The sequence below is a fragment of the Coregonus clupeaformis genome, chromosome 15 (genome assembly GCF_020615455.1).
Source record: "Coregonus clupeaformis isolate EN_2021a chromosome 15, ASM2061545v1, whole genome shotgun sequence".
In the NCBI taxonomy this organism is placed as follows: Eukaryota; Metazoa; Chordata; class Actinopteri; order Salmoniformes; family Salmonidae; genus Coregonus; species Coregonus clupeaformis.
The window spans coordinates 18,877,215-19,002,599 of NC_059206.1; the positions used below are offsets into that span (position 1 = coordinate 18,877,215).

General features: G+C 44.5%; 4 protein-coding genes and 1 pseudogene across 12 annotated transcripts; 1 reads left to right on the top strand and 4 right to left on the bottom strand.

The window, feature by feature from the left end:
- Window positions 1-15,128: 15,128 nt before the first annotated feature.
- On the bottom strand, window positions 15,129-20,194 carry LOC121580155 (insulin gene enhancer protein ISL-3). Of its 4 annotated transcripts, none has more exons than XM_041895235.1 (6): window positions 20,018-20,194; window positions 19,346-19,535; window positions 18,533-18,795; window positions 17,060-17,340; window positions 16,210-16,377; window positions 15,129-15,880 (listed from the first exon to the last, which is right to left on the bottom strand). In XM_041895235.1, the coding sequence occupies exons 1-6, from the start codon at window positions 20,073-20,075 to the stop codon at window positions 15,764-15,766; spliced, it is 1,077 nt and encodes a 358-aa protein (XP_041751169.1). In that variant the 5' UTR covers window positions 20,076-20,194; the 3' UTR covers window positions 15,129-15,763. The 4 variants fall into 4 exon arrangements, with proteins under 4 accessions (XP_041751169.1, XP_041751155.1, XP_041751162.1 ...); XM_041895221.1 differs by having other exon boundaries at window positions 17,048-17,340; XM_041895228.1 differs by having other exon boundaries at window positions 17,060-17,343.
- Window positions 20,195-21,182: 988 nt separating this feature from the next.
- Window positions 21,183-35,182, top strand: LOC121580189 (annotated as a pseudogene).
- Window positions 35,183-36,119: 937 nt separating this feature from the next.
- LOC121580199 (transmembrane protein 266) lies at window positions 36,120-95,536 on the bottom strand. The gene is made up of 11 exons (XM_041895260.2): window positions 94,766-95,536; window positions 93,261-93,403; window positions 79,213-79,434; window positions 54,400-54,554; window positions 53,372-53,445; window positions 52,453-52,509; window positions 52,014-52,152; window positions 47,509-47,624; window positions 43,051-43,237; window positions 38,220-38,285; window positions 36,120-38,108 (listed from the first exon to the last, which is right to left on the bottom strand). Exons 2-11 carry the CDS (start codon window positions 93,272-93,274, stop codon window positions 37,330-37,332), a joined length of 1,809 nt encoding a protein of 602 aa, XP_041751194.2. The 5' UTR covers window positions 93,275-93,403; window positions 94,766-95,536; the 3' UTR covers window positions 36,120-37,329.
- Window positions 95,537-98,148: 2,612 nt separating this feature from the next.
- On the bottom strand, window positions 98,149-103,850 carry fbxo22 (F-box protein 22). The gene is made up of 7 exons (XM_041895268.2): window positions 103,637-103,850; window positions 102,936-103,068; window positions 102,110-102,197; window positions 101,774-101,872; window positions 100,879-101,031; window positions 100,367-100,532; window positions 98,149-99,999 (listed from the first exon to the last, which is right to left on the bottom strand). Exons 1-7 carry the CDS (start codon window positions 103,765-103,767, stop codon window positions 99,606-99,608), a joined length of 1,164 nt encoding a protein of 387 aa, XP_041751202.2. The 5' UTR covers window positions 103,768-103,850; the 3' UTR covers window positions 98,149-99,605.
- A 695-nt stretch (window positions 103,851-104,545) lies between these two features.
- On the bottom strand, window positions 104,546-120,803 carry LOC121566543 (tropomyosin alpha-1 chain). Of its 6 annotated transcripts, XM_045225032.1 has the most exons (10): window positions 120,454-120,800; window positions 119,743-119,868; window positions 116,368-116,501; window positions 115,532-115,649; window positions 115,235-115,305; window positions 114,979-115,054; window positions 114,706-114,768; window positions 114,408-114,477; window positions 112,486-112,564; window positions 111,749-112,004 (listed from the first exon to the last, which is right to left on the bottom strand). In XM_045225032.1, exons 1-10 carry the CDS (start codon window positions 120,565-120,567, stop codon window positions 112,001-112,003), a joined length of 855 nt encoding a protein of 284 aa, XP_045080967.1. In that variant the 5' UTR covers window positions 120,568-120,800; the 3' UTR covers window positions 111,749-112,000. The 6 variants fall into 6 exon arrangements, with proteins under 6 accessions (XP_045080971.1, XP_045080972.1, XP_045080970.1 ...); XM_045225036.1 differs by lacking the exons at window positions 111,749-112,004; window positions 112,486-112,564 and adding an exon at window positions 104,546-105,379 and having other exon boundaries at window positions 120,454-120,803; XM_045225033.1 differs by lacking the exons at window positions 111,749-112,004; window positions 112,486-112,564 and adding an exon at window positions 107,324-107,831 and having other exon boundaries at window positions 120,454-120,802.
- Between the last annotated feature and the right edge of the window lie 4,582 nt (window positions 120,804-125,385).

Genomic DNA, 125,385 nt, shown 5'->3' on the forward strand with positions numbered 1-125,385 from the left:
AGCGTGTCCAGGAGCAGGCGGCCTGGACATGGGAGGAAGCGCCGGGAAAGGAGCTGGAGAGGTTGGCGATGGCCCAGGTGGGCAAATCGTGGTCCTGGGAGGACATGCTCGGGGGCAAAGGGCCATGGGCTAAGATTAAGGCTCTGGCGAGAGAGGAGCAACGGCGTCAACAGTGTCGTCGTCGGACGGACGAGAGGCAACCCCAGAAATTTTTTAGGGGGGGGCACACGCATGGGCGACTGGGCAGCAGGAGGCTGCCACAGGGCGAAATGGGAGACGAGGAGAGAAGGCCACCGGGTTACGGGAGCCATTGGTGAGAGGAGGGAAGGAAGTTGTAGAGGCACGGCGAGAGGTACTGAGGTGTATTGCCAGTCCGGTCCGGCCCGTTCCTGATCCCCGTTTAAGGCCAGTGGTGTGTGTTCCCAGTACGGTCCGGCCTGTTCCTGTTCCTCGCACCAAGCCTACGGTTCGCGTCGCCAGCCCGGCCCGGCCTGTTCCTGCTCCTCGCACCAAGCCTACGGTGCGCGTCGCCAGCCCGGCCCGGCCTGTTCCTGCTCCTCGCACCAAGCCTACGGTGCGAGTCGTCAGCCCGGTAAGGCCCGTTCCTGCCACTCGCACCAAGCCTACGGTGCGTGTCGCCAGCCCGGCCCGGCCTGTTCCTGCCCCTCGCACCAAGCCTACAGTGCGCGTCGCCGGCCCGGCCTATTCCTGCTCCTCGCACCAAGCCTACGGTGCGCATCGCCAGCCCAGGCCCGGCCTATTCCTGCTCCTCGCACCAAGCCTACGGTGCGTGTCGCCAGCCCGGCCCGGCCTGTTCCTGCCCCTCGCACCAAGCCTACGGTGCGCGTCGCCAGCCCGGCCCGGCCTATTCCTGCTCCTCGCACCAAGCCTACGGTGCGAGTCGTCAGCCCGGTAAGGCCCGTTCTGCCACTCGCACCAAGCCTATGGTGCGCGTCGCCAGCCCGGCCCGGCCTGTTCCTGCCCCTCGCACCAAGCCTACGGTGCGCGTCGCCGGCCCGGCCTATTCCTGCTCCTCGCACCAAGCCTACGGTGCGCATCGCCAGCCCGGCCCGGCCTGTTCCTGCCCCTCGCACCAAGCCTACGGTGCGCGTCGCCAGCCCGGCCCGGCCTATTCCTGCTCCTCGCACCAAGCCTACGGTGCGCGTCGCCAGCCCGGCCCGGCCTGTTCCTGCCCCTCGCACCAAGCCTACGGTGCGCGTCGCCAGCCCGGCCCGGCCTGTTCCTGCCCTTCGCACCAAGCCTACGGTGTGCGTCGCCAGCCCGGCCCGGCCTGTTCCTGCCCCTCGCACCAAGCCTACGGTGCGCGTCGCCAGCCCGGCCCGGCCTGTTCCTGCCCTTCGCACCAAGCCTACGGTGTGCGTCGCCAGCCCGGCCCGGCCTGTTCCTGCCACTCGCACCAAGCCTACGGTGTGCGTCGCCAGCCCGGCCCGGCCTGTTCCTGCCACTCGCACCAAGCCTACGGTGTGCGTCGCCAGCCCGGTCCGGCCCGTTCCTGCTCCACGCACCAAGCCAGGGGTGCGAGTCGTCAGCCCGGTCCGGCCCGTTCCTGCTCCACGCACCAAGCCAGGGGTGCGCATCGTCAGCCCGGTCCGGCCCGTTCCTGCTCCACGCACCAAGCCAGGGGTGCGAGTCGTCAGCCCGGTCCGGCCCGTTCCTGCTCCACGCACCAAGCCAGGGGTGCGTATCGTCAGCCCGGTCCGGCCCGTTCCTGCTCCACGCACCAAGCCAGGGGTGCGCATCGTCAGCCCGGTCCGGTCCGTTCCTGCTCCACGCACCAAGCCAGGGGTGCGCATTGTCAGCCCGGTCCGGCCCGTTCCTGCTCCACGCACCAAGCCAGGGGTGCGCATCGTCAGCCCGGTCCGGCCCGTTCCTGCTCCACGCACCAAGCCAGGGGTGCGCGTCGTCAGTCCGGCACAACCCGTGCCTGGGTCACCGGTGCCTGGTCAGGTACCGGTCAGCTGCTCCACACCGGAGCTTAAGCAATCCGCTCCTACGATGTCCAGTCCAGCTCCAGCCAGCGGGGCCAGACCGGACCAGGGGCGCTACGGGGGGATTATTGGTGGGTGGTGGGCGAGCCCGGAGCCGGAACCGCCTCCGAGGAGGAATGCCCACCCAGCCCTCCCCTGTTTGGTCTATGTTGAGGCGCGGTCGCAGTCCGCGCCTTTAGGGGGGGGTACTGTCACACCCTGGCTCTGGGACTCTATATGTTGAGCCAGGGTGTGTATATTCTATGTGTTGTGTTTCTATGTCGGGATTCTAGTTTTGTATTTCTGTGTTGGCCAGAGTGGTTCCCAATCAGAGGCAACGAGTGTCAGCTGTTGCTGGTTGTCTCTGATTGGGAGCCATATTTATACAGGCTGTTTTCCCACAATAGTTGTGGGATCTTGTTCCAGTTGGTTTGTTCCTTTTGGTCTGTACCGTAGGACTGCACGTATCGTTGGTTGTTTTGTTCGAGGGTTTACTCTCTTTAAATAAATATGTTTGCCTGCAACGCTGCGCCTTGGTCCACTCTCTCTAACGATCGTGACAGAAGATCCCACCATACCAGGACCAAGCAGCGTGTCCAGGAGCAGGCGGCCTGGACATGGGAGGAAGCGCCGGGAAAGGAGCTGGAGAGGTTGGCGATGGCCCAGGTGGGCAAATCGTGGTCCTGGGAGGACATGCTCGGGGGCAAAGGGCCATGGGCTAAGATTAAGGCTCTGCGAGAGAGGAGCAACGGCGTCAACAGTGTCGTCGTCGGACGGACGAGAGGCAACCCCAGAAATTTTTTAGGGGGGGGCACACGCATGGGCGACTGGGCAGCAGGAGGCTGCCACAGGGCGAAATGGGAGACGAGGAGAGAAGGCCACCGGGTTACGGGAGCCATTGGTGAGAGGAGGGAAGGAAGTTGTAGAGGCACGGCGAGAGGTACTGAGGTGTATTGCCAGTCCGGTCCGGCCCGTTCCTGATCCCCGTTTAAGGCCAGTGGTGTGTGTTCCCAGTACGGTCCGGCCTGTTCCTGTTCCTCGCACCAAGCCTACGGTTCGCGTCGCCAGCCCGGCCCGGCCTGTTCCTGCTCCTCGCACCAAGCCTACGGTGCGCTGCCGCCAGCCCGGCCCGGCCTGTTCCTGCTCCTCGCACCAAGCCTACGGTGCGAGTCGTCAGCTCGGTAAGGCCCGTTCCTGCCACTCGCACCAAGCCTACGGTGCGTGTCGCCAGCCCGGCCCGGCCTGTTCCTGCCCCTCGCACCAAGCCTACAGTGCGCGTCGCCGGCCCGGCCTATTCCTGCTCCTCGCACCAAGCCTACGGTGCGCATCGCCAGCCCAGGCCCGGCCTATTCCTGCTCCTCGCACCAAGCCTACGGTGCGTGTCGCCAGCCCGGCCCGGCCTGTTCCTGCCCCCTCGCACCAAGCCTACGGTGCGCGTCGCCAGCCCGGCCCGGCCTATTCCTGCTCCTCGCACCAAGCCTACGGTGCGAGTCGTCAGCCCGGTAAGGCCCGTTCCTGCCACTCGCACCAAGCCTATGGTGCGCGTCGCCAGCCCGGCCCGGCCTGTTCCTGCCCCTCGCACCAAGCCTACGGTGCGCGTCGCCGGCCCGGCCTATTCCTGCTCCTCGCACCAAGCCTACGGTGCGCATCGCCAGCCCGGCCCGGCCTGTTCCTGCCCCTCGCACCAAGCCTACGGTGCGCGTCGCCAGCCCGGCCCGGCCTATTCCTGCTCCTCGCACCAAGCCTACGGTGCGCGTCGCCAGCCCGGCCCGGCCTGTTCCTGCCCCTCGCACCAAGCCTACGGTGCGCGTCGCCAGCCCGGCCCGGCCTGTTCCTGCCCTTCGCACCAAGCCTACGGTGTGCGTCGCCAGCCCGGCCCGGCCCGTTCCTGCCCCTCGCACCAAGCCTATGGTGCGCGTCGCCAGCCCGGCCCGGCCTGTTCCTGCCCCTTCGCACCAAGCCTACGGTGTGCGTCGCCAGCCCGGCCCGGCCCGTTCCTGCCACTGCACCAAGCCTATGGTGCGCGTCGCCAGCCCCGGCCCGGCCTGTTCCTGCCCTCGCACCAAGCCTACGGTGCGCGTCGCCGGCCCGGCCTATTCCTGCTCCTCGCACCAAGCCTACGGTGCGCATCGCCAGCCCGGCCCGGCCTGTTCCTGCCCCTCGCACCAAGCCTACGGTGCGCGTCGCCAGCCCGGCCCGGCCTATTCCTGCTCCTCGCACCAAGCCTACGGTGCGCGTCGCCAGCCCGGCCCGGCCTGTTCCTGCCCCTCGCACCAAGCCTACGGTGCGCGTCGCCAGCCCGGCCCGGCCTGTTCCTGCCCTTCGCACCAAGCCTACGGTGTGCGTCGCCAGCCCGGCCCGGCCTGTTCCTGCCCCTCGCACCAAGCCTACGGTGCGCGTCGCCAGCCCGGCCCGGCCTGTTCCTGCCCTTCGCACCAAGCCTACGGTGTGCGTCGCCAGCCCGGCCCGGCCTGTTCCTGCCACTCGCACCAAGCCTACGGTGTGCGTCGCCAGCCCGGCCCGGCCTGTTCCTGCCACTCGCACCAAGCCTACGGTGTGCGTCGCCAGCCCGGTCCGGCCCGTTCCTGCTCCACGCACCAAGCCAGGGGTGCGAGTCGTCAGCCCGTCCGGCCCGTTCCTGCTCCACGCACCAAGCCAGGGGTGCGCATCGTCAGCCCGGTCCGCCCGTTCCTGCTCCACGCACCAAGCCAGGGGTGCGAGTCGTCAGCCCGTCCGGCCCGTTCCTGCCCACGCACCAAGCCAGGGGTGCGTATCGTCAGCCCGGTCCGGCCCGTTCCTGCTCCACGCACCAAGCCAGGGGTGCGCGATCGTCAGCCCGGTCCGGTCCGTTCCTGCTCCACGCACCAAGCCAGGGGTGCGCATTGTCAGCCCGGTCCGGCCCGTTCCTGCTCCACGCACCAAGCCAGGGGTGCGCGATCGTCAGCCCGGTCCGGCCCGTTTCCTGCTCCACGCACCAAGCCAGGGGTGCGCGTCGTCAGTCCGGCACAACCGTGCCTGGGTCACCGGTGCCTGGTCAGGTACCGGTCAGCTGCTCCACACCGGAGCTTAAGCAATCCGCTCCTACGATGTCCAGTCCAGCTCCAGCCAGCGGGGCCAGACCGGACCAGGGGCGCTACGGGGGATTATTGGTGGGTGGTGGGCGAGCCCGAGCCGGAACCGCCTCCGAGGAGGAATGCCCACCCAGCCCTCCCTGTTTGGTCTATGTTGAGGCGCGGTCGCAGTCCGCGCCTTTAGAGGGTACTGTCACACCCTGGCTCTGGGACTCTTATGTTGAGCCAGGGTGTGTATATTCTATGTGTTGTGTTTCTATGTCGGGATTCTAGTTTTGTATTTCTGTGTTGGCCAGAGTGGTTCCCAATCAGAGGCAACGAGTGTCAGCTGTTGCTGGTTGTCTCTGATTGGGAGCCATATTTATACAGGCTGTTTTCCCACAATAGTTGTGGGATCTTGTTCCAGTTGGTTTGTTCCTTTTGGTCTGTACCGTAGGACTGCACGTATCGTTGGTTGTTTTGTTCGAGGGTTTACTCTCTTTAAATAAATATGTTTGCCTGCAACGCTGCGCATTGGTCTACTCTCTCTAACGATCGTGACACAAAGCATGTAGAGGTCTGTAATTTTTATCATATGTACACTTCAACTGTGAGAGACGGAATCTAAAACACAAATCCAGAAAATCACATTGTATGATTTTTAAGTAATTAATTTGCATTTTATTGCATGACATAAGTATTTGATACATCAGAAAAGCGGAACTTAATATTTGGTACAGAAACCTTTGTTTGCAATTACAGAGATCATACGTTTCCTGTAGGTCTTGACCAGGTTTGCACACACTGCAGCAGGGATTTTGGCCCACTCCTCCATACAGACCTTCTCCAGATCCTTCAGGTTTCGGGGCTGTCGCTGGGCAATACAGACTTTCAGCTCCCTCCAAAGATGTTCTATTGGGTTCAGTTCTGGAGACTGGCTAGGCCACTCCAGGACCTTGAGATGCTTCTTACGGAGCCACTCCTTAGTTGCCCTGGCTGTGTGTTTCGGGTCGTTGTCATGCTGGAAGACCCAGCCACGACCCATCTTCAATGCTCTTACTGAGGGAAGGAGGTTGTTGGCCAAGATCTCGCAATACATGGCCCCATCCATCCTCCCCTCAATACGGTGCAGTCGTCCTGTCCCCTTTGCAGAAAAGCATCCCCAAAGAATGATGTTTCCACCTCCATGCTTCACGGTTGGGATGGTGTTCTTGGGGTTGTACTCATCCTTCTTCTTCCTCCAAACACGGCGAGTGGAGTTTAGACCAAAAAGCTATATTTTTGTCTCATCAGACCACATGACCTTCTCCCATTCCTCCTCTGGATCATCCAGATGGTCATTGGCAAACTTCAGACGGGCCTGGACATGCGCTGGCTTGAGCAGGGGGACCTTGCGTGCGCTGCAGGATTTTAATCCATGACGGCTTAGTGTGTTACTAATGGTTTTCTTTGAGACTGTGGTCCCAGCTTTCTTCAGGTCATTGACCAGGTCCTGCCGTGTAGTTCTGGGCTGATCCCTCACCTTCCTCATGATCATTGATGCCCCATGAGGTGAGATCTTGCATGGAGCCCCAGACCGAGGGTGATTGACCGTCATCTTGAACTTCTTCCATTTTCTAATAATTGCGCCAACAGTTGTTGCCTTCTCACCAAGCTGCTTGCATATTGTCCTGTAGCCCATCCCAGCCTTGTGCAGGTCTACAATTTTATCCCTGATGTCCTTACACAGCTCTCTGGTCTTGGCCATTGTGGAGAGGTTGGAGTCTGTTTGATTGAGTGTGTGGACAGGTGTCTTTTATACAGGTAACGAGTTCAAACAGGTGCAGTTAATACAGGTAATGAGTGGAGAACAGGAGGGCTTCTTAAAGAAAAACGAACAGGTCTGTGAGAGCCGGAATTCTTACTGGTTGGTAGGTGATCAAATACTTATGTCATGCAATAAAATGCTAATTAATTACTTAAAAATCATACAATGTGATTTTCTGGATTTTTGTTTTAGATTCCGTCTCTCACAGTTGAAGTGTACCTATGATAAAAATTACAGACCTCTACATGCTTTGTAAGTAGGAAAACCTGCAAAATCGGCAGTGTATCAAATACTTGTTCTCCCCACTGTATATACCATGTGAAAATACATACATTATGTGAAACTGTGGTACAAAACATGCCTTCATAGCTCTCTGACTTCAAGTGACATGACGTGAACTTTCCATTTATTTATTCTAGCTTTGTTTTCAACATTTGTCTCAATTCCACCATCGCGTGCATTCATCCTTACGAGAGAGAGACAGAGATCAGTGGTGTTGTTTTAAACCTCTTCCAAAGCATCTTAAGATAGCTCCTTATTTGATACTGCACTGTTTGTAGAGAGCCTTTGAACGCTGCTGTAGAACCTAGTCCAGAAGGGCTTCACCTTTCAGATTATAAAACAGTGAATTATTGGTTTGTTTATCACGCTCTTAAACCCTAAAGTGCATTATTAAACAGAGAACGCATTAAAATGGGTATTGTTAAAAGTGTTTTAAAAATCTTGTAAATCCCTGTAATTTATGTCATCATGGTCAAGAAGCTTCACCCTGGCCTTCTGGTTCCAATTTAGGCCCTGCTGTCTGGGTCTGGGTTTGTCTGTACCTGGGACTAGGATGCTGCAGTCACTACACTGTGGAAGCTAGAGAAATACACCGGAGGTCATGTCAGTAAATTGTAGCTGGGAAAAAGTAATAGTGAGTGCCTTTTTCCCAGCCACAATTTACTGATCTGACCTCCACAGAGTTTCTCTATCTATCTTCCTTCTATACTGACCACAGCCTGCCCCCGGCCCTAGCCTCTAGGGAGAGACAATAACGGTTCAGACCTGCAGACCCTCTGTGTCCCAAATGGCACCCTATTGCCTATTTAGTGCACTAAGTTTGGCCCAGGCCCATAGGGCTCTATTCAAAAGTAGTGCACTATATAGGGAGTAGGGTGCCATGGGGACGCAAACCCAGAAAAGTCACCAGACCCCCTGGCTTCTTCTGCCTTGTGTGTTCTTCCTCTCCTCCTCTCTTCTCCTCCTCTCCTTAATCAAACTATCTGGGGAGTGATTGGATTTTAATATTGCTGGACCCAGCCATAATGGTGTGATGGACGGATGGAGGGGATGGTCGGCAGGGCCCTGGTGGATTGGAGCAACATGTCAGCTGCTCAGCCCCGCCCAGGGTTGGTTCCATTAATGGTATTGCTTCATTTCTTAAAGTGGCGGTAATGCTGTGGGAGAAGGGGACCACCGTGGTTGGTAGAGCCAGACCCTGCAGACCCTGCTCTGCTCTCCCCAGCTGTCTTGTCCTGGACTGGGCTATTACTGTACAATGGAGGCAGGCCATCCCATGAATACAAGGTGATGAATTCAGCCATACTATTTCAGTCAGTGGTTTTGAGATATGAATCAGAGTTCGATTCATTTGATACCATATAAAAAACCTCTCCTGAACTGACATGAAATTGACCCCAACCCTGACATGAATAGGCGTTTCAGAGCGTCTAACCTATCATTTTCTTTGATGCAGTTGTTTTTTCCCTTCACTAAGTGACTCTTCCTCAATGCCTCATTGTCTCACAGCAATGACAGGTAAATATATGATGTATTTCACAACTAACTGCCTAATAACAGTTTGGTTCAGTGGAAAGGGATGTAGTATAGCTAACCCTTCACTGTGTTTTATAGGGAATAATTGTTGAGTGGGTGGCTTTGACCTTTATTTCTCCTCTTAATGGGCGTTTGTGTGTTTTGTTTTTGTGCTAGATTTATGGTGGGTGGGGCTGGGTGATTTACGACACTCTGACACTGTCGGCAGTGGGACCAGAGTGACTGACTGTGCTCTGTGTGTGTTCCAGGTGATCCCATGCAGTCTGGCCACCAGCCCAGTGAGCTGTACACACACATATCTACGGATGCACATACACATCGACGGGGCTGTAGTGGAGTAGGTTGAGAGCTTCAAGTTCCTTGGTGTCCACATCACCAACAAACTATCATGGTCCAAGCACACCAAGACAGTCATGAAGAGGGCACAGCAAAGCCTATTCTCCCTCAGGAGACTGAAAAGATTTGGCATGGGTCCTCAGATCCTCAAAAGGTTCTACAGCTGCACCATCGAGAGCATCCTGACTGGTTGCATTACCGCCTGGTATGGCAACTGCTCGGCCTCCGACCGCAAGGCACTACATAGGGTAGTGCGTACAGCCCAGTACATCACTGGGGCCAAGCTTCCTGCCATCCAGGACCTCTATACCAGGCGGTGTCAGAGGAAGGCCCTAAAAATTGCCAAAGACTCCAGCCACCCTAGTCACAGACTGTTCTCTCTGCTACCGCACGGCAAGCAGTACCGGAGCGCCAAGTCTAGGTCCAAAAGGCTTCTTAACAGCTTCTACCCCCAAGACATAAGACTCCTGAACAGCTAATCAAATGGCTACCTGGACTATTTGCATTGTCGTGTTACCATTCCTGGAGCTATACATACTGTCTATTAAATATAGAGTTCAGAATATAGAAATATTTCTAATGATATAGCTTATATAACTGCTGGGTGAGAAGAGAATGTGTTGGCCAGTAGTGTAATTGCAGTATTTGTTTATTTGTGTGTGTTTTTATGTTATTCTCATACCACAATAAATATTAAAACAAGAGCTATGGAATACTTACTGTATTATTATACCATTGACCATTATCCCTGCATGGCCCAGGCCTCCTCCTCCTTCTCCTCCTCCTCCTCCTCCTCCTCCTCCACCTCCTCTTCCTCCTCCTCCTCCTCCTCCTCCTCCTCCTCCTCCACCTCCACCTCCTCCCCCTCCTCCACCTCCACCTCCTCCACCTCCACCTCCTCTTCCTCCTCCTCCTCCTCCACCTCCACCTCCACCTCCACCTCCTCCTCCACCTCCACCTCCTCCCCCTCCTCCACCTCCACCTCCACCTCCACCTCCACCTGCTCCTCTACCTCCTCCTCCTCCTCCTCCTCCTCCATGCTTTTAAGGTTGACAATATCTGGATATTTACTTCATGGTGTCACTTTCCCATAAAAGCAGCATCTAGTCCCCCAGATCGATAGAACACAAGTACCCAGTATTACATTGAGATGTTGACACACACACACACAGCGCTCTTTCATTATCTGTGTAACCTAAGATGATTAAATACTTGTCACTGGAAGTTAAATTGTCCATTACCCATCTAAGATGAATTGGTCTTTAAATGTCCTATTTAAGAGACCTGATAAGAAGTGCATGGGGGGGTGCAAATACTCACTGTTGTTCATAATTTATTTGTTGACAGAAAATAACATTTAGCTGTGGACATGTGTACTGGAAAATATTTCAAGCCTACAGTATTTTGACGAATCCATTGTAAGCAGGAAAATTTTTATTATCTACTGTATGTGATGTAGCTAGTGATAGTGAAAATTCCTCTGTAAAGGGGACACATCATTTGCATAAACTTCCCCCAGCCTTTTCATAGTTGATTAAGGGTCAACAATGAGGCGTTCTCATTTCTCTGCATGGATCACATCAGTGGTAACTGCCATAGCTCATAATTTAACCTGAAGTTAACACTTAGTTCTCATTGTTATTCCTCAATATGCAATGTTACATGCTAGTCTCTCCTCCCAGCCCTCTTATTTGTCTCTTTTAAAATGCCCCATAGTCTTTATATTAAATCAAGCTGTCAGAGTGATTCCCTTGAGATGTTGGAATTGCAGCTTTTCCTCCCAGGTCAGTGTGGTGGCCTCTTTTCCACACTCTAGCCTTGGCATTCATCTTTTAGCTGCAAATGTGTATAGGCTACTATTCAATGATACCTTAAACCTTAAATGTATCTGTCATTCTTTTTTATACAACAAGTTATTGTGGTTTTATGACAGCCCAAAATATGCATTATTCATTTGTTTTTGGCTCTTTTATCATGATAAAGCTAAACCAATATATTTGGAGCTAATTTGGTATTACCCTAATTAGCAGAAGAATGATGCCAACCACACACCCATTTTCTGTGTGGAACATTGGTAAGTCAGGTCTGGGCCACTGTGACCAGCCTCGCTATACAGTACTGCTCCATTCACTGCGCACGACCACGGATGGGACTGGGACAACACGGTGGAATTTATCCAAACAGGACCTGCTATTCGATTTCACAACGTCCGACCAATTAGAGTGTTGCATCACACCTTGACTTATGTAAATTACTTGGTCTTATTCAATCATTCATAATGTGGTACAATGCCCTTCAGAAGAGTCCAGATTTAACTGAGTGACCAGGTAGCAACTAAATGCCCTCTGTTATTTTTAGACTGAGACAGTTGGCAGGCAAGCAGTCCTTATTTTCTCAAACACATTAATGATAGGAATTAATAAAATGTTAATTCCATCTATTCTGCAAGTGTCAGCTGAACTAAAGACGCAATCACAGCTGCAAATGAAAAGGTAGGCTATATGACTGAATAAATGGATTGAAATCATTCAAGTAATGATTTACTCCTCTAAAACGTAACTATTCATCTTTCTGAATGGGATCAATTCATTGGTTGACAGGACTAGCTCAGAAAACGCGTTGTCATTCGGTTAGACCGTGTATTATTGTAGTGGTGAAATTCTGAATTGTCTCTCTGGTTAGCATTACTACATACTAATTTATTTCCGGCGCTATCTCAGGTGTGTGTGTGTGTGTGTGTGTGTGTGTGTGTGCTCAGAACGCTCCCGTGAGTGGGGGTCACTAGTGTTTGTTTTGGTTCTGGTTTAACACAATGGATAGACACACCCATTGAAAAGCTGATAAAAGATCAACAACAGATAATACATATATGTTGTTGAGTTTTAAGTTTTTCGAACGTTGCAAACTTTTGGCATGAACTTTACATGCATGACTTTTCTTGAATGTTCTGTTTTCACTGGCCAGTCGTTTTCATGGAATTTCATAAGTCATGATTTTAAATTTTATTTTGCAATTAGTGTTGCAAATAGTGATTAAATCATACAGGCCTTAACTGGCGCGGTTATCAACAAGCTCAAGTGAAAACGTAATAAAATATGCAATGGTGTTCTCTAGGCTGCCCTGTGCAAAGCATCAATGAAAGCGAATTCAGGTTGATGTTATGTGATGGCTTTCGAATGGCATTTTTTAAAAAGTCTAATCAAAAATGATTACACATTATGAAGTATTTTTATATTTTTATGTGGTAAGATATCAATAGATATGAGAAGTATTGGTTAAAATCCATCTGAAATTCAACCAATCCGACAGGATATAATGCACTATTTTTGCTACAGCCTACTCTGAAATTCCTGCAATGAAATAGGTCAGATTGACTAAATTCACATGTTAATTTGACCTGTGAGCTCGCTTTGATTTTTTGATTATGTTTGAAATAGCCTACCATTTCCAACAAAATCACCATAGGCCTATCCGTTTCCAACACTATTTTGCCTACTCTTAATTCAGAATCGAAATAAAATATTCCAGGCATTTTGAATTTATAGGGTTGAAATGTGTTTTACCTTGAAGTGAAGAATAAAGAAAAACTTAGTAAATGTTATGAATCTACAGTATAATAACTTAGTAAATGTTATGAATCTACAGTATAATAACTTAGTAAATGTTATGAATCTACAGTATAATAACTTAGTAAATGTTATGAATCTACAGTATAATAACTTAGTAAATGTTATGAATCTACAGTATAATAACTTAGTAAATGTTACGAATCTACAGTATAATAACTTAGTAAATGTTATGAATCTACAGTATAATAACTTAGTAAATGTTATGAATCTACAGTATAATAACTTAGTAAATGTTATGAATCTACAGTATAATAACTTAGTAAATGTTACGAATCTACAGTATAATAACTTAGTAAATGTTATGAATCTACAGTATAATAACTTAGTAAATGTTATGAATCTACAGTATAATAACTTAGTAAATGTTAAAATGTCTCCCGAGTGGCGCAGTGGTCTAAGGCACTGCATCGCAGTGCTAGCTGTGCCACTAGATATCCTGGTTCGAATCCAGGCTCTGTCGTAGCCGGCCGCGACCGGGAGACCCATGGGGCGGCGCACAATTGGCCCAGCGTCGTCCAGGGTAGGGGAGGGAATGGCCGGCAGGGATGTAGCTCAGTGTGGGTTCGATTCCCTCGGGGGGCCAGTATAAAAAAATGTAATGTATTCACTAACTGTAAGTCGCTCTGGATAAGAGCGTCTGCTAAATGACTAAAATGTAATGTAAATTTATGTTATGAATCTACAGTATAATAACTTAGTAAATGTTATGAATCTACAGTATAATAACTTTGTATCTAGGGCATTTGTCTCTTGAAACCATCCTCTCCAGGCTAGATGCGCCAATATTGTTATTCCTCTGACAGTTATCTTCTGGTTATCTCCGGTTATCTCTAACAGGCAGCATTGTTTTCTGCAACGTCTCTAAAACAGCTCAATTACACATCTATTATCTACCCATTGTCATTCAAACTTCCGATTTAGATATAGGTTTTTGTTTTGTGTTTTCAATTGTTTTCATTTCAGTAGGAATGCAAATGTATATTTATGTATGTACGTATATATGTCTGTACGTGTGTCCATGTATAAGTATGATCATTTTATTACAGTGTCTTATTAGCCCATGTGGGCTGGGCATCATGAAGATGCATGACACTATAATGAAATCAATCAATCAATAAATCATAGGCCTAGCCAATCGTTGAGTCGAACTATGATAATTATGTTTAATAAAAATGTAATTAAATCTATAAGATATAAAGTTCCATTTATGAGTCTATTTAGATCCTGTGAAATTATGGTCAGACATTAAAACAATAAGTTAGACCCACTTTTAACCGGAATTCATAGCCAACTATTAGGCAACAAATGGGAAAATTATCAATAGGCTATACATTTCGTCTTAGTCTACTGTTTATTTTTATTTTTTTATTTTTTTTGTCTATTAGCTCAAATGATTTGATGAGTGCTGGCTAATTGTGTCCAGGTAGCCTACTCTTTACATAGCCCGGTTAAAAACACACATAGGTACTTGGTCTGTACTAAGACGTCTGACCCGTGTGTAATAACGCAATTGACTGAGTGAAATGAAAATAAACTGCGGCCAGATTAGGGTGGGTTTACGAGCTGGTCTCTCCCCTAAACTAGCTCTTTCCAAAGAGAGAAGTGGGTTTGTTGTGGCTTCATTCAATGTATCGTTTGCAGGTGATGCCAGGCGCAGATAAGAGGCCGCCGATCCTTGTTGGCTGTCTAGACTTGTGACTTAACTAGTGAAACTGAATTGATCACAAAAATTCGCCCCAAGAAAGTAAATGACCAGTAAATGACCACCTTACTTCCGATCTCCCAGCCTTAGAAAAACGATTATGTTAAGTATTATGTAGGCTGCGCTGACCCTCAAATTGAGGGTGTCTTCTTTACTTTATTTTATTTTTTATTGTACATTCTACATGCAAGTTTTAAGCTAAAATGTTTTTTTTTTAGTTAAAATGGTTAAATAGCCTGCGTAATAAAAACAACATAATAACATGATAATAAGCATTTTCCCCAAATCAACTGTCCTTTCAGATTAACCTGATAATAGTCATAACATTCAACATTCATATGCAAATGTCTTCATCAATGGACCCTCAGTATTCGATCATTGACGTTATAATCCATCATTTTGTATCACAATTTTAATAGGCCTACTTTTCGCCGTGGTTTAAAACCTAATGCAGGGATAAATAGGGAACTGAAACGGATTGTAAACTTATTCACCTTATTAGCACAATTATTATTTTTATAAATTCAGAAATATATACTGTAGGTATTTAATTTGTTGCAAATAGGCCTACACCTCTGTGGTTTAGAAGCTCGGGGAACTGGGGGCCTATAAGATTTGCATGAAGCATACTCGTTTTTGGAGTACTTTTGGTGGAAGGTTTTGATGTCTATAGCTCAAATAACCACTGGTCAATTTGATTAACTGCATGTCACAGGCTGAGTGAGGGAACGGTGGGCGTAAGCCTATCTTGGGAAATTCTACAAGAGTTTATGCAAAGACTGTACCTTAGACATTATAAAGATTTAACAGTTTTATTTTTGATCAGTTATTAATTCCTTTATGGATCGTTGTCCTGACAATAAATAACAATAACTTACTTTTGTTCGAGAGGATCAAACAACCTGCCCTCTTCCTATTAAGATAAAATATTTAACAACAAGAATCTGTTTTATATAATCTTCGGAAATCATGCTCCTTTTTAAGACAAACACACGAGTCTATGGACTTGATAACGAAATACATGTATCAAAAATCACATAAAGAAACCAAGAAACGATATGTTCACAATGAATTGCAGAATGTCCATCTGGTTCGACATCAAATGGCTCCAACGCAATATGGAGGGAGGCTGTTTTGTAAATCCATCACGAGAATCTTCTATCTTCTTTCGGTTCATGCAACGAAGTTCTGTTTTTGTTTGGTCACTGATATCCTCAAAAATGCTGAACTGAGTCTTGAAAAGAAGGGCTTTCGTTCGCGTTGCTTTATAGTGCCGTTAGGTAATTGTTCAAAATTGAGAATATGTAACTTTCTCCTCCATGTCCGAAACTCCTCCTCCGTCTTTAGGACGCTGTGATGAGCTGGTCACATGCAGGGGACCAGGGACCGGGCGGGAACATGCTAGGCCTGGGACCGAGGCTGGTGGCCCGGTCTCACGTCTCCACGGGACTGGGTACCATGCTGTTCGGGGTGTCGGGTAAGTGCGATGACAGAGAAGTCACGTCGCTGCCCGAGGAGTTTCCCAATGAACCCGATTCCGAAAAAGACACCTGTAACGTGCAAAGACAGTGATGTCAAAATAAATCTGAGTTCTTGCTTTCAGTTTAGGCTACAAATGTTGCCACTTCTGACGTTGAAAATTACCATTGAATGTAATTACGTATACAATTTCAATTGATTACATTAAAATGATGGCAAAAAAAACTCAGAAATTGTCGTCATCTAAATTAATGTGTGCGTGTGTCCGCGTGCGTTCGTGTGTGTATGAGAGAGAGGGAGAGCGTTTGAATGTGTGTTCGTGCGTAATTACGCGTACCCACATGTGCACCCACATTAGCATGTAAGTATAGACTACCCCAGTGTGTCTCCTCTATCTTACCAGTTGTTGAAAGGCCGGCTGGTCCAGATCACTCTGCAGGGCGAACTCGCTGAGGGCCTTCCAGGGCGGCTGGTATGTCTGCACCTCCACCGAGTTACCCTGCACCGTGTTGTCGTGCCTGATAGGGCTTCTGGCAACCAGAGGCGTACCTGTGAGCCCCTGTAGACTCTAATACGAGATTAGAATAGGAAATCCAAATTAAATCTACGCTTTGGTAGAGGAAGAAAACCATCACATTCACAGATCAGAATGTCAGGATTTTGTTCTGTAGTCTTTGCTTTCCAATACAGGTCATGCACAATTGAATTCTTGATTCATTATTTATTGGCAGGTTGAATACAGAAAAACAATAATGAAAGAACAGCTAGTGGAAATGACCGGCCTCGGACCAAGGGTTATTCAAGTGTGGCACTGGTCAAATCATTCCAGAGAAACTAATTCTAGAGACGGCATGATCATGCTTTGCCTTTAAGAGGAAACCATTTGGTTTCTTTGCTGACCAACCTGGACTCAGGGGTAGACGTAACATAGTAAACGAAAATCCGGGAGACTCATATTTGTATGATATGTACGTTTGGTATGGTATTAATTTGTGGATGTCCATCATCCATTTCGAATGAAATGTTACTAATTACAATTCGTATGATATGTTACTAATTACAATTAGTGTATAACCCGGATTTTCGTTAATTATGTTATGTCTAGTCTATGAGACCGACCAGCCTGTGCTGACATACCTCAACTATCGCAAAAATATAAGGATTCAACGATGAACCAAACATAAAGAAAAAGTAGTAGGCTAGTAGAAGTATAAAAAATGTTTCCGAGATTAACTTACGAAGATGCTTACAGTCTTATCACTGTGTTGCTGCTGCTGAAGTTGCTTCATGAGAATAGATCTCTTTTTGTCTTTGCATCTTTTATTCTGGAACCAAACTCGAATAACCCTTGGGCTGAGGCCGGTCATTTCCACCAGTTGTTCCTTCATTAGCGCATCTGGCCGCGGATTGGCGTTGTAGCAGGTCCGTAACGTGTGGAGCTGCTTCTCGTTCAAAACCGTTCGCACTCGTGTTGTCTTCTCTGACTGCTTGTGGACGTGGTTTCGGTGCGGTGCCCGTACTGTCACCGGCTCTGCTGAAGAGAGGCGGAATTATATTTAATAAAAAAGGAATTTAACGAAAGTTTGACTTTAATATTGTTATTGTTATTGTTATTGTTATTGTATTATTATTATTATTATTATTATTATTATTATTATTATTATTATTATTATTATTATTATTCTAGGCTATGTACATGCGTTTTTTCCTGGAGCATGTTCATGCCATAGGCTATATAGACAGTTAATAACTCTTATTCATCTAAAATATAACCTATTCAACTCTTGCCATTCGGTATAATATATATATATTTAAAAACGATAACAATCTCTCCACACATACTCCATTTGATCTTGGTATTCCCCCCTAAAAATACTTCGCCCATATTGAGCAACAATTATGGCTAGGCCCCAATGACAATGTAATTCTAAAAGCATGTAAGCTTTATTGCATTATAGTTCAACAGGCTACAGATTCCCATCCACGCACTATGACACACTCCTTGTTTATGTCATGCTTTAGTTAAATTAAAAAGACAGTCAATTAGGCAACAACAACTGTGTGTAGGCCACTTGTTAACATTTCTATCTACTACAATTCTTTAATTGGCCCATTAAGAGATTATCTGTAAAATCGTATTTATTGTTATCCAGATGGTCCGGATAGGCCTAACGTCAAGGAGTAGGGATTAACCTTTGAAGTTATTATAGCCTACTGTATTTGTATTATTGTGTCAACACTATTAAATAGTCATGTAAATTAAGCTATAAAAATCCTTTAAAATATCCAAACTCACTTATATTCAAAATCTATCCATTTTAAATGCTTGGAATAAAAAGAAAATCATATCTCGGTGATTTTTCATGGAAAAGTTTGAAGGTCAGTCTAATATTGGTCGCCAATTGCCTAATATAGCCTAGTTATTAACATCTTAATGACTCGACATTTGCATCTGATTTTTTTTCTGGAGATCGTTATGATCATAAAATTAGGCCTATTGATAATTCTAGGAAATATATTTAGGGATTATTATTATCAGGCTATTATTATGAACATTAATATAACAATGAATATGATCATTCTGATTAAGATGATTGCCTCCATATTAGTATTATTGTTGTTGTTGATGTTGTTGTTGTTGTTGTTGTTGTTGTTATTATTATTATTATTATTATTATTATTACAGAAGTCAGTGGTGGTGTTGTTTTGGATGTGCAACTGACCTGCTAAGTGTAGTGATCTGTTGGAGTGGATATGTCCGGGGCTGATGGGGCTTCCGGCGGAGCTCCGCTCCATTAGTAAGCTGTGGTCCGCCCGGCACAGCAGCTCCTCGTCCCGGAGAGAGAACTCATCCCCCGGCAGGAGCTGCCTGCTGCACACCGAACATCTGAAACACTCGATGTGGTACACGTTGTCCCGGGCTCGCATCACCAAATCACTGCTGCTGAATCCCAGGTTGCATTTTGCACATTTTATTCCGAATAACCTGCAAGGAATAAATTAAACAAACAATATATGGAATTAAACAACAACTTCTAACAGAGCCATTTGATTTGTTGTTACTGCAGTTTTTGTTCCAAGTTTTACATTACTAGGTATACTTCGAACGTCAGAAACAAGGCTAAGATACATATGCTATTACTGTGCACTGTTCAAAGTATAAAAGTTAATTTGAACGAATTATTTTAATTGTAGAAAAGCTGCTTACTTTGAGGTCAAATTGCCTTTTATGCGTTGAACTACAACTACATTTTGCATGGAATTATGCAGACTGAGCAAACATTAAATAAACGTTCCAAAACAAGGACATTTGTATTTTCAGGACAATGTTACTCAGATAGGCCCTTCAAAATACATATGTTCCTTCATAATATCATAAACTGTGTAGGCCTAATAAGCCTCTGTGATTTAGGTACAAGTCTTGCATGTATATGGATTTACTATATATTCGTTTTTTAGGCTACCTCCTCATTCACACCAACGTTAAAATACGTTCAATCACTGAGAAAATATTTCCAAAGAATTTCAATCCCTACCTTACATAATCTCTTTTGCAATAGGTTTTTCCATCCCGGACGAAGCAAGTGCATGTCTCATCCAGGTACTGGCTGCACTCTGCACACTTCAGGCAGGCTGCATGCCACTCCAGGTCCGGGGAAACTCTCAGTATGTACTGGTCATGTATCTGACTTCCACAGCCTACACACATGGCGAATCCGGACTTCTCTGCAGAGAGCACAGCCATTGTAACCATTCTTTCCCATGTCCACAGTTCTTGACACTTAAATCACACTTTTTTGAGAGCCACTGGCCTACATGTCATTTCTTCGTCTTAATTTGTGCAAACCTGTCAGCGAATGCGCTTCAGAATTCACTCTTGCAGGGTGGACAACTTTTAGTCTTATACAGAGCGAAATACTGCCAGTTTCTCACTGTAATACATTCCAATGACTAAGACCTGTTCTGAAATTATGCACAATCGTTTTGAAAGAAATCTAACATAAAATGAACTATAAACAAGAAAAAGTCAGCATTATGCATAACCAAACAACGCCAATTCGAATATATTATATTAGCTTTATGCACATAAATATATGAAATACGATGGTATTTGAATGCGATAACAGAATATGAGGCTACGATTTGTAGGCTAATCTACAATACTGTGAAAGGCGGATGAAAATACGAGCAAAAAAAATGCCACTTACTTTTGGAATGATCCCCCATATCACCCAAGAAAGAAGAGTTGAAAATAATATCCACCATACAGGAAGGATGACGGGATTGCGATAAGATGCAGAAAATAAGTAAGAAGGAGAAGAAGAGGAGGAAGGAGGGAGGGAGGTGAGTGGCCTGTGCCTGGCTGTCTGATAATTTCAGTTCGGACTGTGGGACAGCCCAGGGAAGAGGCGCTGCAGTGTCCCACACGCTCTCTGACGTCACGCGTAAAACTGGACATCCATTCTTCCCACATAACCTATTCCCACTGTCATATCAAGTCTCTCTAGAGATTTTAAAGAATTTAGGAATTAAAAATCTATATTTATTTTGAAACATTAGTTGGTTATTTGTTAGAATGCAATAGTTATATTTCTAAGGTAATTTTTGGGCTTGTTTATTGTGAACTTTTTTGGTTGATGCATTATTTCCTGAAAATTAATGCTAGTTATTTTAAATCTGTACACTTTTGTTTGGCCTACATTGGAATTGCAATTAGCAGGAGTAAGCAGTAAATTGCATGTTTTTCATGAGACAGAGGAGAATGCACACAGAAAACCCGTCATGACACCAGACACCATGTGAATCAGTCCATCCATCTATACGAGAACAACAAGGACACCTACTGGAGGAACATTAGAAGTACAATTGTACTGCTTCATGCCAGGACAGGAGACCAGCGCAGTGGGCCACTCTAGACTGGAACCTGCTTTTTAGTTATAAATAAAATCAAATTAATCCACAAAGTGTCTGTATTGAATTTGTTCTATTTCATATATCAAATTAATAAAATGTAGGTAGGTTCCTTTCATTGTCTCGCAATTTTGGATTATAGGGCTCCTATTAAATAATTTCGGATAATTCAAAGGTTTATTTATGACCATATTTATTGCCATATTTTACATCAGCCTGTATTTTTCCAATTAAATATAAATGTTTATGTCATGGAATAAATATATGTCTATGGATGGAATGGAACGCATACGTCATGTATTTTATAGCCTACATGCATTCTCAAATTCCTGGTATTTTTCACTTTTAAAGGGCCTTTGAATTAATAATAAAATTATCAGATGAGCCTATTCCCTGAGTTCACTGTTTAAAGTGAAAGAGACGTGGAGAGATCGAGTACATTGTTCTCGCGAGATACGAGAGTGGAGCATTAACTGATGCTTCTCAGCTGTCACTTTGTTTAGATCAAGGCAAATAGCTAGCTAAAAATGAGCTGATTAGCTAGCCAGCTATGTATACAGCAATAAACAGAAGAAGTTTGGGACAATTGGTAAGTAAAACGCCAGTGTTGACAAATGCAGCAATTTCTTCTACCGTTTCAGATTGCCACCAACGTCTAGTTGGCGAGTCTGACTGAGGTCAGTTGAGGACATGTAATGTCGACAACATGCTTTCACTCTAATTTGCAACTGCACTGTTAGCTAGATACATTCTATCTAATTACGGTTAACATGTTTCAGAGTAGAGCATGAAACTAATCCAAATTCTGGCAACATAACTAACTACAGTACAGTGTGTCACCTGACTTGGGTTAAACTAAACTAGCAAGTGATTTTGTTATCTTGGAGGACAAAAAACACAGTTGCCCTGATATGGTTATTGCCTTCCTTTTGGTGTTAGACAACTGTATTAAACATATTTGAAATTGCCTTTATTCCCTGTCTTGCACAGTGTGTTTTATATTGACCTTTGTACACACTACTGTTTACACCGTTAACTTGATAGAGCCAGTCTGATAATGTGCCTTAAGGCTATGCCAGCTGTCTAGTTTATCATTCAAGGCCAAAATAGCAAAATAGTAGTTATTGTCAATCAGAAATGTCTATTCAATGGCCTTAACTAAGTCTTCTTTATAAACCTGAAAAGCAGTTTTAAAATGGAGATTGGTTGTGTTCTCTCCTGCAGCCCTGTCTGGTCCAGAGGTTTCAGAGTACTCTGGTAATAGCAGAGGACAACAACAACCAGCTCACACCCATCACACTGAACGCCATTACTGCTGCCAGCAGGGTGGGAGGAGAGGTCACCTGCCTGGTGGCTGGAACCAACTGTGCCAAGGTAGGACTGTCACTGCGATGCCCCACAGAGGTGGCAAACCCTCCTATCTGGAGAGCTACCAGTGGGTATGCAACTTTTTTAATTTAACCTTTATTTGACCAGGTTGGTCTCATTGAGATTAAACATCTCTTTTGCAAGAGAGACCTGGCCAAATTTTGCTCCAACCCTACCTAATTCAGCTAGGCTAATCATGATTCTGGTGAGTAGAATGGGGTGTTTCAGTAAGGCTGGGGCAAAAGCCTGCACACACCCAGTTCTGCTGGAGGAGGGCTGGCTACTCCTGCCCTAACAGCTGTTCACGGTCACACACATCCATGAAAGTTATGTTTTTAATGTGAAATTTCAAACGTACAGTTGAAGTCGGAAGTTTACATACACTTTGGTTGGAGTCATTAAAACTCGTTTTTCAACCACTCCACAAATTTCTTGTTAACAAACTATAGTTTTGGCAAGTCGGTTAGGACATCTACTTTGTACATGACACAAGTAATTTTTCCAACAATTGTTTACAAACAGATTATTTCACTTATAATTCACTGTATTACAATTCCAGTGGGTCAGACGTTTACATACTCTAAGTTGACTGTGCCTTTAAACAGCTTGGAAAATTCAAGATGAATGATGGCTTTAGAAGTTTCTGATAGGCTAATTTACATAATTTGAGTCAATTGGAGGTGTACCTGTGGATGTATTTCAAGGCCTACCTTCAAACCTTCAAACAAAGTGTAGACCTCCACAAGTCTGGTTCATCCTTGGGAGTAATTTCCAAACGCCTGAAGGTACCACGTTCATCTGTACAAACAATAGTGCGCAAGTATAAACACCATGGGACCACGCAGCCGTCAAACCACTCAGGAAGGAGACGCATTCTGTCTCCTAGAGATGAACGTACTTTACATTTGACATTTTAGTCATTTAGCAGACGCTCTTATCCAGAGCGACTTACAGTTAGTGAGTGCATACATTTTTTCATACTGGCCCCCCGTGGGAAACGAACCCACAACCCTGGCGTTGCAAGCGCCATGCTCTACCAACTGAGCTACAGATGAATGTACTTTGGTGTGAAAAGTGCAAATCAATCCCAGACCACCATGAAAGGACCTTGTGAAGATGTTGGAGGAAACAGGAACAAAAGTATCTATATCCACAGTAAAACGAGTCCTATATCGACATAACCTGAATGGCCGCTCAGCAAGGAAGAAGCCACTGCTCCAAAACCACCATAAAAAAGCCAGACTACGGTTTGCAACTGCACATGGGGTCAAAGATCGTACTTTCTGGAGAAATGTCCTCTGGTCTGATGAAACAAAAATAGAACTGTTTGGCCATAATGACCATCGTTATGTTTGGATGATAAAGGGGGAGCTTGCCAGCCGAAGAACACCATCCCAACCGTGAAGCACGGGGGTGGCAGCATCATGCTGTGGGGGTGCTTTGCTGCAGGAGGGACTGGTGCACTTCACAAAATAGATGGCATCATGAGAAAGGAAAATTATGTGGATATATTGAAGCAACATCAAGACATCAGTCAGGAAGTTAAAGCTTGGTCGCAAATGGGTCTTCCAAATGGACAATGACCCCAAGCATACTTCCAAAGTTGTGGCAAAATGGCTTAAGGACAACAAAGTCAAGGTATTGGAGTGGCCATCACAAAGCCCTGACCTCAATCCTATAGAAAATGTGTGGGCAGAAATGAAAAAGCGTGTGCGAGCAAGGAGGCCTACAAACCTGACTCAGTTACACCAGCTCTGTCAGGAGGAATGGGCCAAAATTCACCCAACTTATTGTGGGAAGCTTGTGGAAGGCTACCCGAAAAGTTTGACCAAAGTAAATTTTTTTAAAGGCAATGCTACCAAATACTAATTGAGTGTATGTAAACTTCTGACCCACTTGGAATGTGATGAAATAAATAAAAGCTGAAATAAATAATTCTCTCTACTATTATTCTGACATTTCACATTCTTAAAATAAAGTGGTGATCCTATCTGGCCTTAGACAGGGAATTCTTACTAGGATTAAATGTCAGGAATTGTGAAAAACTGAGTTTAAATGTATTTGGCTAAGGTGTATGTAAACTTCTGACTTCAACTGTACGTATGTCACCCTTGTGCAGTACAATGTAGCTTTTTCATGATATACAGCTGGCTGATATGATTAACTGTTTATTTCTGTTGGATTCCTTCTTTAACAGGTTGCAGACCAGATCAGTAAAGTCCAGGGGGTCAAGAAGATTCTAGTGGCTCAGCATGACTGCTACAAAGGACTGTTACCAGGTGATTTTGGAAGGATGAAAGTCCCTTCATTCTGGGATGGGATATTTTTGTGGATATGCTTAGTCCAAATATAGATGCCTGAGATGTATATTTACAGTTTAGATGATGTACTGTTGGAATGATGGAATGGAATGGTACTTCCCTTTGGTGTAAAAATGTACTCTAAACCCGGGACTCTTTTCTCTATACAGAGGAATTGACTCCTTTTGATTCTTGCTACCCAGAAACAGTTCAACTTCACACACATCTGTGCAGGAGCTTCTGCTTTTGGGAAGGTGAGTTACTGACTGTCACGTCTGCATTTGCAGCGCATAGCCTTTCCCCCCCATATTATTAATAGCCATATAATGATAAAGTCCTTCCTTAAGTTTATTTTGTTACGTATCCAGACATGCATGAATTATAGCTCATTTTATCGTCATAGCCACGTCTAGTTTATCTGGTTTAGCATTTTTAAACATTATGCTTTAATGCTTCTGAAAGTTTTTTTCCTTCCAATTTCACCCAGTAAGTGTAGTACTACCCCTCAATTACTACCCCAGTAATCTGTCATTCTGCAATAGAACTGTCAACTTGCTGATCTAATGGTATTTCTATTGAATTAGGATGCATTAAACAATATCTTATGTATTGTAATCCAACTCATATTGACTGAGGCTGGGTTGTCTGGTCTCGATTTCCCTGAGTAGATGAATGTGTTTCAGATGATGCATCCTAATACTGTCTGGTGTTTTGATTTAATTTATTTTACTAAAAACATAATCAGCGATCATTTGTCAAAGATGACTTTGAATTCCATTGTCCATCCTTGGGCTAAACTTCACACATTTTGTATTTGAGTCTCAGTAGCCCAAGCTAGTTTTATCCAACTCACAGAGGGCAGTTTGTATTGTCATGGTACCATAGCAACATTGACGTCATCTACTATAAACTGTTTCAGTAGGGACAAATTATTTGTAATAGTTTCAAATTCGTCTTTATTGTACCAAACTTTGCCAAGTCCTTAAAACGTTGACAAACATTTCCATTTTAAAACACTCCCCATCACTTCTCTGTGTCCTGAGAGATCCACAGGGTGATATGGTTGAATTAAAGAATATCATCTGAATGCTGTGTTATGCTCTACAGAATCTCCTTCCCAGAGTGTCAGCCAAGCTGGATGTTGCAACTCTGTCTGACATCACAGAGGTCAAATCTCAAGACACTTTCGTAAGAACAATATATGCTGGTGAGATTCCTGTTGTAATATATTTTATAATTAACAACTATTCCATTGAGGTATTTTGTAAGCACACTGTAATTATTATGCATTACAACATAGTCGCTTATCACTGCAGGCCTGGTCATAGCACTACCCATAATGCATACGTAAGCAGCAGAATAAATGATTGGATAGGTTTCAGTATTGGTGTACTGCTCTGCTAATGGGCTGGGGTCAGGGGGTAAATGGAGATGATTGTTCTATATTCATTAGTAAAGTGATGAGGCTATAGTAGTTCATGTTGTTGTTGTTTCTGACCTCTTAATGACTACAGAGATCCACCATAGTCATCCCAGCTGTCAGTCTGAAAGCCTAAAAACCTCCCTGAAGAAGAAGATGCTCAGATCATATTTTGATTGGGCCCATTATAATCATAAAATATAAATAGGTCTGATTAAAATTATCCACTTAAACTTTGGCAAGAGCCTGACTGTTCCTGGTTGGAAATTCAGTGGGGGGGAGGGGAGGTTTAACATCTTTGCTGCTGCATTTTTGACATAGACAAAGGTCTCACACTTGGATGTTTTGGAGTTCTTATTTGGCCCATTGCCTCTGTTGTCAGACAGTCCAATTAGTAATTTACAATGCATATGCCAGGAACCGCCCTAGCTCCATACAATGCAAGTTCTTACAATGGAAATAATTACAATGCAAGTCTGTTCTTTCATGTTTTTAATTATTACTGTGAACATTTGTCATTGTATTTTATAGAATTGCCTGAATTGCATCACATGTAAAACAGACAATGGCATTTGTCAGAGAATAACCAACAATGTAAAAGCTTTATTAAATCACCAAATTCTTCTAAATACTTTTTCATACTGAGTCTTTTTTGCTTTAAGGATGTATCTCAATATAAGCCAAGCAAACACATTGTGTGTGGTGTTACTGCATGTGTTGTCTTTGCTACAGATAATGCCCTGGCCACAGTGAAGTGCAGTGAGAAAGTCAAGGTGTTCACAGTGAGGGGGACTTCCTTTGAACCTGCTGCTGTGGAGGGAGGCAGTGCTGTTACTGAACAGGGTACAGGACTTTCCCATTACACTGTTGACAGCAGCACCACTCAGTAACCTTTCTCTGTCTCTCATTAAAACCGATATTCATATTTTCAATTCTTGATTATGGCTCGCGAGCAGCATATTCAGACGCTAGTGTAAATAATATTTTGCACATTTAATTTGTCTGCGTTTGAGATATATTCTTAGTTATGTCTGTCCGTTCTGTAGCAGTTGCCTCACCCTCTCCTGCAGGGATGTCAGAATGGCTTGAGCAGAGCCTGACCAAGAGCAATCGACCAGAGCTCACTAGTGCCAAAGTGGTGGTGTCCGGAGGTAAGGGCTTAGCTTTACACTGTATGACTGCTTCAGCCAATGTGTCATTCACATTCCCTGGCCTCTCATTCTGTTAGGTCATTGTGACCAAGCACTTGATTTCTTTGTCCCATTAGGACGAGGGCTGAAGAGCGGTGAGAACTTCAAACTGCTGTACGACCTCGCTGACAAAATGGGTGCTGCAGGTAAAAATAACGATGTGTGTCTACATCAGAGTGAAGGAGAGGGAGAGAGAGAATGTTTTTGAAAGTGAGTGGGTGAAAATATGTTTGAGAGTGTCTGTGTGAAGGACAGTGGAAAGAGTGTGTGAGTGTGCACTTCATGTGGTCAGTTGCCTGTGTGTAACTGCGTGGTATGATCATGTGTATTCATAACCTGCTGTATGTTGTGAATGCAGTGGGGGCTTCCAGAGCTGCTGTGGATGCTGGCTACGTCCCCAATGACATGCAGGTCGGCCAGACTGGCAAGATTGTAGCGCCTGTAAGTTATAAACCACCCCCATTTCTTGTCTCTGTTATTTCACTGTGTCACAGCAGAAACCAACGTACAATATTTCTTAGTAAGCAACCTGACAAGAAAATAATATAATCAAATGTTTAAAATAAATACAAATAACTTTAAGAAATTGTAGATTACATTTAAGTTTTTCTCATGAAATGTTCTGTAAAATTACATTTTAATTTAGGTATTTTGGATAAAAAATGTAATTCTGTTCGGTCTTTTTGAATGACTTAAATGTAACTGTATGTGCACTTTTGCTGACCTTCATTAGTCTACAGTGACATATTCTCTCGATCTTGATGTTCCAAAGATGGCCTATCTGTCTCTTAAATTCAATTGTGTGTACAGTGTGTTAGTTAGGAGATGTGTGTGGATTAGTGCATGTGTGTCTGTGTTCCAAGACATTGCGGCAGTTGTGTATATTTTGGCAAAGCCAACAAGCCACAAGACAGACCCCTCACAGCAAAGGGAATTCGCCTTATTGGAGTTGCCAACAACCGGATGTTCCGGTTTTCAGGGATACAGCTATTTTCAACCAAGCTTCCTTTTCCGCTGAAAACCGGATGTGGGAACTGCACTCAGGCGTTTCTCTTATGCCTGCTACGTTAGGTTAAAGGGAATTAACATCCTAACACAGGCAAACACACACACACTCTTGTGTTATCCAACACAATACAAACAAAATCACAGAATGTGTGACAATGCTCTGTATTGAACATTATTTAATTATTTGAAATTGAAAAAGCTTAAAAAGGCTAAATAGGTCATTTGGCTTGCGACAGGGATATCCCAGCTGTCATCAGCCAAACATTACAGCCGCTTCAGACTGCCCTAATGTAGTTAATGGCTGATTTTTAAGGTCCTAAATGATTTACCAGACCCATTAGGGAGGAGACTTAAGTGCTGTGAGTCCACCCTGCCCCCCAAAATGGACAACTCTGCCAATATTGTTGTACACAATGTAAACAGGGAACAATCACAGAAGGCTATGATATGCAACATCCTAAACCAGCAACCATTCATTGCTTGTGTATTGCAATGAATAGACATTCAAAACAAATCAGGTGAAATGAAATATAATTTATGTAACCAAATGTAATAATATACTATTTACAGTAATATTATATGTATATACTTACAGTTATAGGTATATTTCCTAAACAGTAAGCAGTGTATGGTACATCTACTAAGTCTACCTCCTAAGTCTATCTCCATAATTCCATGACAGGCCTTCAGAAACGCTCCGACCCCCCCACAAAAATCACATCTTTCCTCATGGTAGTCTGAGAGGGGAACCATGTTGTGGATTTATAATTCATAATTCTTCAGAGTCAATGCAGTATTCACATGATAATTAGGATACATTTTTTATTGCTGCCTGCGGGCATTTCTGCATTGTTGGCTTCAGGAACCTGGGCCATTATGACCTTATTAGTGTAACTGTCAGTCGCCTGTTTTAGTTTACAAATGCATTGTCGTGTATTTTATTATGAACTGCACTCATCAAGATAAAACTTATTAGTGGCTTTTACAAGACGCCGTGTCACTTAAATGAGGAGAGCAACACCTCCGCTTGACTCAATGTGCCTGTCAAAACAACGCTGGCAAAATTAGTAACGTTTTCAATTACTGTATTCTTGTTAATTACTTATAAAGACTAAGTATTTTACTTGAAATGGGATACAATAACAATTTGATTAAAATGATGAAATACAATTGTTTCAGGTTTTGTTATAAGGAACAAATCATTAAAGATGTATAATATAGGTTATTGTTAAGTTGAGAGCACTGTGTAGGCATTGGTGGTTTCAGAATGATACAGCTTGATATAGTATTTTACTCATGTTTTTAGAGGACTAAAATAATGAATACTTACTGTTCTTTTTGATTTCAAGTGACAACTTTAATCATTTTCTCATTAACTTCACAGGCTTTGTCAGATGTAGGCCTACGGTACAAATATAACAAAATAAAGACTTTATAATGAGACCACTTTTACCCTATTTTCATATGCTTTTCAGAGCATTGAATATCATAGATTCTTCTGTCAAACCAGTTACATGACTCAGTCCTGACCACCAAGCCAATCTACAGTATTTAGTATCGTTAGCCAACCTGTTGTCTTTTATTGTCTGTTTGCACACACCAGCATCCTGTGATCACCTGGTTGATTAACTCAACTGTGTCACAATCTGGCTGCGTGTACAGGAGCTTGTGTTCTCACACCTGAGGGGAGCTGTGCTGTGTGAACCACTGGGTTTCAGCATCACTTTGGGGTATTTTATTAACAGGCCAGCGGGTGCACCGAGTCCCTACCCTGCTGCCGCGGCTCACAGCAGCTGTGGGGAGACCAAACACCAGGCAGGCAGGCAGGCAGGCGGACAGACAGGCAGGCGGACAGACAGGCAGACAGGAAGAAGAGGAGGGAAAAACTGGCCAAGCTTGGCAAATCAACTGGCCAAGCTTGGCAAATCGTCTGGCCATTCGCCTCTCTCCCTCCTCTCCCTACATATACTTTAAAAACATCCAGAGCTAAATGACCCCCCAAGTATAGCAGTTTGTAGTGGAAAACTTTCAAAAAGCTGTTTATACCCAGCTGGGGACCTACTGGAGGCTAACGGGGAGAAGCTTTTCTATTTTGATTTTCTCTCTCTTCCATTCTGGAGTGGAAAAAGGCCTCTGGTTTGACACTGCCTTTCATACTGTATTATCCGGCCTGGCTTTTAACTCTGGGAGAACTGTGTTCACAAATTGATGCTCTGTTCCTCTGGGGCTGCAGCTGAAACATTAAATCGTACTGAAATATTAATATGTGAGTGCATTTAGCTGAAAGCAATTGATGTGCTGCTCCCTGGAGAATGGATGGTAATGTTTCAGCCAGGGGCCCAGGCCCCCACACTCTGGCTGGCAGACACCCTAAAGGACCACACTCTGGTCAGGACAATTGAGATGTATGGTCAGGACCATTGAGATGTATGGTCAGGAATTGGCTGCCTACCGGGTCAGAGTATGGTGGAAAGTGTTCCGGGGGATTGGGGCTCAGTTTGTGGTTCTGGTGGTGGTCACTAATGGTCACAGCAACTTGGTTCACCAGACTACTGGTTAGGAAAGCCTATCTCGTAAGGCTGTGGTCATAGGGATTCTCTAATGGCCATGCTGTGTATGTATGTTTGCAAACACGCATCATCTTCTCATTTTAAGTTGTTGAAAAGTAATGGTTAAATCAATAATCTTACATATCATGTTGTGGCCAAACCTTTTAATTCATTTGGTTGAGACTGCTTTTTTATTTTTCAGAATGAATTTTTTGGTTCTCCCTACAATAAACACTGTATCAGTTTATTGAAACTTGAAAGTTGATTTTATTTTATTTAAAAAAATATTAATACGTATTTGGTTTGTCTATGCAGTATTATTGCAATAATATATATATTTTTTATATTACATTATCATATACTGACTGGCCACTTAATGTTGTTTTTTTATTTCCAGGAACTCTACATCGCAGTGGGCATCTCTGGAGCTATTCAGCACCTGGCTGGGATGAAGGACAGCAAGGTACAGCACACCACATCACAGACATCAAACAAAGCAGTCTAAATAAGCTAGTGGTATTATTGTGGTATAGGTGTGTTATTACTTGTGGTAATACTTCTCATTTAAACAAATGTAAATAGATTTGTTCTACCGATTTCAAAAAAATGATTTGAGGATGCAAGATATTCTGAATATATATATATATATATATATATAATTTTCTTCAGATTTCTAGGACTCCAAACCAAATATAGGATATGTTTTATACAGGAAGATGTTTTTGAAAATGTAACAATGTTTCTCTGAAGAGTCTGTTTGTTGTGCTTTTTACAACATTTTTTTTAGCTGATTCTTGCTGTCACAAGTCATGCATAAGTACATATAGTTATGGGGCTTGTGCGTCTGATTGCTAAATCAACTTTGGTGTAAATTATTTTATTCAATTCTTCTGAGCTCTCTGTGATGTAGCGCCTTGTCACCAGGAGAATGATATGTCTCACCCTCGTTTATGACGATTTACTGTAGCTAAGCTTATTCCGCCGCCTTTTATGGAATATGCATTAGTGATGGATTAACAAGTAAATATATACATACAGTAAAACAATGGGGATACTGATTAAATTTGATATTGATTTAAAAGAAAGTTTGTATTAATGTAAAAACATATTAATTCATTTGAAATTATTTACAACTCTTTGAAACTGAATAAAGTCTTTTTTTCTTCTTCTTCAAAGTAGTCAATCATTTGATATCTTCAAGTTATCTGAAAGTATAAAGATCACACATTCCAATAATGGGTCCAGTTAACACTGTTACTGTGTAGGCTGATTTGAAAAAGCAAAAATGGGTGTCATACAACTGCACCAATTTACCTAAATAATACTATTACAACAATTTGCTCTTTGAGAATCTGTCTATCTATGAGGAGGATTTGAATGAACTTGGTCAAAGTGCTTTTTCTTCTTTGTATTCCTGTTTTTTCGCTGTAGTTGACCCACTTTTACAACAAGTGGAGGGCAGAGTACCTCTGTCCCTGGAAGATAACTGTTTATGTAAATGCAAAATGTTAAAAAAAATATTCCGTGGCCATGACAACAGTCTCCTGAGTGGATTTCTTCCACCAATGCGAGCTATCTGCTCCGGGATCCCATGCACTTAAGAAGTATGTTTTAAAAGGGAACCTGAAGAAGCTTTTTAAAGAATGATGTATAATTTATTTGTGTTTTCTCTCTCTTGCTTCAGAGCTTCTTAAGAGGAGTGTGTCTTGTGTGGGATGTGTTCTGAATATGTCAGACCACACTATTATGTACTATTATGCAGCCATAGTCCCATATCTATTTGTTTTGTATCAGATTTACTCTGCTTCTAAGTATATCCAGCCGCTTGATGTCACTGAGCTGTTTTCAAAATCAGTTTCATCCACTTTAAAAAACACACATTCATAAGTGACATCACTTAAGTGCAGCTAATTTGGGTTTCTATGCTTTCTGCTTTAACAAGCTATGCAATATGTCATGAAAGCATCCTGTGTGTGTATATAACATGAGAGAGTAGTAAGTGATGGTAATACAACTTTATTGTATTTTATTCTTCTTTTTTTAAACTTCATTTCGATTCTCATCATAGTGACTGATATTGTCCTAATGCCGGATGCTGACTCACTGCTTTAGGATGTGGATCAACGGTTTACAAATCATTTATGATTTAAGTGTTTGTGGTTTAGCCTCCATTAAAATTATGAGGCAATCCATGTATCCATATCACTTTGCATTTTCATTCAGAGGACAGGTTAGTACATGTACTGAGACTAACTCTGTGACACATGTTTTTGTGTTGTATTTCTAGATAATCGTTGCCATCAACAAAGATCCAGAGGCACCTATTTTCCAGGTAGCTGACTACAGTTTGGTGGAGGATCTCTTCAAGGTAAGTTTGTCAATGATGACACAATTAGATATTGAAATCGTAATATTAAATGTATGAAATTAATCCCTATATGGAGGTAGATATTTAGTCATGCCATCATTACAGATCCCTGTCACACCCTGTCCATCTCTCCTTTAAGAGTCATTCTTCTAGTACCCTCAGGAGGATTTATAATAGGTTTATTAATACTATGTGTATTTATGTTATATCATATTAATAATATGGATCTTATTCTGCCAAAAGTGGCTACCTGGTTTCCTGATAAAAGCAAACATAGGTTTTGACTGAATGAGGTCCTTAATTAGCTATAAATTAGTATACCATAGCGAAACACATTTGAAAAGCGCAAGAAAGAGGTCATATCTCAGATTTCCTCATCAGTTAATGATGCTCTAATAAGACAAATCAACGACTGATCGTGTAATGTTAATGCATTTAAACTAAGTGACTCCCTCTGAGCCGTTATTCAAAGATTTCAATTATTAAGGGAAGTGTCTAATGGTCACTGTTAATTCACCCTTCTTCTTCTCTGATTGTGACATTGAGGCACTTCCTGGTTCACTAGAGACCTCCCGCAAGCCATTTCCTGTCTGATCAGAGGCCCAGGCTGTCAGAGTTAGACGCTCATTAAAAGTATTCTTGTGTAATAATGTCGTTGTAAAAGCATTTTGTGACAACTGCTTATGTACAAGGGGCTCTATAAATTAGTTTGATTGATAACATGAATTGAATAGTTAGGTTTATCATTATAAATCATTAAAGGGCACCTTTCATTTGCCGTTCAGTCTTAAACAAGGGGGATTCATTCGTTTGGTGGTGCAGGCATCTATTTGACCTGTTTTAAAGGCAATGACATTGTCTGGTTTTCCCTCTCATACATTTGAATATTATTCAGTCGTTTCATCTCAGAAAACAAAACTTCTACAGAGACCATGTGCTTTACTCAGTTGTGCCTTATTCAGTTACAATCCATTAACTAGGTTTCTGGGATAAGCCTAAAATAACACTCTGAGTGAAAAATGTAGTTGAGTTCTTTCTCTCTCCGACTGTAAACATTTCTCTGAGTGCCTGAATCCAGACATGGTAAATCAGTTATTGGGATTGATAGAATAGGAACCATTTTGAACTGTATATTATTCCACCTAATGAAAAAGATGTATTGAATTATTAAACTCCTGAATTTATCAGTGGATAGTTCATGAGGGGACCTCCTATTAAGAGTAACTTCCACTCCTCAACCTTAACAGGAACTAATAACACCTGATAGTTAAACTAAGGGGACTGCCTGGTGTTGGCTTTCACATTGATTCTGTGTTGCTCTTCACCTATTCACTCCTAATTGACATGCTCAGGTAACTTTGTCAGGGCTCAACACCACAGGGTTCCAGGCAGCACTTCTCCCCTCTAGTTTAGGCATAAAGACAGCGGTGGCTGATCCAGATACAGTGCCCAAGCTTTGGCACACACTTCAAGAGGGACCCTTTGTGAGAAGTGAAAGCCTAGTGGCTTTTTCCATTTTGTTTGGCTGTAGCTCATCATTTATTAACCGGTGCCGTGGCGTGTGATCGGCCGGTGTAGGTGACTAGGTGTTTTAGTTAGTAATATTCTGCTGAAGTGATGTGTAGGAAGAAATAATAAAACAGGCTGGTCCAGAACTGTGACCCTGTGACAATGGTTATCATCTTACCTGTGTTTACGTACGCTCTTTATTTCAGATAACAGTCAAAGATAATGGATGTGTCTTTTGTCGTTGTTGCCAATTAAACTGTCAGGGGTATGCGTTTTCAAGGTGAGACCTGTTTGTAAAACCAAAACTGAAACACTATTTGTGTGTACTTGTAGGCTGTTCCTGAGATGACTGCAGCGTTGAAGAAGTGATCCAACCAAGATCCTATAATACTCAGAAATCTGAAGATGAAACGATAACCTCCTTATAAGCTGCCAGTTTTAACTACCCAAATGAAAATCCTGCCTTAAACTGCATTTCATGCTTCTGGTGCATTTTGAAATAGGTGCTTAACATTTCAAGATGTAATACATCTTTGATTGTGATATATTTTTAATTAATAATAAAGTTAGTAAATATGCTACAATGTCTCACAACTTGTTCCTTTAAATTAGTTGTTTTGATTTGAAATATGATCAATTGGATGTTTGGGCTTTCCTTTTTGGAAAGCTACAGTATCAGGATAATACAGTGTTACATATCACGGTGGATAATGGCACAGTTCTGAAGGAAAAATAAAATCAAAGTGTGTTTCAAAATGTTGTATAGTTTCTGAATGAACACTGAAGTGCTCAATTACACTATATCAAAGGATATCTCATTAAGAATGCAAATACATTTGTTAAGACACATGCACACATCAAACGTTTCTTCCGCTAACCCTAAGTAGAGGAAAAGCATTGTTGCCAAAGGAGCGTGGTGTAATCGTTCAGCTGAACCCAGAATTACTTTTCTTCACATGATCCAGGTCCTCAAATAACATTAGCACTAATCACCACTTTACTATCACCATGTCTTAATGAAATACTTCTGAAACACTTAGGCTTGCTTGATTGAAGCCTTGATTGTTATTAATTAACAATTAAACATGTAATTTACTTGTAAACACTTGACAAGCAACAAAATGGGTAGTTTATCTCCTAAATTAATTATTTGATCGGAAGTTAATTAGGGGGTTTAATCCTCATTACCAGACATTTATAATGACAAACCTCATTAACCAATTATGTTTTTGTTGTGACAGGTCTCTCCAATGTTGATAGATATAGATAGATATTAATAATTTATTTCGTTTCAGAGCAATATGCAAATAAGTTGATAGTTGCTAATGCAAAAGTGTTGTAGGGTGATGTCGTAGTCTGGAGCCAATGGGAAGGCTCGGTCATATCTGATAAAGAGCCCACATGTAATACAAACTCATTCATATTAATGTATAGGATTCTATCCCGAATTATGCAAATTAGAATACATCGCAGTACTTTTTGGTTTGGAATGTATTCTACTGTGTAATTCCATGTATTGCTTTGTAAAGGGCATCCACATATGTATTTTCCCTTGGTAAATGCAACTAACAATGAATATGAGAGTGAGTATGAAAAATCTCTGCTACCAATGTACAAAATATTATAATTTAAAGTGGCATGGCTCATGTACAACTGAAAGCAATAAAAAGGGACCACAATATTGTTAATGTTACAAAGGTTTATTTGAATGACACCACCTGCAATTTGGCAATGAGTTCCCCTCATATTAAGTTTACAAAACATCTGTAAACATTAAAGTGAACAGGATTGGCTTTCCATGTTCAGGCTGCAGATCTTTTAAAGAAAGGTTCATGCTACAAGCACTCCAATCTAAAACATCAATCCTCCATCGCTGCTCATAATCAGATTCCCATACTTCTCCCATACCTCTTGGGATCATTTTGGGCCATTCAGTACCGATTCCTCATACTTTAATTCCTCAATTTCTTCCCTTACCCTTGCCTGTTCTTGTGTCTGGCTAAAAAATGTCAGGCTTCATATGGTTGATGTTCCTCTATTTCAATACAAACATCTTTATCTCTGTTATAGAAAGACAAAAGTATAGTAATAAGGGGTCTGTTTGTTTGGCACAGACAGTTTGTCCAGTGAAAGCACCCTGTGGGTTGGTTGTTAGAGCAGAGAGAACTGCACGGTTACAGTAGCTAATACAAATAAAAAGAAAGCAAAAACACCACCCACTCCCACCCAACTTAGAGAAATCACATGTAAAATCTGTATTGTAGTTAACATAGGAACACTTGAATAGGCTTGTTCTGTAAAGGCTTGAATATGGCCCATTGCTGGTTTTATTTCAAACTGTTTTGTTTCACATTTAGGGCCACATTTAAAGTGGGATTTCCTGATGATGGTTCTTTCCAGGCCCACACTTGTCTCCTCTGTCCTCACTGGGTAATTGTTGTGCAAATGTGGCATTATTCAAAGTCACCCCAAGATTGAGGATGAGGAGGGCTGTGTCTGTCTGTCTCTGTCTGTCTGTCTGGAGCCCCACAGAGAAGGGAAGACAAACATGAGAGCGGTAGCCTGGTCCCAGATCTGTTTGTGCTGTCTTGCTAACTTCAGATGGTCTTTGTAACGCCAGGTTTGATCTTGGACCAGGCTCTGACTTTGTTTGAAGCATGAGGATTTGGAGAAGCCCGGTCAGTCAGTTCTGTCTTGAGCTGTATGCTCTGTCCTCTGGGATGAACTATTGCCCTTTTCACACTGTTGTGCCCACCCGAAACAAACAGTGCTGGCTCTGACATATTCTTTTCACATGTCCTTTCCAGCACGGTTCAAACAACTATGGTGGATGCATAACCAGGCCAGCACAATGCAGCTCGGTTCGGCTTGGCTCAGCTCAGTAGTGTGAATCAACCCTATGTATCAGGCAGACGGCCCAGTGGACCATCAGCAGGACCCAGTAGCCTATACTTCTCCTCCAAAGAGGACTCAGGCGCGCCGCCCTGCAGGTGGACGAGAGGTTTAGTCTGTAGGAGCACAGTGGCTGCGGCTTGGCCCTGGCTCTGGTACTGGCTATCCTCCTGATTCCTCCGGTTGTAGATGTTGATCCTGTGCTCCAGCTCTGGGCTGGCCTTGGCTGAGCCGGCAGGGCTGGGAAGCTTCAGGTTAACTGGGTCCACCAGGCCTTTCTGGGCCAGACAGGAGTCCTCAGACAGGGAGGAGAGCAGCTCCTGGACTACCACGCTGGGGTCCCGTGGGAGGGGAGGCTGGGCTGAGGTCAGACCCAGGCCCATAGGGCTGCAGTATGGCGGGGGGAAGCAGCGCTGGCCCTGGGTGTTGTAGTGCTCGGTGTTAAAGTCCCTGTCCGGTGTCTGCTTCTGGGACTTATAGTCCAGATAGGGCCCACGGGCCTTGGTATGGGAATTGTAGTTCCTAGCCTGGGTGTGGTAGTCCCTGGCCATGGTGCTGCTGCTGCAGTCCGTAGTAGACGAGCCCAGGGTGTGGCTGCTCAGGCTATGGGGGCGGGCCGTCAGACTGCCGCTGGACCGTGATATGCTGGTGGAGGTGTCACTCACATTCACGGAGCTGCCCATTCGCTCCACGCCCAGCAGAGGGTTGTTGTGAGCGGGGTAATGGGTCTTAGGGAGGTGGACGTCGATGGCTGCTGTGGTGATGACACGAGGACCCCCCATGTCTGAAATGACACATCATCCAGTACATCAGACTGGGGAAGATAGGTATACAGCAGAGGTGCCTCATATACATTACCAGCTACACTTTACCCAAGATCCACTAAGTCACTCACCACTACTTGGTTCACTGTAGTACTGGCTGATATAGTTGTTCATGTCGTCATGATGGACAACAGGATCTGGATAACAGATAAAGAAACATGATGAGGTTAAAGACCCAATCTGTATGATTTCTTTGTACATAAAATATACAGTATGTTCAATGCACTGTAAACACAATGCAAAGCAATCCCTAGATTTGGGAACAGTACATTTCACTTTTAGGTGGGACATCTGACATCTTATCTATCTATCCAAGTCTACAGGTGCTTTACCGACGTAACCATGGTTTCCAAATCACACCAAGATGGTGTTGTGAGGTTCAAGTGCAGTAGTGAATGTGAGATCAACCAGACTTTGATATAGAGTTCTCTTTGTGTCCTCAGCCAGCCAGCTAGGGCCTCAGTGGTGAATGGTTCTGCCCTGATCTGCTCTTCTGTGTTCGCTTGATTGGGCCTGAGCTCTGTGTTTGTCCGCTGAGTGGTGCCCAAAGTACCCTGAGTGCCTGGGCCGCTCCCCCAGGACCACAGCAGACTCTGACGGGTAATTTCATTTATTTTTCAGCCTAAAATATTAATCCGAGGGAGGGAGGGCCACCCCTGGAGAGGAAGCATTGCACTCACTAAAACATGACCAAGACAATCACTCTGTGATTAATAACACATGAGGATGAGGTCTCAGGGAGAAAGAAAGAAAGAAAGAAAGAAAGAAAGAAAGAGAAAGAAAGAAAGAAAGAAAGAAAGAAAGAAAGAAAGAAAGAAAGAAAGAAAGGATGGACAACATGAAGGCCCCCACTCACTCTCTTTCACTCTCTGTCTCTCCCCCTCCCTCTCTCTCTCTCTCTCTTTCCCTCTCTCTCTGTCTTTCCCTCTCTCTCCGTGTTTCTTTCTCTCTCTCTCTCTCTCTCTCTCTCTCTCTCTCTCTCTCTCTCTCTCTCTCTCTCTCTCTCTCTCTCTCTCTCTAATAGTAAGGCTACCATCCATCTATGAATAATAATAATATGCCATTTAGCAGACGCTTTTATCCAAAGCGACTTACAGTCATGCGTGCATACATTTTTTGTGTATGGGTGGTCCCGGGGATCGAACCCACTACCTTGGCGTTACAAGTGCCATGCTCTACCAGCTGAGCTACAGAGGACCACAAGTAGTGGGGCTGACATAATTTAGGTCATTTAGTTTTGTTTAAATCAATAAGCATGTGCAATACTTTATGTGATGATCTGTAGATAGCAGAGCCATAGTCACACAGCTCTGCTACCTTTAAAGAATACGTTTTATTTTTTACAACCAAATCTATTTTTGTTGTACAGTAAATGGCATGTTATAGAAGGGTCCAAACACCTTTATTTAATTTCACGTTTTTGAGAAACTTACCCCAGACAGCCAATCACGTCCTCATCCTCGTTGTGTAGTATAGGGGCCCCGAAAAACCTTGAACAAAGGCTCCAAAAACAAATACGTCCTTTTTGCTCTCAGTATAGTGATGCAGGTCTTTAGATGTTGTACACATGAAATTGTTGTATCACGAACTTTATCCGCAACGTTACTTTCCCTTTTGCGCGACTCAAGCTGTTTCCCCTAACCAGCTGTTCTATTCTCTGTGTAGCCTGCTGCTACAGGTAACTGCCAAAATAAAGGAAATGCCAACATAGTGTCTTAATAGGGCGCTGGGCCACTACGAGCCGCCAGAGAAGCTTCAATGCACCTTGGCATAGATTCTACAAGTGTCTGGAACTTCCTGTGTGGAAGCACCCCATGCTTTCAGTATACTTTGTATCCCTCATTTACTCAAGTATTTCTTTTATTTTGGCAGTTACCTGTAGAATGGACAGAGAGGTATCGCTCGAGTCACAACAAAATGGAATATAACGTTGCAGATAAAGTTCAGAATGACACAATTTAATGTGTACAACATCTAAAGACCTGCATCACTACTCTGAGAGCTTTGCCGTTTTTAAAAGGACATATTTGTTTTTGGAGCCTTTGTTCATACTTTTTGGGGTCCCCATACTACACAACGAGGATGAGGAAGTGATTTGCTGTCTGGGGTAAGTTTCTCATAAACACGTGAAATCACAAAAAAGGTGTTTGAACCCTTCTATAACATTCCATTTACATCAAAAATAGAGATTTGGTTGTAAAAAATAAAACGTATCCTTTAAGTGAGGTATTCACATTGGATTTTGGTCCTGCCATTGAAATATAACTCGATTTTAAGAAATGTATTTTTCTTTGCCCTCTTCCCCCAGCAGTACAACAAATATGTGAACTTCCAAGAAGTTGATCTGAAAGAAATTCAAGTACTGTGCTATTCACCCACAACTCTTTGTGGTCAATTTTGTATGTTCCTCAAAATCTACAGCTGCTCTCTTGAGAAGTGACAAAACCACAAATCCCTCGTGACCAATAGACAAAATGATGCTAACCTTTTCTACCTCCTTTTGAAACTAGCTTAGTTTTCAACAAGGAAATAGACTTAGCAGTAGAGTGCCTCAATAAGAATGAATGACACTTTGATGGCATCCCTCGGGCGAGAGAAGGAGAGAGAGAGAGGGGGGAGAGAGAGAGAGAGGTGAGGAGTCCTAACCCAGTCCACGGTCTGCCCTTGCAGGCCTGCCTGAAGCCTAAGTGCTCCTCCTGTCCCAATGGCTCGTCCATGTTCTGGAGAAAAAAAACACGCTTGTTCCTAAGAGCCAGATTTCCCACAATCCCCTGGGGGGGGGGTGTGGCATCTCCTGGTGCCCTATTGTGGTTTCCAGGTGAAGAGGAACAGATGTTCACAGTGGCCCACTCTCTCCTCAGACCTCAGAACAAGGCCCAATGCACAGAGCACTCTGTACCTGAAACAGCCTGGCTGAGGTGGTGTGTGTGTGTGCGTGCATGTGTGTGTGTGTGTGTGCATGCATGTATGTTTGTGTGAGTGCATGTGCATGCCTGCATGTGTGTGTGCGCCTGCGTGCATGCTTGCTTGCTTGTGAGTGTGTGCGTGTGTGTGTGTGTCTGTGTGTGACGTGCCGTTAGGAGAACATGCTTGTTGTCCCCAGGTTTCAGCACATCCTAAAAGCTTTTCTGCCCTTTTATTGATACTGCACTGCCTTCGGTCAGAGGTGTGGTGTGTGTGTTGTGTGTTGTGTGTGTGTGTGCGTGCCTTGCCTGCGGTCAGAGGGGTGTTGTGAGCTAACGTCAGTGTTTTAAGAGGCTAGGGCCTGGAGACTAGCTCAGGGCTACTGCTGCTAGATTAGCTTGACATTGCTCCGGCACCCCATTCACCTGATGTTACATCGGTTGGGACTTTTTGTTCCACATAATTATGTACATACTTTATGTACAAACCTCTCTCCTGGTTGTGTCAGGATGCCTTTTCAACCAAACAGACCAATGTAGAACTTAGTCAAGTTCATTCTGTTTTTGGTCTGTGGTGAAGTAATTCATAATTAGGATTTACAGATTTTGTCCGTTCCTTTTCTAGTCTGCCTCTTGGAACAGCAGTATTCATCAGACTCATTATCATTATTGGTCCAGAATATAGCAATACCCAAGAAGAATATCAAAAATAGCTATTTTAGCTCATGGTCTGAGGATTATGGTATGGAGTATTACATATACCTTTATAGTTAGGGACAGAATTTGGGACAAACTCTGGGCCCTAGTTTCCCTGGATGTGACATACACTACATGACCAAAAGTATGTGGACACCTGCTCGTCGAACATCTCATTCCAAAATCATGGGCATTAATATGGAGTTGGTCCCCCTTTTGCTGCTAAAACAGCCTCCACTCTTCTGGGAAGGCTTTCCACTGCGGGGACTTGCTTCCATTCAGCCACAAGAGTGTTAGTGAGGTCGGGCACTGATTTTGGGCGATTAGGGCTGGCTCGCAGTCGGCGTTCCAATTCATCCCAAAGGTGTTCGATGGGGTTGAGGTCAGGGCTCTGTGCAGGCCAGTCAAGTTCTTCTACACCAATCTCGACAAACCATTTCTGTATGGAACTCGCTTTATACACGGGGGCATTGTCATGCTGAAATAGGAAAGGGCCTTCCCCAAACTGTTGCCATAAAGTTGGAAGCAGAGAATTGTCTAGAATGTCATTGTATTCTATAGCGTTAAGATTTCCCTTCACTGGAACTAAGGGGCCTAGCCCGAACCATGAAAAACAGCCCCAGACCATTACTCCTCCTCCACCAAACTTTACAGTTGGCTCTATGCTTTCGGACAGGAGCGTTCTCCTGGCATCCGCCAAACCCAGATTCTTCCGTTGGACTGCCAGATGGTGAAGCATGATTCATCACTCCAGAGAATGTGTTTCCACTGCTCCAGAGTCCAATGGTGGCGAGCTTTACACTATTCCAGCCAACGCTTGGCATTGCGTATGGTGCGGCTGCTCGGCCATGGAAACCCATTTCATGAAGCTCCCGAGTGAGTGTTGCAACCAAGGACAGACGTTTTTACGCGCTGCGCGCCTCAGCACTCAGCGGTCCCACTCTGTGAGCTTGTGTGGCCTACCACTTCGCAGCTGAGCCGTTGTTGCTCCTAGACGTTTCCACTTCACAATAACATCACTTACAGTTGAACGGGGCAGCTCTAGCAAAGCAGAAATTTGACGATCTGACTTGTTGGAAAGGTGGCATCCTATCACGTTACCACGTTGAAAGTCACTGAGCTCTTCAGTAAGGCCATTCTACTGCCAGTGTTTGTCTATGGAGATTGCATGGTAGTGTGCTCGTTTTTATACACCTGTCAGCAACTGGTGTGGCTGAAATAGCCGAATCCACTAATTTGAAGGGGTGTCCACATACTGCTGTATATATAGTGTTGATTATAGGTACAGTATAGGTGACTGTACCTCCTGGGGTCTCCCTGAGGTCTCCATGTCCCTCGTCGTCAGACTCCCCGGGGCCCCGGCCCTCCACCACCTGGTAGCTGCTCCTCTGTTTGCCCCACACATGGTGGATCTGCATAGCAGCCTCCTGCTCTGCAGCCAGGTCCAAGTCCTGCTGGGCCAGGTGGGCCCGGAGCTGTCTGATCTCAAACTGAGAGGGCAGGGGAGAAGGGGGAGGGAGGGAGGGAGGGGGGGGAGAAGGGGGAGGGAGGGAGGGGGGAGAGAGAGGGGGAGAAAGGGGGGGAGAGAGAGACAGAGAGAGAGAGTTGGTCTGGAGAAAGGCACACACACATGTATTCTTCTAGCTGAAATCTTGGTTTATTGATGTAACAATATTACAGTGTTGACTAACCTAACCTTTTAGTCCCAGATAGGCCCTTTCAGCATGATCCCAGGCATTCTGCAGGCTAAGTGGTTATATTACTAGCTATAGGATCAATGCTTTCACTGGGGTTTCCTCTGGCCTGATGGCTCATATTGACAAACAGCCAGTCAGATTACACATGAACTGTTTGTTTCCAGCATTACACTGAGTATCCCATCATTTCTGGACTGTTTTGTACAACAACATGTTTCCATTGATGTACAGTTATGGCTTCTCCCTGTATTGATCTTGGGGCCTTGAGCCTTTGAATGAAATGTAGTCCTTTAGTTCAACTGACTAGAGGAGTGCAGTCATTAATCAATAAATCAAATGTATTTATAAATCCCTTTTTAAATCAGCAGTAGAAGCACAGTAGCTAGGAAAAACTCCCTAGAAAGGCAGGAACCTAGGAAGAAACCTAGAGAGGAACCAGGCTCTGAGGGGTGGCCAGTCCTCTTCTGGCTGTGCCGGGTGGAGATTATAAGAGTACATGGCCATTAAGGCCAGATTGTTCTTCAAGATGTTCAAACGTTCATAGGTGACCAGTGACAGTGATAAAAAATAATAACATGGAAAATGTTTGTTGTTTTCATCTATATGGGAAACATCTTTCCAAATGTATTTTACTGTATTATGTTGCGTGCTTATGAGTATTGTGGGTTCATAATATCAGAAAATCAACTTCTTGAGCCTGTTTTTTACTGATTTGCAAATCATTGAATATTGTAACAACAATTTGAAGGAAACACTACATCATCTCTGATGTCTGTTGAAAATGCATAGGCAACACATTGAACTCTTCTGTGAAGTGTTACTGCCCCCCGCTGGTAGCAATTGTAATTGCAGCCTCTGGAAATCTGAAATAGCCTCAACCACATCCCTTTTTATTTTTTTAAATGTCACCTTTATTTAACCAGGTAAGCCAGTTGAGAACAGGTTCTCATTTACAACTGCGACCTGGCCAAGATAAAGCAAAGCAGTGCAATAAAAACAACACAGAGTTACATATGGGGTAAAAAAACATAAAGTCAAAAATACAACAGAAAATATATATACAGTGTGTGCAAATGTAGCAAGTTATAGAGGTAAGGCAATAAATAGGCTATAGTGCAAAAATAATTACAATAGTATTAACACTGGAATGCTAGATGTGCAAGAGATTATGTGCAAATAGAGATACTGGGGTGCAAAAGAGCAAAATAAATAACAATATAGGGATGAGGTAGTTGGGTGGGCTAATTTCAGATGGGCTGTGTACAGGTGCAGTGATCAGTAAGGTGCTCTGACAACTGATGCTTAAAGTTAGTGAGGGAGATAAGTGTCTCCAGCTTCAGAGATTTTTGCAATTCGTTCCAGTCATTGACAGCAGAGAACTGGAAGGAATGGCGGCCAAAGGAGGTGTTGGCTTTGGGAATGACCAGTGAGATATACCTGCTGGAGCGCAGACTACGGGTGGGTACTGCTATGGTGACCAATGAGCTAAGATAAGGCGGGGATTTGCCTAGCAGTGATTTATAGATGGCCTGGAGCCAGTGGGTTTGACGACGAACATGTAGTGAGGACCAGCCAACAAGAGCGTACAGGTCACAGTGGTGGGTAGTGTATGGGGCTTTGGAGACAAAACGGATGGCACTGTGATAGACTACATCCAATTTGCTGAGTAGAGTGTTGGAGGCTATTTTGTAAATGACATCGCCGAAGTCAAGGATCGGTAGGATAGTCAGTTTTACGAGGGCATGTTTGGCAGCATGAGTGAAGGAGGCTTTGTTGCGAAATAGGAAGCCGATTCTAGATTTAACTTTGGATTGGAGATTCTTTATGTGAGTCTGGAAGGAGAGTTTACAGTCTAACCAGACACCTAGGTATTTGTAGTTGTCCACATACTCTAGGTCAGACCCGTCGAGAGTGGTGATTCTAGTCGGGTGGGCGGGTGCCAACAGCGTTCGATTGAAAAGCATGCATTTAGTTTTACTAGTGTTTAAGAGCAGTTGGAGGCTACTGAAGGAGTGTTGTATGGCATTGAAGCTCGTTTGGAGGTTTGTTAACACAGTGTCCAATGAAGGGCCAGATGTATACAAAATGGTGTCGTCTGCGTAGAGGTGGATCTGAGAGTCACCAGCAGCAAGAGCGACATCATTGATATACACGGAGAAAAGTGTCGGCCCAAGAATTGAACCCTGTGGCACCCCCATAGAGACTGCCATAGGTCCAGACAACAGGCCCTCCGATTTGACACACTGAACTCTATCTGAGAAGTAGTTGGTGAACCAGGCGAGGCAGTCATTTGAGAAACCAAGGCTATTTAGTCTGCCAATAAGAATGCGGTGGTTGACAGAGTCGAAAGCCTTGGCCAGGTCGATGAAGACTGCTGCACAGTACTGTCTATTATCAATCGCGGTTATAATATCGTTTAGGACCTTGAGCGTGGCTGAAGTGCACCCATGACCAGCTCGGAAACCGGATTGCATAGCGGAGAAGGTACGGTGGTATTCGAAATGGTCGGTGATCTGTTTGTTAACTTGGCTTTCAAATACTTTCGAAAGGCAGGGCAGGATGGATATAGGTCTGTAGCAGTTTGGATCTAGAGTGTCACCCCCTTTGAAGAGGGGGATGACCGCGGCAGCTTTCCAATCTCTGTGGATCTCAGACGTTATGAAAGAGAGGTTGAACAGACTAGTAATAGGGGTTGCGACAATTTCGGCGGCTAGTTTTAGAAAGAAAGGGTCCAGATTGTCTAGCCCAGCTGATTTGTAGGGGTCCAGATTTTGCAGCGCTTTCAAAACATCAGCTGTCTGAATTTGTGTGAAGGAGAAGCGGGGGGGGCATGGGCAAGTTGCAGCGGAGGGTGCAGAGTTGGTGGCCGGGGTAGTGGTAGCCAGATGGAAAGCATGGCCAGCTGTAGCAAAATGCTTGTTGAAATTCTCAATTATTGTAGATTTATCGGTGGTGATAGTGTTTCCTAGCCTCAGTGCAGTGGGCAACTGGGAGGAAGTGCTCTTATTCTCCATGGACTTTACAGTGTCCCAAAACTTTTTGGAGTTAGTGCTACAGGACGCAAATTTCTGTTTGAAAAAGTTAGCCTTTGCTTTCCTGACTGCTTGTGTATATTGGTTCCTAACTTCCCTGAAAAGTTGCATATCGCGGGGGCTATTTGATGCTAATGCAGTACGCCACAGGATGTTTTTGTGCTGGTCAAGGGCAGTCAAGTCTGAGGAGAACCAGGGGCTATATCGGTTCTTAGTTCTGTATTTTTTGAATGGGGCATGTTTATTTAAGATTGAGAGGAAATTACTTTTAAGGAACAACCAGGCATCCTCTACTGACGGAATGAGATCTATATCCATCCAGGATACCTAACCCTAACCCTAGCTTCAGGTCCACATCCTGGTTCAACTTTAAACCTAACCCTCAACCACAACCCTAACCCTAGCTTCATGTTTGCCTCCCGGTTCAACCTTAACCCTCAACCCTAACCCTAGCATCATGTCCACATCCTGGTTCAACCCTAACCCTAGGGTCAACCACAACCCTAACGCTAATACTACCTTCATGTCCACATCCCAGTTCAACCCTAACCCTAGGGTCAACCACAACCCTAACCCTAATCCTACCTTCATGTCCACATCCCGGTTCAACCCTAACCCTAGCCGTAACCACAGCCCAAACCCTAATCCTACCTTCATGTCCACATCCCGGTTCAACCCTAACCCTAGCCGTAACCACAGCCCAAACCCTAATCCTACCTTCATGTCCACATCCCGGTTCAACCCTAACCCTAAGCTCCACCACAGCCCTAACACTAATCCTACCTTAATGTCCACATCCCGGTTCAACCCTAACCCTGGCCGTAACCACAGCCCTAACCCTAATCCTACCTTCATTTCCACATCCCGGTTCAACCCTAACCCTATCCTTAACCACAGCCCTAACCCTAATCCTACCTTAATGTTCAAATCCTGGTTCAACCTTAGCCCTAGCCTCAACCGCAACCCTAACCCTAGCCCTAGCTTCAACCCTAGCCTCAACGCTATCTGTGAGGTGATGGTGGTGGGACTTACAGCCTGTTCCTGGCAGATCTGTGTGAGTCGTTCCAGCTGCTCCTCCCTGACAGCCTTGGTCTTCTCACACTGCAGGATCTCCAGCTCCATCTCTACCTTCACCTGTAACACATAGGCTGAGAGAGGGAGGATACAGATAGAGAGGGGAAGAGACAGATAGAGAGAGGGAAGAGACAGATAGAGAGAGAGAAGAGACAGATAGAGAGAGAGAAGAGACAGATAGAGAGAGAGAAGAGACAGATAGAGAGAGAGAAGAGACAGATAGAGAGAGAGAAGAGACAGATAGAGAGAGAGAAGAGACAGATAGAGAGAGAGGGAAGAGACAGATAGAGAGAGAGGGAAGAGACAGATAGAGAGAGAGGGAAGAGACAGATAGAGAGAGAAGAGACAGATAGAGAGAGAAAAGACAGATGGAGAGAGAAGAGACAGATAGAGAGAGGGAAGAGACAGATAGAGAGAAGAGACAGATAGAGAGAGAGGGAAGAGACAGATAGAGAGAGAGAAGAGACAGATAGAGAGAGAGGGGAGAGACAGATAGAGAGAGAGGGAAGAGACAGATAGAGAGAGAGGGAAGAGACAGATAGAGAGAGAAAAGACAGATAGAGAGAGAAAAGACAGATAGAGAGAGGGAAGAGACAGAGAGAGAAGAGACAGATAGAGGGAGAAGAGACAAATAGAGAGAGGGAAGAGACAGATAGAGAGAGAAGAGACAAATAGAGAGAGGGAAGAGATAAATAGAGAGAGAGAAGAGACAGATAGAGGGAAGAGAGAGAAGAGACAGATAGAGAGAGAGGGAAGAGACAGATAGAGAGAGAAGAGACAGATAGAGAGAAGATACAGATAGAGAGAGAAGAGACAGATAGAGAGGGAAGAGAGATAGAGAGAGAGAAGAGACATATAGAGAGAGAGGAGACAGATAGAGACAGATAGAGAGATAGAGAGAGGGAAGAGACAGATAGAGAGAGGGAAGAGACAGATAGAGACAGATAGAGAGAGAGAAGAGACAGATAGAGAGAGAGAAGAGACAGATAGAGAGAGAGAGAGAAGAGACATAGAGAGAGAGAGAGAAGAGACAGATAGAGAGAGAAAAGACAGATAGAGAGAAGAGACAGATAGAGAGAGGGAAGAGACAGATAGAGAGAAGAGACAGATAGAGAGAGAATAGACAGATAGAGAGAGGGAAGAGACAGATAGAGAGAGAGAAGAGACAGAAAGAGAGAGACGAGATAGGGGAGGGAGAGAGAAAGGGATTAGACCATATCTTCACTCAAAACCAAACACATGCACACACAGCCTGGCCTCAGAGCCATACGAAACATACTATACGTATTTCTGAGGACCTCCAATACGTATGATATATACGCACACAAGACACAGAAGTCCACATGCTCTGGTATTGACTTCAGCTGAGTCATATTCCCTCTTCTGTTCTACACAGTGACCTTAGTGCACATCTCCTCTTCTGCTACGGCTGATTTTCCTGTTTAGGGCCAGATTACTAGGCCATACAGACTGGGACTTTTTTTGTGTAGCAGCAGAGTGAATAACCAAGGCCTCTACAGACCTACTAGTGAACTACTGACAGCAGGCAGTGCCTGCAGCCATCTCTCTCCAGCAGCTCTGCTCTGCTCTCCCATAGCCTATTAATAGAGCTGTTGATGTGAACATGCAGGGACAGGGAGGGAGACACCAGAGGGGGCAGGCCGGAACAGCACAGCAGAACGCATGGGGAGGGAGAGCAGAGGGGGGAGGAAGAAACAGCGGAACTCAGGGCTGGGGAGGGAGGGGGAGAGCAGAGGGGGGAGACAGGCACAGCAGAACTCATACTCAACAAGGGGAGCAGAGCAGAGGGGGCAGGCAGGCACAGCCAAATTCACATTCACCAAGGGGAAGCTGAAGTGGGGGATTATTAGCTGCCCAATTTGTGCATGGCTATAATAAGCATGTCAAAGACGGCTGGTGTACTGTGTGTGTGCGTGTGTGACTGCTGACAGCTGCTGGCATGGCAGGACATGCCGAGCAGCAGTGTAATTCGCACCATGGTTGATTCCACAGCACCTCCGTCACAAGAGCCTGTTCCACTCTCACCTCTCCTCTCAGCTCAGGCCAAGTGCAAAGCCCCTGGCCTCCACACCTCTCTCTCTCTCTCTCTCTCTCTCCATCTCTTTCTCTCCCCCTCCCTCTATTTCTGTCTCTCTCTCTCGCTCTCTCTCGCTCTCTCTCTCTCAATTCAATTTCAATTCAATTTAAGGGCTTTATTGGCATGGGAAACGTGTGTTCTCTCTCTCTCTCTCTCTCTCTCTCTCCATCCATCTATCTGATACTTTTTTAGTGAGAGACGAAAGGAAAGAATGTATTCTATCTTATTACTTTTCTTGGTGTGTAATCGATGTTGCTCTCGACTCTCCAGCACTTACTGTATTGGTGCGAGTTTGATTTTCTTGCTAAGCGTGGCTGGCTGCCTAACTACCCAACTCAATCACTCAAACACATCTAAACAAACAGGTTGAAGAAAATCAGGGGCTCATGCCCTGGAGACAGATACTCTGAATGAATGTGAAGTACTAAGTTGTTCTCTAAAGTGATTGCATTGTTTTGTTGATGATTGTATTGCTGCAGAATTAATCAATGCTGTTGGGCGTTTCGTCTGTTGACGTCTAAAAACGACTTAACATGCTTTAGATGTACCGCATTATGATTACTGCACCATTTTCTGATATGACTAGTGTTGGATTTTAACTTACTTTCTCAAAATGCTAATATCGGATTTAGCATCAAAGCAGAGCTGATAAATTAGTTAATTTCACCTGGATTGGCAATAATACTAGTACAAACTATATGTACAGTATTTCAGATTCTATGTAGCTCTTAAACTGAGTGTACGAAAACATTAAGGACACCTTCAAAATAGCATCAATTCATCGGGGCATGGACTGTACAAGGTGTGGAAAGCGTTCCACAGGGATACTGGCCCATGTTGACGCCAATGTTTCCCACAGTTGTGTCAAGTTGGCTGGTGGACCATTCTTGATACACACGGTAAACTGTTGAGCGTGAAAAACCCAGCAGTATTGCAGTTCTTGATGCAAACATTTTACATTGACATTTTAGTCATTTAGCAGACGCTCTTATCCAGAGCGACTTACATGAGCAATTAGGGTTAAGTGCCTTGCTCAAGGGCACATCGACAGATATTTCACCTAGTCAACTCGGGGATTAGTACCAGCGACCTTTCAGTTACTGGCACAATGCTCCTTATCACTAAGCTACCTGCCGCCCCGGTGCGCCTGGCACCTACTACCATACCCCATTCAAAGGCACTTAAATATTTTGTCTTGCCCATTCACTCTCTGAATTGCACACACACAATCCATGTCTCAATTGTCTCAAGACTTAAAAATCCTTCTTTAACCTGTCTCCTCCCCTTGATCTACACTGATTAAAGTGGATTTAACAAGTGACACCAATAAGGGATCATAGCTTTCACCTGGATTTACCTGTTCCATCTTATGTCATGGAAATTGTAGGTGTCCTTAATGTTTTGTACACTCAGGGTATGTAGGCCTATGTAGCTCTTATGTAGACTACAGAGGTCATGTACTGTATGTACACTGTTTCTGGTCTGGAGATTGGTCGATCATACATGCAGAGCTGATGGTAAAGTCATGAAAGTATACTGTCTATAGCTAGAGAGACTGAGGTCTGTAGGTTGATCATACATGCACAGCTCTCACTGAGACTGAGGGTGACCTCCTGTTAGAAATCGATCTGCATTACATTAGCATAATGTAGAACAGCCGGTATAGTCATTATCATGGCTTCTCTGAATCTGTTTAAACAGGGCTTTGGATCAATACCAGTTTAAGTAGGAGAATGGGTGGCAATTTACTCCGAGGGATGATCAATAACTATATTGTTCTGAATAGTAAATAATGTGTATAATCATGGGGAGAATGGGGTCGTGTTGTCATTGCAGGATTGATTCACCAATCGTGTATTGAATAAGCAATAGACTTTATCATCCTTAGGTGAAGTATGATATTTTCGAATTTAGCGCTAAAATAAAAAACATTTTTGTCATTATTGTCATTTAGCAGACGCTCTGATCCAGAGCGACTTACAAAGTGCATTCATCTTAAGATAGCTAGGTGAGACAACCAAGTATCACAGTCATAGTCCCTCTTGTAGAAGATCAGTCAGGTGTAATAATTAAGGACTGATAGTTGAAGTTCAAACTCATCAATTGGTACAACGTAAGGTTGTTTCATTTTGCAATAATATCTCACTAGAGCCAGTCCTAACTAACTAACCGTCCATCTAAGAGTAATACCAAGAACACTAAGGAAAGCTGTTGACTGAGAAGGACGATGACTACACCTAGGTCATGAATACTCTAGTAAGACATCCTCCAGCAGGGCTTTGACAGACAGATAGACAGACAGACAGACAGACAGGGGAGGCAGGGACACAAGGGAGCGTCTGGTCTGCTCCGTCCTCGGTCTCACCGTCGATGATTCTCTTGACCCTCCAGATGCGCAGGGTGATGATGAGGCTGATGGCGTCCCAGGGGCTGCTGGGGCCGTTGGCTACCGTGGAGGCTACCATAGGGGCCAGGGACAGCACAATGACCGCCCCATCAAACACCTGTAGGCATGAGTACACACACACAAACACAAACACACACACATCACATGCTACACTGTCACAGACTAGTCATCTTTGTCCATTCTACACAGTCATTAGAAGAGATTACATTGTCTGATGTTTATTATATGAGGACATTTGCAATGCACACAGACTTTTTGGCAGCATTTAACATTTAACAACTGTCGTGAATTGATTTATGGAAATAGTTTTTTTGTTCAATGATAAAACTCATGATTTCTCGAGGGAAAGTTACTATATTTTCATTACTTGCTATGAAGCTTGCTAAATTAATCTTACCTCTACTTTGTTCTCAATGTAGTCCCAAATCCCAAGGACGACAATCCTGAAGACAGTCTGTGAAAAGAGGGAGAGAGAGAATGGATGGAAGGGGAGGAAAAAAGCTCAATACAACCTCTCCCATGACATGCAAAACATTGTCACTCTCCTCAGGTTTCAACACATCTATAACACATTCTGAAGAGTCATTTGGATATGGACAAAAAAAGTTACAGTCTCCATTTATATACTGCTGCTGTGAATGTGGGCTTTCTTCAGCTCAAGCCTTCCTTTTCTACATGGTCACAGAAAGTAACATATCAAATCTTTGAAGGATACTTTTTATAAGTCTTTCGATCGATCAGAATGTCAGGGGAGGGTGGGAAAAGGATATTGATCCTGGACACTGTACAATGGCCCTCCTAGTTGTCTGATCTTACCTGATCCATTATGTACAGTAACACACACTAGTGTTGGGTTGGGATGGTCCTTTATTTGGAAAAGGTGGATGATAGAGTAACAATCTAATCATGCTGAAAGGGTGACAATGGAAAAGTGGCCTGTCTCATTCATCATGCAGTAGCACATTATGAAAACAACGGCTCCACTGTCAGAGAGAAGCAGAGAGGGACATTCCCTTTTTAGGGTCCTGCTCTCTGATTGGTGGATTGGAAGCAGATGGTGACCATTTAATGAGTCAATGTTCCTATAGTTACAGTAACTATAGTTTAGTTTTTAATATATAGACCTTGAATAACATTCCAATCTGACACCTTTCATCTATAGTGTCAGGGAGCAAAGGTGTTATAAGGTGTTGGGTGGATCATATGACTGTAACCCAAGCCCTAAACCTTGTTAACCTCCTCTTTAATTATTATTTAACCGGTGTGTGTGTGTGTGTGTGTGTGTGTGTGTGTGTGTGTGTGTGTGTCATTCTTACCTCAGTGAAGAAGAGTGAAAGGATGGCAAGGCTGATCCAATGGATGATGCTGGCAAATTGAACAGCATTGGCAACTGGAATAAATAACAAGAGAAGAGAAAAATGTGTATCTTAAAGGATGGTGACTCCTTTACTGCTTGGTCTTAATGGAATCGATCAAAATCTGGCAGATAAATGGTGCATAGATATGAAATGATCATGCCTTTTACCACTATTCCTCATTTCCATCTAACAGTGTTGTAAACGCTCCCTCCCCCCTCTCTTCTTCTCCTTCCCCCTCCATCGGTCCATCAGCCCATTTATCCCTCTCTGTATCTCCCTCCATTAATCCATGTGCCAACCTGTACCTCTCCATCTCCTCCAACACTAATTCCCTCCTTCCCACTCCCTCCATTTGTCTTTCCAGAGCTGGCAACAGGACAGCCAGGACAGTCAGAATCTGTGGTAATGCATCTGAAGTGACTGGTGTCCTGTAGTCCCCAGAGCAGAGCAGAGTGGAGTGGAGCGAGAATCAGCTATCAATACTGACCTGTCTCTTGGGCTGCGTCTCAAATGGCACCTTATTCCCTATATAGTGCACTACTTTTTATCAGGGCCCAAAGGGCTCTGGTCAAAAGTAGTGCAGTATGTAGGGGATAGGGTACCATTTGGGACACAACCTTGGCTTACAGCCCATAATGTAATCAATGATGACACCTGCCCAGACAGTCAGTGCTGTTGAGTAGAGACTAGTTCATAGAGTCATTTACTATCCCGGCTGGCAATGCTGTTTCTCTCTAATATGGGCCTTTCAGTCTCCTTACTTTCCTCTCTTTGGTAAGAAATGTAATCATGTTTATAAAACAGTTGTATATAAGGTTGGAACGCATGTTAATGCAGTATCATGATAATTGTCTCTATGAGCTGTATTCCCAAAACATGGGTCACAGGATCAAGGGAGCACAGGACTACCCAAGCCTAACTTTCTAGAGTCACTAGCACACAGTGTATAAGGATATTCCTTTACTGTCAATGCTAAGGATAGTTACATTGTAGATGCTTGGTGTCTATGAGGAGTTCCACGGTTAAGAAGACCACCACCAGGATGACCAGTGCCACCAGGAAACAGTTGAAGCCTGCACTGAGCAGACACACCTGCCACAAGGCTACCCTCCGACCACAGCACGGCTTCAACCAGTTAGACCTGGAGGGAGGGAGGGAAAGAGGAGAGGAGGAGATAGGGAGAGAGGAGAAAGGAGGAGGAGAGAGGGACAAGAGAGTCAGTGTTAGTACACCAAAGACAGGGAGAAAGTACTTGTATATGGAGTACTTGTATACAAGTACTTGTATATGGACACAGGTTTGTATTCACCATTTGCTTCTTCAACGATCCTACTCCAAAAACAAAAAAAAAAAAACATTGTAAAGTGGTTATCCCACTGGCTATAAGGTGAATGCACCTATTTGTAAGTCGCTCTGGATAAGAGCGTCTGCTAAATGACGTAAATGTAATGTTCCTTCTAATTGCCAGCAAGGGGTGCTATTTAACACATAACCGCATCAATGCAATGTAGTGAACCAATTTCTAAACCCAGCCTGGGTTTGGTGGGCCGGGGCAGTGGAGGGGGAAGAGAGTGAACAGAACAGAGGCTGCATTAAGACAGAAAGACACTGAGGCTCTTTGAGTTGGTGACTCGTCTCTCAGGCATATCAGTGAGAGGATTAGTAAAGCAACTATATTCAGAGGGCAATGAAGGGGTGACTGTAGATTAGAAGACTCCATATAACAGTAATGAATTTCAAGTTATTGAAAGAAAACACATGGATAAAATGTTATACATAGCTCTTTCCCAGACCCACTGTTCCCTCCCTCTATTAGCAGTGGGAGACAGACAGGAGAAACGATGCCAGAGCTCCAGCCAGAATGGAAACTTGGCAAGTCCTCTTCTACTCCTTTCACTGCTCCCCATGTACTGGGCCTGGCATAATCACACCACTTCTGTGATCATGTCTTCATTCCCTAGCATGGTGCTAATTAGAGCTAAAACAATCAGTGGCAGTGGGCAGAATCAGTGGCAGTGGAATGGAATAAAGCTCTATTTTTATCAGGGTTAGGGTCAATTCCATTTCAATCCAGTCAGGATGTAAACTGTAATTCTAATTCATTTTACTTCCTGAATTTACTGAAATTCATTGACATGAAATTGACCCCAAATCTGATTTTCATACAGTCAGGTAGGAGTTGTGTAGATTGGCCATTGGACTATTACTGATAGGACCAAGGCACGGGGCATGGGAGCAGAGCAGAGAAGAGCAGTGCTCAGGGCACTCCCCTTCACACACGCATATATTCCCAGGGTAGAGATGCTTATGTATCACGTCCTCATTTGAGGGCAACTGCTGCTGTTGTTAAGTTATTAGTAGGGAATGAGGCTTGGCTGGAATGCCTTTAGATGTTTAAATGGGGCCATTTAGTGTAAATGTTAAGCGACGTGTGGATATGAATATGCAAGTGATACTGTATGTATGAGCCTCATAATATTATGTAGGAATTGTTACATGAACTGTGTCTTACTTACTCATGCAAACGAGAACGATACACCATTTGGGTGTGTGTGTGTGCTTACAGGATGTGCCCAATTATACCACAGTGAATGATAAACAGGCATCCTCTCTGAAGTATTAATATTATTCTCCTCTATTCATTCCGACTTCATCCTGAGTAGGTTAACACGAGGCAATGAGCAAAGGACTCTTATAGCAGCTGCTGAACTGTTCCCTTCACCCCCTTCTTCTCCTCTCAGTCTCTCTCTCTCTCTGAGGGTAGTGGTAGGTACACTTGGCACAGGCAAACCCACAAGCCTGTAAACAATGCTAGGCTAATCTAATAGAGCCATAATCATGCTGTTAGCAATCATCTTTCTGGCGCTCGGTGAGGCTCGGTGGGGCTGGAGTGTGTATGGTGGGCCAGATGGTGTTGACTCTGCTCTCTCTCTCTACCGTCGGTGGCCGTGGTGCCTCAGCCAGACTCACAGGATGCAGTTACCACCATGCCAGCCTGGGCCTGGATACCTCATCTCCACGTCCCCTTATTTCCTTATCTCATCTCTGCAACGTATAGGGGACAGACAGCAGGGTGGAGTCATATGCTAGAGCTCATGTTAGAAAAGTGCCATAGATTTGACAGATCTGCTCAGATTTTTACATGTATTTCATTTATTTTTGTTGTCATTTGGCAGACGCTCTTATCCAGAGCAACTTACAGGAGCAATTAGGGTTACGTGCCTTTGTCACACTCTGGCTCCAGGACTGTGTGTTGGAGCCAGGGTGTATTTCATTTGGTGGTGTTGGGGTTGGGTGAGTTTCATTTTGTTTGTGTTTAGTGGTGATTGGTCAATGACTCCCAATCGGAGGTAACGAGTGTCAGCTGTCGGCTCGTTATCTCTGATTGGGAGCCATATTTAAATGTCTGTGTTCACCTTGTGGTTGTGGGTTTTTGTTCCATGTTTCGGTCAGTGTTACAGAGGACTTCACTATCGTCATTGGTTGTTTTTTCGTGGTTGCTTTATTTAATAAAGTCATTATGTTCACTCGCAACGCTGCGTATTGGTCCGCTTCCTCAGACGATCGTGACAGAAAAACCCACCATAAAAGGACCAAGCAGCGTGTCAAGCGGCAACAGGATCCACCTACACAGGATTTATATCCACCCATAAAGGATTCATGGACATGGGAGGAGATACTGGATGGTAAGGGTCCTTGGGCACAACCGGGAGAATATCGCCTCCCTCGTGAAGAGCTGGAGGCAGCTAAAGCCGAGAGGAGGCGATATGAGGAGGCAGCACGGAGGCAAGGCTGGAAGCCCGGGAGTACTACCCAAAAAATTTTTTGGGGGGGGCACATGGCTTGGGCGCCTGGGCAGCAGGAGGCTGCCACAGGGAGATGTGGAGAGAAGGCTATCGGATTACGGGAGCCATTGGCGAGTAGAGGGAGGGAAGTTGTTGTCGCACGGCATGAGAGACTGAAGTGTGTTACCAGTCCGGTCCGGCCCGTTCCTGATCCCCAGTTAAGGCCAGTGGTGTGTGTTCCCGGTACGGACCGGCCTGTTCCTGCTCCAAGCACGTATCCTACGGGGTGCGTCACCAGCCCAGCCCGGCCTGTTCCTTCAGAGCCGTCCGCCAGACCCGGAGCCGCTAGAGCCTTCCGCCAGACAGAATCATACACCTGCTATGGAATCAGCAGGAGCCGACGCAGCCTATGCTGGACTGGAGGCTCGGGTTCGTGACCGGCAGGAGCGGCTCATGCGGATGGGAGCCGCCCTGCTGGAGGTGATGACTGCAATCCGAGGCTGGGGTCCGCCTCCACCGCTAGCCGCCCAGCCAGCACCATCAGCCAGCCATGAGCAGCCAGACCCGTCAGCCAGCCATGAGCAGCCAGATCCGTCAGCCAGCCATGAGCAGCCAGATCCGTCAGCCAGCCATGAGCAGCCAGATCCGTCAACCAGCCATGAGCAGCCAGATCCGTCAGCCAGCCACGAGCAGCCAGATCCGTCAGCCAGCCATGAGCAGCCAGATCCGTCAGCCAGCCATGAGCAGCCAGATCCGTCAGCCAGCCATGAGCAGCCATATCCGTCAGCCAGCCATGAGCAGCCAGACCCGTCAGCCAGCCATGAGCAGCCAGATCCGTCAGCCAGCCACGAGCAGCCAGATCCGTCAGCTAGCCATGAGCAGCCAGATCCGTCAGCCAGCCATGAGCAGCCAGATCCGTCAGCCAGCCACGAGCAGCCAGACCCGTCAGCCAGCCATGAGCAGCCAGATCCGTCAGCCAGCCATGAGCAGCCAGATCCGTTCAGCTAGCCATGAGCAGCCAGATCCGTCAGCCAGCCATGAGCAGCCAGATCCGTCAGCCAGCCATGAGCAGCCAGATCCGTCAGCCAGCCGCGAGCAGCCAGATCCGTTAGCCAGCCATGAGCCGTCCAGCCAGGATCCGCCAGAGCCGTCCAGCCAGGATCCGCCAGAGCCGTCCAGCCAGGATCCGCCAGAGCCGTCCAGCCAGGATCCGCCAGAGCCGTCCAGCCAGGATCTGCCAGAGCCGTCCAGCCAGGATCCGTCAGCCAGCCATGAGCCGTCCAGCCAGGATCCGCCAGAGCCGTCCAGCCGGGATCCGCCAGAGCCGTCCAGCCGGGATCCGCCAGAGCCGTCCAGCCGGGATCCGCCAGAGCCGTCCAGCCGGGATCCGCCAGAGCCGTCCAGCCGGGATCCGCCAGAGCCGCCCAGCCGGGATCCGCCAGAGCCGTCCAGCCGGGATCCGCCAGAGCCGTCCAGCCGGGATCCGCCAGAGCCGTCCAGCCGGGATCCGCCAGAGCCGTCCAGCCGGGATCCGCCAGAGCCGTCCAGCCGGGACCCGCCAGAGCCGTCCAGCCGGGACCCGCCAGAGCCGTCCAGCCGGGATCCGCCAGAGCCGTCCAGCCGGGATCCGCCAGAGCCGTCCAGCCGGGATCCGCCAGAGCCGGCCAGCCGGGATCCGCCAGAGCCGGCCAGCCGGGATCCGCCAGAGCCGGCCAGCCGGGATCCGCCAGAGCCGTCCAGCCGGGATCCGCCAGAGCCGTCCAGCCGGGATCCGCCAGAGCCGTCCAGCCGGGATCCGCCAGAGCCGTCCAGCCGGGACCCGCCAGAGCCGTCCAGCCGGGACCCGCCAGAGCCGTCCAGCCGGGACCCGCCAGAGCCGTCCAGCCGGGACCCGCCAGAGCCGTCCAGCCGGGATCCGCCAGAGCCGTCCAGCCGGGATCCGCCAGAGCCGTCCAGCCGGGATCCGCCAGAGCCGACCAGCCGGGAGCCACCAGAGCCGTCCAGCCAGTATCCGCCATTCAGCCTGGTACTGCCCCTTAGTCCGGTACTGCCCCTTAGTCCGGTACTGCCCCTTAGTCCGGTGCTGCCCCTTAGTCCGGTGCCGCCCCTTAACCCAGTGGGGTTTAGTTGGGGGGGTGGTCATGTGGAGGAGGCTAGGGAAGCGGGTGGTGACTAAGGTGGGATGGGGACCACGACCAGGGGCAGAACCGCCACCGTGGACAGACGCCCACCCAGACCCTCCCCTAGACTGTATGCTGGTGCGCCCGGAGTTCGCACCTTTAGGGGGGGGTACTGTCACACTCTGGCTCCAGGACTGTGTGTTGGAGCCAGGGTGTATTTCATTTGGTGGTGTTGGGGTTGGGTGAGTTTCATTTTGTTTGTGTTTAGTGGTGATTGGTCAATGACTCCCAATCGGAGGTAACGAGTGTCAGCTGTCGGCTCGTTATCTCTGATTGGGAGCCATATTTAAATGTCTGTGTTCACCTTGTGGTTGTGGGTTTTTGTTCCATGTTTCGGTCAGTGTTACAGAGGACTTCACTATCGTCATTGGTTGTTTTTTCGTGGTTGCTTTATTTAATAAAGTCATTATGTTCACTCGCAACGCTGCGTATTGGTCCGCTTCCTCAGACGATCGTGACAGCCTTGCTCAAGGGCACAGACAGATTTTTCACCTAGATGGCTCGGGGATTCAAACAAGCGACCTTTCGGTTACTGGCCCAGCGCTCTTAACCGACAGGCTACCTGCCGCAGATCAGCTGCTAGGAGAATGGTAATACTTTGGAAATTAAAGAATAAAGTATACACTAATTATTCTGTTCTCTTCACACTGCGTGTGATACATAATGATACATCTCAACCAATCAACTATTTCCTCCAGGTCTCTCTAACCACCCCACCTGACAGCATACAGTATGTTACCATACTAGAGGGGATGTCATTGAACAAACTCAAGCTGCTAGGCCTAAATCCCTGTTTTACCCTCCAAACATGGCCATGCCAAAAACCATGAGACCCTAAGCATTATGCTGCTTTTAGACTGTAACACCAGTGTTACACTAGTGTATACACCCTTATGGTATACTAGGGAAATTGTGTTTTCCCTAGTATAACAGTTGCTTTGTGAGAAGGTGTTAAAGTTCACAGTGAGCCATTGTTATGTAAATGACAGCTGAAATGTACCATTAGCCTGGCTTTGGCCCCAAGTGATAGCAGGTCCGCCGGAGCCATGGCCCAGTAAGACACGGGTGCCGACCCGCGTCGATGGAAACAGAAAAGTTTGAGCCTTTTGGGTAAAATAATGGGGTAAATCCTGTATGGCCATTAAGACATTGGTTCCCAACTCCAGTCCTCGAGTACCCCCAACAGCAGACATTTTTATTTCAAGCAAACCTGCCTTAAGAGACAGAGCAATTTATCTAATTAGGTAGATCCTATCATCCTTTCTACTGTTCTAGCCGTCACAGGTATATAAAATAAAGGCAATGTTATTAATCATCTAAGTGAAATATATGGGAACAAAAGAACAGTAAGGAATGGAGATAATTTTTCCCATCAAAAAGGCTCCAGTTAAGGTTATCTATGACAGCTGTGAAAGTGATGTATTGTGGGTAGTTCATGGATATAGACCTACACATCATTGTGTAACACCTGACTTTTGGTGGTGACCTTACTTGACAGTTGAAGGAGTTGCTTTGATTTGCTTTGGGGCAATTCTCTGCAGTTATATTCTACATTCAAATGCATCTCAGGAACGCATCGTTTCGTAGTTCATTTATACTGTCCTCCGCAGAGAGGGTAAAATATGATAATTTCTCCAGAACAATAAAAAGCCTTGAGTAGGAGTAGTAAAACAAAGTATTAAAGATAAATTACTCTGTTCACAAGCTGAATGTGCTGAAAAACACTTCAGGGCCTCATTACTAAAGGAGAAATGGTACTTTAAAAGAGTGAAACTGCAAAAACTGCATGAGAGAAACTACATGTAACTGCCTAAATAAAGTGTCTTAATAGGGTGTTAGGCCATCATGAGCCACAACAGCTTCAATGCACCTTGGCATAGATTCTACAAGTGACTGGAACACTATTGGAAGGATGAGACACCATTCTTCCACAAGAAATTCCATAAATTTGTGTTTTTTTTTATGGTTGTGGAAAACGCTGTCTCAGGCGCCGCTCCAGAATCTCCCATACAGTAAACAATGGCCTGCCTAGCATTTTTATACATGACCCTGAGCATGATGGGATGTTAATTGCTTAATTAACTCAGGAACCACACCTGTGTGGAAGCACCTGCTTTCAATATACTTTGTATCCCTCATTTACTCAAGTGTTTCCATTATCTAGGCAGTTACCTGTACATTACAATTACTATCCCTTACAAGACAATATGGGCTGAATTCCTGGCCAAGAACTGGACTAAACAGCACTGAATAAAGATTCTACATTGAACATGCTTTTCAGTCCAGGAGTAGGCTAATGTTTTAGGAAACCAACCCTGCATGTTTTCACAAACAGTAGGCCAAAAGACAAGACATCGGGCTCGATTCAATCCGTATAGAGGAAGTTTAACGCTATAGCCCGATTCAATTTTAAAGGTAATTTCCGATTGAGCCGAACTATGCAGCGTTTACTGTGAATGCCTTTAAATTTCAATCGCACTATAGCACTGAACTTCCGCGATACGGATTGAATCGAGCCCTCTGGTCTCATCCACTCAAGGAAAGAACAACACCACACTATGTCACAGACAAGGGCCTGCAGAAAGGGGTGCATCATGGACATGACATCACATAGGCTAAACTCTGAGGAGTCAACAAAACAATGACATACCAGACATCCTAAATATGTACAGCACACTTATATCCTTAACTCATGTCTGGACATGGATGTCCCAAAGGAACACACTCTGACACTCTCTCACCCTCTCTCTTTCATGCATTATTCCTGTCTGTCTCTTTCTCTCTTTTGTGTCTCTCTCTCTAATTCTTCCTGTCTATGATGCTCTCTTCCTGTCTCTCTCTGTCTCTATCACTCTCTCCATCTCTCTCCCTCTTCACACGTCCGTGTAGGATAGATTGATAAAGGCATCAGTGGAGCCCTGGTGCGGAGGAGATTGAACCGGGCTGGACAGGGAAACAGAGGAGGTAGATTAAATCATGCTATCAATATGACCGAGCTGAGTGGCGCGAGCAAGGAGTGTGCGGCTAAACACAGCAATCAGCCAACATCCCTCCCTCAGAGTGCAGATGGTCCATGATAAAGACAAGGACTCCAACTCCTACACACACTGACTGACTGCAGTAGATGATACACCACCTCTCTCTCTCTCTCTCTCTGATCTCTTATTTGCCTTCATCAGGGCTCGGATTAGAATTTATTAGCCAATCACAGATGATTTGTATTACACAGTCTATTTGCTCAAGCATCACAGCAGAATCAGGGGGAACAGGAGGATTGAGCTGCCTTCATCTCCCTTCCTTCTCTTCCTTCCCTTCAAACACATTATCAGGACGTGACCTTTTAGATCATTGCAGGAAATATAGACCTACTCACTGGCTCCCCAGTCTCGAGAGAGAGAGAGAGAGAGAGAGGTAGAGAGAGGTAGATAGAGAGAGAGAGAGAGAGAGAGAGAGAGAGCAATTGAGGACCAAACTGAATGAATCAGAAGGAATTCCTCTGAACTGAACTTATTGTGGTATTGTATTGACTGGAAGTATTTCTCTGAACTAAACTTCTTGTGGTATCGTATTGACTGGAAGTCTTTCTCTGAACTGAACTTCTTGTGGTATTGTATTGAATGGAAGTCTTTCTCTGAACTGAACTTCTTGTGGTATTGTATTGACTGGAAGTCTTTCTCTGAACTTAACTTCTTGTGGTATTGTATTGACTAGAAGTCTTTCTCTGAACTATATTATGGCATTCGAATTCATAAACAATCCTTCAGCTAGCACAAATCTCATTGCTGCTGTGGCGCGGAGCAGGCCCCCTTGATCATTTATAGTGACCCAGTTGTATTGATCTTTCTATTACTTCTTTACTGCGCACAGAGTCCAACTTCTGACAAACTGAAGCTTAAGCTCATCCCTAAACTAAGGACCCTAGGATTAAACACCTCCCTCTGCAACTGGATCCTGGACTTCCTGACAGGCCGCCCCCAGGTGGTGAGGGTAGGCAACAACACATCCACGCTGACCCTCAACACAGGGGGCCCTCAGGGGTGCGTGCTTAGTCCCCTCCTGTACTCTCTGTTCACCCACGACTGCGTGGCCGCGCACGACTCCAACACCATCATTAAGGAGGCTAAAAAGATTTGGCATGGGCCCTCAGATCCTCAAAAGGTTATACAGCTGCACCACTGAGAGCATCTTGACTGGCTGCATCACCTCTTGGTATGGCAACTGTTTGGCATCCGACCGCAAGGTGCTACAGAGGGTAGTGCGTATGGCCCAGTACATCACTGGGGCAGAGCTCCCTGCCATCCAGGACCTCTATACCAGGCAGTGTCAAAGGAAGGCCCTACAAATTGTCAAAGACTCCAGCCACCCAAGTCATAGAACGTCCTCTTTGCTTCCGCACGGCAAGTGGTAACGATGCACCAAGTCTGGAATCAACAGGACCCTGAACAGCTTCTACCCCCAAGCAATAAGACTGCTAAATAGTTAGTTACAGTAAATAGTTAACAAATAGCTACCTGGACTATCTGCATTGCACTAACTCTTTTGACTCATCACATAGGCTGCTGCTACTGTGTGCTATCTATCCTGTTGCCTAGTCACTTTATCCCTACCTATATTTTTACATTTACATTTATGTCATCCAGAGCGACTTACAAATTGGTGCATTCACCTTATGATAGCCAGTGGGACAACCACTTTACAATGTATTTATTTTTGTATATTTTTCAAATTTTTATTTTTAGAGTATATTTGTAATTTTCATTTGTTTTATATATATATGTATATATATATATATTTTTGTGGGGGTAGGGGGTGGGGGTAGAAGGATAACTTTTATACTATCCCAGGTATTCCTTAAAGAGGTAGGGTTTCAAGTGTCTCCGGAAGGTGGTCAGTGACTCCGCTGTCCTGGCGTCGTGAGGGAGCTTGTTCCACTATAGGGGTGCCAGAGCAGCGAACAGTTTTGACTGGGCTGAGCGGGAACTGTGCTTCCGCAGAGGTAGGGGGACCAGCAGGCCAGAGGTGGAAGAACGCAATGCCCTCGTTTGGGTGTAGGGACTGATCAGAGCCTGAAGGTAAGGAGGTGCCGTTCCCCTCACAGCTCCGTAGGCAAGCACCATGGTCTTGTAGCAGACTGGAAGCCAGTGGAGTGTGCGGAGGAGCGGGATGACGTGAGAGAACTTGGGAAGGTTGAACAACAGACGGGCTGCAGCGTTCTAAATGAGTTGTAGGGGTTTAATGGCACAAGCAGGTAGCCCAGTAATCCAGACGGGAGATGACAAGTGCCTGGATTAGGACCTGTGCCACTTCCTGTGTAAGGTAGGGTCGTACTCTGCGAATGTTGTAGAGCATGAACCTACAGAATCGGGTCACCGCTTTGATGTTAGCGGAGAACGACAGGGTGTTGTCCAGGGTCACGCCAAGGTTCTTTGCACTCTGGGAGGAGGACACAACGGAGTTGTCAACCGTGATGGTGAGATCATGGAGCGGGCAGTCCTTCCCCGGGAGGAAGAGCAGCTCCATCTTGCCGAGGTTCAGCTTAAGGTGGTGATCCGACATCCACACTGATATGTCTGCCAGACATGCAGAGATGCGATTCGCCACCTGTTTATCAGAAGGGGGAAAGGAGAAGATTAATAGTGTGTCGTCTGCGTAGCAATGATAGGAGAGGCCATGTGAGGACATGACAGAGCCAAGTGATTTGGTGTATAGAGAGAATAGGAGAGGGCCTAGAACTGAGCCCTGGGGGACACCAGTGGTGAGAGCACGTGGTGCGGAGACAGATTCTCGCCACGCCACCTGGTAGGAGCGACCTGTCAGGTAGGACGCAATCCAAATGTACATATCTACCTCAATTACCTCGTACCCCTGCACATCGACTCGTTACTCATTGTGTATTTATTCCTTGTGTTATTATTTATATTTTTTCTGTTTGCATTTCAATGTTAGTCTACACCTGTGGTTTACGGAGCATGTGACAAATAACATTTGATTTGATTGATTTGATTTTATCAATACTCTGTCCGATGCCTGGCAACACTCACTGCAGCATTACTGCACAAATACATCCGAGAATACGTTTCTGAGAGGGCCTAATGAGTTGGCCCTACACACACTTTATACTTTCTCTTTCTCTTGTTTCTGTTGCCTTGAGTTCCAACTTCCAACACAAACCTGGAGAGAGAGAGAGAGAGAGAGAGAGAGAGAGAGAGAGAGAGAGAGAGAGAGAGAGAGAGAGAGAGAGAGAGAGAGAGAGAGAGAGAGAGAGAGAGAGAGAGAGAGAGAGAGAGAGAGAGAGAGAGAGAGAGAGAGAGAGAGAGAGAGAGAGAGAGATGGAGACAGAGACAGATACAAGAGCCATGTAGCATTGAGGAAAGAACAGGGGCCTCCTCCCTCACAGGGCAGTGAACTAAACCTTCCTCCCTCACAGGGCAGTGAATTAAAACCTCCTCCCTCACAGGCAGTGAACTAAACCTTCTTCCCTCACAGGGCAGTGAACTAAACCTTCCTCCCTCACAGGCAGCGAACTAAACCTTCCTCCCTCGCAGGTCAGTGAATGAAAACCTCCTCCCCCACAGGCAGTGAACTAAACCTTCCTCCCCCACAAGCAGTGAACTAAACCTTCTTCCCTCACAGGTCAGTGAATTAAAACCTCCTCCCTCACAGGCAGTGAACTAAACCTTCCTCCCTCACAGGCAGTGAACTAAACCTTCCTCCCTCGCAGGCAGTGAACTAAAACTTCCTGTCCTAATGACGACTTACTCCCCCCTCGGCTGATTCCAAATTCAATATCACCTGACAAATATGAACAGTCAGACACCATGGCAGTGTGGGGTGCCTCTCAAACTGCTGCCCCAAAAACAAATGTTCCCGCCAGGGCCCGGGCCCACACACAAAGGTTTCTACTAAAGCAAGCATGGAGAGGTGAATACCAACTAAGCACAAAATATATGCTGATTATCAATTATGTGGTGAGATCGCAGGTAATTACTTTTACATTTGAAAGGTTCCCCATTACTTATATTTAGGCACCACTGATCACGACAACCTCAGCCTGAAACTTGTCACGCCCTGGCTCTGGGGACACTGTTATGTTGAGCCAGGGTGTGTAGATCAATGTGTTTTGTTCTATGGGTGCTATTTCTATGTTGGCCAGAGTGGCTCCCAATCAGAGGCAACGAGTGTCAGTTGTTGCTGGCTGTCTCTGATTGGGAGCCATATTTATACAGTCTGTTTTTCATTCGTGTTTGTGGGATTTTGTTTCCAGTCGGTTTGTGTTAGACCGTGAACTGTCACGTATCGTTTGTTGTTTTTGATCGTGTCTCTAATTAAAGAGTATGTTTGCCTGCAACGCTGCGCCTTGGTCCTCATCTCTGTTTGACGATCCTGACAGAAAATCCCACCACAACTGGACCAAGCAGCGAGTCGAGGAGCCATCGCCAGGGAAATCCATAGCAGATCTCCGTGAGAGCTTCGACTGGGTCAAGCCAATTGAGGAGCTGAATAGCGGGAGTTGGAGGCAGAAGAGCGAGAGTTGGGTGAGAACTATAGAGGCTTTTTAGGGGGGGGCTCACGACGTCGGGGCAGCAGGAGGCCGCGATAGAGCGGTCCAGCGGGTTGGCAGAGGAGGCCGCCAGGTTACGGGGGCCACTGGTAGAAGAGGGGATGGAAGGTGTAGAGGCACGGCGAGAGGTACTGGGGTGTGTTACCAGTCCGGTCCGGCCCGTTCCAGATCCCGGTGTAGGGCCAGTGGTGTGTGTCCCCAGTACGGTCCGGTCTGTTCCTGCTCCCCGCACCAAGTCAGTGGTGCGCTCGTCAGCCCGGCTCGGCCCGTTCCTGCTCCCCGCACCAAGTCAGTGGTGCGTCACCCTCTCCTGCCCCACCAAGTCAGTGGGTCAGCCCGGCTCGGCCCGTTCCTGCTCCCCGCACCAAGTCAGTGGTGCGTTTACGTCAGCCCGGTTCGGCTCACTCCTGCTCCTCACACCAAGCCAGTGGTGTGCATTGTCAGTCCAGCACGGCCCGTGCCTGTTCCACTGGTGCCTGGTTCGGCACTGGTCAGATGTTTTACGCCGGAGCTAGAGCAATCCGCTCCATCAGTGTGCAGTCCAGCTCCGGCCAGCGGGGCCAGACCGGACCAGGGGTACTTTGGGGGGTTGGAGAGGGAGCGGGGATCAGGCCCGAGCCGGATCCGCCGCCTAGGCGGAGTGCCCACCCGGTCCCTCCCCTGTGGTATTTGGTTTACGCGGTCGGAGTCCGCGCCTTTAGGGGGGGGTACTGTCACGCCCTGGCTCTGGGGACACTGTTATGTTGAGCCAGGGTGTGTAGATCAATGTGTTTTGTTCTATGGGTGCTATTTCTATGTTGGCCAGAGTGGCTCCCAATCAGAGGCAACGAGTGTCAGGTGTTGCTGGCTGTCTCTGATTGGGAGCCATATTTATACAGTCTGTTTTTCATTCGTGTTTGTGGGATTTTGTTTCCAGTCGGTTTGTGTTAGACCGTGAACTGTCACGTATCGTTTGTTGTTTTTGATCGTGTCTCTAATTAAAGAGTATGTTTGCCTGCAACGCTGCGCCTTGGTCCTCATCTCTGTTCGACGATCCTGACAAAACTGACAAACTGAAACAGTACATAAGTCTAGCCAAGTTTTCAGGACTATCAAACTTAAGGAAATATGACATTGTAAAAAGGCTATTTATAAGGTTATTTATAAACTATTGACCAGACACATTATTACCTGACTAATACTGATTAATTCATATTAATATCAAATAGGCCAATTTATGTATTCTAGCAATGAAATTGGACAGTTACCATTAGAACTATGTCAATCCTACTGTATAATCAATAATAATTATTGTTTCTCATGCCTGGGTTGGATGCAACCTTGCCCCTCTGTAATCCAGTTACTGTTATAGTAACTACAGTGGTATCTCTCTTATAGTAACTACAGTGGATTAGTGTCCCAAGCAGCCCACAGGGGGCACTATTCTATTTGTTTAGCAGAGCAACACACAATAATGATTCCTGCTCCTGAGACTTGTTAAGGTGAAGATGATCTGGGTGAAGGATGACCAAGTTTTATTGTCACATGCACAAGTGCAGTGAATGCTTAACTTGCGAGCCCTACCCAACAGTGCACTATTCAATATCAAAAAAGTATAACTAGTAATAAATCATCTGTAGTGTCGACACTAGTAAAACAGCCCTAACTAGCCTCAACCTGTGTGGCACTTGGTGGGAGGAGAAGAAGGTCATTCTGGACGCATCAATAGGTAAACGTGTAAAAGAAGGGTATATTTTTTACTCTGTGAGTACATTTGGATGGATTGAGGGAGATAAAAGAGGGCGAGATAACAAGAATGGATGTAGGGGAAAAGAGAGAGAGAGAGAGGGAGAGAGAGAGGGTCATTGAGGATTCAGCATACAGAACACAATAGCATTTAGATTAGAATTAAGCCATAAGGCCAGAGGGGGTGTGGTATATGACCAATATACCACAACTAAGGGCTGTTCTTTTGCACGACGCATTGCGGAGTGTCTGGATACAGCCCTTAGCCGTGGTATATTGGCCATGTACCACAAACCCCAGATGTCCTTATTGTTTAATTCTAATATAAATGCTATTGTGTATGCCACGGCTGTCAGCCAATCAGCATTCAGGAATCAAACCACCCAGTTGTAGTGTCACTTGATATCAAGCTTCAAAAACACATATGATTTTGACGTACGTACATCCCTCACCTCTATCAAACTTCACCCAGTCCTAATCTCTCGTGGACAGACGCACGTAACATAAATGGTATCGTAGCTTCTGTCAACAGACTGTGGGATGTGATGACTAATGAAGAACATTGTTCCGGTGCTCAGATTTGTCCTCAGTGATCATTTGAACAAATCAAGATTTTGCAGGTGCTTGCAGCTTTCGAATTTCGGAAGGGGAGGGGACATTTGGCCCATAGACTTGCCCAAAACTTGCAGAGGAGAGGGATGGAGCTACCACCCTGCTTCCGCTCCTCATTCTAGTATATTTTCTAACATACTGTATCTCCCCCCAGAATGAATTGAGCATCTGACGCAATTCTGCAAGATTTTTGTTCTGGGTTTCTGAGATGACCAAGTTCTGATCACTCTGTCAATCCTCAACACACACCGTGTTCATGATCCAGCCAGGGGAGTTTCACTTCACCTACTGCAGAAAAATATGTTTTAAAATTCAAGATGTTCTTTGCCAGAGAAATAGCCTTTTAATACAGGTTAAAGTGAGATAGATCTACCTGCTTCTGCAGTGAAGCTGACAAGCTGCTCTGAGCTAATAGGTTTTTCCCAGGACAGTTGATCTCTTTCCCTCTTACCCAGAAAAGCAATCTCACACTTTGCATGTCTGTGAATATCAACCACCACCGCTGCCATGGCCTCTTCCCTCCTGTCAAGGTGATTCCATCTGGGCCCATTTGGGGGGGCAGGGTGTGGACATAGGGCGGGGAGGCTGGGTCTATTTGGAGAGCCCGGTGTGGGCTCTGCACTGATTAGCCTATACTCCATGTGTTGGATAAGGTGTTGAAACCGTACAATCTCAGAAACTCTTACTTATATCCTAGGAGACTTCCTATAGCATTTGTCTACATACACAGAGGTAGGACAGTTAGGAGACTCAGGAGAACGCAACTCCAGTAAAGTTTGATCTCAACATTCAAATCAAATCACATTTTGGTCCTCTGTAGCTCAGCTGGTAGAGCACGGCGATTGTAACGCCAAGGTAGTGGGTTCGATCCCCGGGACCACCCATACACAAAAATGTATGCACGCATGACTGTAAGTCGCTTTGGATAAAAGCGTCTGCTAAATGGCATATTATTATTATTATTATTACACCCAGTGTCATGACACGTTATGATACAGTCATAAACATGTCATAATATGTCATAACAGCTGACATAACTTGTCATAACCTGTCATAATGTGGTCATAACACTGTCATGACCCATATAGTTACACCTATTGAGATATATTGCGTTATTTTATGGCTGGTTATGACACCTACATAAGGGTGTCAAACCCACATTTATTCAAATTAGTTTATTCCCTGCCAAGAAGTTTCCTTTCGCCTGAAAATGTGTTTCGTAAATCCTTTGTTGTTGTTGTAATGAATTATTTACAGTCATGTTTTTTTAATCATATTTTAAATAACTTGTAGAAAATACATTTTCTGACACTGTCATGAAGCATTATGACCATCCTGTGTCACTTTACTTGAACTAAGAAAATACACTTTATGACACTGTCAAGAAGCATTATGACCATCATAATCATATAAGCCAGATAGGCCTATCACGTACACGCCCTTATGTCAGTCATCAGTCAAAAAGAGGGTGTCTTGTCCTGCTCCTGAAATCTGCTCCTGCATTCATCCCAGTCATCAGCAACAGAGCATTGGGGTAGGCGCATGTCTGACATCAATGTCTGCGTAATGTATAACATAAACATACTTTTGACACGTAGGCTATGGGGAAATGTAATGTTTTGCCTTGTGTGGTAGCTTTTGTGTGTTTTGACACAGCCATAAAATAGCTACCGTGGTAGGTTTTGTGGGTTTTTATACTCTTATGTAGGTGTCATAACCAGCCATAAAATAACGCAATATATGTCACAACAGGTCTAAATATGTGTCATGACAGTGTTATGACCATATTATAACAGGTTGTGACACGTTATGTCAACTGTTATGACATGGTTATGACCATGTAGCGAAATGCTTGTGTTCCTAGCTCCAACAGTGCAGTAATATCTAACAATACACAACAATACACATAAATCTAAAAGCAAAATAATACAATTAAGAAATATAGAAATATTAGGACGAGCAATATCGGAGTATATGTATATATATTTATACTCTGGACTCCGATATTGCTCGTCCTAATATTTCTATATTTCTTAATTCCATTGTTTTGCTTTTAGATTTGTGTGTATTGTTGTGTATTGTTAGATATTACTGCACTGTTGGAGCTAGGCCACGCAGTCCTTGATGATTTTCATGGCCTTCCTGTGACACCGAGTGCTGTAGATGTCCTGGAGGGCAGGCAGTGTGCCCCCGGTTATGTGTTGGGCAGACCACACCACCCTCTGGAGAGCCCTACGGTTGCAGCGGTGCAGTTGCTGTACCAGGCGGTGATACAGCACGACAGGATGCTCTCAATGGTGCATCTGTAAAAGTTAGTGAGGGTCTTATGGGCCAAGATAAGTTCTTCAGCATCCTGAGGTTGAAGAGGCGCTGTTGCGGCTTCTTCACCACACTGTCTGTGTGGGTGGACCATTTCAGATTGTCAGTGATGTGAACGCCGAGGAACTTGAAGCTTTTTCACCTTCTCCACTGCGGCCCCGTCGATGTGGATGGGGGCGTGCTCCCTCTGCTGTCTCCTGAAGTCCACGATCAGCTCCTTCGTTTTGTTGATGTTGAGGGAGAGGATATTTTACTGGCACCACTGCACCAGGGCCCTCACCTCTCATCATTGTTGGTAATCAGGCCTACCACTGTTGTGTCATCTGCAAACTTGATGATTGAGTTGGATGGGTAAACAGGAAGTACAGGAGTACATTGTGATATACTGTATATGTACAGAGGAGAGAGAGAGAGAGAGAGAGAGAGAGAGAGAGAGAGAGAGAGAGGACGAGAGAGAGAGAGAGAGAGAGAGAGAGAGGACGAGAGAGAGAGAGAGGACAGAGAGAGAGAGAGAGAGAGAGACCGAGTAGCTGTTTGACAAATACACCCTCAACTCTCCACCTCTGTAGTCATCCCTCGGGCAGACAGACAGACATATTTTTTTTCACCTTTATTTAACCAGGTAAGCCAGTTGAGAACAAGTTCTCATTTACAACTGCGACCTGGCCAAGATAAAGCAAAGCAGTGCGAGTTACATATGGGGTAAACAAAACATAAAGTCAAAAATACTCCAGGAGATAACAAGGTGTCTGGCGGGTGATTCCCAGGTGGCTCAAGACAACTTCCTCTGCTCTTTAATTTCATCAGTCCAAATTGGCCAGCCCAGTTAAGCATCCAGAGAATGCTCAATGCCACAAAGTAGTGCTTTAACATTCTGCACTCCTAGCCAGTCACTGTGACTGAGTTGTATTAGAGTTATCTATCTGAGAGGAAAATGAAGTCATCAATGCCATAATGGCTTTAAGTAATCACTCAGGATAGAATGCACTTTGTTGTGGGACTAGAAGGGACTACCAGGATCATCTCAAATATCAACATGTGGAAATGGGCCAACCAAATCATTATTTCCTAAATGTAATATTTGGACCCTTGGACCTGGACTGTTGTGGTGGCCATGAAGAGAGGGATGTTATTATGGGATGTTGTGTTTCTTCCTCTTCCTCCCGTCCCACCAGGACACTGCCTTTAGATGGGCCATCTGGCCCATCAGTCTCAGTCCCTCTCTGAGCTCAGATCTCATATTCACAGCGGTGAGATCAGCGACATATGCTTCTGCTCCCGATACCGCCTATGTCTGGCATCCAACCGCACGCTGGTCAGTGATCTGGGAGATTACATCATTCCGGTTATGTTGTGTGTGTATTTTGCACCCATTCTGCTTGACTCCATAGTAGCCCAATGGTCCTCTACCCCCCAAGTTAAAGCTGAAATGCAAAAACACCCACATAAAAGACACCCAAGGAAGAAAAAGCAACAACAAACAAAAACAGCTTGACTGCTGAAAGAGATGAAAGTGCTGAACACAGGTCCGTCCCACACCACCTTAGTCCTCCTAGCGGGAAGCACTTCCTGGTTAGACAGGAAGATAGATGACCTCAACTCTATTAATAACTGAGCTCCACGGCCTGTGTGTGTGTGTGTGCGTGTGCCAAAACTGCTAACACTGTAACTTCCCCCTAAAGCTAGCTAAAAACAACCACCTCCCCCAATGTCGCCCACGCCTCCTGCCTACTGATAGATATGCTACATTATAACAGCGCAGCAAAAGTGTGCTTACAGTAAAACCAACCTCCTGCATGCATGTGTGGGCCTTTCTATCCTTCCTCACAGAAACATGGACTCGTGCAAACCAAACCAAAGGTTCCTGCATGGTTCCTCTGTTGTTTTTTGTCCATTGAGATATGTTTTTGTCTGAATGAGTGTGTTTGACAAGAGTGGAATAAGGTTTAGGGATAAATTCAAGGCATTTTATTGACATTTAATCCTCTGATATTCAGAGAGAGAGAGAGAGAGAGAGAGAGAGAGAGAGAGAGAGAGAGAGAGAGAGAGAGAGAGAGAGAGAGAGAGAGAGAGAGAGAGAGAGAGAGAGAGAGAGAGAGAGAGAGAGAGAGAGAGAGAGAGAGAGAGAGAGAGAGAGAGAGAGAGAGAGAGAGAGAGAGAGAGAGAGAGAGAGAGAGAGAGAGAGAGAGAGAGAGAGAGAGAGAGAGAGAGAGAAAAGACAAAGCGAGAGCCTATCTCTATCTGGATGTTGGAAGGCACCACTGAAGGAGCTGTGCTAGTCCTAATGAAATGTGACAGGCAGACATAAACTTGAATATGAAGTGAACCATGATTACAGACAATTAGATAACAATCACTACGCACTGCAGCCAGAGAGCTTGTGTGCCTGCCCTCGCTTTCTCTATGTCTGTGGTGTGTGTGTGTGAATTGCCTATAGTCTGAATCCCCATGTGGAGTGGAGTAGGGGCTGTGGAGTAGGGGGGCTGTGGAGTAGGGTGGGGGGCGGGGCAGTGGAGTAGTGGGGGCTGTGGAGTAGGGGCTGTGGAGTGGGGGGGGCTGTGGAGTGTGTGTGTGTGTGTGGGGGGGGTAGTGGAGTAGGGGGGCTGTGGAGTACATTTACATTTACATTTTAGTCATTTAGCAGACGCTCTTATCCAGAGCGACTTACAGTTAGTGAGCGCATACATTATTTTTTATTTTTTTCATACCCCCTGTGGGAATCGAACCCACAACCCTGGCGTTGCAAACTGAGCTACATTCCTGCCGGCCATTCCCTCCCCTACCCTGGACGACGCTGGGCCAATTGTGCGCCGCCCCATGGGTCTCCCGGTCGCAGTGCCTTAGACCACTGCGCCACTCGGCAGTGGATTAGGGGGGACAGTGGAGTAGGGGGGGTGGGGATGGCTGTGGAGTAGTGGGGGGGGCTGTGGAGTAGGGGGAGGGGTAGTGGAGTAGGGGGAGCAGTGGAGTAGGGGCTGTGGAGTAGGGGGGCAATGGAGTAGGTGGAGGGGTAGTGGAGTAGGGGGCAGTGGAGTAGGGGCAGTGGAATAGGGGGGCTGTGGAGTAGGGGGAGGGGTAGTGGAGTAGGGGGGGCTGTGGAGTAGGGGGGACTGGAGTGGGGGGGCGTGGAGTAGGGGAGACTGTGGAGTGGAGTGGGGGGAGGCAGTGGAGTAGGGGGGACTGTGGAGTGGGGGGGTGGCAGTGGAGTAGGGGGCAGTGGAGTGGGGGAAGTGGAGTAGGGGGAGGGGTAGTGGAGTAGGGGGGGCTGTGGAGTAGGGGGGACTGTGGAGTAGGGGGGGCAGTGAAGTAGGGGGGACTGTGGAGTAGGGGGGGCAGTGGAGTAGGGGGGGCTGTGGAGTAGGGGGGGCAGTGGAGTAGGGGCTGTATTCAGTATTACAGTGCTCTCTCTCTCTCTCTCTCTCTCTCTCTCTCTCTCTCTCTCTCTCTCTCTCTCTCTCTCTCTCTCTCTCTCTCTCTCTCTCTCTCTCTCTCTCTCTCTACATCCCTCCATCCCTCTCTCTCTGAGAGCAGATGAGCCACCTAATGCAGACAGGGAAGGCAATCCACTTTTCTGTAGCGAGTCAGTGGACCACAGGACACATTCCTCTCTGAGATACATTATCAATTTGGTGGCCCCTCCCTGTCCTGCTGCTACTGATGCTGCCAGCATATCTATTCCTCCCAGCTTCACCTCATCATTCAGCAGCTACGGCAATAAAGCCGGTGCATTTCCCTCCCATTTCCTTTCTATAGGTGGCTTTCTCTCTCTTTATAATGTTGTATTGTTCCCACAGCAGTCAATCCTGAACATGTGGAGCTCTTCCTAAACTCAAACTGAAAGGTCAAAAGTGAAAACAGTAGTTTGACCTTTATATTGTGTGTGACACTCAAAGGCTAGAGAGTGACCACCATGGACCACAATATCCCATTGTAAACATGATACAATACTACGTCCATCTTGCTACAGTAGTGAGTGTCTCCATTAAATAATGTTACTAAAGGTCACTAAGAGGAATGAGGTTTGCTGCTGTTGTCCAAGGAGGGCTGATCGATACGGTAATGAGAAAACAGAAGCACGTGCATAGGCATTCAGGAGCTAGCACTGCTGAAACCCACAGAATAATATTGGGTGAATCTCAATTGCAGGTTCATCACCTCGAACCGTCTCCTCCAATGAGTTTGGCAAAGGAGGCGAGAGGACACAAGCAATCAAGGTAATACAACTGAAATTGACCCATGGGGCCCCCAGGCCTAGAGGACACTGGTCTGACTGACACCGTCCCATCACCTGGCTAGCAGCCTTCTTTAACAGGGATTCCTCCTTGAGTCCTTTACTATGGAGCCAGTGCCACCTCTGATGCTGAATCCTAATGGAGATACCCAGGGGAGGAGAGACCAAACGCAGGCCCGATAGAACAAGATATGCACTACATTCCCAAGTTCATGCCTCGTGGATTTAAATGGGATTTCATTAAATGAAAAGTAGAGAATGATAACTTTTACTACTCCCACTGACAGGATTTTTACAAGCAGCCATTTTGCACTAATGACTTGGATATGAAATAGTGACCCTGACAGTAATGTAGTTTAAGTAGTACTGCTGTGGTAACACACAGGTCAAATCACCTTCAAATCAATGATGGATAATTCCTCTGTTTGGGCCCATACACAGCCAGTAGATTTCACAACAAGCAAAACCACAAAAACAGTGTGACATGGGCATGGCATTCTGTGCTATGGAGCAGGGACAGGGAGTAGCTAGCTACTGTGTGTTGCACTTTTGACATGAAAATGGGACAAATGAGGGATGTAGCCTGTGAGCGCACAGCATCATGATGAGACAACAACAGTAATGTGTTAGTGTCAGCATTACACTGCCCACTGTTGACTGTGTGTCTGTAGGATCCATCTGTTTAAGGGGCATGGCTGATGGCTGGCGAACACTGAGCCTAGTGGAGTGAGACCTGATCTGGTGTCAAAAGGAGTGCTTGAAAGGGAAGGTGTGTGTGTGTGTGTTTTGGATGCTGGCTCGTAAAGCTAAAGCGTATGGTGTTGTTTATCTGGACTCACAGTAAGAACCAGGTCTGAGTCACTATTACTGGACCGGATGCCATTGCAATACGGCAATACATGGACTGTGTTTCTACTGTATAATGAAAGAGACAATATGTTAAGACCGTACAGTAACAGACCTACGGGGCAGCTAAAATAGCCTGGGACCTCATATATCCATCACACATCAACCTAGCACTTTACAATTCTGGTTAAGGGTATAAAATGGAACTGGCAGTGTCACAAGTAAGGTTAACTATGGCTGTTGCAATATAGGTCTTGGAAGAAAGAGCACAGTATACTTTCAGGGGGTGCATTTAGGCCTCCATAGGAAATATATGTAGACAAAATGGCAAATATGAAACCGTTTATCAGTGACGGACAACCCCTGTGTTGCAGCTACATTACTGGATATGAGTTAAACAGGATCAATGAATCATGTGAGATTGAACATCATCCATACTTCTCCCTCTGTGTTGGGCAATGTATCATTAGCATAACTGCCACTGTACATGGCGGCGTGTTCCTCAGCTCCGCCCAGCAGAAGGAGAACACACCCAGCCTTCCCCTCCCTTCCCAGCCGCCACACTGTTAAATGCCCGATGTACTGCATAATTATACAGTGGGGAAAAAAAGTATTTAGTCAGCCACCAATTGTGCAAGTTCTCCCACTTAAAAATATGAGAGAGGCCTGTAATTTTCATCATAGGTACACGTCAATTATGACAGACAAAATGAGAAAAAAAATTCCAGAAAATCACATTGTAGGATTTTTTATGAATTTATTTGCAAATTATGGTGGAAAATAAGTATTTGGTCAATAACAAAAGTTTCTCAATACTTTGTTATATACCCTTTGTTGGCAATGACACAGGTCAAACGTTTTCTGTAAGTCTTCACAAGGTTTTCACACACTGTTGCTGGTATTTTGGCCCATTCCTCCATGCAGATCTCCTCTAGAGCAGTGATGTTTTGGGGCTGTCGCTGGGCAACACGGACTTTCAACTCCCTCCAAAGATTTTCTATGGGGTTGAGATCTGGAGACTGGCTAGGCCACTCCAGGACCTTGAAATGCTTCTTACGAAGCCACTCCTTCGTTGCCCGGGCGGTGTGTTTGGGATCATTGTCATGCTGAAAGACCCAGCCACGTTTCATCTTCAATGCCCTTGCTGATGGAAAGAGGTTTTCACTCAAAATCTCATGATACATGGCCCCATTCATTCTTTCCTTTACACGGATCAGTCGTCCTGGTCCCTTTGCAGAAAAACAGCCCCAAAGCATGATGTTTCCACCCCCATGCTTCACAGTAGGTATGGTGTTCTTTGGATGCAACTCAGCATTCTTTGTCCTCCAAACATGACGAGTTGAGTTTTTACCAAAAAGTTCTATTTTGGTTTCATCTGACCATATGACATTCTCCCAATCCTCTTCTGGATCATCCAAATGCACTCTAGCAAACTTCAGACGGGCCTGGACATGTACTGGCTTAAGAAGGGGGACACGTCTTGCTCTGCAGGATTTGAGTCCCTGGCGGCGTAGTGTGTTACTGATGGTAGGCTTTGTTACTTTGGTCCCAGCTCTCTGCAGGTCATTCACTAGGTCCCCCCGTGTGGTTCTGGGATTTTTGCTCACCGTTCTTGTGATCATTTTGACCCCACGGGGTGAGATCTTGCGTGGAGCCCCAGATCGAGGGAGATTATCAGTGGTCTTGTATGTCTTCCATTTCCTAATAATTGCTCCCACAGTTGATTTCTTCAAACCAAGCTGCTTACCTATTGCAGATTCAGTCTTCCCAGCCTGGTGCAGGTCTACAATTTTGTTTCTGGTGTCCTTTGACAGCTCTTTGGTCTTGGCCATAGTGAAGTTTGGAGTGTGACTGTTTGAGGTTGTGGACAGGTGTCTTTTATGCTGATAACAAGTTCAAACACGTGCCATTAATACAGGTATCGAGTGGAGGACAGAGGAGCCTCTTAAAGTAAAAGTTACAGGTCTGTGAGAGCCAGAAATCTTGCTTGCTTGTAGGTGACCAAATACTTATTTTCCACCATAATTTGCAAATAAATTCATTAAAAATACTACAATGTGATTTTCAGGATTTTTTTTCCGCAATTTGTCTGTCATAGTTGACGTGTACCTATGATGAAAATTACCGGCCTCTCTCATCTTTTTAAGTGGGAGAACTTGCACAATTGGTGGCTGACTAAATACTTTTTTTCCCCACTGTACATGACACGATATTCAATCACATCATTTCATCTCACACTCTCAAACCAGAAGCAGGTCGTTTCGGAGGATAATTAGGAATTTGTCATTTTCAAGGTGTGGAAAGTCATTAATAGAAACGTCTGCCAGGTCCCAAGATCATTGCAAACCCCGTATGAATCGTTGTAGCCGCGTGCAATGTTTGGACCTATTTGTGTAATGGCTGAAGTCAGTAAATAAAGCCACAGCATCTTACCCTTCCCTATTGAGGTTTGGACCTATTGGTGTAATCAATGGCTACCTACTGTACGGTCAGAAAGCATCAGTGCCTTTCAAGGGATGAATACAGTTGTATTGCCTCACCCTTCTCTGTTGTCGTCCTCGTCCAGGTTAGAGAGGAGCTGTGACCCGGCCAGGGAGAGGTCCAGGTGGGCCAGAGGAAGGTCCCTGTAGCCGAAGCTGACCAGCTGGACAGGAGCCATGCAGGACGGGTTCGTCTGCTGCACACCATGCTCCTCCACTGGGTCTGGCTGGGAGATGATCTCCAGGTCTGATAGGCCTCCAGCCTGCTGCTCCACCACGTCACTTAACACACGGGAAGAGAAGAAGACTGTGTTAGCCCACTGAGCTCATGCCTCTTTACCTTTTACCTCCACTGGGTCTGGCTTCACCCTCTACCGCCAGGACCGACAACCCAACCGCCTGCTCCAACATATACCTAAAAACAATGTTGTGGGTCGCTGGAGATCCAGATCCTATATCAAAGTCTGAAAATCAAAACTATGAGATGATGGTGTTCATGTGTTACTTTAAAACAAACAAAACAGGGAAATAAAGCCCATTGAAGTGCTGTAGAGAAACACCAACTTGAATGAGATTGGGGATAAACAACACACCTTGCATCAATGAGGTCTGATTCAAACACAGCACAGTGATCAGAGTAGTGGTAGAGCCAGAGCCCCATGACAAAGGGAACAAACTGAGCATATCCAATTATTTGACATGGATTACTGTCTGATATGCATGACTACCTCTGTTGGGGTGGAACAAAAGTTGAAATGATACAAACACAGAATGTTATTGAAAAAGCTCTGCTCTGTCGCTCAATAGAACAAATATCAACATTATTCTGTCTCACTCCTGCCAAGTGTTATCATTTCATTTTTCTGGCACATATATTTTTATCAAACAGGCAGACTGAACTTAAAGACGTTAAATCGGTAATTACACTCTTAGAAAAAAAGGTGCTATCTAGAACCTAAAAGGGTTCTTTGGCTGTCCCCATAGGAGAACCCTTTGAAGAACCCTTTTTGGTTCCAGGTAGAACCCTTTTGAGTTCCATGTAGAACCCTTTCCACAGAGGGTTCTACATGGAACCCAAAAGAGTTCTACCTGGAAACAAAAGGGGTTCTCCTATGGGGACAGCCAAATAACTCTTTTGGAACCCTTTTTTCTAAGAGTTTACGTCAACTGATTTTGCAAACACACACTGAGGGAGCACAAAGCACAAAACCTGATCCTGTCATTTCATTCTCCTCTGTAGTACAGTTACACACCTCTATACAGCCTTGTCAGCACCTCCAGAGTATGTATACATACTGTAATATATCAGAAGTGTCTATTGTGGGCCAGGCCTCTAGCAGCATCACACAGCCCATCCACAAGCCTCAGTTGTGCCCTGTGGTGCATATTTTTAGACCAGAGCAGATGCGGATGTATCATGTCTGCTGTGACGTCACTCCTCTCCTCTACGCTCACAAGCCTTCCATTGTCAGATGAGTGGATCGGAACTCTTACAAACATGAAGTTAGGAACGAGAGAAGATGAGGAGGAGTAGGAAGAGAAGAGGGAGAAGATGAGGAGGAGAAGGGAGAAGAGGAGGAGAAGAGGAGGAGGAGAAGGGAGAGAAGTGGGAGAAGAGGAGGAGAAGGGAGGGAGGTGGGAGAAGAGGAGGAGGAGAAGGGCGAGAAGTGGGAGAAGAGGAGGAGGAGAAGGGAGAGAAGAGGGAGAAGATGAGGAGGAGAAGGGAGAGAAGTGGGAGAAGAGGAGGAGGAGAAGGGAGAGAAGAGGGAGAAGAGGAGGAGGAGAAGGGAGAGAAGTGGGAGAAAATGAGGATGAGAAGGGAGAGAATAGGGAGAAGAGGAGGAGGAGAAGGGAGAGAAGTGGGAGAAGAGGAGGAGGAGTAGGAAGAGAAGTGGGAGAAGATGAGGATGAGAAGGAAGAGAAGTGGGAGAAGAGGAGGAGGAGAAGGGAGAGAAGAGGGAGAAGAGGAGGAGGAGAAGGGAGAGAAGAGGGAGGTTGTAAACAGTCTCCCACTGATTCACAGTCAGTGATTGTCCTCTCTCTCTCTCTCTCTCTCTCTCTCTCTCTCTCTCTCTCTCTCTCTCTCTCTCTCTCTCTCTCTCTCTCTCTCTCTCTCTCTCTCTCTCTCTCTCTTTCTCTCTCTGCATGTCAGAGATTTGCTCTCCACTGTGCAGTGCTGTCATGTGCTGTGCTGTAGCTGTGCTACACTGTGCTGTACTGTGCTCTGCTGCTCTGTGCTGTGCCTTTAGGTTGTGTAATTATGAGACTTCACAGGGCTGTGGGGTCTAGGTTTAGAAGGTCAGACAGTGCTCCAGTTGTACTCTAGCTCAGTCATCCTTCTCCACCTCTTCCTCCCCCTCCTCCTCCTCCTCCTCCTCATCTCATCCTCCCTCTCTACCTGCTCCTCCACCTCATCTTCCTCCACATCCTCCCCCACCTCCTCCTCCTCCTCCTCCACCTCATCTTCCACCACATCCTCCCCAACCTCCTCCTCCTCCTCCTCCACCACTTCCTCCTCCTCCACCTCCTCCCCCACCTTCTTCTCTTCCTCCTCCTCCTCCTCCTCCTCCTCCTCCTCCTCCACCTCCACTTCCAACTCCTCAAGGCTAAGTAAAACAATATAGACCTCCTACACAATGAAAGGAAACCATCTTGTAGTTCCATTATAAGTGTTAAGAGATAAGTCAACAGTAATGGCCTGTTGATAGGATCAGGGTTGACCTGTGCAGTTGGAGGGCAGTGCCCCATCACCATCACTAGGACCAGGTTGTGCAGTAAAGTGGTTGTGTTGTGGGGAGTCAGTGGCCTCGGAGGCACCCAGGGCCTATCTGATCTCTACAGTGACTCACTAACCTTCACAAGGACGACGGACTGGGAGCAGACCACACCCGGAGTGGGTCCTACTGTATGTGCACGAATAAACAAACAAACACAAACAGACTGAATACACACACATGCGCACACACACTCGCACACTGAACACACACACACTAACACACACACATACACAAATTGAACCCACATAGGCTGCACCCATGCATACTGTGCATGGTAGCATATCCAGGTGTTGTTCTTCTCTCACACATTCACATAAGAAATTGTTAAAGCGGTTAACAAGGATTTCTAAGGAAATGCTCACGATAAGCCTAACGGATAACAGTGTCTGTCTTGTGAAACAGAGAGGTTACATGGTACACACTTAATCAGTGGAGAAAGCTCTCTCTCTCTCTCTCTCTCTCTCTCTCTCTCTCTCTCTCTCTCTCTCTCTCTCTCTCTCTCTCTCTCTCTCTCTCTCTCTCTCTCTCTCTCTCTCTCTCTCTCTCTCTCTCTCTCTCTCTCTCTCTCTCTCTCTCTCACGAGCCTCGCACTCACCATCCTTAGCTGAACCCCCATCTGAAATGTTAATGTGGTCTGTTTGAAGGCAAGCATTATGACTAATCCCTACTTAATATGCTCCCCTCCAACATTGTTTTTCTTTTTTACACAAGTACACAGAGACCTCCGGGAAGAAATACTAGTCAGGTAGTGACTCTTTTACCTCAGAGTAAGGAGTTGGTGAAATGGTGCTGCCAGCAGTAGAGAAAATATACAGACAGAATATAGACAGATATATAGCATCTCGTCTTGGATCAAAACACTACTTGAACCCAGTAGGCTTAAATGATAGTGACCCTGAGAGTTTCCCGATGTGGGTTTCTGTACATGATACAATGACCTTATCAAAAGGGGGAGAAAAAAATACAATAAATACTACTGAAGCAAAGTACTTTTAGCATATGTTTTCGTTTCAGTCTCCTCCATCTTCTCTAACCAAAGCTAATTGTATGGATTTATTTTCTATTGATAATGTAAAATTAACAGCCGTACAGAAAGACTCAAGTGAAGGCGAAATTACAGAGGGATTATCAAGGTATTAGAAATCCAGGGCTTAAAAACAAAGGTGTCATTGTACACTGATGATTCATGTTTTCTCTTAAATCCACAATTTGGATCCCTCCACAGCCTCATTGAGGATCTAGATACATTTTCTAACCTCTCTGGATTACAACCAAATTATGATGTGTACAATATTGCGTATTGGATCACTAAAAAATACAACTTTTACATTACCGTGTAGTTTACCAATAAAATGGTCTGATGGTGATGTGTATATACTCGGTATACATATCCCGAAATAAATAAATGATCTCATTCCAATTTTTTTTTATAGAAAGTTAGCAAGAATTTAGTAATATCCCAGTTTACCTATTTGCTTTTGGTCTTGCCTACATTTACATTTTACATTTTAGTCATTTAGCAGACGCTCTTATCCAGAGCGACTTACAGTTAGTGAATGCATACATGTATTTATTTATTTTATTTTTTATTTTTTTATACTGGCCCCCGTGGGAAACGAACCCACATCCCTACCGGCCAAACCATCCCTACCTTGGACGACGCTGGACCAATTGTGCGCCTACACCTAGTGAACAGTTTTTTAAATTATATGAGAAAAAAATATTCAATTTTATTTGGAACGGCAAGCCAGACAAAATTAAACAGTTGCAATTTCAATTTAATCCACCAGAAATTACAGAACAAATAATGCAACAAATATTGTGGTTAAACTCAAATATACTAACTGATAAAAAAAAACATCATTTTTTGAAAACTTTTTTTAAAAAGGTATAATCTTTGTAAATTATATCATAGGTAGGACTGGTGGAGTTACAGTGGGGAAAAAAGTATTTAGTCAGCCACCAATTGTGCAAGTTCTCCCACTTGATGAGAGAGGCCTGTAATTTTCATCATAGGTACACGTCAACTATGACAGACAAATTGAGAAAAAATAATCCAGAAAATCACATTGTAGGATTTTTTATGAATTAATTTGCAAATTATGGTGGAAAATAAGTATTTGGTCACTTACAAACAAGCAAGATTTCTGGTTCTCACAGACCTGTAACTTCTTCTTTAAGAGGCTCCTCTGTCCTCCACTCGTTACCTGTATTAATGGCACCTGTTTGAACTTGTTATCAGTATAAAAGACACCTGTCCACAATCTCAAACAGTCACACTCCAAACTCCACTATGGCCAAGACCAAAGAGCTGTCAAAGGACACCAGAAACAAAATTGTAGACCTGCACCAGGCTGGAAAGACTGAATCTGCAATAGGTAAGCAGCTTGGTTTGAAGAAATCAACTGTGGGAGCAATTATTAGGAAATGGAAGACATACAAGACCACTGATAATCTCCCTCGATCTGGGGCTCCACGCAAGATCTCACCCCATGGGGTCAAAATGATCACAAGAACGGTGAACAAAAATCCCAGAACCACACGGGGGGACCTAGTGAATGACCTGCAGAGAGCTGGGACCAAAGTAACAAAGCCTACCATCAGTAACACACTATGCCGCCAGGGACTCAAATCCTGCAGTGCAAGACGTGTCCCCCTGCTTAAGCCAGTACATGTCCAGGCCCGTCTGAAGTTTGCTAGAGTGCATTTAGATGATCCAGAAGAGGATTGGGAGAATGTCATATGGTCAGATGAAACCATATGACCAGTAAGAATTCCGGCTCTCACAGAACTGTTAGTTTTTCTTTAAGAAGCCCTCCTGTTCTCCACTCATTACCTGTATTAACTGCACCTGTTTGAACTCATTACCTGTATAAAAGACACCTGTCCACACACTCAATCAAACAGACTCCAACCTCTCCACAATGGCCAAGACCAGAGAGCTATGTAAGGACATCAGGGATAAAAGTGTAGACCTGCACAAGGCTGGGAGAGGTTGGAGTCTGTTTGATTGAGTGTGTGGACAGGTGTCTTTTATACATGTAACGAGTTCAAACAGGTGCAGTTAAAACAGGTAATGAGTGGAGAACAGGAGGGCTTCTTAAAGAAAAACTAACAGTTCTGTGAGAGCCGGAATTCTTACTGGTTGGTAGGTGATCAAATACTTATGTCATGCAATAAAATGCAAATTAATTACTTAAAAATCATACAATGTGATTTTCTGGATTTTTGTTTTAGATTCCGTCTCTCACAGTTGAAGTGTACCTATGATAAAAATTACAGACCTCTACATGCTTTGTAAGTAGGAAAACCTGCAAAATCGGCAGTGTATCAAATACTTGTTCTCCCCACTGTATATATATATACAGTACCAGTCAAAGGTTTGGACACACCTACTCATTCAAGTGTTTTTCTTTATTTTTACTATTTTCTACATTGTAAAATAATAGTGAAGACATCAAAACTATGAAATAACACATATGGCATCATATAGTAACCAAAAAAGTGTTAAACAAAATATATATATATATATTTGAGATTCTTCATAGTAGCCACCCTTTGCCTTGATGACAGCTTTGCACACTCTTGGCATTCTCTCAACCAGCTTCATGAATTAGTCACCTGGAATGCATTTCAATTAACAGGTGTGCCTTGTTAAAAGTTAATTTGTGGAATTTCTTTCCTTCTTAATGCGTTTGAGACAACCAGTTGAGTTGTGACAAGGTAGGGGTGGTATACAGAAGATAGCCCTATTTGGTAAAAGACCAAGTCCATATTATGGCAAGAACAGCTCAAATAAGCAAATAGAAACGACAGTCCATCATTACCTTAAGACATGAAGGTCAGTCAATACCGAAAATGTGCAGTTGCAAAAACCATCAAGCGCTGTGATGAAACTGGCTCTCATGAGGACTGCCACAGGAAAGGAAGACCAAGAGTTACCTTTGCTGCAGAGGATAAGTTCATTAGAGTTAACTGCACCTCAGATTGCAGCCCAAATAAATGCTTCACAGAGTTCAAGTAACAGACACATCTCAACATCAACTGTTCAGAGGAGACTGCATGAATCAGGCCTTCATGGTTGAATTGCTGCAGAGAAACCACTACTAAAGGACACCAATAAGAAGAAGAGACTTGCTTGGGCCAAGAAACACAAGCAATGGACATTAAACCAGTGGAAATTTGTCCTTTGGGTCTGATGAGTCCAAATTTTAGATTTTTGGTTCCAACCGCCATGTCTTTGTGAGATGCAGAGTAGGTGAATGGATGATCTCTGCATGTGTGGTTTCCACCATGAAGAATGGAGGAGGAGGTGTGGGTGCTTTGCTGGTGACACTGTCTGTGATTTATTTAGAATTCAAGGCACACTTAACCAGCATGGCTACCACAGCATTCTGCAGCGATATGCCATCCCATCTGGTTTGCGCTTGGTGGGACTATCATTTGTTTTTCAACAGGACAATGACCCAACACACCTCCAGGCTTTGTAAGGGCTATTTGACCAAGAAGGAGAGTGATGGAGTGCTGCATCAGATGACCTGGCCTTCACAATCACCCAACCTCAACCCAATTTAGGTGTTTTGGGATGAGTTGGACCGCAGAGTGAAGGAAAAGCAGCCAACAAGTGCTCAGCATATGTGAGAACTCCTTCAAGACTGTTGGAAAAGCATTCCAGGTGAAGCAAAACAATATATGGGGGATTGGAAGTGATGCAGACAATTACATTGATGGAAGCTCCAATCTATCTGCAATATAAAAATATAAAAATAAAAATATACTACTATTCCACTATAAGTGAGACCAAGTAAGCTCAAGGAACTATAAATGCCACAGTCAAGTTGAGGCCTAAAGACATAAGCCTCCTCTTCAGCCTCCTTGTTCCTCTCACCCAACACTACACGTCTCCATTAGACCAGACCTGTCCTGGCCTCTCACCATCCCTCCTGATCAACACAGCCATCTAATCAGTCATGGCAGACACAAGCTGTTCAGAGCCCCCACACCGCATCATCTCATCCCAGCACAACTGCATGCAAAGCAGGGACCCAGTGTTGTGGCTAGCTGCCAATGGAAGTATATGGACAGTAGTGGCCCAAGACTCCTGTTGTCCTGTGTGGCTCAGTTGTTAAGAGATTGTGAGTTAAATTCCCGCAGGGATCACATTTGTGTACTACAAAGTCACACAGCAGAAAAGCTCAGAAGAATACTTTATATACATGCATGCAGTATATAGGACTCACTCTAATACAATGGAAAAAGCCATGGCACTCTGCAGAGGTTATGTGTGCTATTCAGTGGGAAAGACAAGTAGAGTCTCCCTTGGGGCATTGGGACATGCACACAGCCTGCCCCTTCAGCCAAATGATGGAATTAGAAGTGTTATGGGCAAGGTAGAAAAGGCCATTATTCATGTTGCATAATTGGCAGTACACTGACCATACAGAAGGTCATGCAACTCAGAGCAACTACAAGGAAGATCATCGCACCACTTGCTATGTACCGTTGTTTGTGTAAGTTGGACAGACACATCAGTGTTTCATACAGTGGAGGCTGCTGAGGGGAGGACGGCTCATAATAATGACTGGAACGGAGCAAATGGAATGGCATCAAACATATGGAAACCATGTGTTTGATGTATTTGATACCATTCCACTAATTCCGCTCCAACCCTTACCACGAGCCCGTCCTCCCCAATTAAGGTGCCACCAACCTCCTGTGGTTTCATAATCCAGAAAAGCAACACCAATCCATATTCTACCGTACTTGGTTTGGTTGGACTAGGCTATGTCCTTAAAGTACCCAGGCTGTGGAAGCTCTGCAGAGCTAAACACACCCAACCTGGCCAAGTACAAAAAAATGAAGAAGCAGCAGTCTGATTCTAACCACCAGCTGCTGCGGAGAACATTGGAGAAGCTAGCCATCAACATGAGTTAGTGTTAAAGGCTCCACCATATCTAACAGTGTGTTCCAGCTGTACAGCATCTCTAGATACTTGATGTACATCTCACTCCATCCATCCCATGTACATGCACACTCCACTCCATTCAACCCACCCACAAATACACACAAATCTGCTTCCTAAACCTTCCTTCACCTCTTCCTCTTAGGCTTTGTCTTGATGCCTTTCCTAATATTACAGTATTTGCTAGCCTATGGGTACACTCCATCAGCCTTGACTTTTTCCAGGAAATCTCCATAATGATAAATGAGTCTGGGTTTCAGGAAGCTGTAGGCATGGCATATTTCAGACAGGCACCGTGTGACCAGTCTCATCTGACCTTTACAGATACCAGGACTGGGAGACACACTGATGATGAGAGACCCTCCGAGAGCTGCTGTGCTGTACTGTCAGCAGAGGAAAGGTCTCGGCTCTTTACAGTCGGACTAAACTGTGGTGTGTTTGAGGTTAACTGAGGCAGTAAACTAAAGAGTGCATAGAAAAAGGATTAGTGAAATGGGAATGGGCTGTATTATGATATAGAAAATACACACATACAGTACGTGTCTCTTGATTTGTAATATGTTAAACGATATAACTTCCAGAAAGGATTTTCTAGGTATAAAATCATCAGGAATGAAAGAAAGTACAGTTTCAGTCCAGACATTTGCAAAAATGCCAACCACCTATGAAATAGCACCCTCTTCACAACAACAACAAAAACGAATTGTTCGGGCTACTAAACCTAGATGCATGTAATGGAGATTTCTAACAGATTCCTTGTTATCTTCTGTAATAGATGTAGTCTAATAGATCAACTGACCCAAGCATCCATCCATCCCTGTGTTACTGTTCTGCTTTGAAAATACCCAACTACAGGAATATGACCCTGCTCAGACAGACACCATGTGCTTGTCAACCTCAGCATGCTGAACAACAGAGGCAGAGCCCTCCAACCTCCCCACCCTCCTGTTGGCATTGAATAAACAACAGGGTAAACAGCGACATGGAGAGAAAGATGAATGGTGCTGTCCTGCAACGAGAACCCGGAATCTTAAACAACTGAGCCCAAAGATAGGCTACAGCCCTACTCCACTAACTGAGCAAGACAGAGTGACAGAATAGAATTGGACCGACAGGGCACAGAATAAATCCATTCCCCTGGCTGGCTGTCACACTGACGGACAGAGAACAGTGAAGGAGAACTTTTCATGTACCATTAATTTTTTACGCATTTGGATAATGAGCATGGCTAGTTACATACAGCCTGCTGAAGACTAATAATTAAGTCACTGCATCAGCAATTGTTAATTAGTCTGGTATGTTTCTGCAAGGAAATGTTGAACTATCTTGTTTCTATCTCTTTATCACTCTCTCTCTCACACACACACATAGAGTGGGGAAAAATAGTATTTAGTCAGCCACCAATTGTGCAAGTTCTCCCCCTTAAAAAGATGAGAGAGGCCTGTAATTTTCATCATAGGTACACGTCAACTATGACAGACAAATTGAGAATATTTTTTCCAGAAAATCACATTGTAGGATTTTTTATGAATTTATTTGCATATTATGGTGGAAAATAAGTATTTGGTCACCTACAAACAAGCAAGATTTCTGGCTCTCACAGACCTGTAACTTCTTCTTTAAGAGGCTCCTCTGTCCTCCACTCGTTACCTGTATTAATGGCACCTGTTTGAACTTGTTATCAGTATAAAAGACACCTGTCCACAACCTCAAACAGTCACACTCCAAACTCCGCTATGGCCAATATCAAAGAGCTGTCAAAGGACACCAGAAACAAAATTGTAGACCTGCACCAGGCTGGGAAGACTGAATCTGCAATAGGTAAGCAGCTTGGTTTGAAGAAATCAACTGTGGGAGCAATTATTAGGAAATGGAAGACATACAAGACCACTGATAATCTCCCTCGATCTGGGGCTCCACGCAAGATCTCACCCCGTGGGGTCAAAAGGATCACAAGAACGAACGGTGAGCAAAAATCCCAGAACCACACGGGGGGACCTAGTGAATGACCTGCAGAGAGCTGGGACCAAAGTAACAAAGCCTACCATCAGTAACACACTACGCCGCCAGGGACTCAAATCCTGCAGTGCCAGACGTGTCCCCCTGCTTAAGCCAGTACATGTCCAGGCCCGTCTGAAGTTTGCTAGAGTGCATTTGGATGATCCAGAAGAGGATTGGGAGAATGTCATATGGTCAGATGAAACCAAAATAGAACTTTTTGGTAAAAACTCAACTCGTCGTGTTTGGAGGACAAAGAATGCTGAGTTGCATCCAAAGAACACCATACCTACTGTGAAGCATGGGGGGTGGAAACATCATGCTTTGGGGCTGTTTTTTCTGCAAAGGGACCAGGACGACTGATCCGTGTAAAGGAAAGAATGAATGGGGCCATGTATCGTGAGATTTTGAGTGAAAACCTCCTTCCATCAGCAAGGGCATTGAAGATGAAATGTGGCTGGGTCTTTCAGCATGACAATGATCCCAAACACACCGCCCGGGCAACGAAGGAGTGGCTTCGTAAGAAGCATTTCAAGGTCCTGGAGTGGCCTAGCCAGTCTCCAGATCTCAACCCCATAGAAAATCTTTGGAGGGAGTTGAAAGTCCGTGTTGCCCAGCGACAGCCCCAAAACATCACTGCTCTAGAGGAGATCTGCATGGAGGAATGGGCCAAAATACCAGCAACAGTGTGTGAAAACCTTGTGAAGACTTACAGAAAACGTTTGACATGTGTCATTGCCAACAAAGGGTATATAACAAAGTATTGAGAAACTTTTGTTATTGACCAAATACTTATTTTCCACCATAATTTGCAAATAAATTCATAAAAAATCCTACAATGTGATTTTCTGGAAAAAATATTCTCAATTTGTCTGTCATAGTTGACGTGTACCTATGATGAAAATTACAGGCCTCTCTCATCTTTTTAAGTGGGTGAACTTGCACAATTGGTGGCTGACTAAATACTTTTTTCCCCACTGTTGGAATCATTAAAACTCGTTTTTCAACCACTCCACAAATTTCTTGTTAACAAACTATAGTTTTGGCAAGTCGGTTAGGACATCTACTTTGTGCATGACACAAGTCATTTTTCCAACAATTGTTTACAGACAGATTATTTCACTTATAATTCACTGTTTCACAATTCCAGTGGGTCAGAAGTTTATATACACTAAGTTGACTGTGCCTTTAAACAGATTGGAAAATTCCAGAAAATGATGTAATGGCTTTAGAAGCTTCTGATAGGCTAATTGACATAATTTTTGTCATTTGGAAGTGTACCTGTGGATGTATTTCAAGGCCTACCTTCAAACTCAGTGCGTCTTTGCTTAACATCATGGGAAAATCAAAATAAATCAGCCAAGACCTCAGAAAAAAATGTGTAGACCTCCACAAGTCTGGTTCATCATTGGGAGCAATTTCCAAACACCTGAAGGTACCACGTTCATCTGTACAAACAATAGTACGCAAGTATAAACACCATGGGACCACGCAGCCGCCATACCACTCAGGAAGGAGACGCATTCTGCTCCTAGAGATGAACGTACTTTGGTGTGAAAAGTGCAAATCAATCCCAGAACAACAGCAAAGGACCTTGTGAAGATGCTGGAGAAAACAGGAACAAAAGTATCTATATCCACAGTAAAACGAGTCCTATATCAACATAACCTGAAAGGCCGCTCAGCAAGGAAGAAGTCACTGCTCCAAAACCGCCATAAAAAAGCCAGTCTACGGTTTGCAACTGCACATGGGGACAAAGATCGTACTTTTTGGAGAACTGTCCTCTGGTCTGATGAAACAAAAATAGAACTGTTTGGCCATAATTACCATCGTTATGTTTGGAGGAAAAAGGGGAAAGCTTGCAAGACGAAGAACACCATCCCAACCGTGAAGCACGGGGGTGGCAGCATCATGCTGTGGGGGTGCTTTGCTGCAGGAGGGACTTGTGCACTTCACAAAATAGATCATGGCATCATGAGGAAGGGAAATTATGTGGATATATTGAAGCATCATCTCAAGACATCAGTCAGGAAGTTAAAGCTTGGTCGCAAATGGGTCTTCCAAATGGACAATGACCCCAAGCATACTTCCAAAGTTGTGGCAAAATGGCTTAAGGACAACAAAGTCAAGGTATTGGAGTGGCCATCACAAAGCCCCGACCTCAATTCTATAGAAAATGTGTGGGCAGAACTGAAAAAGCGTTTGCGAGCAAGGAGGCCTACAAACCTGACTCAGTTACACCAGCTCTGTCAGGAGGAATGGGCCAAAATTCACCCAACTTATTGTAGGAAGCTTGTGGAAGGCTACCCGAAACGTTTGACCCAAGTTAAACAATTTAAAGGCAATGCTACCAAATACTAATTGAGTGTATGTCAACTTCTGACCCACTGGGAATGTGATGAAATAAATAAAAGCTGAAATAAATCATTCTCTATACTATTATTCTGACATTTCACATTCCTAAAATAAAGTGGTGATCCTAACTGACCTAATACAGGGACTTTTTACTAGGATTAAATGTCAGGAATTGTGAAAAACTGAGTTTAAATGTATTTGGCTAAGGTGTATGTAAACTTCCGATTTCAACTGTACGCACACACTGGCACACACACACACATTCTCTCTCACACACTCTCATCAATAAATCAACCAATCAAAAGACTTGAGGATAGCAAGAAAAAATGGCAAGGTAAGAGGAATTTGTGAAAGAGTGGCGAGACTGTGCAATTCCAAATGAGCTGACCGATGAGGTGTCCCTCTGCAATATCATTGAGCTCTGCCTCTGTCTGTAACATGGCCGCTGTCGTTTTCTCTCTCTCTCTCTTTCTCTCTCTCTCTCTCTATCTCCCTCTCTTACTCTCCCTCTCTCTCTCACTCTCTCTCCCTCTATCTCCCTCTCTCTCTCTCTCTCTTTCTTTCTTTCTCTCTCTCTCTCTCTCTCGCTCTCTTTCTTTATTTCTCTCTCTCTTTCTTTCTCTCTCTCTCTCTCTCACTTTCTTTCTGTGTGTGTGTCTGTCTCTGTGTGTGTGTGTGTGTGTGTGTGTGCGTGTGTGTGTCAGTGTGTTTGCGTGCGTGTGTGTACAATACCATATTTGTTATTCAGGAAGAGAGGTGACAGGAGGTCAGAGAAGTCTGTGGGAGACGTCTTACTGAGCACAGATCATGTTCTTGGGGAGAGAGAGATCTTACTGAGCATAGGTCATGTTCTAGGGGGAGGGAGATCTTACTGAGCACAGGTCATGTTCTGGGGGGGAGATCTTACTGAGCACATGTCATGTTCTGGGGGGGAGATCTTACTGAGCACAGGTCATGTTCTGGGGGGGGAGAGGAGATACACACACACACTGGGTGGTGTAATGTACTATACTTACTGCGGGTTTGCCATGTTGGTGGATGGTTAAGGAGAGAGGAAGAGGAGGAGGTTATGATCTTCACTGAGTTCTCAGTCAGGCTATGCCTCTCTTAGCTCCTGAGTTCACCACACCAGATAGACTCTGCTGGACTCATGTTGAACCTGGGGATTGCATTAAATATCAATTACACCTGACATGTATTACAACCATATTACATCCTTATTACACTAAGATGTTTATGAGTTCAGTAAAACATTGTATAATGGCACCAGTATAATGGCACCAGAAACAGTATGGGGATACTGACACAATGAATAACTATAATTGTAGCTTGAAGAGTAACCTACAGCGGCAATTCTTCAAAGTAAAAGATGATTTATTCTATGTCTATGGTAAGAGCACATCACCTGCACGTCTGGTGGATAATACTCATGAAGAGCTGCTCTCACCATAGAATGAGTCCATTGTTGAGTTATTTCTGTGAAAATCCATTACGCTCGACACAGGACATGCATGAGTGAAAACCTACCCAGGTGCTCGGTCTTTATTTAGATATGATTGTTGACAGACAGTGACACATTATTATGGCAACCCCCTGAGAGTATGGTAGGCTATGTATGAGTCATTCAATAACACTTTAAATGCAAGACATACACTACAGCACCAATACTTTTAAATGGAGAAGATGTGAGAGACATTACAGGTCAAATCTTTCTGTGTTGCCCCTCATTACATTTCAGATGGTGCTGGTGAGAAGGTATATTGAGAGACTTCTTCTAAAGACTACAACAACTGAAGGTTGTCAGCACATCCCAACTTACTGTATTAAGGGTTATGTTGAGCAAATTCTCTTGAATACCCTTTTTCGACCACTGCGTTTGAATGTTGAGAGTTCATAGACTGTGCTTTGCCTGATCAGCACAAAATATCAAGTAGAGATCTGTCCACTGGTCTCTGCATGACCTTAATAAGCTACAGTAGCCTATCAGTTCAGATCCATCTCTCCTCTGATCTTCTGTGGGAATGCTTCTCACATAGCACCCTACTTACTATATAGTGCACTACGTTTAAGTGACCCTATGTACGCCATTTGGAACATGCCCTGGGTCTCACACAGTTCATTGAATTGTAAAGTAGGCTAACGGCCCCCTTACTTCATAATTTAGCTTCATTTTACAAGGCTTTTCTGTTACATCAAATTCAAAGCACAACTCAGCCCCATATCCACGTCAAAACCAAACTGACAGGTCGCCTGACATGCAAATCTTTCCCTCCCTCTTCGGGAACTAATAATAATGTAATCCTACTGGAAATAGTAATTGAAACGGACTAAGCCAAGCATTAATCCACGTTAGGACTATACTTAGTCGCTGTAGTACCTGAATATAGAAGCAGACTGGAGAGACTATAGTAGCCTAGTGCGTAAAGCAGGGTTGTCCCCGTTGTAGTCTACACACCGGGGAGAGCGCCGGCAATGTACAACTAATCTATTATTCAGTTGAACCAAAGAATAACCTTCCTACCTGTCTTGATTTACATTGTTGACAGTCTAATCGAGCCTCCCGTTGGCCGCGTGCTCGTTATAATGTCTCCCTCGGTGATGATCAGCGTGAGTGAGGCTCGTGCTCCAAGCTCGTGGCGATGTGTAGGCTGCTGCCTTCCTGAGCACTTTTACATTGGACAAGCACCCCTGCCGCCGCTGCTGCTTAGAATCCTGAGCAAAACGAAAAGACTGGAGCCGAAATGCAAGCACTATCGTCATTCAGCAAAATCATATTAAGTGTCCCTGACTGACCATAAAATAACCAGCTAACAGCATCATTAGAGAGAGGAGGAAGAAAGGTCAGAACGTTGTGTGTGTTGTGTTGGCTACACCGCTCCAGATTTACTAGTGAGGGTTGAGGGCTTCCCCCGCGATCGCAGAAGGGACTCCTTGCTGCGGAAGGAGCTGTCCAGGTGCTGAAAACGTGATTAACCTCCGGCTTCTCTAGTGCCGCGCTGGGATACCTGGCTCTCTCTCCCTCGCAAAACCGAGAATAGTAGCCTAATCCTCGCGAAACGACGTCAAAAACATTGCCGTTTGTTTTCATGCCGAATAGTGGCAGTATCTTAGGCTATAACAGTGTCATTGCTTGCTTCGGTCACGACTCACATGTTTGCTCTCCGTGGATTCTGAAAGGGGGGTTCTAGTTCCAAATCCTGATGATAACCGAATGAAAACTGAGGTTCAGTCACCTCTCTTGAATTGTAGGCCTATAGCTTTATGCCTGGGTTGCCTTTCTCAATCTACATAGGCTTTAGGTTTTTTATCGTTTTCTACATTCAAGATACTATGGGAATATAAATGATCTTTCTACCAATTGGCTTAACAGTTTGTCATTCACCAGGAATGGCCAGTCGATGGTTAGAGCGCACATCAATCAATCTTATAGAGCCTTCGCAGCCTTTTATCAAACACGCCTGCTTGTCAAGGAGCTTAGGCTTTCGGAAATGAAGGAAATGGTCGATATGAAATAATTGTAGTCTATGATAGAGCAATTCTGAACAATTGGGCCTGTTATATAAGAAGACTATATATACATGGGAGGCTTACTATTCTATTAATCTTTCATTTAAATGTTAATATCAGTACATGGATACCTAAACCTGAAGAGTCCACGTATGTGACTCTTGTGCTGGGGTTAGAGAGAGAGAAAGCAAGAGAGCAAGGAGACATTTCAATGGCAGTCATTTATTGAATTTGAAATAAATCAAACATATATAATTTGGCACACATACAGTTGAAAAGTGCTTGTAACCTTAAACATTTTGCTCATCATATTAAAGCCAGAGAAAACTATTTAAATAACCATTTTAAAAGAATCCCATTAGCTCTACACAGAATGGTTGTGTGGTAACATTAGGTGATATACAGTGCCTTGCAAAAGTATTCATCCCCCTTGGCGTTTTTCCTATATTGTTGCATTACAACCTGTAATTTAAATGGATTTTTATTTGGATTTCATGTAATGGACATACACAAAATAGTCCAAATTGGTGTAGTGAAATGAAAAAAATTACTTGTGCGTGCATATGTATTCACCCCCTTTGCTATGAAGCCCCTAAATAAGATATGGTGCAACCAATTACCTTCAGAAGTCACATAATTACTTAAATAGAGTCCACCTGTGTGCAATCTAAGTGTCACATGATCCATCACATGATCTCAGTCTATATACACCTGTTCTGAAAGGCCCCAGAGTGCAACACCACTAAGCAAGGGGCACCACCAAGCAAGCGGCACCATGAAGACCAGGGAGCTCTCCAAACAGGTCAGGGCCAAAGTTGTGGAGAAGTACAGATCAGGGTTGGGTTATAAAAAAGATCTGAAACTTTGAACATCCCACGGAGCACCATTAAATCCATTATTAAAAAATGGAAAGAATATGGCACCACAACAAACCTGCCAAGATCGGGCCACCCACCAAAACTCACGGACCAGACAAGGAGGGCATTAATCAGAGGCAACAAAGAGACCAAAGATAACCCTGAAGGAGCTGCAAAGCTCCACAGCGGAGATTGGAGTATCTGTCCATAGGACCACTTTAAGCCGTACACTCCACAGAGCTGGGCTTTATGGAAGAGTGGCTAGAAAAAAGCCATTGCTTAAAGAAAAAAAGAAGCAAACACGTTTGGTGTTCGCCAAAAGCCATGTGGGAGACTCCCCAAACATATGGAAGAAGGTACTCTGGTCAGATGAGACTAAAATTGAGCTTTTTGGCCATCAAGGAAAAAGCTATGTCTGGCGCAAACCCAACACCTCTCATCACCCCGAGAACACCATCCCCACAGTGAAGCATGGTGGTGGCAGCATCATGCTGTGGGGATGTTTTTCATCGGCAAGGACTGGGAAACTGGTTAGAATTGAAGGAATGATGGATGGCACTAAATACAGGGACATTCTTGAGGGAAACCTGTTTCAGTCTTCCAGAGATTTGAGACTGGGACGGAGGTTCACCTTCCAGCGGGACAATGACCCTAAGCATACTGCTAAATCAACACTTGAGTGGTTTAAGGGGAAACATTTAAATGTCTTGGAATGGCCTAGTCAAAGCCCAGACCTCAATCCAATTGAGAATCTGTGGTATGACTTAAAGATCGCTGTACACCAGCAGAACCCATCCAACTTGAAGGAGCTGGAGCAGTTTTGCCTTGAAGAATGGGCAAAAATCCCAGTGGCTAGATGTGCCAAGCTTATAGAGACATACCCCAAGAGACTTGCAGCTGTAATTGCTGCAAAAGGTGACTCTACAAAGTATTGCCTTTGGGGGGAGTGAATAGTTATGCACGCTCAAGTTTTGTTTTTTTGTCTTGTTTCTTGTTTGTTTCACAAGAAAATATATTTTGCATCTTCAAAGTGGTAGGCATGTTGTGTAAATCAAATGATCCAAACCCCCCAAATTGCAGGTTGTAAGGCAACAAAATAGGAAAAATGCCAAGGGGGGTGAATACTTTCGCAAGCCACTGTATACTGAACTGTGTTGTCTAATGAACATAATGAAAGTGTATAAGGTGACAATGTTCCTAAAATATCTGCTATAAAGCAAAGTTAGTTATCCAGATGAAAACCTTAGCAGAGTGTATAGTATTATTTGGGAAAAGTTAGGTCACAGAAAACTATGAACAGTGATCTTCCATTTCCCCCATTAAAGAGTATCAGGAGAATAGCCTGTATGCTATGCTGCAAAGTTCTACCTTACCATAGCTTATTCTAAACAAAAAAAAGAAGTAAGCAATCAAACCCATTTAGCCAAACACATAGGTTGGTAAAATTGCACATTCATCTCCAAAGAACTGTTTTGAACTTCCACATCTTTTTTCATATGTTCATACCTTCAGAAAACAAAACAAATACTGTCATAAGGAATGTCTTCAGAATTATAATATGTTCGTAAATTCAATGAATGAAGCAGAATATTGTACAGAATCCCGACTACAAAACTATGTTTGTACACACAAATCATATAATAGCGGGAATACCCTGTTGGAGAGTGGAACACGTAAAATAATAACATGAATTTTAAAACCATCAGTTCCAATGAAGCAAGAAATATGACCTTACAAGGTAGTATGAAGAACGACACAGCAGAGAGAAAGATTCTGTCTAAACCACGGAATCCATTTGAGTAAATAGAACTAGTGAGGCAATTCCACGCTAACAGAATGACAGCACCAACAGCACAAAGCCTCTTTCTGTTACCAAACTTTGCATCTGCACTGTTCTTCAAGTATATGTTTCTGTAAAATTTTCTGTGGAATTTGTCAAAAGTCATCCTTGTGCATAGAGTTGTATGGTTTGTTAAACTTTGCAATCATTGGTTTTTGTTTGACATACATTTTCAAGTGAAACATCTGAGTCTCAGCATCACTCTATTACCATGGAATTGCCCAGTGTGTGAAATAGTCTTCTAAAAGGTAGTAGGAACAGGCCTTGATTTAATTGCATTTCAAAAAGGTTTTCTCCATATCTAACACTAAAAGAGGGGCATACAGGAGAAAACATTGAAATCAAGACAAACTAAATTTTTCTCAAAGGTTCAAAACATGTTCCTTTCCTTATCTTCCTAAATAAAAAGTGCCTGATCGGTATTCTCAACAATTATTTATAATAATTAATAACAATTATATTTGTTAATTGGGTAACAAAAGTGTTGGTAACTTTTCACCACAAGGTATAAGAAACCATCTGGTCAAGATTATTAGTTAGTTTCAGTTATATGTTTTGAATATGTGCATAACATTTGGGGAGTAATCGGGATAATATATACATGTTTTACATGGGGAAGTCCACTGTATTATTTTGTAACAGAGGACTGAGATGAATGGACAGTATTTTCTTCTCTGATTCCCATCAGCACCTTGTTAAACTCACTAACATATCAGCAATATTTCCTATTCAAGTTTCAAACTGATCAATGCATGATCAAGTAAGTATTTGCTTCTATCGCAGCAGATAAAACATTGCATTTCCCCCCCAAAATTGACAAACTTAAAACTTTACATTGGGAAAAGTTGAACACAACTGAAAGAAAGACATCTACATGCTGTAATCCACTTCAAACACCATCACATACCACCATCGCTGAGAGATAACAAGAATGTTGTTGATCCTGATCGCTAGTCTGACCTAGACACCAGGGTTGTATTCATTAGGGCGCACAGTTTCAAAACATTTTGTGACGTAAAACGGGTGTTTCTTATTGGGCCAGTTAAGATAGTACCTCTCCGCTTCGTACGGTTTTCTTCTGTGTCGTACCTAATCAATAGGAACCTGAAGTGAACAAAACAAACTGCAGTTTGAATGTAAATACGACCATCGACTCCTCAGCCAAGGTGAACTAGGGTCATAACAGTGGTGTATCCATGCTGCAGACTGTCCGTATCCGTGTCACACAGAGTATAGTCCTCCTTCACGATACGATCACACCCGATCTCCCCGTTACCAAAGAAGCCAAACAGTGGGATGTTGGGGAACACCTTGCGGAAGGTGTCAGCCTCCACGTTACGCTGGTTGTTGTAATAGTTGTGTCCGCGGCCCACGCAGGCGAACATGAAGCCCAGGGTGTTCCTCTCTGGGAGGTTGGCGGCTTTCAGCCTCCGGATGGTGGCCTCGGCTTCCTTGGGGCTGCTCACATCCTGCTCCAGGAGAACACTGGCCCCCTGGACCCTGGGACCGCTCAGAGCCAGACCCACCACGCCGTACGACCCCTGGCCACAGCTACAGAGAAAGACAGACCACAGTCACATAGCTGTATAGTAATACACTGAGCTAAACCCTAACCCTGGGACCGCTCAGGGCCAGACCTACCCCGTCACACGTTCCCCAGCAACAGTTACAGAGAAAGACGGAGGGACAGACAAAAACAAAGTCACAGCTGCATAGTAAGAGTAGGGATTCCCAAACGTTTCATGTCGAGGCCCTCTGAATATGATGAGCATCCGGCTGAGGACCCCCACCACCTTAAAAAATATGTTTTGCCGCTGGGTAGATTACTAGGAGGTCGCAATAAAATGACCCCCTGTTTGGGAACTCCTGACCTTTCTCAGCATTGAAAAGAACAGTTGCAGATCACTCAGGTACTCACCACTCTCTTTCAGGGGAGAAGACATTCTCCACATGGCCCCCAGCGATGAGAGCCTTGCTGCGTGCCAAAGGCTCCAGGACCTGGTTGAGGAAGCGGGCCGCTCCAGGTTTGTAGGCCTCATAGCCAAACAGCAGCACCACACGCAGATCAGGGTTATTCACCAGCCCTGAGGGGACAGGATGACAACAAAGAGAGTTCAGAGAGATAATCATATTATGGTGGACGGTTGGCTAGAGCCAAGGATGTGTTTAGCATACTGTAGACATGTTTGTTGCCATCTCTTTTCTGTAAATATTGGTATTTATCACTCACACTCATACACTAATCCTAGTATCAACTTTACACTGCAGGGTTTGTATTGGGATAGAACAAGACCTGCACTGACACTTGAAAATACAAGACAGTACTGACCAGCTTAATGGTTGACTGTGGTACCCTTATGTGGGAGAGCGGAGCAAGGTATATTTCTGAACTGGTCATCATAACTTCAACTCCCAGTCGGTCACACCAACCTGCTTCCTCCAGGTGTGACTCTGAGATGGTGCGCTTGCAGAAGTGAAAGGGGCGGATGTCCACTCCCTCCATCCTAGGGAACATGATAGCGTAGCCAGCCTCTCCTTCTTGGAACTCCTTCGGTGGACCCGAGTGGGAGCCACTGGGGGTTACTGTGGGGGAAGATGAAAAGACACTCAGCAACTCTTGGGAGGAATAAAAAATATCTATGTTTTATGGTTAAAACCAACACGTTTTGGTAAATGCCTTCTTCAGGGTTACTGTGGGAAAAAGTAAACGGACAAATCATACTGTCAACCAATGTCCTATTTCCTTATATTGGTAATTTATCACTTGTATGATGTACATTTAAAGTAGTTAGCTAGCTAACCTTAATGCATTTTAACATATTGCATTGCTTTCCACCTCTCTGGTTCTCTGAGCACTCAATCTATGTGACTAAACACCATTTAACAAATAACAAATCAATATTACCAAGCTAGATTTTTAGTTCACGAGCAGAGATACTATCTGCATACTTGGTTGATGAAGTGTCACTTCTCTCTAGGTTAGTGAATATATAGAGGAATACAGAGCACAGATCCTGTTGTCAGTCCTGGAAGACTAGGCTATCGATCGACATAAGAGTCCCCATGCTTCCCTTCCTAGCTCCAAAGCAGAGCAGAGCACCTTATGCTAATAAGGCAGGGGGAGATTAATGTGGACCATCCCCTGTTGACAGGTGACGCATTCATCTGTGATATTATTAATCTGTGAATTATGGCTAGCTATCGGAGGTTAGTGTTGAAGGAAAATGACGTGTTATAACATATTATAATACATGAACTAGTTACCACACAGTGTTCTGGTTATTAGGGATTAGGAAGGGAAATATGAAAATACTGTGGTTCTTACAGACGACGCCAGGAGTAGCGATGCCCATGATGTCACATCCATTGGGGAACAGCCTGTTCAGTTCCTCCACTGAGTCTGGACTGTGGTGGGTCTTGCGTGCTGCAAGAGGGGATACAGGTTAAAACATGCCTTACATTTAGATTGTTACTGACCGAGTCTCTAGTATAAGCAGCAGGTTTCACAACTTGGCCTACAACTTTTAACAACTTACAGGTGTTTAGTAACATAAACTAAATGGAAGTTAGCTAGTAGATAAGAGGCCACTGTACTTTTTACTTCTCGGACCTGGATTAATACAGTGTGCTTTATTACAGAGTAGTAAATGTAACGTCTTACCCTTTTTCTGCTTGTAACAAGAGTCTTGTCCACTGACGGTCTCGCTGTCCACCATAACCAAGACTGTTTTGGGCAGCAGGTATACATTCTGCAAACATTAAGAGAGAAGTGTTTCTACAGTGTTCAATAATGTCTGACTCCACATCCTGTACACAGACTGTCTTCCACTGTTACACTGTAGGTGCCAGGCTATAACTTTACTGTGTTCTACTAGCCAACAGCATACAGAAAGATATGCATTATGTAGAACAAACATGCCTCTGGCTAATCTCGGTTAACCCAGAACTAAAGTCTTGCATAATTGGTCAGATGCTCGATTAAGTTCTGGGTCTGTACATGTTAAGAGAAGAGATGCTAGAACGAGGAGTGGAACCGGATTGAGGAGATCCACCCTCTCTCTTTGCAAGTTACGTGCAAATATATGGGCCAAATGTCCCCTCCCCTTCCAAAATTAGAAGAATGCTAACACCTGCGAAATCTTGATTTGTCCAAATATAAAACCAGTGAGGAAAAACCCAAGCACCGGAACTATTGCTGCTCGTTATCAATCAGTGCTCATAGTATAATGACAGATCTACGGTACCATTTACAGTTGAAGTCTAAGTTTACATACACCTTGGCCAAGTACATTTAAACTCTGTTTTTCACAATTCCAATGACAGATCTACATACCATTTATGTTTATGTAGTCTGTACACGAGAGATTACTCTCTGGCATGCAATCATGTCTGTTCTATTCATGACACTTCTATCAATAAACTTATGAATGTCCTCCTGAAAGAGACCCTGTTGTAATGTCTTGTGTATTTTCAGTAGTCAAACTGACCTCCACTTCTTCAGCCAGGCTGTGGCAGAGAGCATGGCCGTCATAGTTGGACGGTCCAGAGGCAGACACCCACGTCAACTTCTGCTGGACCCTCAGTACTCTCCGTGCACAGTTCATCCACAGTCTGCAAACACTGCACAATAAGGAAGACAGTCGTCGTTAGCTCTCACTCATCCTGGCATGACAAGGAAGTTGGCTAAAGAACATGATACCTACGACCAGTCTAGGGATAACTAGCTAACGTTAGCTAGATTCCAAGCTTTCTTAGGTTAGCTAATTTAGGTAATTTATCAGTCAGACACTAATCTGTAATACAATAATTATTACTAACATAAACTGTTGGTGCTACATGTTAGCTAACTAGCGTTTGCTAGTCTCACATGGCTGCACGCCTATTTTGCAAGCAAAGCGTATACAGTTGACATACACATTTAGTGTAGATTGCTAGTTAGCTACATATCTTCAGCTCCAGTCCTGTTTAGAACTTGAAACGTGCATTGTTGATAAAACACTGTGCTGGCTAACGTTAGCTAGCTAGCTGACTGTGGCTAATCGGTCAGTGTTAATAGGAATCCTTGGGACGTCCCTACCCTAAACCCTAAAAGGGGGGATATGGACGTCCCAAGGATTCCAGATAGCACACACCGTGGCTAATCTAGCTAGCTAACTATCTAACGTTAGCTAGCTAGCTAGTCACTTACCACGCAATTTGGAGCAGCGATTTGGTTGGTACAAACGTCAAAATTCTCTCCACTACTTCTGCCACATTACTGAGTATATATTCTGCCGTGCTTTCATCTGAAACGCCAGAAATATCTGTATTTCCATCCATATTTCCTTCTCAAGATCTTGGCAGCTAGCTACGGACTTGTCTTTTGACCTTTCGCTAATGTAAATTGCATAGCTAAATATCGAAAGCAGTTTTCGGGAGAAAATACACTATTACTGCCACCTAATGGTGAGTACACTTTATCTGCCTAGAATATACACAGTATATATCTATATTTTGTGCCATATATTCATGGCTTAAATTGTCAGTACATTGGCATTTGAGCAATAATTGTCCTCATAATAACCAACACTTTATTTCTCCAAATAAGGTTTTTGCAGTTTCTTTATCACAGCAAAATAACACAAAAATAGTAGGCTAAGCATGGCCCTGGAAATATCCGGGGGGGGTGGGGGGGGGGGGTTTCTTCTTAAATTAATTGATTGAAGGAGGTACCGCATTGGTTGATTATAATGATTATATGCATTGAAAGTAGTATTAGCCTGTGTTTACACACGCAGCCCATTTCTGATTTTTTGGGCAAAAGAGCTGATCTAATTGGCCAAAAGACCAATTAGTGGAAAAAGGTCAGAAATGGGTTGCCTGTGTAAAGGCAGCCTAAGAGAGCGAGATAATGATCATGGTGCAGCAGCATCACACCAACACTAGAGTGTAGTCTTCACACTCTACACCTGCTTCCAGATCTTTCTAAAGGGCATTTAGAAGTCACATACATTTCAACAAAATCACAGTTGACTTAGTGGAGAGTGTACTGTGATTCTGACTGTACCCCTTATCTACAAGTGTAATCACTGTAAAATAATAGCACAGATTACAGATGTCAGCATGTTTGTGGGTTTTTATTTATGTATTACTTTTGCATGGTATATTACATTCACATAATAAAATGAACAAGAGACACCATCAAATCAAACATGTATGCTATTTGACAAAAAAACATTCCCGCAGCGATGACATTGGACATGAAATGATCTAGGTTGATCTATTTGAGATTAAATGAACACACTGTACCTTCCTCCTCGCTAAACATTATGTCAGTGTACATATTGCACATGCTTACTTTCTTTTAAATATAAGTACTGTATATCACTGAGGCACCAGAACATACATATGAAGAATGTACATAAAGAAACATGGACAATAAATAACTCAAGAACAAGTTACAAAAGCAGAATAAAAAAGTACCCGTTTTAAACCTTGGCTTCGGTTATGGCTTAATTAGTCAACAGTGATCCTGTCCATTATTATAGCTTTAATAAATCAAGTGCACATTTTGTCAACTAAATCTCACTTTAACATGCAAAAATAAATGGTATTTGAGTCAAGTGACAGCTCAGCCATATTATGTCTGCTTTGTTTTCTAGCTAACATCCAGTTCAAGTCCATTGTGTTTGTTTTCTCAGCCCTTCTGAGAGCTGAGAAAACAGTCAAGCCCCAGAGATTTCCACAAAGAGGGCAGGGAGGGGCCCTCCATGGCAACGGCAGGTAAGTGTTGGTGTGATCATGGTGTGATGCTGGACCAGGTCAGAGCAGGTGAGTAGTGCAGGTTTGTGTGATGATGGACCATGTTGTTACATTATATTGAGGTCCATGAGTGTCTGATCCAACATTTGACTCATGCCAAAGTTCTCATCATTAGCCTGATAGAGTTTGTCTGTCAATATACAGTACCATGAAACATGTTAAATTCATCACTATGTGTGTAACATAAAAAGGAAGCCTGCAGACCATTTATAACATTTGACCACAATGAAATGACTTAATTAACCAAGAGTTTCACAGACCCAATAATATTGAATGAAGATTGTTATAGCTAAAAAGGTAAAAGGTGGTCCCTGTGTATATCCTTAGTCAACCACAATCAGTAGATATTGTAATAATGCACACTCATATCAAGCCTTATCATACATTGTGGGTCAGTTTCACAGACCCAGATTATGCCCAGAATTACTCCTGTACAATGGACAATCTTTCAGTCATAGACTTACAGTGGGGAAAATAAGTATTTAGTCAGCCACCAATTGTGCAAGTTCTCCCACTTAAAAAGATGAGAGAGGCCTGTAATTTTCATCATAGGTACACGTCAACTATGACAGACAAAACGAGAAAAAAAAATCCTGAAAATCCCATTGTAGGATTTTTAATGAATTTATTTGCAAATGATGGTGGAAAATAAGTATTTGGTCAATAACAAAAGTTTCTCAACACTTTGTTATATACCCTGTGTTGGCAATGACACAGGTCAAACGTTTTCTGTAAGTCTTCACAAGGTTTTCACACACTGTTGCTGGTATTTTGGCCCATTCCTCCATGCAGATCTCCTCTAGAGCAGTGATGTTTTGGGGCTGTCGCTGGGCAACACAGACTTTCAACTCCCTCCAAATATTTTCTATGGGGTTGAGATCTGGAGACTGGCTAGGCCACTCCAGGACCTTGAAATGCTACTTACGAAGCCACTCCTTCGTTGCCCGGGCGGTGTGTTTGGGATCATTGTCATGCTGAAAGACCCAGCCACGTTTCATCTTCAATGCCCTTGCTGATGGAAGGAGGTTTTCACTCAAAATCTCACGATACATGGCCCCATTCATTCTTTCCTTTACACGGATCAGTCGTCCTGGTCCCTTTGCAGAAAAACAGCCCCAAACCATGATGTTTCCACCCCCATGCGTCACAGTAGGTATGGTGTTCTTTGGATGTAACTCAGCATTCTTTGTCCTCCAAACACGACCGAGTTGAGTTTTTACCAAAAAGTTATATTTTGGTTTCATCTGACCATATGACATTCTCCCAATCCTCTTCTGGATCATCCAAATGCACTCTAGCAAACTTCAGACGGGCCTGGACATGTACTGGCTTAAGCAGGGGGACACATCTGGCACTGCAGGATTTGAGTCCCTGGCGGCGTAGTGTGTTACTGATGGTAGGCTTTGTTACTTTGGTCCCAGCTCTCTGCAGGTCATTCACTAGGTCCCCCCGTGTGGTTCTGGGATTTTTGCTCACCGTTCTTGTGATCATTTTGACCCCACGGGGTGAGATCTTGCGTGGAGCCCCAGATCGAGGGAGATTATCAGTGGTCTTGTATGTCTTCCATTTCCTAATAATTGCTCCCACAGTTGATTTCTTCAAACCAAGCTGCTTACCTATTGCAGATTCAGTCTTCCCAGCCTGGTGCAGGTCTACAATGTTGTTTCTGGTGTCCTTTGACAGCTCTTTGGTCTTGGCCATAGTGGAGTTTGGAGTGTGACTGTTTGAGGTTGTGGACAGGTGTCTTTTATACTGATAACAAGTTCAAACAGGTGCCATTAATACAGGTAACGAGTGGAGGACAGAGGAGCCTCTTAAAGAAGAAGTTACAGGTCTGTGAGAGCCAGAAATCTTGCTTGTTTGTAGGTGACCAAATACTTATTTTCCACCATAATTTGCAAATAAATTCATTAAAAATCCTACAATGGATTTTTTTTCTCAATTTGTCTGTCATAGTTGACGTGTACCTATGATGAAAATTACAGGCCTCTCTCATCTTTTTAAGTGGGAGAACTTGCACAATTGGTGGCTGACTAAATAATTTTTTCCCCCACTGTATAGACAGTGATCCAGTTTATGTTATCTAAATCGAATTGCTGTTTATTAAATAACAACTCCAGATGTTGGTTAACTAAACTAAAATAGGCCTACTCTTAAATCCATCTGTAAGTCTGTGAAACCTGCCCTCTTTACCTGCAATGTGAGCATGCATTTCATTATGTGAACATGCATTTAATTTCTCTGATGCTCCGCATTAACTACAGTCCAATTATTTCTTCCTGATAAATATTATCCAGTATTTATTTATTTTGGTCTTTGCCTAACTCTTAGGTTTGTGTCAGAGACACACATTAGCCTATATTTCCATCACAGCATCAGACAAATGTCTATGGCCAATGACATGCCAAGACAATAAAAGCATTTAAATTTTGCACCACAAAGGAAGAGCGCCTTGTTTTTTTAATTTATTGAGCACAGTGCTAAATTCACAACACATCCAGTAATAGTTTAATCCTGATTTAACACCACTCTCAGTTCATTGGAAAGAAGGCGGTTTTTCTCAAGCTGCCGGTACAGAGGGTCTTTGCAGTCAGAAAGCAGGTTAAGAGAAAATAGAAAAGAATAGAGAGAAGAAAGTGTGTTAGGACAGAAAGATAGAGACTTGTGTCATTCTACAGTGAGGGAAAAAAGTATTTGATCCTTTGCTGATTTTGTAGGTTTGCCCACTGACAAAGAAATGATCAGTCTATAATTTTAATGGTAGGTTTATTTAAACAGTGAGAGACAGAATAACAACAAAAAAATCCAGAAAAACGCATGTCAAAAATGTTATAAATTGATTTGCATTTTAATGAGGGAAATAAGTACAGGGATTTTCTATTGGGTTCAGGTTTGGAGACTGGCTAGGCCACTCCAGGACCTTGAGATGCTTCTTACGGAGCCACTCCTTAGTTGCCCTGGCTGTGTGTTTCGGGTCGTTGTCATGCTGGAAGACCCAGCCACGACCCATCTTCAATGCTCTTACTGAGGGAAGGAGGTTGTTGGCCAAGATCTCGCGATACATGGCCCCATCCATCCTCCCCTCAATACGGTGCAGTCGTCCTGTCCCCTTTGCAGAAAAGCATCCCCAAAGAATGATGTTTCCACCTCCATGCTTCACGGTTGCGATGGTGTTCTTTGGGTTGTACTCATCCTTCTTCTTCCTCCAAACACGGCGAGTGGAGTTTAGACCAAAAAGCTCTATTTTTGTCTCATCAGACCACATGACCTTCTCCCATTCCTCCTCTGGATCATCCAGATGGTCATTGGCAAACTTCAGACGGGCCTGGACATGCGCTGGCTTGAGCAGGGGGACCTTGCGTGCGCTGCAGAATTTTAATCCATGACTGCGTAGTGTGTTACTAATGGTTTTCTTTGAGACTGTGGTCCCAGCTCTCTTCAGGTCATTGACCAGGTCCTGCCATGTAGTTCTGGGCTGATCCCTCACCTTCCTCATGATCATTGATGCCCCACGAGGTGAGATCTTGCATGGAGCCCCAGACCGAGGGTGATTGACCGTCATCTTGAACTTCTTCCATTTTCTAATAATTGCGCCAACAGTTGTTGCCTTCTCACCAAGCTGCTTGCCTATTGTCCTGTAGCCCATCCCAGCCTTGTGCAGGTCTACAATTGTATCCCTGATGTCCTTACACAGCTCTCTGGTCTTGGCCATTGTGGAGAGGTTGGAGTCTGTTTGATTGAGTGTGTGGACAGGTGTCTTTTATACAGGTAACGAGTTCAAACAGGTGCAGTTAATACAGGTAATGAGTGGAGAACAGGAGGGCTTCTTAAAGAAAAACTAACAGGTCTGTGAGAGCCGGAATTCTTACTGGTTGGTAGGTGATCAAATACTTATGTCATGCAATAAAATGCAAATTAATTACTTAAAAATCATACAATGTGATTTTCTGGATTTTTGTTTTAGATTCCGTCTCACACAGTTGAAGTGTACCTATGATAAAAATTACAGACCTCTACATGCTTTGTAAGTAGGAAAACCTGCAAAATCGGCAGTGTATCAAATACTTGTTCTCCCCACATATATATATATATATATATATATATATATATATATATATATATATATATATATTGTGATGTCACGAGAGGCTGTGTCCTGGAGGGACGTTACATCCCCTGAGATGGCTGCAAACCCAGACAGCTATGGCTCCATCTGCTGGTATGGTCGGGAACTCCAACCCTCTATGGCCAATCTTCCCACGCAGCTGAAACCAATCAGGAGCTGATGAGCTGAAGGTTTGTTGAAGGGAAGAGACACAGTCTCCAACCTGGGCTCTCTGGAGGACAAGAGTGCTGCACGTCCACTTCCATGAGGAATATAAGGATTTGGAGATACTTACCTTTGGGAAATACTCACCTTTGGATATATGCACCTGTGGAAATACGTGTGGGACATTTGGAAGGACGTTTTGCTGGGTTGGCCACTCGCTGCAACGTGGAAGACAGTAAGACTGGGGAAAAGTTATTTGAGCGAGGGAGAGTTATGATTTTGGATGTGGAAGAGACATCCCTGAACGGTAAACCAGCGCCCGTACCGCGTGCCAGAGGCTCGTAAAGTGGTTATACAGAAGGAGGTAAGGAAGATGCGGGAGTTGGGAGTAATCGAAGAGTCCCACAGTGCCTGGGCAAGTCCCATCGTACTAGTTCCCAAGCGGATGCTTCGGAGGTGGGTCTGGGTGCTGTCCTCACCCAGGCACATGACGGTGAAGAACATCCCATTCTCTACCTAAGCAGAAAGTTACTTCCAAGAGAGAAGAACTATTCAACGGTGGAGAAAGAATGTCTGGCTGTAGTCTGGGCCCTGGAGTCCCTTCGGTTCTATCTCCTGGGCCGACGTTTCATGGTGGTATCTGATCACGCCCCTCTGCAGTGGATGGCCAAGAACAAGGAATCAAACAGTAGAGTAACCAGATGGTTTTTGAGCTTGCAACCGTTTAACTTTTCTGTTGTCCACAGGGCTGGCAAGCACCACGGCAATGCGGACGCCCTCTCCCGGCGTGATGCCTTCTTCGCTGCCTTTACCCCGACGAGGACGTCGGTCCCGAGGAGGGGGATGTGTGATGTCACGAGAGGCTGTGTCCTGGAGGGACGTTACATCCCCCCTGAGATGGCTGCAAACCCAGACAGCTATGGCTCCATCTGCTGGTATGGTCGGGAACTCCAACCCTCTATGGCCAATCTTCCCACGCAGCTGAAACCAATCAGGAGCTGATGAGCTGAAGGTTTGTTGAAGGGAAGAGACACAGTCTCCAACCTGGGCTCTCTGGAGGACAAGAGTGCTGCACGTCCACTTCCATGAGGAATATAAGGATTTGGAGATACTTACCTTTGGGAAATACTCACCTTTGGATATATGCACCTGTGGAAATACGTGTGGGACATTTGGAAGGACGTTTTGCTGGGTTGGCCACTCGCTGCAACGTGGAAGACAGTAAGACTGGGGAAAAGTTATTTGAGCGAGGGAGAGTTATGATTTTGGATGTGGAAGAGACATCCCTGAACTGTTAACCCTTAAGAGCCACCAGAGAACAGTATTGTGTTATACTTTCGTTAGTTTCCCAAGACCGTTAATAAAATCCTTGTTTTGGTTGAACCTGGTCTCCTTGCACTACTTGAGCAATCCCGCTGAAAGCTGTGTAGCCTCTCGTGACATCACAATATACATAAAAACATGGGGGATTGGAAGTGATGCAGACAATTACATTGATGGAAGTTACAATCTATCTGCAATATTAAGCTGATCTACCCCCCACCCCCCCCCACCCCCCCAAAAAAAAAGAAACGGCTCCCTCACCTCAATGTGGAGATGGTGTGACTGTGAAATGACTGAATTATATGTTTACAGAATATCCCCAATGTTACACAAGTCACAATTATATTTTTGGCTTTGAACATTAAGCTAAGTGTGACCTCGGGACTACTGTGTTTTTCCGTTCTGAATTTTCTTGAAGCAGGGAATGCTGAGGATCCTGAAACAGGTCAATTTTCTGTTTCAGATCAATCCATGTAATTGAACTCAACTGGTTAAAGAAGTTGAAAGCATGCCTGAGGTTGTTCGATAGGTTATGGCCGCCGCCCTCTGGACTTCTACAATCCACTGCCTGAGTGGGGTCAAATCCCTGTCCCACTGCACTTCTACACAATATATTTATCTATCACTCTCCCTCTTAATTTCTTGTCTATCCCTGTCAACAAACATTTTGATACTTTTTTTTTAAGAAGAAGCTCTGTGGATGTGCTTTTGTCCAAATGTAAGCACATTTTTAGCTAATACTACTACCATAGTACCATAATGCCAACCAAAGTCTAATCAAAAACAAAAAAACATAGGTTTGTGAAGAGGAGCTTTCGGTTTTATTCAAAGCTGCTCAATAATAAATTAAACACAGAGAAACATTTAAAGACAGGAAATGAAATTAAGAACTACAGAGTAGAAGGGTAAGGATGGCTGACATGGATGGATGGAAAGTTTATTTTACAGAAAGCCAAATGAGTCAGGGTTCTGTACAAAAGATGGTCTATAGGACGGCAGCGGCAGCAGAGGCCCAACGCACGGCGGTGCTGTGGTAAAGAAGAGACGTGGAGACATAGGGGACAGGATGTTGGGCGATACTGCCATATAGTTGTAGTAGAGAGAGGCCTCTCAACCAGCGGGTGGCGTCTGTGATGGTTGTGAGATGATGTAAACAATTTAACTGGAAAAGAATGAGGGGAGAAACATAACGTGTTGGAGGGACAAATAATAGAAAGGCAGGTGACTGATATGACATGCAGGATGGAAACCACAGCATACAGAAGAGAAAGCAGAGCCAGGTACTCAAAAAGGGTTGAGAGGTACACTATTCTGGGGGGTCAATTTAGATGTTTCTAAAAGCTTACAAAAAGGGATTGTGATTGTACAACTTTAATTGTACAATGCGTGTTAGGTTGAGAAAACTATATAGAATCTAACTAAAAAGGCACTAGCAAACTACAAAGGCAAGAGCTATTTGCTGTTGCATGGCAGAAGCGTAAAGTGAGTTGGTATTAGTAGGCACTGAAACTAAAATGTGAGCGGAAAAATCCAAACAGATGAAACAGACAAAACATATGCTACTAGAGGGAGTAGCAGTAAAATGGTGAGTGGGTGGGGCCTATGCACAACACACAAGCAGACACAAGCAGGTGATAGATTACATGGAGGTCATGTCGTTGAGGGCGTGGTCCAGTTCCTCGCTGATGGCCTTGTACTTCAGTTTCTGTGCATACAACTCATCTATTATGGGTGGAGTGGAGGAGGAGGAGAGGAGTGGAAGAGAAGACATCGATGGGGTGATAATGAAGGGTGGGGACAGCAACAGATGATAGACAGAGCAAAGAAAGGAGGTGAAAAGGTAGGAAAAAACAAAGGATTGTCCGAGAACAGAACTGAACGAAATAAAATACAATGTCAAACCAAAAAATAATAGGGTAAAAATAGGATGTGCACAGGCCACTAATGCCCTGTTAGATTGTTTAGACCAAGCAGGAAATTACTAACTGAAACCCTGATGAAGGCACCTTGCTGTCGAAATGTTTGTATCTAATTAAGACATATATTACATCGGAGTGACATAGTGTGTAGCTGCTTTCTTTTCCAGAAGGAAATGACAACATGGTCTCCACCCAAATGATATAGAGCTCCATCGTGAATGCTTTGTCTTTCCACAGCTACAGTAACACAGTCACACCAACAGCAGCATGAGAAATGTCTTTCCCTGGCCTGCACTAGCCTAACAAACACTGACTGTGTGTCAGCCATGGCACTGGCCTAGTCTGCCCAGCACAGAGCTGACTGTGCAGAATGTAGATACAGTATCTGATGACAACACAGAGGAGGTGATGAAAGGTTAGACTTGACAATATTTGCACATTACTCTTTTAAAAATTCTTCAAGCTCTTGTCTTGGTTGTTGATCATTGCTAGACAGCCATTTTCCAGTCTTGCCATAGATTTTCAAGCCGATTTAAGTCAAAACTGTAACTAGGCCACTCAGGAACATTAAATGTCATCTTGGTAAGTAATTCCAGTGTATATTTGGCCTTGTGTTTTAGGTTATTGTCCTGCTGAAAGGTGAATTTGTCTCCCAGTGTCTGTTGGAAAGCAGACTGAACCAGGTTTTCCTCTAGGGTTTTGCCTGTGCTTAGCTCTATTCTGTTTCTTTTTATCCAAAATTGGTAGTTACAGTCTTGTCCCATCGCTGCAACTCCCGTACAGACTCGGGAGAGGCGAAGGTCGAGAGCCATGCGTCCTCCGAAACACAATCCTGCCAAGCCGCATTGCTTCTTGACACACTGCTCGCTTAACCCGGAAGCCAGCTGCACATTTTTACATTTTTATATTTTTGTCATTTAGCAGACACTCTTATCCAGAGCGACTTACAGTTAGTGAGTGCATACATTATTATTATTTATTTTTTCATACTGGCCCCCCGTGGGAATTGAACCCACAACCCTGGCGTTGCAAACGCCATGCTCTACCAACTGAGCTACATCCCTGCCGGCCATTCCCTCCCCTACCCTGGACGACGCTGGGCCAATTGTGCGCCGCCCCATGGGTCTCCCGGTCACGGCCAGCTACGACAGAGCCTAGATTCGAACCAGGATCTCTAGTGGCACAGCTAGCACTGCGATGCAGTGCCTTAGACCAATGTGTCGGAGGAAACACTGTACAACTGACAACCGTGTCAGCGTGCATGTGCCCGGTCCGCCATAGTAGTTGCTAGAGTGCAATGGGATAAGGACATCCTGGCCGGCCAAACCCTCCCCTAACCCGGACGACGCTGGGCCAATTGTGCGTCACCTCATGGGTTCTCCCGGTTGCGGCCGGCTGCGACACAGCCCGGTATCGAACCCGGATCTGTAGTGACGCCGCAAGCACTGCAACGCCTTAGACCGCTGCGCCACTCAGGAGGCCTGATTCTCCACATTTATCCAATGTAAAAAACACTATTTCAAATTTTGCTACATAAGACCGAATCGAGCCGGTCTGTCACATATGTTCTGTTTTACTATACAACACCTCAGATTTTCACATAGAAAATGCTTCACAATATATGAAATAAAAGAAAAGGTCCATACCCTCCAGATCATCAATGGTCTTCTCAAGCTTGGCCACGGACCTCTCAGCGAACTCAGCACGGGTCTCAGCCTGTAGCACAAGAGGCAGACAAGATGTGATGAATGTCTCCCATCCTCATCACACCAAAACATATGTTCCAACATAGATATAGATATATAATACAATGTCTGGTGTCCTCCACCCTTTCTATGGTCTTACTTTATCGAAGATCCAGTGGCTAACATGCTAACGCTAATGTCCCACTTGGTAAAGTGAATAGGAAACAGGGGCTAATATGCTACGCTAAAGGGAACTCACCTCCTTTAGTTTGTCTGTGAGAACCTTGATCTCCTCCTCGTACTTGTCCTCCTTCTGTGAGTACTGTAGTGACATAGTGGAGCGCAGGTCAGAGAGCCATCATCACAACGCTACCGACATTAACTGGTTCAATGGATAACAGGCAGAAATTAGTGGGCCTACTCAATAGAGTTACCTCACTTTATCTCTATGGCTATACTAGCAGGCAATGGGGATATAACCCCTGACTGCAACAACCTGAGAAGACATACACCTGTCTAAACAGACACCTACCTTCTCTGCCTGAGCCTCAAGAGACTTCAGGTTGTTTGTGACTGTCTTCAACTCTTCCTCTAGCTCAGAGCATTTGCTGGTGTTTTAGGTATGGTTGAAGGAACAGAGGGGAAGGAACAAATGCCAGAGGAGGACCGACGGGAGGGAGAAACAGGAGTTATAACAGGGTAATAAGCGTAATAATAAAGAGTAACAGTAGGTTGTCTCCAAAGCAGTAAATTGTGCTGTATTTTGTGGCTGGTTCCAAAGTTCTTACCCTTCTGACAGCTCAGCGCGCTCCTCTGTACGTTCCAGATCACTCTCAATGATGACCAGCTTACGGGCGACCTGTTTTCACCCATAATAGGACAACACATCAGTATACCACATTGGTGCACCAAGCAATCAAAATGTTCTATGTTTAGTTTTATGTACAGGTCTATATGCTGTCAGTTTCCCACACACGCACGCTTTCATGCACACACACACACACACACACACACACACACACACGAGGACCTCAGAAGTAGCCAATATAATAAAGTAGCAGCCTAAGGAATGTAAGGAAACTCACCTCCTCGTATTTCCTGTCAGCCTCCTCAGCGATGTGCTTGGCCTCCTTCAGCTGGATCTCCTGTAGCTCCATCTTCTCTTCATCCTTCGATGCCCTGTTTTCAATTACCTTCATGCCTCTGGATGAAGGAACAGACAGGGGGGAACATATGTCAGGAATAGGAGGACATTGCAAGTTGTCTGAAGAGATTGAACGGGATCTTAAGCACTTACAAATGTGTCACATATTGTACGAATTGGAATTCATAACATACTATATCATAACGAATTGCAGATGTTTTGTTTTTTTTGCAGGATGCAACATATCATATGAAATGGATGTCGTTGTACACAATTGTGCACAATTTTCAAGGACCTGTTTTTGCTCGGGAGCACTCTAAAACTACTGCCGGAAATTATACAAAATCTTTATAACACATCATTAACTGAACAATTTTAAGAGTGGAATGATATTACTGTGGTCATGTGGATTGATGTCTGCATGTCATCTATATGGGTTTGGTGTTGATGACTGTGTTTGAGACTGAGACTGACGGGTCTGATGATGTCTGTGTCTACACTCTTAGAAATAATTGTTCCAAAAGGGTTCTGCGGCTGTCCCCATTGGAGAGACCTTTTTGGTTCCAGGTAAAACCCTTTTTGGTTCCATGTAGAACTATTTTGGGTTCCATGTAGATCCCTCTGTGGAAAGGGTTCTACTTGGAACCCAAAAGGGGTTCTTCAAAGGGTTATCCAATGGGGACAGCCAAATAACCCTTTTTGGTTCTAGATAGCACCTTTTTTTCTAAGAGTGTACTGTATGATACAGAGTCTGAGTCTCTGAGTGCTGCTGCCCACCTCTCGCTCTCATCAGCAGCCTTCTCAGCCTCCTCCAGCTTCGTCAGAGCTGTGGCCAGACGCTCTTGAGCACGATCCAACTCCTCCTCAACCAGCTGGATACGTCTGTTCAGGGAAGCTACATCAGCCTCAGCCTAAGAGAGCACAACATGGAGAAACCACAATGTCAACCTGTTGCACACTCAAACAGTCACACTTTCTTACATAATGCACACCAGATACAGTATCTGGAGAGATGTGTAGTGTAATGGAGGAGGTTGGGGGTCACTTTTGGACACCTCTGTGGGGGGTTTCTTAACACTATAGGGGACTAAGATTTAAATGTGAGGGAAAGGGATAAGGGCCCAGACCATGCTGTAATTCCATCCTAAACTCCAGCATTATATATAACATTATATAAACAAGATTTTATAAACTATACATTTTATATAGGCCTGATTGGTATGTTTGGAAAGGCACTGACCAATATAAACATAATAAGATGCCTACTGTGTAAATAGATGTAGCTACAGGAGGCATAGGATGATAGTGTATGATCGACTAGACTGGAGCATGCTGAAACTGCAGCAGCCTTGGCTAATGTGTTTATTTTGGAGCCTGCCTGGCACGTTTTACCATTAAATCATTTCTCACTTTCCCATTTCTTCATCCTTTTACGCGTATCACATGACAGACAAAACTTATATATTTTTTGCACTGTAAAAACATCCATATTCTGTCTATCGTTCTACCAAGCGTGTTGATCAAATGTGTACTAATACTGTCGTCAGGCATACTGCAGACGAATTGTCTTAAATTATTAGCTAGGGCTTACGGAATCCCTCGCATCCCTCTCCAGACCCAGTTCCTTCTGCAGCCTCTCTGCCGACTCTTCTGCACCGTCTGCCTGCTCTTGTAGTGTTTTTATTTTCCTTTTTACAGCTTCCAGCGACGTTAGCCCGGCCATTTCGCTTGTTTACTGCCTATTTTCTATTGCCTACGCCTTTTTCTAACGGTTCTCGGGCCAGAAACGCGCAACGATGCCGGGATGCGAAAATCTGCTCCCGTCCCTGTGTTTTTTTTCTACAGCTACTGGGGAGGCTGGGACGTGCGCTAAATGACACCGGAAGTAACACATTTCACACATTGCGCAAAATTGTCTCAAAATATCCCGAAATCTTCTGTTAAATAGGTTTTTATTTATTGTATCGTAGTGGGATAATATGACTATGTCATGATGACTTATTGGCCATTAGCCTATAATGCCCCTCCCCCCTTACAGGCTCATGCTAGTGGTGCTGTGATTGCGCATCTTGTTAATTTATTATTGAGGGGGAATTTAACCCATAATAAACGTTTTAAAATAAACATTTAAAATGTCTTTAAAGATATTCATTTTATTTTGAAAGATATCTCATACATGGTGCCAAAAGTAACATGATTATCCCAATTCATAATATTGATAGACCTACAGTGAGGGGAAAAAGTATTTGATCCCCTGCTGATTTTGTACGTTTGCCCACTGACAAAGACATGATCAGTCTATAATTTTAATGGTAGGTTTATTTGAACAGTGAGAGACCAGAACAACGCATGTCAAAAATGTTATAAATTGATTTGCATTTTAATGAGGGAAATAAGTATTTGACCCCTCTGCAAAACATGACTTAGTACTTGGTGGCAAAACCCTTGTTGGCAATCACAGAGGTCAGACGTTTCTTGTAGTTGGCCACCAGGTTTGCACACATCTCAGGAGGGATTTTGTTCCACTCCTCTCTGCAGATCTTCTCCAAGTCATTAAGGTTTCGAGGCTGACGTTTGGCAACTCGAACCTTCAGATCCCTCCACAGATTTCCTATGGGATTAAGGTCTGGAGACTGGCTAGGCCACTCCAGGACTTTAATGTCCTTCTTCTTGAGCCACTCCTTTGTTGCCTTGGCCGTGTGTTTTGGGTCATTGTCATGCTGGAATACCCATCCACGACCCATTTTCAATGCCCTGGCTGAGGGAAGGAGGTTCTCACCCAAGATTTGACGGTACATGGCCCCGTCCATCGTCCCTTTGATGCGGTGAAGTTGTCCTGTCCCCTTAGGAGAAAAACACCCCCAAAGCATAATGTTTCCACCTCCATGTTTGACGGTGGGGATGGTGTTCTTGGGGTCATAGGCAGCATTCCTCCTCCTCCAAACACGACGAGTTAAGTTGATGCCAAAGAGCTCGATTTTGGTCTCATCTGACCACAACACTTTCACCCAGTTCTCCTCGGAATCCTTCAGATGTTCATTGGCAAACTTCAGACGACCCTGTATACGTGCTTTATTGAGCAGGGGGACCTTGCGGGCGCTGCAGGATTTCAGTCCTTCACGGCGTAGTGTGTTACCAATTGTTTTCTTGGTGACTATGGTCCCAGCTGCCTTGAGATCATTGACAAGATCCTCCCGTGTAGTTCTGGGCTGATTCCTCACCGTTCTCATTGAGGGGGGGTCAAATACTTATTTCCCTAATTAAAATGCAAATCAATTTATAACATTTTTGACATGCGTTTTTCAGGATTTTTTAAACGTTATTCTGTCTCTCACTGTTCAAATAAACCTACCATTAAAATTATAGACTGATCATTTCTTTGTCAGTGGGCATTCGTACAAAATCAGCAGGGGATCAAATACTGTTTTCCCCTCACTGTATAGGCAACTTAAAGTATTTATTTATTTGTACAATTTTGTATAAATATTTTTTTACTATAATTACTATCATCATCATTTGGTGTTCTTTCTAAACTGACATAATAAAAATATCTAGATGCATGTTTCCTATAAGAACAAACGTTTATTTATTGGCGTCCCCTACAACATTCTCAATAAAAGGAGAAGTAAACGTTTTCATTTGACGAGTGAATATATAATGTATGGCACCTATAAATCTAAGTTAAAGCTATTTAAAATATTCAAAAACTTCCACCAAACTTTTAACTGAAATTCTAAACAGGCCCCCATTTTAACCCAACAGGTTGCGGGGTGCATATGTTGCACTGCCTAAACCTGTCAGCTGTAACTTGGCCATATAAAGCACACAGCTAAATTTAACCTTCTGCTTGGATCTTCGAGGAGGGTGGCACACAAGGCACATTTGTTAGGCCTACAGTTGGTCTACTCAGTCTTATTTGGTTTCCATGAACACGTGGAATATTGCGCATGGCAGGCCTATGGTTTAGCTTAATGAAGACGCAGATATTAACCATAAACAATTGTGTAGGCTATTCCGAACTGAAATAATAAAATAATCTTAACTTATATGTATATGTATGTTGAGGTTCAATGACAGCAGATTGTTTGTGGCCCCCCTGACGCCCACTAACACTTCGGACAGGTTTATGCCAACGCGCCTCTTCAAACTTACATCTGTGGCTTTCTTCTCAGCGAGTTCAAGTTTCTCCTGGGCATCCTTAAGAGACTCAGAGTACTTGTCCAACTCATCCTCTGTTCCCTTCAGCTTCTTCTGCAGCGCTACCAGGTCATCCTCAAGCTGATAGTTGGTGGATAATATCATCAGTCAATTGGGGTGTGCCATGAGCAGCAAAGAAGCACACACAGGAGCGCGAACGCACAGCCAGAAACAGACAAAAAAGGGAAGAAAACAAAAGCCACGAGTTATGGAAAAAAGGCAAACACTTACAAATGCTTCATGATATCGTCTTAGTCTTTGGACAAGTATTTACATTTCATTTATTCAATCTACTCACAACACTAGAGTGGCATACGTTAATCAATAGACTACGCTATTCATGTTTTATGGTAAAAAAATATATAATCTAAGGCTATATCACGCATAACGCAGTGATATTAATCGACCAAACAATAAACGTTTTCTAAACCTTCCTGGAGTCCAATAATAAAACATTGTCACGCCGCAAAAACAAATATATTCCCAATACGATTAAATACAACAATCAATACTGATCCTCATACTCTTCATCATCTGAGACTTAATTTAATCAATATCGAGAGAGAGAGAACGCTCCAAAGCACTCCGTGCCCAAACATTTGACGCACAGTGCCAATGGCACCCGTGCGCAATAAGACAGAACACGATTTCTCTATGGATGCCGACCTGTTTGCTCTTGTCCTCCGCTGCCTTTTTGTCTCCCTCAGCTCCCTCAGCTCTGTCCAAGGCATTCTCCTTGTCTAGCTTAAGCATCTGCATCTTCTTCTTGATGGCGTCCATGGCTGCTGTGTTGTTGGGGTGGCCTCACCAACTGACAAAAAACAAACTTTGAGTAAAACCCTGAGAAGCTCCGCGCGTCTGAACCACACTGAACTTGAAGCTGTAGTGCAAGCTCGAGCCGACTGTAACTTGTCAAATATGTGCTATAGCAGAGGAGTTACTGGATCCCCATGGATACCAAATGCTTTTTGGGGAAACGACGCCAGCTGCTCTCTTCCGGGGGTCCTGTCTTTTTTATGGCTCTCCTCGGCGATTCGCTGATCCAAGACATTTTACCGTTGATAAGACTATATATGGGTTATGGGCGAGAAGGTGGCACCCCCTCCAAGACGTCTGTTCCTGTTTCAAACACTGTTCTGAGAGGTAGGCTACAGCCAGGGAAGGCAGTTTGGGGAGTTGGGGTCAGTTGAAGCACAAGGAAGTGAAGGTGGACAACAAAAACATGATCTTTGACTGGAATTGCTCATTTAATTCTGGAAGGATTCCTTACATTTGCTCAAGACAGCAGTTCAAATAAGGCTTGAGAGAGTAATATTTATAGGAATAAATCATGGCATAGTAATCGTTTTTATGTTACCATTCCTCCGACCAAATTCATGTTTAAAATAATTGCGTCGCCAAGGCCCACACTTAGTTTAGCCATTCACCACCACTCTTGATTATGAATCGTGTCTCCACTATGAACCATAACACCTGAGAGGTGGGGTCATGTAACTCTGATCTCCAGAGACAAAATAAGCTATTATTAAAGTTAAAGTTATTAATAATGCAGTTATTAAAGCAGTAAAGCAGACAAATATAGTCTGAGTGTTTAAGCCCCTGTGAAAAGAGATTTTCCCTGGGAGGGCTGTCATATTATTTGTACTGAAGTGTTCTGTCAGTGATACAACACAGTAGGGAGGAGCATGTCAACAAATCCCACAAGACATTGTTCACAATCTGAAGAGGGGCATCAGATAGCCTTGTATTCAACAGTGGCATATCATCCAGCTTGTCTCGACTCCTCTGTAGCTCATAAGTGCCTTGGAGTTCTTTCAAATTGGCCGCAGGGAAAGATAAGAGTGCTTTGGCATTTCAGCAATCCCCGTCTTCCTCTGTGACAGTTCACTGGTCTAGGGGAGTCAGTCACAGCTGTCACACTTGAACAGTAGAGGAAGAACCAGATACCTCTCCAAACACACTGTGATTGGCTGCATGGTATTAACTTATACCCTCAACTTTACTTTTACCTAAATCATTTCTAGGATACATTTTTATGGGGAAGATAATGAAGAAATAATGTATAGTACTGACATTTACAGTCCATTTTACTTTACAGTACTCATTCGTACAGAACATTGATTTCAACTTTAGGTGATATCATGTGTGTGAGAGGTACTGCTCTTGTAAGCCTATACCCCATAAAGGAGAACAGAACAACAACACAAACAATGAAGTCTTTATATCCCCATATCCTTCTGGGTTGACCCAGCGAAATCTACTCAAACAACCTCTTCTTCTTGTCCTCTCTGTTCCTCCCATGTTTTCTTGAGGGGTATTTTTAGGAGCATCTTGTTTGCACAAGTTGCACCTGTTACATACTGTACATAGCTCCTAATCCTACACTAAAAAAATAGGGGTTCAACAAGGGTTATTCTAAGATCCTCAAAGTTCTTTGAAGAACCTTAAGGTTCTTGGCACTGAAAAATGCCCCCAAAAGGTACTTAGAAGAACCCCATAGGAGGTGGGATTCATCGAGGAACCTCTGTGTGCAATAATAGTGTTTAACATGATTTATGAATGACTTCCTCATCTCTGTACCCCACACATACAATTATCTGTAAGGTCCCTCAGTCAAGCAGTGAATTTCAAACACAGATTCAACCACAAAGACCAGGGAGATAGTTCAATGCCTCGCAAAGGAGGGCACCTATTGGTAATAAAAAAGAAGCAGACATTGAACATCTCTTTGAGCATGGTGAAGTTATTAATTGGATGGTGTAACAATACACCCCATCACTACAAAGATACAGGCGTCCTTCCTAACTCAGTTGCCGGAGAGGAAGGAAACCGCTCAGGGATTTTACCAATGGTGACTTTAAAACAGTTACAGAGAAAACTGAGGATGGATCAACAACATTGTAGTTACTCCAAAATACTAACCTAAATGATATGGTGAAAATAAGGGAGCCTGTACAGAATAAATATATTCTATATATATAAAAAATGCATCTGTTTGCAACAAGGCACTAAAGTAATACTGCAAAAAATGTGGCAAAGCAATTAACTTTTTGTCCTGAATACAAAATGTTATGTTTGGGTCAAATCCAATACAGTGGGGGAAAAAAAGTATTTAGTCAGCCACCAATTGTGCAAGTTCTTCCACTTAAAAAGATGAGAGAGGCCTGTCATTTTCATCATAGGTACACGTAAACTATGACAGACAAAATGAGGAAAAAAAATCAAGAAAATCACATTGTAGGATTTTTTATGAATATATTTGCAAATGATGGTGGAAAATAAGTATTTGGTCAATAACAAAAGTTTCTCAATACTTTGTTATATACCCTTTGTTGGCAATGACACAGGTCAAACGTTTTCTGTAAGTCTTCACAAGGTTTTCACACACTGTTGCTGGTATTTTGGCCCATTCCTCCATGCAGATCTCCTCTAGAGCAGTGGTGTTTTGGGGCTGTCGCTGGGCAACACGGACTTTCAACTCCCTCAAAAGATTTTCTATGGAGTTGAGATCTGGAGACTGGCTAGGCCACTCCAGGTCCTTGAAATGCTTCTTACGAAGCCACTCCTTCGTTGCCCGGGCGGTGTGTTTGGGATCATTGTCATGCTGAAAGACCCAGCCACGTTTCATCTTCAATGCCCTTGCTGATGGAAGGAGGTTTTCACTCAAAATCTCACGATACATGGCCCCATTCATTCTTTCCTTTACACGGATCAGTCGTCCTGGTCCCTTTGCAGAAAAACAGCCCCAAAGCATGATGTTTCCACCCCCATGCTTCACAGTAGGTATGGTGTTCTTTGGATGCAACTCAGCATTCTTTGTCCTCCAAACACGACGAGTTGAGTTTTTACCAAAAAGTTCTATTTTGGTTTCATCTGACCATATGACATTCTCCCAATCCTCTTCTGGATCATCCAAATGCACTCTAGCAAACTTCAAACGGGCCTGGACATGTACTGGCTTAAGCAGGGGGACACGTCTTGCACTGCAGGATGGTAGTGTGTTACTGATGGTAGGCTTTGTTACTTTGGTCCCAGCTCTCTGCAGGTCATTCACTAAGGCCCCCCGTGTGGTTCTGGGATTTTTGCTCACCGTTCTTGTGATCATTTTGACCCCACGGGGTGAGATCTTGCGTGGAGCCCCAGATCGAGGGAGATTATCAGTGGTCTTGTATGTCTTCCATTTCCTAATAATTGCTCCCACAGTTGATTTCTTCAAACCAAGCTGCTTACCTATTGCAGATTCAGTCTTCCCAGCCTGGTGCAGGTCTACAATTTTGTTTCTGGTGTCCTTTGACAGCTCTTTGGTCTTGGCCATAGTGGAGTTTGGAGTGTGACTGTTTGAGGTTGTGGACAAGTGTCTTTTATACTGATAACAAGTTCAAACAGGTGCCATTAATACAGGTAATGAGTGGAGGACAGAGGAGCCTCTTAAAGAAGAAGTTACAGGTCTGTGAGAGCCAGAAATCTTGCTTGTTTGTAGGTGATCAAATACTTATTTTCCACCATAACTTGCAAATAAATTCATTAAAAATCCTACAATGTGATTTTCTGGATTTCTTTTCTCAATTTGTCTGTCATAGTTGACGTGTACCTATGATGAAAATTACAGGCCTCTCTCATCTTTTTAAGTGGGAGAACCTGCACAATTGGTGGCTGACTAAATACTTTTTTCCCCCACTGTACAACACATAACTGAGCACCACTCTCCATATTTTCAAGCAAAGTGGTGGCTGCATCATGTTATTGGCATGCTTAAAATCTTTAAGAACTGGGGAGTTTTTCAGGATAAAAAAGTAACAGAATGTAGCTAAGCACAGGAAAAATCCTTGAGGAAAAATCCTAGAGGAATCCTATAATATTTTAAAGAATAATGTGCAAATGTTGCACAATCCAGGTGTGGAAAGCTCTTACAGACTTACCCAGAAAGACTCACAGCTGTAATGGCTGCCAAAGGTGCTTCTACAAAGTATTGACTGAGTGTTGTGAATACTTATGTAAACGAGATATTCATGCTTTTCATTTTCAATAGATTTGCTAAAATATCTAAAAACATGTTTTCACTTTGCCATTATGCAGTATTATGTGTAGATGGGTGAGAAAATAAATCAATTTAGAAAATAATGCTGTAACACAACAAAATGTGGAATAAGTCAAGGGGTATGAATACTTTCTGAAGGCACTGTATGTACTTTGAAGCAGACTAAAGCACTAGATGAATAGTTTGCAGTGCTCTCTAATGTTCTCCCTGGGGTGTCTGCCTATCTCTTTTTATGGCAGGCACTAGACAGGCAGCTCTCTTATTAGCCTGGGCTTTGTCCAACTGCTGCCAGGCACAGCATGCTGCTCATACACACAGATCAAAGACCACAGAGACTTCTCATACACAGATATCAGATAGACTCAGAGCAGAAGCTATCCCAGGACATTCTGGACTAATGGAGACAGATACTAGACACAGATACACTAACACAGTACCTGGCCAACTCATAATGGTTTAAAAAGTCTAGACAAGCATCTAGGGCCTCTGATAGCCTGGTCCCAGATCTGTTTGTGCTGTATAGCCTTCTCCTAAACAGCTCTGGGACCAGGCTGGGCCAA

Bases quoted from the DNA above. Each gene is read 5' to 3' on its own strand.
- fbxo22 (XM_041895268.2), bottom strand. From the start codon at position 103,767: ATGGATGGAAATACAGATATTTCTGGCGTTTCAGATGAAAGCACGGCA. The intron at 101,032-101,773 runs GTAAGAACCACA...CTTCCCCCACAG, and splicing joins CGCTACTCCTGGCGTCGTCT to TAACCCCCAGTGGCTCCCAC. The intron at 100,000-100,366 runs GTGAGTACCTGA...CTTTCTCTGTAG, and splicing joins TTCTCCCCTGAAAGAGAGTG to CTGTGGCCAGGGGTCGTACG.
- LOC121580199 (XM_041895260.2), bottom strand. The intron at 52,510-53,371 runs GTAAGAATGACA...CTCTTTTCACAG, and splicing joins TTTCACTCTTCTTCACTGAG to ACTGTCTTCAGGATTGTCGT. The intron at 43,238-47,508 runs GTAAGTCCCACC...CTGCCCTCTCAG, and splicing joins AGATCTGCCAGGAACAGGCT to TTTGAGATCAGACAGCTCCG.
- LOC121580155 (XM_041895216.1), bottom strand. From the start codon at position 20,075: ATGGTGGATATTATTTTCAACTCTTCTTTCTTGGGTGATATGGGGGAT. The intron at 18,796-19,345 runs GTAGGGATTGAA...TATTCCTTGCAG, and splicing joins TGCAAAAGAGATTATGTAAG to GTTATTCGGAATAAAATGTG. The intron at 17,344-18,532 runs GTCAGTTGCACA...GCCTCTCTTCAG, and splicing joins CAGATCACTACACTTAGCAG to CAGAGCCGGTGACAGTACGG.
- LOC121566543 (XM_045225036.1), bottom strand. From the start codon at position 120,567: ATGGACGCCATCAAGAAGAAGATGCAGATGCTTAAGCTAGACAAGGAG. The intron at 119,869-120,453 runs GTCGGCATCCAT...ACCAACTATCAG, and splicing joins CGGAGGACAAGAGCAAACAG to CTTGAGGATGACCTGGTAGC. The intron at 115,306-115,531 runs GTGAGTTTCCTT...GGGTGAAAACAG, and splicing joins CTGACAGGAAATACGAGGAG to GTCGCCCGTAAGCTGGTCAT.